Raw genomic sequence first — 138,803 nt, 5'->3', positions numbered from 1 at the left:
AATCTTGGAGATTTAGAATCTTGGAGATTTAGAATCTTGGAGACGTAAGTGATTCCATTCATGATTATCCTCAGGCCAAATGAGTTCCTTTTGCTGCTCATAACACTCTTTCAGATAGTCCCATAATTCACGAAGATTTTTAGTCATAAGGTATTCAGCTTTGAGATCCTTATGAATATAAAATCATAGTAAAGCCAAAGCTGTATAGACTTGCTTGTCTTGGAGGACAACTCCAGCTTGGGCAGGCTCTATTGTAGCCAAAAGACCACGAGATGCAATCGCTATCTCGATATCAGAAGCCCATGTAGGGTAATTGCTGCCATCTAATGCGAGTTCCTCGAACTCCTTAGTGGCCATGGTCCTCCGTGGACAATTATGGACTTAGTGAATTTACCGTAAGGTAAATTAAATCAAACATGAGAATGTTGTATTATTTAAGGCAATAGTAGGTGTACAATTTAATTAACGAATGTTGGAATTGCTCTAGTTAACTTGTATGTAGTGCTAAATGTTTTGGGGCACAAACATACATGATTCTATGAAGTAGAGACAATATAAACAAGTATAAAGTGCAAAAACAGAGAGGATAATTTGCACTAATATATACCAGAAAAGAACACAAAAATAATATGTGTATAATGCAAAAGAAAATATGATCGCACAAATAATACTCTCATAGGATATTTAATCGCAATGTATATACATATTAAATCAAGCCACAAATATATACTGTTGACACCGGATTTTGACAAATCCGGTGTAATCTGAATTATGAAGATCATCGGCTAGTGGCATACGTGCGCTGGAGTCGTAGCAAGAGGGATCAAACATGCATGGGCAGCAATCGGTAAGTTTCTAATGGCGTTGGTTCTTCCAGGAAGAATGCAAGCATGGGCGAGCACACATGCACGTGCATTAGGGAGATGCTCCTAATTTGCATGGAAGGTGATTAAAGGTAGTGGCCGTATTAATTAATTATGAAGGAAGCTCGTGCGTGCGAATTTGATTAGAATAAAGAAAAGGCAAGATTAAAAGAAAGGCTTGCACGTACAAGCAAAGGGCAAAGCTTATGGTTGGTTTCTATAATTGAATATGGGGAAATAATCACCGGCCATGTGCACGAGGTGATGTTTGATGAGAATAAAGAAAGTAAAGATTGTGGTATAAGTGCTGGTCCATGTCACGTGTGAGAGGCCTGGTTAGTTGTGCACGCAAGGATGATGGCTAAATCTGTCGCATGGTTGTTTCTGCGTGGGCCGCCGCCACCGCCGCCAAATCAAGGAAGCTTCAATAGTAAGGATTCTGTGGAAGGGAAATTAGAATCTATGTATCTTAATATTAGTTTGTTTAGATATTTATTCTCTCGTAACCGGCTAGGCTGCCTAGGCTATAAATATGTACCCCGTCCATTGTAAAAGATTTATCACACGATCAACAAACAAACTCTACTTTTTACCTGCAATTTACTTTTCGGCGACTTCGTATTTTCTTTTCTTTTTCGACGAGTTCTTTCAAGTTAATCAAGGACGCCTCACATTCGAGCGACTTGATCTGCTGGTAAGTTTTCGTTTACCGAGTAAATCTGAGCTTTAGCTTCCGGGCGCATCGCTGTCGCTTCGTTCAGATCTATTCAAAAGTTATCGAATTATATTTAGGCTTTGACTTCCGGGCGTATCGCTGTCGTCTCGTCTAGATTAATTCACAAATTACCCGGCTTCACGATCCATTTAATCGGTTGTTAGTTATCTTATTTTCACATTAAATCTTGCAAAGCCGGTTAGATTGGTTGTAAGCTCAGCTTTGCTCAGATCCATACATTTGTAGGTTTGTGCATTGTTTTTTGGCACGTGTCGGTTTAGATCAAAGCCGTCTGTTGCATACCGATATCGGCAGTCTCTTGCCGATTTCCTTTATATCGCTTTTAATACACGTTTATCTTACCGAATCTGTTATCATTTTCTGTATCGGCGGAGCCTTGCCGATACGCCACTTGAGAGATATTCGGAATCCCAGCCGATACGCTCTCGAATTTTACTTTATTTATCCTTTGTCAATTACAGGTCAAATTGACTGGCACGCTTGGTCTACTTTCCGAAGCTTAGCAAACACTTGCCCTCGGATTCCAGTGTGTTGATTTTTGTGCCAACATATATAAACACAAGAACAGCAGTACTGATTAACAACATACAATACAATTTAAGTAGATAAGTCTCACAAGAAAACAAATTAGCTAAAACAGAGGCTAATTATACTACTAATGCTGTTAAAATGGAAAATAACTAAGAAAATAAGAAATAGAAATCCAGTGGGCAGCCACGCAAGCGGCCCGGCGGGCCCAGCAGCCAGGCGCGCGCACGCGCGGCCCATCGGCCAACGGTCAGGCGCGCCGCCCAACCGGCCCGTGACCTGGCGCTCGGCCCGGTCCGCTAGGGGCCAGGTGCAGACGGCCGGCCCAGTCCGGTCTCCAGCGGCCTATATAAGGCGACGGTTAGGGTTTGGAGACCCTAACCGCCCCTGTCCACTAGCCACCGCCGCCGGCCATCGGCCGTCGCCCTCTGCCGTCCGCTGTTGTCGCCTGCTGCCCTTGGCCGCCGTCCAGCTGCCGCCGCCCCTTGTCTTCAACCTCCAATCCCCCTTTCCCTCCTCTTATGGCGAGCTTCAAAGCTCGGCCATGGAGGCCGACCGGCGGAGCAAGTCCGCCCGTCCCCGGCGAGCTCCGGTCCCTAGGACCGTCACTGCAAGCCGGGGCACGTAGGATCCGCCCCCCACCAGCCATCCCGACGGTGCTTAAGGGTGCAGAGCCGCCTCCCCCGGAGTCGAGGGAGAGGCGAATCCGGCGCCAAGAGCCGGCCCCGGAGGGAGGACGCCCCTGCGCGGGCGATTGGCCGCCGCGTCGACGTAGGAAGGGCGTCCCGGCGGTGGGGGAGGAGGAGGAAGAACGACGTTGAAGTCGTAGGCGAAGCCGGGCGGTCACGCAGCGGCCTCGATGTTGGGAATGGAGGGGGCGCCATGGCTTGTAGCCAGAGGGCCGCCACCTCCGTTCCGAGGGCGTGCAAGCATGGGGGACGGCAACGGTGGAGGAGGCGGCAGCGGGAGCAGTGCCGGCGCCATGGGCGGCGGCAGTGTGGACGACGAGCGCGGCGTCCAGTGTGGCGGCAGTTGCGGCGTCGATTGCCGCCGACCGCCACTCCCCTTAGTGTGGATGCCGTTGAAATGGCGAGGAGGGATGCGCTGAGCATGGATGTAGCGAAGAACGCAACGAATCGTGCTCTGCAGCATCTGGCGGCGGAGGCCTCCTGCGGTTTGGCCACGGTGGAGTGTAGACTCGACGGCGTCGGTGATGGAGTCCACCATGGCATTCATGGAAGGTACGGGGTTAGCCATGTCCTTTACCTTGCAGTTCTCCGGCGAAATCACCGGCGTGTTCTTCCTGCAGGGGGCGTTCAGCGCCGGCGATGTCCTCCCCGAGAACTCCCCGGCGGTCATCTGTGTTCTTTTTCTTTCTTCTCCTGTCGCTGCCATCCCTTCTTTTCTTTCTCGTCAGTGGCGAGCGCGTGCGTGATAACGTGTTGAGTGAAAAGTGTTGTAACAGTGTGTATTGATGGACAATAAAGTAATATATACAAAGGGGATCAGGCATTTGCCTGATGCGAAGGGGCCAAAAGCCCCGAAAGGGCCATGCCGTACAACCATCATTAGCAGTTGCTAATGATGCTATTAATCCTAATTGATCACTATTAATTAATCTTAACAGGGGGCCTCCGCCCATGGAGCCTCCCAAAGCCACAATTTTCAACCAAAGAAGAGAAAAAGAAAAGAAGGAAGATGAAGTAAAAGAGAGCTGGGACGGGCTGCCAAGAGAAAGGGGAGGAAAAAGAAAAGTTTTTTTTCTTTTTACACAGCACAAGGATCATTTGAATAAAACTATTTTGAATTCAAACAAAATTTAAATTTTGGGTGTTACAGAAACCCATGGCACTGCTATATTGATGTTGTTTATTATTGCAGTATTGATATACACTTGAGAAACAGAGATGGATTGGATCCTGCATGGCAGGGGGGCCAACCCCCCCCCCCCCCCCGGCCCACACACACACACACTCATGCAGCCCATGAAGCCTCCCAAAGTTCGAACAATTTTCAATCATGAAAGACGAAGAAAAGAAGGAAGATGAAAAGGAGAAGAGAGAAAGAGAAAGAGGAAAAGCCTATGTTTGTAACCATGCCTTAACTACCTCCTGCATCATGCAACGTGTTCTTGAAAAAGAACCAAGATTTACTTAGCTTCTATATTTTTTCCAGGATGGACAAAAGTTTGATGTGGCATCCTATGTGGCATGACAATTGTGACGAATTATTTTGTAAGAAATTGAATTAGATTGTCTTAAAACAATAAATTGAATTAGACCATCTGTTTTTCTTAGAATGACCCTAATATTTACGTTTTCTTTTCATAACATATTATGAGCTCGATTCTTGTTGGATCAAGCCCAAATTTGCTTGTCTAGTTCTCAGCTCTGATTTACGTTTAATGACCTATGTTCGTCCAATTATAAATACGTTAAAGTTAGGTAAAGCTTAGTTAATAAATTTTAGTCCTATTTCATATTACATACAGATCATCCTACTATTTGAGATCACAATTGTTGCTATTTTTCATAAATTTATTCAAATTGAAAATGGTTTGTTTTAAAATAATGTTAGAAATGATTACATTTTAGTATAGAGAGAGATTATTGCATTTTGGAATAGGGCGAGTAGCTAGTATCTTTGAGAACCAAGGAGAACATGAAAACAGTGATCGAGAGAAATATGCGCACTTTTGTGACCCACGGTGGATCGAGATCGCTGGAGAACAAAACGAGAACCACACAGTCGGACAAAGCTTGTCGATCAAGGCTGTCTCTAAACGATTTGATGTAACTCACAAATCACAATCCAGTTCGCTTATTCGAGCATCTCCAAAAATGCTGAAAAAATAATTTCGAAAAACAGATTTGGAACTTTAATTTCCATAAAGTATTAGGAGTTAGAAAACTTTCTCCACCAATAGTTTCCAAAAACCAGTTTCCAAATTATTTTATTTACACGTATTAGGTTTGTTCTAAGTCAAATTTGATCAAATTTCACCAAATTTACAGAAAAAATAATAACATTTACACTATCAAATTTGATAGTGCATATGTTAGATATATAATATGATTGTTGCTATATTTTATATAGATTTAGTCAAACTTAAGTAAATTTAACATAGAATAAATTTAATATGATATGCAAATTAAAATGGAGGGAGTATTTGCTAAACGAAGCAAACGCCTGAATTAAAATCGCATTAGCCACACCACACGGCCACCCAGCCACTATAATAGACGGCGCCTTCCTCGGCTTGGCAGCTTCTTCTTCCTTGTCGCCACTCGCCCACGCTCGCAGCCACGTTCCCGCTGCCTGCGCGGCGGCCTGGGCATCCACGTCGATGGCGACGCAGCCGCCCAGCTCGCTGTGACCCTGCCTCGCTCCACGTCGCGCGCATGTACTACTAGATAGCTAGCCCTCGTACTCTCTCTCATCGGCGTTTACGGCCGTGACTCTCCTGCCGACGTGGCCCCCGCCGTCGCCACCACTGCCCACGGCGCCGCCCCGTCACGGGCGAGCTAGCTCTCGCGCCTCCCACTATAAAGCTGGCCGCCACGGCACTGGCAAGTCGCAAGCAACCATCCACAGCAAGAGAAGGAAGCAACTCCAACGGCAGTCACGGTGATGGCCTCCATGGGCTCCCTCGCCTTCACCACCGCCGGCGCGCGTGCCGGCGTCCTCCCGGTCCGCGTCCCGGCGGCCGCGCCGCGGCGGCGAGCCCTGGTCGTCAGGGCCCAGGCCGAGGACGCCGAGTCAGCAACGGAGGCGACAACCGCGGCGCCCTCCACTCCCCTGACGGCGAAGCCCAAGGCGGCGGCGAGGCCCGGGCTGTGGGACGCGCTGGCGTTCAGCGGCCCGGCCCCGGAGCGCATCAACGGGCGGCTCGCCATGGTGGGCTTCGTGTCCGCGCTCGCCGTCGAGGCGTCCCGCGGCGGGGGCCTCCTCTCGCAGGCTGGCAGCGGGTCCGGGCTCGCCTGGTTCGCGGCCACGGCCGCCGTGCTCTCCGTGGCGTCGCTGGTGCCGGTCCTCAGGGGGGAGAGCGCCGAGGGCCGCAGCGGCGGCGTCATGAGCGCCGACGCCGAGCTCTGGAACGGCCGCTTCGCCATGCTGGGCCTCGTCGCGCTCGCCGTCACCGAGTACATCACCGGCGCGCCCTTCGTCAACGTGTAGATGCCCACGGTTGTGCGCGTGGAGTTGGACTTGGACTTGGACCCCGTGTCCGTGTGGTGTGCCTGTAACCCAGGCAGGTTCTCTGTTCTGTCCTACATCAACTAGCTTGGAAAATTCAACATATTATTCCAAAAATATTGCAGGACTCCGATCCTACAAGCTTCATTTCGTCTCCGTTTTCCGAAACCCAAACAGAAAACAAGTCAAATTTTCACTGGAAATCTATGCGAGTTCTTGCGTTCCAAACTGGCAGCCATGTGAAGCTGGAATGGAACTTGTCTTCAGCCCGTCATAACTTCATTACTTGAACTGAATACTCCATTAGTTAAAATGCAATACTTGGTTTGGGTGACACAGCCTTTTGACACGTCCTTCAATTCCTCCAGCTGTTTCATAAAAGAAAAAAGAAAAAAGAAAAGAAATCCTCCGGCGACGTGAACTTTTTTGGAATCTGAATGCCTTGGAAATTCAGCATTGGAGTTGGGAAGTTGGCAAAATAATTTTTCACTTATAAAAACTGTCTTTGAGGATCACTATGAAATTAAGTGAACTATATATAGGGAACCAACCTTAGTACAGCTGAGCGGATTTAAGATGTTTCATAAAACGAGTAGTACAACACAAACATACATGACTACGCTTGTCAAAAACTTATACACTACTAATACATATGCATGCAAAGCCATCCTTCTATGTGGTAAAAGGATCTGAATATGATTGCCAATGCAAAACCCACGCCAAAGCCCAAGCCAGCAAAGAGGAAGAAAATGATGGCATCAAGTCTGTCATGCCACAAAGTATTGGGTTCTGGAGCCAATGTGCTTCGGGTGGTTGAATCTGGACCTGGAGTGTCACATTGCTTAGAAAGCTGAATTCCACATAGGCCAGCATTTCCTTCAAACGAGCTGCTGGGAAATGTCAAGAATTGGTTTCCCTGTGGTATTGTTCCTGTCAAGTTGTTGTGCGAAAGGTTCAACCAGGAAAGAGAAGTTAGAGAGGTAAACTCCTGTGGAATTTCTCCAGAGAGATAGTTGCATGAGAGGTCCATTGATTCCAGCCTTGTTAAGTTGCCGAGTTGTGATGGAATTTGTCCTTTGAAGTTATTGTGCGACATGTCAAGTCCGTGAAGTGAAACAAGCCTTCCAATTGAACCCGGAATAGAACCCTCAAATGAGTTATTTGAGAAATCAATTACTTTGAAAGCAGTTTGGATTCTAGTGATACTCAAAGCGGCATGTTTGAATGTGAGAATGACAGTATCTTGATAGACTAATGTTTTCCATCTTGAATTTCTTTGATGTTGTAATATTTCCCCCACATGGTTGCTGTTATCCATCATTGCTCTCAAATTCTCAAACCATTCTGGATGCAAGTCACCAGAGAAATGGTTGGAGGCCAAATCAAGTATTTGTAAACTCGTGAAGAGCTGGTAGCCATCCTGAAGATCCCTTATAGTGCCGTCCCTTATAGTGCCGTTGAGTTGGTTAGATCTCAATACGAGAATTCGGAGCTCTGGAAGAGTACCCATCCATGATGGAAATGAATCGACAATCTGATTATTACCAATATCAAGAACCTCTAAGTCTTGGCAATTTGCTAGTGATCTAGGTAGCACACCTTCAATTTGATTTCCATTCAAATCAACTGTCCGAAGCTTACATCCTTCTCTAATATTTTCAGGTAGCATGCCATGTAATTTGTTTTCTCTTAACTTCAATATGATCAGGTCAGCTTTGTCCATAAGACAGGATGGAATTGGTCCACTAAAGTAATTGTCAGATAAGTCCATGAACTCAAGTCCGTTTAAACTACAAAACGAAGGTGGTACATGGCCACTTAATTTATTGTTTGACAAATTGATGTAGATGACATTTCTAAGATATGTACCAAAGTTTGGTTCAATGGAAGAGAAGTTATTATTTGAGCAATCCAACACAACCAGGTCGGATGAAGTTAATGGTATTGGTATGCTTCCTTGAAGTCTATTAAAACTGAGATCAAGACCATATAAATGTTCCATCTGAACAATAGGAGACTTCTCTAAAGTAGTAAACATGTTGTGGGAGAGGTTCAAAACAAAAAGGCGGTTCTCCCATACCCAACTTGGTATGGCCCCTTCGATTTTGTTATTCGAAAGGTCGAGACCTTGAATAGTGTCGTGATATTTAAACGATGCTGGAAATTTTGTGAGGTTGCAAGATGCAAGGTATAGGTACTGGATTTTAAGGGAATGAGAGAATATCGTATCACCTTCTTTTTCTATGAGAGATATCATATTGTTACCCAGGTCAAGATAGGTGAGATTTATCAACCTCCAGATATAGCCAAGCTCTATTGTACCTGTCAATTTATTTGAGCCAAGATCGAGTCTCTGAAGATTCGTAAGCAGAAAAAATGATTTGGGTATCGGGCCTGTCAATTGATTACTTCTTAAATCAATCGTCCACAATGGTGAGGATGAAGGAGCCGGAATGTCTTCCAGTGAGCCAACTAGCTGATTCTCAATCAGACAAAGACGTTGCAGGACTGGAAGAGCGAACACAGACTTTGGAATTTTTCCTGCATGTAAGGATATACGTGTCAGAATGCTGCAGACTTTATTCATACCTTTTCACACTGAAGCGCCAGAACGAACTTGAAACAAATTAGTATCTCAGACTCAGACCATTGGAGCTAAATATATCAGCGTTCATCACCTCTTCGGAACAGACAACTTGATAATGCTTAAATTAATTTAACCTGCCCATTATTCCTAAAAATAAAAACTGCCCAAATTTAAATTTGGGCATGTTTATACCGTATAGTTTATTTCTTAACTGAATCACAATAACTAAGATCCAAATAGAGCACAATAGATAGGTTACATTTTTATAAAGACTTTGGTACCAATTTCATTTCTTTCCGATCTAAAATGAACAAGTTTTGAATTATCAAAATTGAAAATTTATAGAAAATATAAAACCACGAGTGTACTTATCTAGTTTGAACAGTTGAATGAATTTCGGTGTCTAGTTTTGTAGCTTAGGTGATGGGGATCGCCACCTCCGAGAAGGCACGGCCGAAGGTTGGAGATCCGACCGAAGATGAGCCGAAGGTCGGAAATGACTTTCAGTCGCAATTATTATCCTCTCCAAGGACTCTTTTCGCTCTCTGGCCTTGCAGGGACAAATGAGTGGGCAAGCGAAGGTTACGAAGGAGCTTCGCAAGAGAAGCGGGAACCTTCTAGAACCTTCGAGTCCAGGAAAAAAGCCCCGCGACGTGCAGGCTCTCCCAAAACCCTTCGCCAGCAGCAAGGAAAGATGGAGGCGCGCAACCTTCGGAGGTGCGCAGACGTGGCGCCATGAAGAACATGAAGGTTTGAGATTGAAGGCCACCCACAAGATCACATGAGAAACGTGATTCTGTAATAGTAGTCAATTTGTATACTTCAACCTCCGAAAATGACCAAAGCCCTGGAATATTTTTTGAATATTGAGGGCAGATAGGGCCATTCCTAGAATCATGTAATGAAGGTAGGGGATATAAATAAATACACGCACCCTATTTCACTATAGGGTTGATTTCTTTTGGAATAGAGTGCATCTTTACATTCCATTAACCTTCGAGCGTACCATCTCCCTTCCTTTCTGTTCCTTTCTGTTTGGGCATCGCATCCTAGATCCCAACATTAGGGTTGAAAATCAAACTATCATACTAACTGGAGGATAGAAATTGAACTTTTCCTTAAAAATATTATCTATCAGTGCAAAACTATTCTGTATGGATTTGTGAGTTCATTATCGCCACTCTTATTGGCACAGAATTTTGTTTGTGCCAACAAGGCTCAATAAGCTTTTACTAGAGGAGCATCTCCATTCTACAACACATATTAGAACACAGCAATAAATAAGATTGTTCTACCCAGGGGCAAAGCTAGGTTAGAATTAACCCTAGTGCACTCTCCATTGGATAGAAGGAAGCTAATGTAATTATACGGTAAAATTTAGTCTACTACTAGGAATATTTTTTCCCACATGGTGCATGTGCACCAGGAAAGGATACTGTAGCATTGCCCCTGGTTCTACCTATATCTAATATCTCTGGTGTTCTTGTGGTTTGGGTTGTAATGATACTGAACGGAGGGAGAAAAGTCATGCATGCTGATAACTATTTGTATGACACAGAAATAACGAGAAACGGATCGGAGCTGGTTGGTGGAGGTGCTGTTGACACTATTTTTTGGCACGTGTCAATCTGATAAACAGGCAGCCGAGGAATGGACCGATGCTGGAATGAAGAAGAAAACAGAGTATACTAGGCCCATGGGCTAAAAGAGTGTCATGGCTGATGGAGCTGAAAAGGAGCTGACAGAATCACATCGGCGAGTTATCTTTAAGATTTTGAGTCATTTGTATTAGGAAGGTTCTTTTCTTTGTGTGCAAGCCATGTAAGCCGCATCGGCAAAGGGGTCTAGGTTTAGGCTATAAACAGTAGACATCCGACTCTTGTAAATTTTGATCAACCACATCCAAACAAAAACTCTACATTCATCACATCTACCTTTCATATCGGTGACTTCGCCAAATTATTAGTTGAAATAGTTTTTTCCTTTACGAGTTCTTCTCAGCAGGCAAGGCTACATCGGCTTCGATCTCTAGTTTGCTGGTAAGTTTCAAGTCGAGTTGCGTAGATAGGCCTAAATTAATGGCGCATCACTTCTTCCTCTATCTATAGTGCTCAAGTTATTGAATACGTTAGATCCTATATTTGCAGCGTATCACTCTCACATTTATCTAATTTATTCACAAGTTATCGATAAAAGTTATCAACTCGTTAGATTAATCCGTTTAGTCTAGCTTGTTTTAGCCTTTCTCACAAGTTATCGGTAATTGTTTAGATCTTGCTAGGTTAATCCGTTTAATCTAGTTTATTTTAAGCTTTTACCACAATTTATCCAGTTTAGATCTGCTCGCTATCGGCTTCCTTAGTGGTTTTACTATCATAGCCGATTGGATCTGGATCTAGGTGTTGTCCTTAAACTACATTGTTCCAAACATAGCTTGTACCTTTAGACGGCTGTTTGATAGCCGATTGCTGATGTCATCGGTATCGGATGGCTAGTCGATAGCTCATAGAATTTAATGTTTATCCTCCATGTCAATTGCAGATCAAATTGACTGGCACGCCAGCGCACATCACGCGCGCTGATTTGAGTTCGGTACCATGGAGCGAAGCAGATCTCCCCGGCCCTAGCGTACGTAGAGCGTGAAGATCCGATCGACGGATTTTTGCGTCAATAGGCGCACTGCTCCATATCGATCCCTTTATGTCCACATATAAGTTAATTTTACTCGAGGGTTAACCGCCAAGCCCACCGAGGGATACCCCGCGGTGGTTGATTGTAGGTGAGGTGTCACCAAGATAAGGAACTAAAAAGTGCAAGGTACATAGAACTTTAGACAAGTTTGGATTGCAGTATGCATAATACTCTATGTCCTATATGTTGGTTTGTATTGTCTTAAATGTGGTTTGGAGGGGGTCCCTACCCGCCCTTATATAGTCTAAAGGGATATGGTTACATGGAAATCCTATCTGAATACTAGCTTAAGAGTCCTACTCGAGTACTACTCGGGTAGTTTCCTTCTGTTCCGACTAGTTCTACTCGTGCCCGAGTAGTTACAATGGCGTAAGGTATGGGACATGTCTTATCCCTTATCCTCGAATATTCTATGCCTCATGAGCAATCCCGCTGCCTTAGGTCTAACATGTTTAAAGTCCGGCTAAACTTATCCGAACTAAACTTTAGTTAAATAAGCTTAGTCCATACCTATTTGGATCCATGGACTAAAGACTTAGGTGGGATATATATAAAAATATAGAAATATCCCTTTTGCTCATAAATTATGTTGCTGTTGTGCATGCATATGTATAGTAAGGTTCGTTTGATATTTTTACAATAATAGCATCAATGCATAGAAATACGGACGGCAGCAGCTATCTATCTAGCCCAGCCAGCCTGATAAGAAGCCCAACGCGTCAGCCAACGCGGCCAACAAAAGCTAGCGCTACAGAGTTCCATTTCCTATTTTCCTCAATCCAAACAGTTTTGCAGTCCATGAAGGATGTATGCTTAGTGCAGATACAAATTTTTGGCACGTTAACAACAAAAACATAGCTCATATATAGCATGGTTGGTTACAAAGTCTAGCTTTTTCCTTTCTTTTTTATTTATATCTACTATTCATATTCATTTATTTATTTCCCTATTTCCTTTAGTATGTTTTCGATTAATATTCTATTTTATTTTTCTTTATTTTTATTTTTATCTTCTACCATGTTTTGTTCTTTATGAGGTGTTCCATCATTTATTTTTGATTTGTTCCCATTACAAACGAATTAGATTGTGTTCCATAATATACAAATTTTGTTCTATGAGTGCTCATAATTAGTTTCATGTGTATATTTTCTCTATGAGTTCGAACATCTAAGGTCTTATTAGAGGGTTCTAGTTGATTAATGATATACACATACACTTGGGGAATTAATGATTTTGCTAAGAGTCATGAGCAGGTACCATGGATAGCAGGTGATTTGCAAAAGGAAGGATGACCATTAAAAAGGAAATGAAATGAGAATAAGGCAGCTTGTGAAGATCATACTATCAAGAGGGATATGAAATTACTTGCTTTGCGCAGAAAAGATGTTCAAGATGATCTAACAAATCTATAAGAGACACTATTGCATTTGCACAATAGTTTAGATTCAAATTAACAAAGTGCATCTACAAATATCCAGAGTCTTTGCAGAAAGCCGCGGAGACTCCAAAGATGGAGATTATTTGAAGATTCCGGAGTTCCGGAGTCTTTAGAGATTTTTTCAGAGTCTTATGAACTTAAAATTGTAACAACCAGTTTTTGGTGAAGGGTTACAAATACTTCCTCACCCCGCCCACATTAACTTTCTCCAATTAGAACATATTTTTGCTGCTCCAAACACATTCAAAGCGCCTCTTAACTCCTTGATCTCCAAGTGAGATTTGGTGAGATGGCTTAAAGAGGGGTTGAAGGAAGAGCAAGTGAGAGTGTTGATAAGCTGATTCTTCCTCTCTTGAGCATCTCGTTCTTCATCAAGCCGTTGAATTTTGTGTTTGTTACTTTTGGAGCTTCAAGCTCCTAGCCAGCTAGGTGTTGTGCATTGAGAACTCAAGCTTGTGGTGTGGCGTGGTATGTTTGTACAACCTCGATGTTTGAGTAAGTGACCTTAATTAGACCATAGGATCGCTAAGGGGAGGAAAAGATTGAAAGAGACCTGGTCGTTCTAGGCTCCTCAATGGAGTCATACATTCCAGGTGTGGAATAGAATTTTAGAAAACAAATCCATATGTCTATTGTGCTTGATTTGTAAGATCTTGTTTTGTGTTTCTTGCTCTAATTGAAATTCTCGTTTTGAGTGTAGATGTCAGATGAAATAGATTGAAAACATCACTACCAAGCTGAGCAATTTGATTGATCTATTTTCGGTTGAGGTTTGAGGAGTCGATTTGTCCAATCTCAATTTCTCTAGAGTATCTAGAAATTTCTCTGGACATTCCGCACTTTTATTGACTAGTTTGTTTAAGTTGTTAGATTCTTCAGTTTCGACTATCCCCCCCCCCCCCTCTAGTCAACATACTAGATCCTTTCAAGTATATTAGTAGTTCTTGGTCTACAAATATTTTCCAGGTATATAAATTTTGTTGCATAATTGCTCAAAATTTGTTCCATGCATACATTTTTTATTTCCACAAGTTCACATGTTAATTTTTTTCTGGTGTACAAATTTTTATTCCTTGTGTATAAAATTTTATCCCACGAACGTTCAAGATTTGTACCACATATATTTTTTCCAATGATTGTATACTAATTGTTCCTTGTACATAAGTTTTTATTTAGGTGTATAAGATTTTATTTCATGATTGTTTATAATTTGTAACATATCTATTATTTTTTGCTCCATGAGTCTCATCACCAATTTTTAGGTTATTTTTCATCCCCTCTAGTCACCTACTTGGTAGATCAAAATCAATTCAAGGAATAGAGTGGAGATAGATGGACGAGTTCATAGGTCGTGGTAACCGGTAGAGCTAAGGTAGAATGCTCCACGACTAGTGAAAGGATCGATGGTCAAGAAGAGGTTGAAGTGGCCTGGTGGTTTATTAATTTTTTAGAACAAGCAGCAAACCTTAGCCTATAATTCTGGTATTGTCCAGTCTATTAGTTTGTCTTAGATACAAGAGCACAATAACATGCATGATAAACCTAGATGGGAAGGAACACTAACATGATTAACATCGTAGGAGAGATATCACACTAGCATAAGATCAACCTAAGTAACAAACACAATAAACATGCAAGAAAGTAAGTGTTCAAGTAAATGCTCAAATTAAGTGCAGGAAAGTAAAGATGATTGAGAGAATGAAGACACTAGTTTTTTCCTGTGGTATTACAAATTGATGAGCCCCAGTCCACATATATTGGAGCACCCACACTCCCTTGAGCCATGAAGACTCAAGTTCTTCACTAACAATGTTGTTCCTTCTCCACATCCAGAACAGCGAGCTTCACATAGAGTAAAAGAATATTCTTATGGCTCCCACAATCTTCAAAAGCTCACCAAGACTCCACCGGATCACCAAGATCGTCTAGGTGTTATCAACCACTAGGAGTAATAACAAGTTCTCAGCCCTCATTGGACCTACAATAAGCTGATCACAAGCTAGATGCACATTTGCTACTCTTCTAAGAACAAATGATATTTCTAATCTTCAAACCGTGGATGCTCTACTATCTTCTTTGGTTCTTGCTCATTCTCAGGAGCACAATGATGACTTAAGTGTTCAAGTTGTGAAAAAACAGCTAAAATGACCAGGGGAGGGTATATATAGGCTAGAGATTGCCAATAAATCCCCCCAAAAGCATAAAGCACTGGATTATCGGGTGTAATATGTCCAAGGCGTCGGATCATTCGGTCAAACTGCTGTTGAAAAGCACTTGACCACTTCTACTTGCGTCATTAGTCTGCTGCTTAGTCTGCTGGTACCTTGATAAGGTATCAGATTATCTGGAGCCAAAGCATATTCTCCAAAAATCTTCTTGATGCTACAGAGTAGATCACCAGAGGATTGCTCATTAATTCGTAGCCACTGGTCATAGTACCAGACAATTGAGTTTTCGCCTTAAGTTAATCCGCTGCTCACAAATATATCCCCATCAGATCGTCTGATACTTCTTTTTCTACTGGAACTCATCCAATTCAAATTTCTTTAAATTCATCCTTTTGCACCCTATGTATAGTGTTGGATTGAGGCAATGTGCATCTATTTAATGATCAAGCTCATTATATCAAGTTTGTAGCTCAAGAACCCCTTTATAGTATAGTCAAAGACTGTAAAACTATAAAACCGATACTAAACCTAGTGTTCTTCATCTTCTCATGAAACTTGATACGAGAAAGATCCTTAATCTTCCTATCCAAGTTAACGGCACATTTTTCCATGCAAAATGACGGTTCTTTTTTCTTGTGGTATGTAGTGACTTAACTCAATATGATTAATCCTTCAAACATACATTAGTCCAATATATGATTATCATTAGTCACCAAAACTTACCATGCATCTATTGGCTTAGATGTTTTCAGCTAGCATGCACAAGTCATGGGTAGATGAACAGAGATAGATGTATAACCTTGCCTGCAGCTGCAATACTGCTGCAACATGAAGAAGCCACAATGCTAACGGGGACGAAGACATTGAAGGAATGTTTTCTGGAGGAAAGGAATAGAACATGCCATTTGGAATCAGGAATGCAGCTACCAATTTTAAAGGAAAGTGTTCTCTTCCTCCATGAGCCAGGAAGTGAAAAAATCAAGTCCGCGCTTAAGTTTTCACGACGTCTGAGATAAGAGAGATGGTAGATCTCTTTCGGTCAGCTGCGGAAGTGGGTGCTCCCTAGATGGAAGAACTCCACGGTGGATTGAAATTAGAGATCGTGGCTTGGACCTCAGCGCCTTGATCGATGTCCAGTACCTCTGGCTACGAAGAAGAGTACACTACAAGAGAGTAGAAAATGGATAAATTTATTTCTGTCCAGTGGAACCTGCAATTTAGTGGGTTCATAGATCAATGCCTCAAAATTAAATATTTTTGTTACTAATGATTGTGTATTGCTCATGTATTCATCGCTAAGTACTGGTCTGTGTCATTTTCTATCTTTTCTTATTCCTGCGCTCTAGACTCATGCATTGTCAATATCTCTTGTATTTTTCGGTGGTAAGGAAAGACCATAGTAGTAAGGTGGTAAAACAGAGGAATGCAATAAGATGCAGGAAAAATATTGGTTATGGAGACTCGAGTTAAAGGCCTCTCACCATTGGAACTACTATACTACGGAAATTGGTCAAAGACTCAAAGAGAACATATCATTGTTTTTTTTTCTGAACATTGCCAAAATTTAAAGTCTTCTTGTTTTCTGAAGGTCACTCCGTTGATTTTATAGTGTTTCTCAAGTAAACTAGGGGATTTGATATTCACTTAAAATCCGTTATTATTTTGTTGATGGTGTATGCATGGCATGTCACATAGTAGGTGTAAGATCTATCTACAGCTAGAAAACAAAAAAGAAAAGAGGTGCAATATCTAAGAAGAAAGCAATCGGGACATAGTCTCACCAGTTATGTTAGAAGACCAAACCACCAGCTTTTTAAGTTGTATTAGGTTCCCAATTGTTGAGGGTATTGGCCCAGAGAAATTGCAACTACAAATGTACACAGAAGTCAACTTTGTAAGATTGCCTATCCATGATGGCATTCTCTGCTCAGAGAAGTCACAACTCCAGAACTGCAGCTCTTCTAATTTTGTAAGATTTCCAATCTGGTACGGTATTGGCACGGAGAAACTGCAGTCCTGCATTTTCAAACTTTGCAGTCTTATCAGTTTGTCGATCCAAGTGGGAGTCGATTTGGAGAAGTCATAACCATCAAGCATTAGGTGTGTCAGTTGGGTAAGATTGCCGACCCAAGATAATATCGGGTTCTCCAAATCTGATCCCATGAGTTGTAGTCGCAGGTCATCCAATAATGGAAGCTTAGATATCAAAGCGGGTAGTTTGTCATCAATGCCCATCGAGTTAAGCCCCAATGTCTTTACATACTCAAGATTGCCAAACGAGGACGGCATATCATAAGAGAAATTGGTCCCTGCTAGATTTAGTGTTTCCAAATTATTTCCAGTGGGGAAGTGTATTAATCTCACAGAAAGCATAGGGTTACCAGACAAATCAATTGTCGTCAAACTTTTTAGCTCGAAGATTTTTGTTGGAAACTGCCCTTCAAATTGATCTCCTGATATGTCTAAAATGGCCAATGAAGATAGTTCAGAAAAGTACTCGGGGACTTTGCCGGTGAGTTCCCAATTGTTTCCGAGGTTGATTGCCGTAAGTGAGCGAATCCTTGAGAATGAAGGGTGGATAGAACCTGATATGAAACATCCGAACAAGCTAAGAACCTGTAGCTGGGGAACAGAATCTGCTAAAACAGTGGACCAAGTTGATGCACTGTCCCGAAAATCCATTTGGTCAAGATAAAGCTCCCTCAGATTGCTCATATTTGCCATGAAGTCTTGGAAATTTGGCCGTTCGAAATACAGATGATAATTACCAGACAAGTCAATGGTGACAAGGTTCTTGAGGCAGGCTATTCCAATTGGGATACGATACCCAAAATGGGCCCACGAGAGGTTGAGGTGGATCATATCTGTGAGCCGCTCAAACCCAGAAACTGGGAGAAAGGCTTCGTTGAAGTCATTGAATGCAAGGCTGAGGTTCCTGAGGGAGGTGAGGTTGAAGAGCGCAGGATCAAGACGACGGCTCATCAGGTCGAACTCACCGAGGTCAAGGGAAATGACTCTTCCCAAGGCCATGTCACAGGTGACACCCTCCCAGTGGTGGCAGCAATCCGTTCCAGCTCGCCATGATGGTAAACTGTCACCGATGAAGGAAGCTTTTAGCTGGAGGAGGGAAGAAGCCTGATCCGGGAGGCAGGGCACTGCGGTGCTAAGCTTGAGGATGCAAGCTATGAACAGGAGCAGAAGGCTGTGGAGGCGTTCCTTAGCGGGAGCCATTTCGCTACTGGTTTGCAGTTTCCAAGTTACAATTGTGTGTGATCCATTATATAGGATGAATCTGGATAGTGTAGATATTCTGTTCTCTGGATGTTCTGAACCATGCATTTCGTTCGCTGACTGCTGACTCGAGAGGAAGACCAGTGAACCGGAGCCCTATAATGTTCCATGGAAGTAAATACTTGACCGCAACAATAGTTAGGAAATCTTCTATTACTTTGCTTAATAGAAAAAATGAAATCCCTGTGTTTACTCTAAAAGTAGTATAAGTTGATTATTGATCCTGCAATAGTGTAACTTAAACCAGTTAGTTCACGTCAAATACAACTACTCCGGTCTTAAAAAAACATGATATTTTGGATAACATAGCTATAGCCACTAATCTTATGAATTATACTACATAAAAACATTATGTTTATGAATTGTATATGCAAATTTCATAATTATAGACGGATAAAACTATCATAATAATTTAGACAGGAATTTAAGAACAATAAACAATCCAAAATTCACATTAAACCCATTTAGACAGTATAATCTGCACATAATTGAAATCTATATTAAATACATTTTAAAAATTTAGCCAGTAACTAGTTAAAATCCATACCATAGGCACCTACAAAATTGACACCAATAATACGATCTGTGTTGGCTTGCCGGGACACCAAGATACTGAGATGTGGTGCGTGAACTCGCACGAGTCAAGCACTCCAGCAAGAATAAACACCTCCGCCGTGTGTGGCCGGGCGACAGCGAGTACTACCCCGTCCATGTCCAGGCTTGCCGGCCGTTATCGTGCAGTTAAGTTGGCCAATGGAGAGGGTTCGATTCCCTGGTGCGTACACAACAGCAATCGTGCAAACCTATCACTGACTGTACGAATTTACTGCCCTTGCGCTTTCATCGATCAACCGGGTCAGTCAACGATAGCTCCTCTGGCTGTTTGTCGTGGACACAAAGTTAATTACGGGGGAAAAAAGAAAAATCTCTGTTTATTAATTTCATCCAGGATCACAACAGATCATTTGTTTCTGGGGAGTTGCATGGCGTAGGTATCTCTCCTCCTGTTCCTTTCCTCCCATTTATTTAGAGCAAGCAATGTGGGGAGTGTTTTATTGGCCTGTTTGTTACTTGAAGGATTCAGTTTGCAGATCGCTAATCGTTCAAAGATATATAGATGTTTGCAGGTAATCAACCAACATCCATCAGCCATGTTTGCAGCGAGGGAGCTAACGAGCTCGGGCATCAGCATGGAAATAATTGAAATCCATTTTAATTGCATCTAAAAACTTGTGCCGAATACGGCCGTCAGAGCAAAGGGCTCATGCTACGGACGGTGGCTGCCTGTGTGAGATTGGAAGTTTTTTTCTCCAATGCGCAGGAGAACTTGTATTAAAAAGAAGAAAACAGAAATCTTACAAAAACGGCTACCCCGGCATAAGCCAACACTGAAACCCTTGGTTCCGACAAACAACGGCCAACGAAATTACAGTTTAGGGAAAGGATGTGAAGAGGATGCATGGAAGTGCAATGGGAGGGGTAGCACGCACTGATTGGCACTGATTAGCAGAACAACAAGATAAGGGAGGAGATATATGAGTGACTGTCCCAAGGTCAAGCATCGCTGTACGAGTTTCCCGCCGTATGCTAGCTGTTATATAAAATATATATCAGCCAAGTCAGTCAACGCTAGCTGTCTGGCTGTTTGTCTCGGGACGTCGATGGCTAGCTCCAAGTCCAACCCCTGGTCGCCATCGATGATCTGTTCAGTTTCACAAGGATCCGAACGAAACTGAACAGATCATGGAACCGGAGTCGCATGGCGCGTACGTTCTCTCTTATGCCTTTCTTCCCTTGCAATTGCAGCGATGTGGGTGACGAGAGTGTTTCATTGGTTTTGTTACTTGAAGGATTCAGTTTGCGGATAATCAAGCAAAGATAGTGTTGGATGCACACTGAATATTCCATACTCTGAAAAACAGTGCGGGCCTCCGTTCGTGCAATTTTCACTTCATTTTCCCCGTTTTCACACACACAAAAAAAAAGGTTTGATCCCCCAGTGGAAAGTCTATGCGAGCTCTTGCGTTCCAAACTGGCAGACATGTAAAGCTTGTGTTCCACATCGAACTGAATACTCCCAAAATTTCAAGACAAGGCGCCGTACATGGAGATTAGAGCACGCTAAGTCCTGGTCACTGAATGTGCTGGTTTCTGATGTATAAGAAGACAAGTTTCAGTAACTGGTAGTCTGGTACTATATGTGAGCAAGCGGCGGTGCTCAGGCCTCAGGGAAACAAAAGCGAACCCAGAACTTCCAGAAAGAAAAGTAAAAAGAGAAAGAAAGAGAATTCAGAAGAAAGAAACTTCATGTCATATCAGCCATATATGCGGCGAGCTTAATCTAACTAAATGCTAAGGAGTGAGTTTCTGTTTACAGAGTGAACAATAAGACCGGTCAATACATCTTCACTTCTACAGCTCGGCTAATAGAATGCGAACTGTCAGTTGCATATTAAAACTGAGATAAAGATCTCACCCCAAGAGTGGTTTGCTACTGTATGGGCTTCAAACTTATAATAATCCGGTCACGCGTAAGCATATGGCCTATTAGGCTGTTACTGGCAGTAATAATACTCCACATAACCTTCTCCATTTCAAGAAAAGTACTCTTTTTGAAAAAGAAGTTTTCCTGCTTTTAGAAAAAGCATACAATGTTTGTTACAGAGATTCCGCTGGGGACACCAGCTGTCCAGAGCCGCGCTCAGTTCACAACAGGAAGGCCAAGAAAGCAAAAACAGAAACAGCTGTCCGATGCATTCCACCTCTTCCCAGCACCGCTTTGTTAAATCCACCTCACCAGCTTCTCCTTGGAGCTCTCCATCTTTGCCCGGTCTTCCTCAGACAATAATATCCCCCATTTGAAGATGTTGTAACCCCTAACACGATCTGCAAGAAAGGTGCTAAGCAGCAATGAGAAAAGCACTGACAAGTAGCGTCCCCAGTTTGTGATTGTCTCCTGCAGATCGTGTAGTGAATCAGCGAATGCAAACAAAATTTTTGTAAACCAGACAGTTGTATCTCAAAAAATCTGAAGACTACAACAGGTAATGCATATAAAAAGCTTGTGCTACTTAAAACGAAGTGTTAACAGATTCCATATGAAGCAGAAAACAGTTCAATCTAGCAATGAGTGAGGGAGGGAGGGAGAGCAGATCCATCCATGGTTTTTACGGCGATAAGGCGAGGCGAGGCGACTCACCCCCTTCCAGACGCCTAGGCGAGTATGGCGTGCGGCGAGGCGACGCCATACACATACCTTAATCTAGATGGAGTAATAGAAACATACCTTGTTGCCACAAGTTTTGGATCCCATGTAGCACACATCCTCCCACTTCCAATTGTCCTTGATCCTTGTAGGATGGAACCCTCTTGCAGGATGATTGTAACAGCAAGTCAAACATTTTTGTATTATGATTAATTGAATAAATATGAATGTGGATCAACTGAAATACCTTCTTGATGGCCTGAGCCTGACTTCTCTTTCCTTCTTGTCCCAAGCAGCAAGCTACATAGATATTAAACAATGAGAGAACTCATCAGCAAAAATACAACACAAGGCTACAAATAACTAAAGTGTGCAAGTTGAAAAAAACTAGGAACTAGATAACAACATGAGTGCTTGAAAATACATCCAAAGTAGCATCATTACATAGACAATAGTAGCAGAGGTTGGAGACGCGGGGCGCGGGCGCCGATCTGCAGGCGTCAATCGGCGGACAGGACGACGGGCTGAGCACAGGTCGGCTCGGGCTTCAATCGCAGATGGGGGGACGGCCGGCGGACGGGTGAAGCAGAGGCCGCGGGCCGTGGTCCTGCCGGCGGATGGGCGGAGTAGAGTTTGTAGCCCGTGGTCCAGCCGGCGGATGGGCGGAGTAGAGGCCGTAAAGCAGCTAAATCGGCAGACGGACGGAGCAGGCGCGCGCCGTCGGATTCCAGGTCGCCGCCCTGTTCTCTCCCCCTCCCCCCTCTTCTCTCTTTCCTCCTCTCTCTCTCCTTTCCCGCGTTGCAGCGATGCGGCGGCACGCGCGCGGGAGTATAGGCGGGCGATTTCCCACGTGCGCGATTTCCCGCCTTTTCCCCTGCGCGCGCAAGGGGATGGCGCGTTTTTTCCCACGCACGCGTCCGCCTTCCGCTCGTGTGGCGTCCCCCTGACGCCTTGGCGGGCGAGGCGACGCCATACGCACCAAAGGCGTGGCGAGGGAGACGCCCCAATTCAAAAAACGCCTGGACGACTAGGCGTCGCCTAGGCGACGCCATAAAAACCATGGATCCATCATCCATGCACAATTAGAAATCAAGCTAAATCATAACATATAGCATATACATAATATGAATTAAGCTAGAACGAAGAAAGTTTTTTATTATCTTATAAATGAAATATACTTAAATGCAGGTATGTAAAAGAAGTGATCAAATTGAGTTTGAGAGCATTTAAGTAGTTACTACAGTTTCAATTGCAATGTAACTATAAGCTAATGCCTTTTGTTACTTCATTGTTACCTTTGTTATCTAGTAGGTGTTTGCATTCGACTTACATTTGCAACTCTTTGCTAATTGTTCCCTACCTGGCCCATCATAGTCCCAAATAGTATATTATTGTTTTGTATTTGTGGAAAACACACTAACCACCCTAAAACCTATAACTTAAAGTACATTTGTAATATAAATAAGAAAACTAACCTTCTATTTGAAAGTGTTGCAGTATTGCTATTCCATGGTCATACTGTTCACTGTTGCATGAAAAAAATGGCAAAGGAGAAGTTAAAATTGAGAACATGAAACAAGAAAATATTGAAGAGAATTCAAATGATTGATCTAAAAGTTTCAAAAAATAAATTGAAATTTTATACATGAAGTGATCAGTGTGCCATGCAATCTCCACACAAGCAGACAATCCCATAAATGTATGAAACAGAGCCCAAATTGTATGAATCGGAAAGCAATTAACCATGATCAACGAATCGCATCAAATGAATTCAGATCAACAAAAGAAAGAAGGGAAAAGCAGTCAGAAGTAAATAAGCCCTATCACAATTACACTGACCCCACATCTCCGAGGCAAGATCTTAAAACAATTCAAATCACATATGTGTGATAAGAATATACCATGTTCTAATTGCATCAGAACGAATCAGATTCCACAGAAAGGAAGGAGAACTAAATGCAATCAACAAAGCCGTACCATCAGTCGAATACACTCCGTGGGAGGTGGGGGTGTTCCAAATTACATAAATCTAACAATCACTGACCTGGCTCCACAAATCGGACAAACCAGATTCAGATCAAAACACTACACAACAGAAGAGGAGAAAAGAAACAAATCATCAAAAAAAAAAACTAGCATAGCAACAAGAGCTCACCTCACTCAAATCCACTAGTTTGATGAAAAAATGGGCACCGCTGACCATTATCTACCTGTCATGATTTCTACTCCAAATAATTTACTTGAACCAACCATCTCAGAACAATCTGCTACAGCATGGCACAGCCCGATACACCAGAACTAGAAGCAACTGTAAGCTCTAAACTCACACAAACTCAGAATACACGCGATGGATTTTGTGGTGCAAGAGGCAGCTTTTCTGAATGTATTGATCTCTTATTTATGGAGTGAATACAAAGGCTTTACAGCCGAAAGCTACTGGCCATTGAGGCCCTAACATGCAGGAGCACGTCCTGTGATTCAGATCACCCTGAAGACTAGGACTTCCTAAACAAACTCTAACAGACTCTGACTAAGACACACAGCCAGCTAACTATATCCAAAAGGAAATGACTCTGACTAACTGAAAACGTACACAGAGACAGGGATTGCTTCCATCGGCAACAAAAAAAAAACAGAAATTGTGCACCAGATATCTAAAAAATGATTAAGCGGTCACAAAATCGGTGTCAAAGGACTCTTAAACCTCTAAAACACCTGATCATTACTTACCTTTTCCGTAACTTATATCCATGCTATAGCTAGGCACAATAGGCACTTACAAATGTAGAAAAATAGGACCAGCTAAGGCAGTACCTGGAGCACAGAATCTCATGTAGGGTAGGACAGTGTAGTGGCCGTCTGTCTCGCATACCTTCCTCGTCTTGCCTGACATGATCTCCAATGTAAAAACGCCAACTTCAGTTTCTAGGAATAGGGTATCCGTGCCTTCAGCAAAGCCAATCAGTTCCGACTGAATCGGTGGGTTATGAACTGGAAAAAGACTCTGAAGTTGGATAACCCTGCGTGGTGTCCATCCCACAGAGTTACCATCACCGGCTAGCCATGACCATATGTGGAGGTTGTTGCCCTCGATGGCGGCAAATCCTAACCCACCATCCTCTGCAACCATGACGATACCCATCTGGTCGTGCACCCCTGGCGCATCAATCACTGAGAGGCTCTGCCCCACCAGATCGTATTTGAGGATAGCATTCCCTAGTTCCAAGGTGAAGTAGAGTGAATCACCGATAAGAATGCTGGGCTTCGTCTCGATGTAGGAGGAGAGGTCCATAGTAGTGGAGGAGCTGAGATCAGCGGTGGACATGGCGCTCCAGCCACAGGTCTCCGATGAGTACAAGGTAGCCCAAGTGACGGGGTCCCCCTCTATATCGTTGTCGTCGGTGCCCGCGAAGACCACGAGGAAGGGGCCGCCGGCGCAGTCAAGGTGATCACAGCTTGCCGCCGCGCAAAGGACGGCGCCGGCGTAGTACGAGTACGAGTAGGGGGGCAGGGGCACGCGCTGCTGGTCACCGGTGACGGGGTCCCAGACGACGAGGCCGGTGGGTAAAGACGTGTCGACGAGCACGCGGCCGTGGCGGGAGTCGAGTGCCACCAGCTACAGCAGTGGAACGCCGGCGGGGAGCAGGGGCAGGCGGCGGTGGTGGGGACGAAGCGGTGGATCGGGCCCTTGTCGTAGAGGTTGTGGAAGAAACCGAGGGGCGGCCTGCGGTGCCGCTCGCGGTAGCCGCGGCGGAAGGCGGGGTCGGAGACGACCCGGAGCCAGGGTTAATGACAAACTGGTCCGGCCCGGTTACGGTTTAGCCCGGTATCAGACCGGTCCTAATTTAAAATTCAAATTTAAATTCAAAAACATAAAAATTTCCAAACCGGTCTATCGGCCCCAATTCAAAATTCAAATTTTAATTCAAAAAAATAAAAAATTCCCAAACCGGTCATACCGGCCGGTAAACCGGTCAAACTGGTCGGAACCAGTTGTACATGCAATTTTGAATTTGGATTTGAATTCTACCGGTTTCCGGTCAAACCGGTCCGGTAAACCGCTACCGGAGGGCGGTGGTTTGACCGGACCGGTCGGATTTGTAAACCCTGTCCGGAGCCGGGGCTTGCAGACGAGGACGGCGCGGACGAGGTGCGCAGGCTCGTCCGGAGGGATCCGGAGCAGGATCTCGTCCATTAGCTCCGGCGGCGCGGGCGGGTGGCACGAAGGCGGCAACATGGCGGCGGCGGCGGCGGGGCGGCGCGCCGCGCGACAACAGACGAAAGGGGAAGGGAAAGAGGAGATGGATGGGCGATGGGCTATTGGGCCCAACTCAGGGAAGATAGTGAGGTCAGGCCGCTGGGTCTGGGCCGTCCAGAAAAATGGGCCATGATTAAAGCCCACGCCTCGAGAGCCCGGGCCAGCCCGAAAATGGCCCTAAACCTCAATAAACCTCCTCTTTTGGGCCCCCAAATACCCACGATAAAGACGGCATGGGCAGAGCATTTCAAGAGTTAATTACAGGCAGAATAATACCAGGAGAATCAAAAAACTTCTGCTCAGGCATAATTCGCCCAAAGAAAGGCCATCCCGAAAACGCCAACATCCTAGAACCAACAACTGGTATAGCACCCATCAAATCAAAGGCTCACAGCAGCGTTTCTTCCCAACAGTTGAGGATGATGCAATAACATAAATAAAAAAGAGAGGGAAACCGTTTCTTCACTAAAAGAGGCATTTTGGGGTTTTCCATGGCCTTTATTTCACAGATTAAATTTTTTTTTCTCAGTTTTTTCGAGCCCAGATGCAGCAGTATTTTCAGAACGTCAACACAACAAAGCCTGGCACTGCCCAAATTACACAAACACAATTTGAAGACACAAGAGCAACAAGGACATTACACAGGCAGACTGAATGCACTACTGGCACACGTTATGGTACCAGAGAAATAAGGATTGAACATTAGCAAAGCTGCTGTTACAGTGAGATACTTTGTGAGCCCATTTACAAGTCTACACCTCTTAACATTAGAATATCAACAGAACAAAGTATGCCATCACCACCTACCGAGACATGCAGGGATCAACAGCACGACTCACTGCACGTCCTGAATTCTGATAGACATAAAGGTCTAAACAACCAACAAATCACTTGTAATCTAAAAGAGGAACCCCGGTGCAACCGGCAATCACTACAGTCAGTCAGATCAGATAAACTTGCCGCTCGCCCCAGAATCCATGGCGCTTTTCATGGAAGCAAGCTCTCCCTTGCCAAGGAGTTCGGCAAGCATAGAAAACACTAGCCCCGGAGCAATTGCCATCTTGCTGACACAGTAGAACTCAGAAAGCTGCGGGCGGATACGAGAAAATTACAAAAGGTGATGGCAATGTGATGCAATGAAACAAAACTATTTCCTGGATGTCGAGCCATCTGAATTGAGATAGCCCATCTTCTCAGACAGCACATTCATATCATCCTCGACAACAGGGTTGTCATTCTCCTCGCCAAGTCCTTCATTCAGCAATTGCTCCCAGAAGTTGTCAGTCAAGTCCTCCTGGGGCATGTCTTGCTGCTGCTCAGAGGTACCAAGATCAATATCCTGTGGCTCAACCAGGCCTTCGCCATTGAAAGCTGTACTCTCAAGATCAGTTGGAATCCCATCAACAAGGAATTCGACCGAGTCTTGGGGGTCAAATAGAACTGGTGAACCTTGCTCTAGGCTGCTACTGGTCCCCAAGTCATCAACTTCAGGTCCCTGATCAATGCGGCGCCTTCTTTTCTTTGAAATAGCATCTTGGAGCTCCTTTCTCATCTCGTTCTGGGAAACCAGGTGCTTCAAGAATTCAGGGTTCCGCATGACGCGTGCCAAGAACGCCATCATCTGCTGCTGCTTCTGATCAGTGCCTTGTAGCCTATCCTCCATGGCTTTGAGATTTGCATTTGTGTTCTGCTGCTCCTGCCTTAGCTTCACCACTTCTGCCATCAATAATTGCTTGTCCCTCTTCAGCCGGTCAATCTCAGCATCATATCCAAAGTGTCCCACCTCAAGGTATGACCCAAGAGACTGCTGGTTTGAGGCATTCTGAGTAGGAGGTTTTCGACGCCTAATGTTCTTCAGGAGGTGCCTTTGTCCCCGTAAAAACCCCTCATTCGCAAATTCCCACCGATCAGGATCCACCTTCCTGAAACCCTGAATAGGCCAACAGGCAACATATCAGCCATGCATTAGCTTCAAAAGGCCCCAATGCAAGAAGAGATGACTGGTTTGTTGGCAGTAAAAAAAAATCTTTAGATACAGCATCCAGCTAATGTGTAAATACCCAAAAAGTATGCCCTACATTTACCTCACTAGGAATTTAGGACATGTTCCAGTTCAGTTTGCACAGCTTCAGTTTGCATGTTTTCAGTTCATTCTCCATTTAATTTGTTAATTGTCTGCTTCAATCATCATCCTTTTCTACTTTTTTAATGGCCAGTCATTTATCTCTCATTCAAAAGCAAACATGTGGACAATAAAGCCTAACAAAAAGATTCAAAGTCATGATTATGAAAATATTGTTCACTTGAAATATTGACTTTATTCAGAGAGAAGTGTGTCCAAAAGAGGAAGAATCCAGTTATGGACGGCGCAAGATTGCATGCAGTTGACAGTGACATGTGACCTAATATGTAGCAAACTGTGCGTGCATATGTTCCTCATACTTTAATTTAAGTTAACTGGTCTGGGATTTCTATGAAATGGACACAGAAACCTGAATATGATGCAAGTTAGACTTGTTTGTTTAATTGATTGGCAATGTTATTCTGAAGTACAAAATGTCTTTATCACGAAAAAACAAGGAATGAGATTCCCACTAGGCCACTACTCAGCCAGAGAAGTTGAGAGTGCCTAGCAATCTTCAATGCTTATTTTGGCACCTCTGCTGTTCTATTGCTTACCAGGAAAATACAAATTGGTAATTTTGAAGATTACACCAACTACTTACAAAATAGTCAACAGCATTGCATTTGGGAACTTTGAGTAAGGAAAATATAAGCTACACTCATTGCTCTAAAAATTCAAGCATCACAGAGCTGAACCTTAAAGGGGAAAACAAGCACTTACATAGGTGTTGAGCTGCCTGACGAAGCTGGAGAAGTTGTTGTGCTTGAAGTGCCTGGGCAGCAGCATGGTGGCGAAAGCATGGGGATCCCACACCACGAAGCTGTTGTTGGTGGCGCTCCACGACACGATGGGATCGGTGGCCGCGTCATCGACCATGTCATAGGTCTTGGTCAGGAACGGCGGCGGCCCGGCGTCGTGCAGCCCCTCCATCGGCTTCGGCGCGGCGGCAGACGGCCCATCCCCAGCCGCTGCGCCCGGCAACAAACCGCCATCCCCATGGCTCTCCTCCTTCACCGGGTTCAGCACCGGGTCCATAGCCAGATCCTACCCTCCCAGCGAGCCAAGAAACAACACTAGAATCTCTACTCTGGCGCCCGGAATGGAACGGTCAGTTGGTCAGTGTCAGTAAGCACGCTCCCTTCTAGGCCAAGCACAAGAACAAGCAGCTGCCCCCTAATACGCCCGACACACATACATGATGCACCCACACGCGCAGGGGCGCATCGATCTAGCACGGGGATGGGGAACAGGATAAGGTGTTATCCTGGCAAGACCACCCCACCCATCTTCCCCACCCTGTGCAAGCGCAGCAGGCAGAAAAGACAGTCGACAAACTGGGGACCAAAGCGCCACGCCAGGGGGAGAGCGAGAGGCGCCGGGGAGCCTGAAACGAAGACAGCAAGGAGTGAGATTTTACCGGCCGAAAACCAGGAGGGGCGGGCGGGGAGGAGGAATTTCGAGCGGAAAGGCGGGAGCTTTTGGGCGAGGGAGAGACCTCCGCGGTCGCCACCAAGGAGGGATTCTTTTCCTGGCGGCCCGAGCGCGACGGGCGGCGGCGGTCACGAGCGCGCGCGTGGGGGTGGCGGCGGCCTACTAGATGTGGCGCGGGGGTGGTGGGTAGGGATGGCTACTTCTGGAAAGGAAGGTTCTGGAAGGCGGGGGGTCCGGGGAGCGGCGGTGGGGGACCGGTGGGGAAGAGAAGGCGACTAGGGGAGAGGGACGGGGCTGTGGCGCTGGTCGGTGCGGCGAGGGAGGGCGAGGCACGTGGCGACGATGGGCTTGGGCCTAGGCCGCAGATGGGCCTCCGGGGACACGTGTCGGCGCGTCCGAGTTGGGCTTACGCACGCACGAGGGCGAGCGAGCTGCACGCGCGGCCTCGTTTAGGCGCCTTTTTTATTTTTGCATTTTTCAAAAAAAAAATTTACAGAAAAATATTTTTAGATTCAGGTTTTACAGTTCTGTACCCCTACCGCCCGGCAGGTGGGCGGTAGGGACCTATATGTAAATAAAAAAATTTGCGCAGAGGTCCTTGGAGGGAGCCTGCCACCCCCCTGCCGCCCGGCAGGGGGGCGGCAGGCTCCCTCCTCAAATATAAAACTCCGTCCCTTCCCTCTGCGCCCTCATTTTCTGACCACGAGATCCAGAGAGGGAAGAGGAAGAGGGGAGGGGTGAGGGAGGTAAAAAAACCGGCGAAGCCCTGCAGAATTTTGGATCCGAACCGCAGGTAACTAATATTTCTCAACTATTATAGACTTGTTTCTAAAATAACCATGAATTAGAATAGATTTAGTTTTTGGATAGTGAAATATAGAATAGTAAACTTAGAATGACAGTATCTTACTGTTATTGCAGCATAAGGCAATGGCTGCCTCCAATTCTGTTGGATTTTCATGGGCCGAAGAAAAATCCAGTATATTTCTTGAGATCATGACACGTCTTGTAATCAGTAAGAAGTTGGATCCATTAGCGGATGGTACGATAGAAATGGTGTTGTCCAAATTAGTTGAGTTTAAATATTTGACATTGTTTCGATGTATTACAATGCAAGATTTAAAGGATTACCTGCTAGAACGTAGTAAGATATACATGAGGGTATGTGGACTAGCGAATCATCAACATGTTATTGGATTCTTACAAACTACTTGTAAGATATGGATGCGGCCAGAGGTGTATGAGATGCACATTAAGGTAACTCTTATTCAGTTCTAATCACGTCCGTTATTTGTAATCCATATTTACGAAATAGTAAAATTATTGTGTAATTATATGCTAGGATTACCCCGAGGACACGGAGTTGATTAACAAATCGATACCAAATTTCAAAAAATTGGTATGTATTTTCGGTGGAGTTATGCCGCAAACTAGACGAATGAGGTGGAAAAGATCTTCGGGTCATAGTTCTCGGCCTCCGCAAGAACACGTGACCGGAGGTTCGTCAAGTCGTGCTGCACCACCTCGAGCACCTAGTTGTGTTAACAGGGATGACGATATGGATGACTTCATGCCCCCCAAATCATGGCCTCGAACACCTGATGTTCCTCCCCCTGTACATGAAAGTAGAACCATAAAAGAGAGAAAGGAAAAGTCAAGAGGTTCGTCAAGTCAAACTGCACCACCTCCAGCACCAAGTTCTGTTAACTGGGATGACGACTTAGATGACTTCATGCCCCCCAAACCATGGCCTCCAACAGATGATGTTCCTCCCCCTGTGCGTGACTACCTAGATGATTTCATGAAATAATGTGTAACATATATTGTTCATCGGTCTAGATTGTGAAGCAAATTGTACTGAAATAATTTGGATTCTTCAGTATCATGGATGTGTACTCATTTAGCTTCCTTCTATGTGTCACATTATGTGGTGGCTTGTGCTATAGGTGGCGACAAACCATGTGTCCAAGCATTTGGGGCTAACCAATTTGATACAATGAACGAAATATAAATATAACGTTAAACAAGATACCACATACGATATTACATTAAAGGTTACGTTCATTACAACCAAATTCTATAGAAATATGCACTTCCAACTAGTTAAACAAGACATTTAGGCATAGTACATACACAATATACTTAATTTCGTACACACAAATAAATGCACAACTAGATGCGGCGAATTCTTGTAGGTGGAGCCGATCCATCCGTCGGATTCCCGGAAGATCCAGCCTCGGCAGCAGCATTGGGTACTGAAAGCTGTGGGCACTTCTTGTAAGTGTGACCGTCCGCTCCACACAAGTTGCAATGTTTTTTCTTCTTTTCAGCCTCGGACTCGTCCATTCCGTTCCGGATACAACGTATCCGGTCATGTCCCTGCATGATACCTCAAATCTTTGCTCCTTTGTGCCCATCGATATGACTGAGTGAAGCCTTTTCAATTTTTTTCTCCATGTACACATTGACCCTTCTGCAAAAATGCACTCCTGGATCACTAAGTAAGGGAGCGGCTGATGCGTATCGCTCCCGAAAATACCTTATGCATCCATACATGATGAACTCAACAATGCCAACAAGAGAAAATCCACGAACACGACGCATTACCATATTGTAACATTCAGCATGGTTGGTCGTCTCGATCCCATAACGTCTCCCATCTGTGTCATACAGAAGTGACCACTTCTCTTTAGGCGCACCATCAATCCACTGTGAAAATGGCTTAGCATGTCCAACTAATGAATCTGTAGAACGTCTCCTACTGGATGATGAGGCCTGGCTCTTAAGCAATTCAGCACTTATGCCATCAATTATACCCCACAAAGCATCAAACTTCCTCTGCTGATTCTGAGTGCACAATCGCTTGAACAAATTCATCAGATCCTTATTCTTGAACCGCTCATAAAAGTTAGCAGCCATATGCCTCACACACCACCTATTGACAACATCTGGCCAAATAGGAGGTGAAAATTGACTACCTTCTTGGAGCTGCCTTATAGCTGCAAGTAGACCTGCATGCCTATCACTGATAAGGCAAACATTAGGCCTTCTAGCAACAACGTGAATCTTCAGACGTTCAAGAAACCAGTACCAGCTTTCTGTGTTCTCATTCTCAACAAAGGCAAAGGCGATGTGAACTATCTGCTTGTTGCAATCAATTCCGATTGCCGTCAATATTGTTTCCTTATATTTCCCTATCAGGAAAGTGCCGTCAATACACAGAACAGGAAGGCAGTAAATGAATGCCCTCACACATGCTCCAATGCAGAAGAAAGCTCGCAGCAGAATGCTTGGCCCCCCTGACAAGCTCGGTACACTGTATGTATCAAAAGCACTTCCAGGATTTCTTTGCACAATTGCTTCAAGCATACGAGGTATGTTGTCATATGATGCTTCATAAGTGCCAAACCTCATCTCAAATACTTTTTGTTTAGCCCGCCAAGCCTTTGCATAGCTGATCACATACTGGAAATTCTGTTCAATGTCCCTAATTATCAATGCAGGCTCATAATCCATTTTGTCAAGAATCACCCCATACATCTTCTTAGCCACGAAAGTTGATGTGATATTACGATGATATCCCACAACACCTGTCAATCTACAAGTATGTGGTGTAACAATTAAACATTCCCAGTGTGTCTTGAACTTTCCCTTGTATGCATGCACTCGCCATGTACAATCTCTATCTGCACACCTCACCTCGTATTCTTTGCTGCTAGACTTCAGTACTCTGAATTCCTTCCTCAGAGATACAGCCCGGAGCTTCCCAGCATCCTTCACATCCTCAATGGTACGATACTTTGCCACTTGTATGACCTCATTCACTCTGTATTCAAACTCCGGACATCTAATATCTTGTACCACTGGATTACCAAAACCCTCTTTACGCCATTCACCTAGCACTGGGAAGCGCTCATCGTCCTCATCGTCCGATGAGTCCCCACATTGCTCTATTATTTGTGCATCCTGGTCTTCTTTCTCCATGTCCTCCACAATTCCAGGTATCCGCTCGCCTTCATCTGTTAAACCTTGTGGTTCTGGTTCTGGTTCAGGAGCTTGCACGTTCTCTTTTTCTTTATCCTCTTCCATCTCTTCATTCCAGTCAGATGTTGTGTGTGTTGACCCTTCACCTAAATCACTGGTCTTCTGGTGAATCTGAATTACCATTGCGAGAGGCCACCCACTTTCAAGAGCTGCGTGCATGTAATGTTGTCATTCTTCCGTACTACTTATATGCGTCAACTCCCAGAAATCCCCATTAGCTTCTCAGGAAGTCAAGGTATGAACCGTAAGCAAATGAGTCTTTGAATTCACATTGAACATCTTGTGAAGACATTTCCGTATGGACTCAAAACTCCTCTCTAGGGGTTTGTCTAGACTGCACTGTCTTCTTTCTAATGCTGATAGATTTACTCCATAGGAATCATGAGTAATTCTATAGAAGTCACCGTAATGAACTTGAAATGTCACTTTGCTCGACATATCTGGCCATGCAAAGACTTCATTTTAATTAATCTAATATCTACAAATATACTATGCCTTCAATTATAACCACTAATCCGAACCCTAAGTGCTTACAATAATAAAAAATACTAATCATAAAATTAAACATAAAAAAAATCTGGAATGACAAAGTTGAGAAATATTGGTTACCTGCGGTTCGGATCCAAAATCCTGCAGGGCTTCGCCGGTTTTTTTACCTCCCTCACCCCTCCCCTCTCCCTCTCCCCTCTCTGGATCTCGTGGTCAGAAAATGAGGGCGCAGAGGGAAGGGGCGGAGTTTTATATTTGAGGAGGGAGCCTGCAGGCCCCCTGCCGCCAACTGGTAGGGCGGTAGAGGGCCTGCCGCCCGGCAGGGGGGCGGCAGGCTCCCTCCAAGGACCTCTGCGCAAATTTTTTTTTATTTACATATAGGTCCCTACCGCCCACCTGCCGGGCGGTAGGGGTATAGAACTGTAAAACCTGAAACCAAAAATATATTTCTAAATTTTTTTTTTGAAAAATGCAAAAATAAAAAAGGTTCCTCGTTTAGATCCAATTTTTTTTCAAAAATATCTCATCAAATATTTGGACACATGTATAGAGTATTAAATGTGAATAAATTAAAACTAATTGCACAGTTTGTGTGTAAATTGCGATATAAATTTTTTGAGCCTAATTGCGATGATTTAACAATGTGATGCTACAGTAAACATTTGCTAATGATGAATTAATTAGACTTAATAAATTTGTCTCGCGATTTACAGGCAGAATCTATAATTTATTTTGTTATTAGTCTAATTTAATATTTCAAATGTGTGTCTGCATGCTTCAAAAACTATATACCTAAAAAACTAAACAAGGTAGTCAGATGATGGTCAAGGCGTTGCGAATGTCATTCATATCTACCCATGTTTCTAAAGTATCAATATTGCTAACTTACAAATTCGAACTTATTGCGTTCTTCAAGGAGGAGATCGGCTCTTGCGGGTGTCGGGTGTATCTTAGTTTTAATGTTAGTTAGTGCTCTTTGTTCTTTGAGAGTGAGTCATTTTTATCTTATGTAATAATATCTCCAAGTCTGTATGAATCTTTGCTTCCCCTTCTTATATGATTTGGCAGTACTCTTGCCATTTTTTTCAAAAAATGTCGAACTTATCAATTTCGGCCGAAACATGGCCTAGTACCCCCCCTGAACGATGCCATTGGTATTTGGTAATGCAGAGTATACTAAGGACCCACCATTTGAATTCAAACTTTGAATTCTTCTTAAAATAGGATGGCTCCCAATACAGCCATTAGTCCATTCCATTACTGAATGTAACTGGGCATGTGCCTCTAGGGACAAAGTCCATACTTCATGGCAAACCTTTTCATTTAATTGTTTATCCTTTTGCAACTCAACAAGGCCTGATCATTGAGCAGAAGACGTGTGCCAAGGGACTGACTACAGTCTACAGTCACAGGTGTGCAGTGCTTAACTGCCCCCAGAGGTGGTTGCAGCGGTTGGTTTGGTGACTCCCACAGCAAAAACTGAAAACCAGCCACAAAACCATTAACAAGATTATCATGAAACTCTTGTTGTTTAAAACGCTGTCATCAGCTAGACAGACAGACAAGACGGCCAAACAGCAGCATACACCGCACAGCCGCGTGGTCAGCACGCCATCGCGACCATTCCCAGCGTGCCCATAGGCTGTGGCCTGCGGCATCACCATCAACACAGCAGCTCGAAAACAAAGTGGTTGGAAGGTGTCAAGCATAATCTGTCACTGTACCAGTACACTACTACCCATTTCAGAAGATCCTGATGCCGGTCAATGCACTTGGATGGTTCCCCAAGACCCATCATGACATCAGGCCAGATCACTTTACCAAACAGCTGTTCTGAATTCTGATGACGCCCTAGCAGTAGCAGATTATTCAGATAATTTGGTTCACGGAAGCTGTATTTTTACCTGCTATGATATTCTTGATAAAGCTGTGTAGAACATGTTGACTTTTGTTCAGCACAGCTGTAGTTACAATGGAAATGTGTATGAAAAGTGTATACGAGTTGCAGGCTCACACTCAATGAACAAGTTTATGTCATTACGAATGAACAAACTCTGAATAGGGAAACAATGGGGAGAAAAACGTTATTGAGACAGTGATCATGCAGGTACAACTCCAAGCAGGGTTCTTTAACGAAAAATCCCTGAACAAGATACACCATGTATCGCGAAGTTATATACAATCAAAGCTACTGTAACTGCACAGGCAGGTAGATCCTCAGATGGATCGCAATTTACTGTCATGGTTAATTTTAGTAAAAACTGGATACCGGGGAGAAGAGACCCTGATAATTACATTATGCACGAGAGTCACTTTATCAGGATACAGTTCAGTGATTAGCACATTACTTTTACAGAAGCCACAAGCATCGAGTTTAAAAGCTTTATCAATGCGGGCTTCCATAGAATCGGTTTTCTCTTTTTTACTTTCTTGCTTAAAACACCATATGATGGTGATTAATTAAGAATCAAACCAAGAACAATGAATCAAGTTGAGGCTGTCATGAGGTGCACCTACGTGGTATACAAGTACACAATATAGCACCACAGTGCGTCAGGGCTCTTGGCTGTTCACACGTTTCTGAAGCTCTAGCATTTCCTGGTGATTTGGGTCCAACGAGAGGGCGGCTCTACAATCACGGAGAGCGCTTGGGACATCCCCGATGTGCTCGTGGAATGCCGCCCGAAGATGCAGCAAGTGGAGGTCAGCTTTGAAGGTGATGGCGCGGCTGAGCTCCGCTATTGCATCATTTTCCTTGTGGCTATCCATCAGCACTGTAAAATTAAAAACCAACATAGCATTTTAGTTACATTGATATTCTGTGGAGGAGCTATCACATGAAAAGATGAATGAGATGTAGTTTCACTGTAGTTTTCACAAGGTGAGTCTCTTTGCACCTTTGCATATTTTCACGAGTGGTTCTCATTCTAGCAATAGCCTATTCAATTCTCATCAGCTGCACTAATTGAAGTGGTGCAGGGTCCAAAACATAGATCAAATGTTAAGAGGAATTTTGCAAAGTGATACAATCCGGGAAAAAGGGACAAGTCTTTGTTTTTTTTTTTTTTTGAAAACTGTACAGCGGGGGAATCCCCCGCTGGGGACAAGTCTTTGTAGCTATAGTCCATGACTAAAGGGTATAGTTGAACCTGAGGTTGAAATAATATGGTAATCCACAATGGCAAACAGAGTAGAGTAATTCACTACACTTTGCTTAAAACAAATTTGAGTATAAAGCTGTATTGAACAATGGTTACAGTATCGGACATTTTATATAAGAAGCATAGTATATACATTTCAGAGAATATTTACACCCTAAACCCTAAAACATGGGTCAAGTAGCAACAGCTAGCAAAGAAAATGTAAATGTATAGACACACTAATATGATGCTTCATCTGAAGGTATGATGCTGGTTTTTTATGTTGAATCCAAGAAGAAAACATGAAGAGAAGTTTCAATTTGATCTAACCTGCTGCTCGATATCTGTACGGATAAACACGTAAAGGATCCAATTGGGTCACTGTTTGCAAATCTGACATAGTTTGTTCTCGCTCACAATATTCTGAGCGCTTCTCATAAGCTGAAGCATTGTTTTTAGCTTTCTCTATCAATTTTGTCATTTCCTCATATGCAGCTTCCCTGTTGTTCCTGAGGAAATGAACACGAGCAAGACCTTGATGAGCCCTAGTGTGTCGAATCTTCAGGGCACTTGTATAGCAATCAGCTGCTAAATCTAATTTTCCACAATCAACGTAGACACCACCAAGATTGTTCAAAGCCTGCAGGTAAAATAATGTACAGAAAGTGTTAATGGCCCCTGGTACCACAATGAGCAATATGGACAGACTTACTGGACACGATACCAACCACACATGCATAAATCTCAGATTTCTTGGTACTCTTAAACATTGTGCAACATTCCGGTTGCTATTGTGTGTGTACTTGGTGGATCAATGTCAATCAAGATGAAGGTCGGAATGTATTCGTTAGACACAACTTCATGAATAAGTATATCAACACCTTTCATGTTGTTCAAATTCCTGAAGTTTTTCAATTCTATTAATATATTCACACACTAAATTGCAGTGATCACACCTCACTACCGAGGACCATGGGATTCATGACAGCCATCATAGATACTATAATATTTTTTCTCCCTCAATTCCCATTTCTCCATGCCAGTTAATACAGCTGCAAGCACCATGCTACATGCTTAAATATTAAGAGTGCGTTTGGATCATTTTGTGCCTAACAATAGAAAATCTTAAAAAATTCACAGCAACATTGGATAAACCAAGTTTTGTCCTTGACTTTACCAAGTTTAATATATGGGAGATGCTAAACTAAAGTTCAAATGCATAAATTACCAAAAGTAAAGAATATCAGGAATCACTTTTGCATTGGTAAACAGAAGCACGACCTGACCCTTCCGAAGCCGGTCTGAAGGGCATTTCAATGCATCTTCAAGAAGCGAGATAACAGTCGCAGAATAAGATGGATCAACTCCTGAGTCAGCCAAAACGTAGGCTTTCAGAAAGAAAGCCTCAAATGACCTTTGAATAGAAATAGATTCTTCTGCTTTTTGTAGAGCCTCCTCACAGTGTCCAGTGTCATACAAAAGCCACCCCTCATATACTAGTCGTTCATGCTCAGTTGCAGCATGATGTCTTGCGGACTGCAAACTGCGCATCGCTGCCTCAGGACAGTTCAACCTGGAAGCACAAATATCAAGCACCACCAGTCATTGAACTGGAGACCATAACAGATTCATCTGGGAGATTGGTAGTAGAATTTACCTGAGGAGCAGTAAAGATTGCCTAAAGTACAGAACACCTTTTGCAGCATCTGACTCAAGCATCCGGTAGATCACTGAAAGGGAACCAATATCATCCACTGATGACCAGCGCTCATACAGTTGGAGCCAACACTCAGCTGTATTCCACTGCTCGACATGTGCACTGAGAAGAGTGCCAATTTTGGAAGCAGCTACACGTCCCTCCAACATCCGATAATCAGGTGAAAGAGTGAGAATCGCATGGATATCACAGATGGCAGACTTGTAGTCTTCTAGAGCCAAGTATAAACAAATCCGGAGCTCCAGGCACTCCAATGCTAACTTGAAACCCAAGAGTCGGTTAATTTCCTCCAAGGCAAGTTTAGCATCTTTCTTTCTCATCAAGGATGCAGCTCGGTACATGTAAGGGTAAGTAAGAGTAGGATCCAGCTCAGTTGCTTTGTCAAGGTCCGCCAACTTTCTATCACCTTCAGAATACAAAGATCTCTCCAGATACATCCACCCTAATGGCAGATTAGATGCTATGACTGAACTGAGTTTCTCATAAGCCAAAGCCTTTTGGCCTTGCGTACCAGCGATTCTAGCAAGACCAGCAATGGAATATATATGACCAGCAGAGAAGGCAATCTCAAATGGGCGTTCAGCTTGGTTATATTCCTTTCTCAAAAGTCTAATGCATCCAAGTTGATGAAAAGCTATTTGCTTCTGAGTAGGGGTAACTGCTAACTGAACAAGCTTCTCTGATAAGCATGCAGTTGTCTCTGTCCTCGGATCAATGTTCATTGCAACTTCACTAAGCAAGCAGTATAGCAAAAAGGAGGCTTGTCCGACCATGATAAGCTGTTGCTGTGCAGTCGCACCCAAGAATAGGCTAATTACTAGATCGTCAGTTAGACAATCAGGAAGCTCCTGTAAAAGCATTTGCAAGCAAGAAGCAGCAAGAACTGGCGCATTTTCTTCAAATGCCAACGCCATGAGCTCAACAGCATCCTGCCTTGATGAAACAAACGAAGCCAGTTTCCTATCACAGGCATCCTTTAGCCTGTCACAACAAAATGTGTTTGCAAACACCAGGATCTCCAACAAGATTTCCAAAGGCAAATCCCCTAAGTTATAAGTAGAACTAAACTCGGAAACAGCTCTCATGCCCTCCAATGAAATACCATTCTCCGACAAATCAACAAGCTCAAGCTGTGACTCAGTAAATGGTCCATTAAGCATGGAGAAAAATGGGATCGACAAAGATGCAATCTTGCACCTATCACATGTCACCCTCCCATCTCGTATTCGAAATGTCACCTTGGAAGAAACTCGAGATGAGGAGCCCATCTCACACGAACCAAATATCTGAAAATTCCCCACTGGCATCTCAGAAGCAATATCAAGTGGGCCAAACTCTCGGCAGCACTTCCTACATGATGCAAGCACATCAGATATGATCTCCTCCCCACGCTTCTTATACCGCAACCACGCCCCAAATATGACCTTTTCATGCACAGTGGTTGCACAGCGCCACGCAGAGTGCAGGCTCCTCTGGCACAATTTCGCCTCCCCAAGGCCCCTAAACACCTGGGATTGGACCAGATACAGCCCTGGTCGCTCACTCGGCATGCATTGCTCCATCTCCTCGTGGATCCTCGATAGAACATCGACATAATCCAAAGGCTTATACAATGGCACTACCGGCGGCTCAGCAATCTTGATGAGAGACTCACTGCACGTAGCAACGAACCGAAGTTAATCAGGAAATCCAATTCAGCAGAATCACAGTGAGAAGTCGAACTGAGCTAATGAGTGAGCAAAATGTGGAATGGCGTTGAAAGGGGGGCTCACATGGAGGACGGCGAGTAGGATGACTTGGGCAGCTTGCCCCGCTCCACCTGCAGCCATGACTGGGGGTTGAACCCGTAGCCATGGATGTGCTGCTCGTCGCACGGCGACTCCGACAGGAAGCTGCTCCTCATAGAGCACAGGAGGGAGAAGACCTCCCAAATCTCCACACTCTCAGATTTTCACACAAACAGCAGATACAAATCGCGAGGTAATAAATGGCATAAACACACCAACGTGAGGCTCGCGGGGGAAAGCCAAGGACCTACGAGTCAGAATCCACACTGATCCCAGCTAATTGGGGAAGAAGGTGACTGGAAAAGATTGGAATTTGATTCCTTCCGTAGCTCCACCCGACCACCAACCGGTCCCGACCACGGGAGCCGGAACAAATCTGGCAAGAACGGCCCAAACGACCCGGCGAAATCGGGCGGGGACGGCCCCGCCGAAGCGAATCTTGACGAGGGAAAACAAATGCAGCCCCAGGTGCGCCCGAATTCGACGGATCAGATATTCAGATCGAGAACAGGGCAATGGCTGGCAGGAGCAAGGAGCGGGGCGCGTGGGGCCCGCGGGAGTGGGCTGCGGGCAAGCTCGGGTTCTGATCCCTGCGGGAGCAGCTTCCATGAGAGAATGGAGCCGAGGGAGATGAAGAGGGAGGAAGAGGAGAGGGTAGGAGAGGAAAGGAGATTTTTTTTATTTTTATATTTTCGTAGTGGATGTGGACAGGAATAAATTAAGTATAGGGTATTGGGCTGCCTGGTTGAGAAAATATTTTAATTTGTGTAGGGTGTTTCTTTTCTGAAAAATAATAAAAAGGGTGTGTGTGCCCTCCATATGAATGAATCTATGAAGAGAATGTGATGGTGGCATGGTAGATCTCTAGTCAAATTTTCATGCAAGGTTTATGCACATTCCATGCAAGTTTGTGGAATTTGTTTTATTTTTCCCATTTTTTGGAGAATCTGTAGAGTCTGGTGTTTTTTAGATCCAAAATTACTAGCATTTCATTTACTTGTTCTCTGCCTCTAATGATTCATTGCATATGTGTGGCAAGTTTGGTAATTCCAACTGTAGTATGGAGGCAACGGCAATAAGCCAATAACCACTTGTAGCCGAACTTCCCAACCAAACTGGTCATGTTTGTTAGTATATCTGCTGACAACTATTCCATCCGTTTCAAATTGTAGGTCATTTGACTTTTTTGATTCCAAATTTAACCACTCATCTTATTTAAAAATTTATACAAAATATCACTTCATTTCTTTTGTTGTGGGTTGCTTTATCAATACAAAATCTTCAAAAATGACTTAAATTTGACAATGTTTGCACAAATCTTTTGAATAAGACGAGTGATCAGACTTAGAGTAAAAAAAAAGTCAAACGAATTACAATTTAGAACAGAGGTAGTAGTATAACACGCATGCTGCTATGTTGGTTACAAACATACTAGCATGCTGTTTACTTGTCCTAATCACAACTAAATAAAAAACATCCGTTACATTGATAGTGAAAGGGGCGCTTAACCAACCCACCTTACATAACGATAATGGGTGTGTTTAGATCCCACAAAAATTCCAAACTTTCCATCACATCGAAACATTAAATATAGCAAATGACCCATGCATGGAGTACTAAATGTAGGTAAATAAAAAAACTAATTGCATAGTTTTGATGTACGTTGCGAGACGAATCTTTTGAGTCTAGTTAGGTCATGGTAGGACAATATTTTTCACAAACAAATGAAAAGTGATACAGTGTGCTATTATGTCTGATGTGACTTTTTTCCCCACCTTTTCAAGGATCTAAACGCACCCAATGTGCGTAAGAGACAAAACCTATGCCCGATGCGACTTGCAGAGCATTAGTAATTAGAGTAATTTCTTTTGCAAAACAAACCTTTAGTAATTTCAAGCTGGCATAAACAAAAGAGGGTTAAATTAAAATAGCTTCCTTGTACAAAATTTTTAACAGAGCACCACCACAAGAATAAAATACTATTGGCTACTAGTTTCGGAACGCGGAGCTTTGAATTTCATGGGAGACAAATCCAAATTCATTTTTTTTTAGGAATCGGGAGGAGCAAGAAAATCAAAATCGTTATAGTACATGCTGCCAACGAACGCCCAGATGATGGAGCGCTCTTTTCCATCCACTCATCTCATCTGCGTGCATGAACGAACTTAGGGCCCCTTTGGATTGGAGGGTAGGAAAAACATAGGGATAGGAAAAATGTAGGAATTGGGGTGTCATGTTTCTCCTATCCTATGGGAATAAAAAATATAGGATTAGTAACAACAAGTCCTTTGGCAGCACCACAGGAAACACAAAGGAATCTGGAAGATGCGGGAAGGGACACCGTTTCGTCGGACAGGGAAAAGCGGCACGGTGCAGAAGCTAGCGACGCGGCAGATCGCAATAGTTTTCCCGCCAGGAAAGTTTCCAAGAGGTCTGAGCTCTTGCTTATTTTCCCGTAAAACCTAGCTGTAGGAATGAAATCCTCTGGAATATTTCCTTTCTCTTTCCTGTGAACCAAAGGATAGTGTAGGAAAAAATCCTTAGGAACCAGAATCCTCTAAAAATCCTTTGCCAATCCTTCAATCCAAAGGGGCCTAGTTGAGGTGGATGGGCGACCAAGATTTGGATTTATGGGGTCACGAGACCCAGCACAAGTAGCGGCAGTTCTCTCAAGGCGAGAGCAGGGATTGGCTGGGAGACACGCGTGCATATGCACTCGCATCATCCCCAGTACAACTAACGAAGACGCCTGGTTGAAGTCGAACATTGGGCAGAGGTTGTTGAGCGCCATAATGCGTACGGTTTTGAAACGAACCAGCGTGCGAATGAGACTGTGTTTAGTTCGCGAAAAGTTTGGATTTTTGGTAATGTAGTAAATTTTGTTGTTATTTTATAATTAATGTTTAATTATAGATTGATTAGACTTAAAAAATTTATCTCGTCCTAATCAGCTATACTGTGCAATTAATTAATTATTTCAACTGTATTTAATGCTTCATGCATATGACAAAAACATGTAACAGGCTGCATACACGAAACTCTCAGCTCAAACAAGCTAGCGGGGGAAGCAAAGGCGTCAGCGTTGGCAGAAAAGCGTAAAGGAGCAGGAGCGCGTGCGGGGTGAGCCTGCTCCGTGGGCCCCACGTGTCAGCGGCCTGTCCCCTGGGTTAAGGTCTGACCATTCGACCAGGATAGACGAGGCGAGGAAGCACTACGGCACTAGCAGTACTCTCGAGAGGATTTGGTTGGAGTGAAAAAGGAGAAGAAGAAAAGAAATAGTCTTGTTTTGCTGCTCGAGGCCTCGGTGTTCCGTGGATGCCGGGCAGAGCCCCCCGACCAGCGGACCAAGGTACCACGGAGCCAGCGTCGAAACACCTCCCCTCTCTCTCTCTCTCATCACAGAGACGGCGCTTCGCACTAGCTGGGCTTCGTGGCTTTGAGGTCCATGGGCTGTCAGGCGCAGCAAACAACACAGGCCCATCCAGCACAAAAGCTCTGCTGTCATGCAGTAGCACGGAGTTTTTTTTATTTTTATTTTTATTTTTTTTCGATTTATCAAAAATATATATCTTGTTTTTTTCCAAAAATGTCACCCAGCCGCCGGTTCATCCGGCGGAAGGTTGTTACCGCCGGATGAACCGACGGTAGGATCGTTTCGCGCTGGGCCGTGGTGGGCCGCGCCTTACCGCCGGTTGAAACGGCGGTAGGTGGAACCTACCGCCAGATGATCCGGCGGTAAGAACCTACCGCCGGTTGAACCGGCGGTAAGGTCCGGCCCTTTAAACCGCGTGCGCCCGTCCCCCAGCGCCGCCGCCCGCTCGCTTCGCCCGCGCCGCCAACGCCGCCCGCCCGCCCGATCCGCCCGCGACGCCTCCCGCCCGCTCTGCCCGCGACGCCGCGCGCCCGCGCCGCCGCCCGCCCGCCCCCCGCGCGGCTCCCGCACGCGCGCCGGGCGCTCGCAGCGCTCTCCCGGCCGCCTGCCGCCGCACCGAGCCGGCGCGCGCAGGTACATTTTAAATTCTAATTTTATTAATAATAGTTTGTAAATTAGAATTAGAAATATTAGTGTTTTTGAATATAGTTTTTAGCGTGTAATTATTTGAGTATAGTTTGATGTGTAGAAATTATTTTTTTATATATAGAAATATTAGTGATTCGAAAATAAATTATTACGATATAAAATCGTAGAACATGTAATTGAAAATATTAGTTTACATACGAATATAATTGAAAATATTAATGAGTTCAAACAGACATATTTGTCGCATAAAAAATAATATTAATTAATATTATATTACAGAAAAATAGAAATTGTTATCAGTAATAAAAATTGTAAAGAAATAATTAAGATATATGCAAAAATAGCAGAATTATTTTTTAGTGTTGATTAAATTCTAAGGAAGAGTAATTATTGTCGTAAATATTGACAGGCATGTCAGATGATTTGTATTTTCAAGTGTTCTATGGGTCAGGAGAAGTTAGATATGGTCCTGAAGGGGTAGATTTGTCAGAGTTTAGCTCGATCACAAAAAAAATACCCCGAGCTAGAGAGAGGACTTGGATTTCAAAATCTAATTGGCTATTTAAAGCTTTCGGCCTTAGTCGAGATGAACATGAGATCTCTGTCATGGCAGTGGTTAGTCGAAGGGAACCAGTATTTTGGGAGCTATTGCCGCTTGAAGGGACGCAAAACTGGAGGAACTATGTCAATATAAGTAGTAGCCGAGGCTTACCGCTTGTGTTGTTTGTTCAAGCATTCAAGAAGATTAGTTTTAGAACTGAAGCGAGCGGGGATCATGAAGGCCAGGGAGATATAGTTTCCGAAGAAACTGAGACGATGCATGAATCTCATGAAAAAGATGGTGAACTTGAGATTTTAGAAGATGATAGACATGCTGCACACGAACCTCGTCAAGCAACTGGTCAGGCTGATGAAGGGGAAAACATTCCAGAGATAGTTGGAGAGTTTCAGAGGGAGGGTAAAGAATAGCACAATGCAATGAATGATGACTCCTCGGATGATGATGATGACGACGACGAAGATTATCATGTCCCACACAATTGATCCGGTTATGAATTTTCAAAATTAAGTGTAAATGAAGGTGAAGCGGTGTCTTGGGAGTACAGGCAAAATGAGGTATGCATCGGTTCGGTGTATGCTAACAGTGACAACATGAAGGAAGCTATAAAACGTTGGTCGACTCTCTCTTTGCAAAGACAGTTCAAAGTTCTCAAGAGCAGTCCGAGAACATATGACGTGCGTTGTGTGAGAAGCGAATGTTTTTTCAGGGTGTATGCTTCTATGGGCAAGTGGCAAGATTTCTGGGAGGTTAAAAAAATTATGGAGCACACATGCCTGCTTGAGCAATTAGAACCACAGCACCGCAACCTCAGTGCAGATTTCATAGCTAACTACATGTACCCTTTGATCGTGGACAATCCTAGTTATGAATCTAAGTCAATCATTTGTGCTGTTGAGCAGAAGTTTAAATATAAAATTAGCTACAACAAAGCTTACAGAGCGAAACAGAAAGCGCTGCAGATGAGGTGGGGGACGTATGAAGCTTCGTATCATAATATACCGGCATTGCTGCACACTATATGTCTTAGAAATCCTAGTAGCTACTACGACTTGAAAACGTATCCATGTGCCCAGAAGCCTGGAAAGTAGGTACTCCAACGGTCGTTCTTGGCCTTGGGCGCTTGCATTGAGGCGTTTCCGCACTGCCGGCCAGTAATTTGTATAGATGGGACATTTTTGACAGGAAGGTATAAAGGCACAATCCTCACAGCTGTTGCAGCTGATGGTAACAGACAATTGTTGCCTTTGGCAATTGCCTTTGTGGAGAAAGAATCAGGGGATACTTGGTATTGGTTTTTGCAGAGGGTGAAGCATATGATTGTCAAAGATGTAGAGAACATGTGTTTGATTCATGATCGGCACAAGGGTATATTACAAGCAATCGATGACATACAGAATGGTTCTACTGAGCGTAGTAGGACTGCACTTTAGCCGGACCTAAAGAGTAGGTGGTGCATGAGGCATATGGGGGCAAACTTTCAGACCCAGTTCAAGAACAAAATCCTTATGAAGCTATTCAAGCGGTTATGCAGCCAGAATCAGGAAAGGAAATTCAAGTTCCTATGGAAAAAATTGGATGAGCTAACAAAAAAGCAAACGGCGGAGCTAGCGAAGAGATCTGTCAATACAGAGGACGACGACCAGGTCTCGCTTGAAGATGTGGGCTTGGACGGTCCGAATGTCTGGCGCAAAAGGAGAAAGGCAATTAAGACATTCTCTGAGTGGATTGAGCACGAACCAAAAGAGAAATGGGCTTTACTGTTTGATGAAGGAGGTGCTAGGTACGGTTTAATGACTACGAACCTAGCCGAGGTATACAATTGGGTGCTGCGTGGTGTAAGATCATTGCCACTTGTTGGGATCGTGGAGTTCTTCTTGTATCGCACTTGCGAGTACTTCAGGGACCGTTACACTGTGGCACAGAAAGATATGGTCGATAATCGCAAAGTTTACGGATACAAGGTTACGGAGCATATGGAGGAAGTTTTCAAAAAGGCCCGTTTACATCGGGTGACTCCAGTTGGCTCTATGGAACGTCGGTACGAGGTGATGTGTAGGGACAAAGGCCGAATGGGGGGCCGGCGTGAGAAGCATGTGCAGGAGTGTGTTCTCCGTCCTGATTCTTGTATTTACTCATGTCATAAGCCAAAGCTGCTGCACCTGCCGTGCACACATGTCATTGCTGTCTGTTTTGAAGCTGGTGGACTACAGGCTCGTATGTATGCCTCAAATTACTTCATAAAGGAAACTATTTGGATGACTTGGAGGCACGAGATATATGGGTTTCGCATCCTTGGAGACTTCATAACTGATCCTGGACACAATGCAACTTACATTCCAGATCCAGATCCAGAAATGTTTCAAGGGGTGGGCCGACGCAAGAAGAAACGCATTAGAAATAACATGGATCGATCGGAGGCTGGTCGAGATGTCCGCCTCTGCTCGAAGTGCCATGAGACGGGTCATACGTACAAGTATTGTACGGCATTGAGTTATGGTGGCCGCACAGATGGAGCGGGCCCATCTGAAGCTGCTCTAAATCTGGCACCGCAGGCAACGGGTCGTCGTGGCCGCCGTCCTAACAACGATGGCCTTATGTGATCGATGACGATTGTCATTTGTGTCATTCGCTATTCAATCATGTTCGATGTTAAATTATGTAATATTAAGAACTAATATGTCGTAAACTGATTTCGTCTTGGCGTACGAATATTTGTTGTAATATGTGCCCTAAATATATGTTCAACTTTATTGCTGTAATTGGAATTTGAAGTTATATAATATGTAATTTGTTGTGCATCATTTATAAGTTTATTACGTTATGTTTTATTTAGTATTTTATTAAAAATTTGTTGTATTACTTAATTTATGTTCTGAAATTTTATTTAGTATTTTTTTACATTAATGTTATTATGCTTAATATTGTTATTTATGTTCTGAAATTATTTGTAATAAATCTCATTATACAGGTATGGTGCACGAGGAAGGAGCTACCCCTGAGTTGCTAGATGCTCTCGTCGACAAGCGCCACTGGTCGTACATATCTGCGGTCCGTGACATCAGCTTAGGGACGTTTCGGGCTCGTGTGCCCATGTCGACGATGCCGATACACCGTCGCTGGGTTCTTAGGTACGGATTACATTTGTCACATATTTTAGTTGTTTCCTTAACCGTTTGTTCTAACTTGATTTTCATTTTCGCGATGCAGGTTACGTGTTTCAGGTCTTCTCCCGATTGCGCGACTTGTGGAGGAAGATATGGCCGACCCTGCACGTCGACCTAGGGACAGGGCTCCACGGTTCCAGTTCGACATGTCCCTTCTCGCGGCACTTCTCGACCGTTGGCGTCCGGAGACGCACACGTTTCACCTCCCGGTTGGTGAGATGACCCATACTCTTCAGGACGTGGCGATGCTTCTAGGCTTGCCGTGTGCTGGACGAGTAGGTCGATGCAGTGACAGTACGACGAGTTTAAAGTCGGCGATGCGATGAGTAGGTCGATGCAATAATTCGTGTTTAAAGTTGTAGCAGTGAACGCTGTGGAGCGTGCGAATACAGTTGGTACGAGCAGTGATAGGTCCTGTTGTTGTTTTTAGTGGAATGAGTGCGCACTGTGGAGCGTGCGAGTGCAGAACCGTGGATGACTGTGGAGCAGTGCGAGGTAATATCTGTGTTAAAAGTGATTGGACATGCAAGCAGCCCTGCGTCTATAAAAGAGCACCTTGTGGTCCCTGAGAGCACAGACTTGCAATTCAATTTCCACTTTTTTTAATTAGCCCAACCAAACAGCTATGAGCTCCTCATTCTCCCGGGCAGCTTTCCGTCGGGAAATGGAGGCTAATTTAGGACCTTCTCCTAACGATCCCAATAGATGTATTACAGATTGCAAGGTATGGCCGAAAGGTGTAGAGCCACCCGATTGCTATTGCCAAATGCGTTGTGTTCCGAACATATCTCGTGATTACGAGACTTTTGGCCAGAGGTATTGGTGTTGCAAGAATATCGAGGAAGTCCAAAAAAGAGGTGTAACATCACAGGTATAGATTAATTTATAAATATGCTTTTATTATTTTTATTAACTTTGAATCGTTTCTTGCTGGTAAAAGTACGCTGGTGATGACACGCATACTCATTGGTGTTATTTTCATGAGTAGATTGACACGTGGATCACTCATCGTGATCAGCAATATATGGAGTGGTTAAAGAAGGTGAATGAAGATTTACACAAAGGCGAGCGTGCAAAACCAGACATTGCGGGACGTGATAACGGTACTGCCCATGAATGATTGATGTTGTACTGCTCCGTCTGAATAAATAATGTAACGTTTGTTCGAATTACTTAAGGCATGTTAGTTTTAGTATTGGACCTCGTTACCGTAGTTTGCAACAGGTCCTGACATGCCATGTCATGTGTTCTGTGCGTTGAATTGTGTGGACCACTATTTAATTTGTGTTCAATGTTTGAACGGTTATTGTTTTCATTGTTTTTATTGTGTGTACTGGCCGATATATGCCAATGGAGTTGTCATCGCGTCGGTCTAAAAAGTTTATTTGTAGGGCAATGCTTCTGAATAATTTTGTTGCAGCTAGTATAAATTACACAATGTCGATAAATTTGACATTGAAATTACAATAACAATTGTACTGGCATGTACATGGAACACGCTAACATCGTGTTCCATCTAGACCTAACATGCCTTTAGGGAATATGAAATTCGAACATTACATGATATTCATCTACTGAGTGCACCGAGGATACTTCCCCTTCCTAATAGCCTCGGGTCCCGCCTCCTTCGCACGGCGGGCCCTCTCTCGCTTCCTCTCCCTATCAGCTTCACGCTCCTCCGCCTGCCGACGTTCCACTTCTGCGAACCTCTTCTCGATCTCTTCTTTATCTTTCTTACGCTTCTCCTCCATTTTTTCCTCTTGCAGCATTCGCTGCCACCTTCCCGCAGCCCACCTTGCTTGGCGCTCAACGTGTTCCTTAGCTTCGGTCGATTGCTCCGTGTCCAGCCACTGTATAAAATCACAAAGAGGTGGTAGACTCTATTTCCAAGCCGAGTTAGAATTAACATACTGAACTCCGAAGGCGCAAACTAGATAGTGCGAGGTGATACCTTCGCTTTGTCCTTGCCGTAGCGCTTTGCCGGATCGAACTCGTAGTTCTCACACATGAAGAACCTCCTGCCGAAGTCATCGCCCAAAACTTTGGACTCCATCAGCTTGCACAACGAACCGCAGAAGCACATTGGAACCTGCACTCCTTGAGGCACAGGTTCTCTAATTTTGTTCCACGGAATGTAGGTAGAACCAGAGGAAGACATGGTGGCCGTGCCTGGATGGCTAAAGACTCCGTATGAGATGGCTACTGACTTCATATGAGATGGGGCGATGTTTTATTTATAGATGGAGCTATTTGGTCTATAGGCATGGTTCACGCATGTCTATCGCCGTTTGAAACGGCGGTAAGTACTCCCATATTTTTAATTATAGTGGGGGTGCAGAAGAATCTGATGCAAGGTGACAAGACATCGAAATGATAATTGAAACTCATGAATATCTCATGAAAATATATTTTCACAGACTATTATAGTTAAATCTAATTTGTATAAATTTTTAAAAAATATTTCCCTAACCTCCGCTATCTCTATTATTTTCTGAAATATCTCTAAATGTAAAGATAATAATTACAGTTCAGATAGTCTTTAAAATAATTATACAATTATTTATAGCAGTGAAAGCTTATAAAACAATTAAAAATAAAAAATTATAGCAGTGAAAGCTTATAAAACAATTAAAAAAATTATGGGAACACCTACCGCCGTTTAAAACGGCGGTAGGGCGCTGCCAGCTACAGCCGGCTGTAGCAGCCGGCTATAGCCGGGCTACAGCGCGGCGGTAGCAGTTACCGCCGGATCGCTTGGCGGTAAGGAGCTACCGCCGTTTGATCTGGCGGTATCTTCCATGGGCCGTGGGCCAAGGATCTTACCGCCGGATGAACCGGCGGTAACTCCTTACCGCCAAACCAACCGGCGGCAGGGTGATATTTTTGAAAAAAAATATAGCCACATATATTTTTGATAAATCGACGAAAAAAAATATAAAAATAAAAAAAATTCCAGTAGCACGTAACCGGGCCTATGCGATGTGATGGTTGCCAGCCATCTCTCCTGGCCTATGCGTTCATCGTCTTCTGCGTTGATTTCCAATGTGCTGCTCTCGGTGCCTGTCAAAATCATTTTCCTTCGTCGGTGTGGTGATCGGCTTCATGGATGGCTTCGATCGTCGGCGACGAGGAAGATCGGGGATTCTTGCAAGGATCTGGATGTAATTTTCATTTCTTTCAGAGTTATCTTTATAAGATAGATTGTAAACTATCGGTTTCATAATGAATGATAATCCCGGTTCCTCTAGAAAAATGCAGTAGCACGTTCCTCGGAGCTTCAGTTCAATTGCATGTCTCCTCAATCCTCTCAATCCTCCCTCCCAACTCTCAACCCTTCTTGATCGAGTGCCAAGATTCAACAACAGTGTCAGCTGGGATTCCTGTTGGTGGCAGGCAACAAGCCGCGTACGTACGTACGTGCCACCGCTGAAGCTTCGTGTGTGACCCCGGCCGTTCACATGCCTCGGCAGCTCCTTTATAGGCTTAGGGTTATGGCAACCGGCAAGATCACCTTAGGCATGACAAGCTTTCATTTCAGTTGGGTTCAACGCGGCGTCGAGCTGTAACGACCGTGCAGAGTTAGGCTGCCGTCTCATTCCGCCGTATCATATCGCAAGGTGTTGGTGTAACAATCCAAAAATTAGAGATCAAATGAAAATTGGAGCTTACACGTGGCCCCCACATGTCATTCTCTCTTCCTTGCCCTCTCCTGTTTCTGTCCGTCGAGCGGAGGCCGCCGGCCACACGTCCGGCGATGCCCGACGGCAGAGCATGCCACGCCCGGGTCCTTCTCGACGCTACTCGGCCTCGCCACGCGGCGCCGTTTCCGTGCGCGCACGCCGAGGATTGTCGCCGATGCCGCCACGACGACGCCGTGCCAAGACCGACAACCGCGCCTCACCCTTGCTCGACTCTCTTCCCTCCCATTTGCGTCGCAAGCACGCCTCCTACCTCCCCTCCCCTCTCCTCCCTGCTCTGAGCGCCCGGCCGAGCCCCCCCATGGCGACCAGAGCCGCCGCCGCCATTAGCGCCGTCGCCTCCTAGGCCGCCGCGGAAACCCCTCCTCCACCCTTCCTCGCGCCCAAACGACCCCGTAGCTAGCTTCCTTGACCTCCATCGGTGCTCCCCGACCCACTCGCCGTCGATCCCGACCGCCGGACCGCCGCCGCCGCCGTAAATCGCCGTCGCCGGCCGCTGCTCTTCGCGGAGCCGCCGCTCCGGCCATCCCTAACCCCAACTGAGCCCATCCCTGAGTTTCTCTCGACGCCGTGGAGCTTTTCCCCCACTTCTCCCACGCCTCTGTTTCCCAACCCGGCCAGGGACCCACTGTGAGAAGAAAATAGAAGTCCAGGGGTCTAGATGCAAGATTTCCTTTCCTTTTTCTTTTGTTTTCAAAAACAGCAAACTTTGAAAATACCTAGAAATTCGTAGAAAAATCAGAAAAATTCAAATCCAAATTTTTTGGAATCCCTGCAACAAGATCTACAACTTTCATTACATGCAGATATTTATTTTCTGTCTGTATTTTAATCTAGGAAAAAGATTAGATTACATAGGTTATAATTATTCTAGGAGTTTTACTCACTATCTATGAGTTATTTTTGGTAGGTAGCTACTTCATGACATGATTAGCTTTGTGTAAAAATTTGAGCACCAGTTAATACTTTTAACTAGATGAAAACCTAGTCTTGGCTAGATCTAGTAGAATAATATATTCTTTTATTTCTGGATGTTCTGATTTAGATATATGTATGAAACTTTTTATGTGTATTTACAATACTAAATTAACACCATTTTACAAATTTAGTTAATTATAGATTTGTGTAGATATTTATTTTATTTAATCCTTTTTTAGTAGACTTTGATTATGAGAAATAATTTATGTTGTTTTTAAATCATGAAAATATTTCTAGGTGTTCTTTTTGAATATCTTAGCTTGTCCATGAAGTTTGAGTACCAGTTCATGACTAGAACAGAAGTTAAAAATGAATCTTGTTAGATTGATGTATGTTTTGTTTATTTTCTAAGAATTAATTATGTGTAGATAAAATCATGGAAAATTCACAGTAGCTAATTTATTCCTGTAGCGACCTCTTGTTAAATTTTCAGCTTCTGTTTTGCTCTGGTCTGACCTGTATAATTCAATCTTGTTCTAGGAGTTGTCTGAATGAATGAATTCTTCGGATTAAATGGATGCATGAAATGACATGATTTTTACAGAGTAGATTGCTCTTTGTACCTTCTGTTTAGAATAATTTTTGCTGAAATTGTTGTTGTTTATGTACTGAGTTATTTAATTATTAGCAAGCCATGACCTGCATGTTATAGGAATCAACTACTGCTTGTTTGTGCAGTTAGTGAACTTCTTTTGTGCCGTTGATCATGATACCATAGGTAGTTAGAAATGTAGTTAACTACTCTATAAATGATTGCCCATGTGATATGATTGTTTGTTACTTGTTAGACTATAATTTTATCATGAAGGAAAAATAATAGCATCTATATTGTTGAGCAACTCAGAACTGTGCATTCATACATATGCATTGCTGCATTTCATTTAGGTACGATAGATGAACCACGTGAGGGATGTGACATTGAAGCCGAGCCAGAAGACGGTGAATGGTGGACACATCTAGAAGATGGATGGATGGATCCCGATGTGCATGACCGAAGGCAGATGCTCGCCAAGCGAGTATCATCTAACTAACACTGACTCAGTGTTAATCCCAGGCAAGCCCCGGAGCATAACCTATTATTTTAACTTATGAAATGTTATATATATATTTACTTGATTATGCATTAAGTTTCTAGGCGTTGGATGAAACCCTAGTTGCATGATTCCTAGGTTCCATTGGTCGGAATACTAGTATGTGTTGTCGTTATCCTTGCCATGCTAAAAATAGGATTCGGTAGAAGTCGAGTAATTTCCTGTTACTCGCGAGATATAGGATGTCTTTATAATTTGATTATGGAGTATCGGAATATGGAGGAAATGAAAGAAACTGGAGACCGGCGGGAATTGTCTAGCCCCGTCTGTGTCGGTTAAGGACCGTACCGTTGTCGGCCCTGCTGATCATGTTTGAATTATACTAACCGCATGCCGAAAGTAGGAGGTAGTCGAAACCGGTAAACCGAGTACTGCCTTGTTTCGAAAGTACAGAACTTCTACCCACCCCTTAGGGCAGTTGAGTGGCCGCGGAGAATTGGGATGCATATGTTTACTTTTGGTGGTCTCTCGTAGGGCTCGGTTGACTATATGCAGGTGGGGCGGTTCTGTAGTTCGAGGCGGGGAGGGGAATGGTTGGTCCGTATGGTCCGACGGGGCTAATATGTGCTGTGTTGGTTAGGTCCACCTTGCAAGGTTAAATCAGATCGATTCGCCGTCAGTTGCTCTCGGACATGAGTACCTTGATCTCCGAGTCACATCGTAGTAAGGAAATGAAATGAAATGATATGATACATGTTGATGTTATTTAATCAATTATGTTTCACATTGATTGTTATAGATCTACAAATCATAGATGTGTAGCAACTTTATAACTATAATTTGGAGCTAAAATTTTGAAATTAAGGATCTACCCTTAGATGCTTTTCTGCAAATAAATCCACCAGCCAGAAAGCTTTGCATGTCTAGATATGTGGGCTCAGTATACCCAAAAGTCGGGTAAGTCTTGCTGAGTATTAGTATACTCAGGGTTTGTTGTTTACCCTGTTTCAGGTATAGAAGCTAACCAGGATTCGCATCAGTGGGCTCGATGTGACGTCCTCACGTGTTCATAGTTATCGTTTTGTTTTATTGATTCTCAATCAAATTTCCTTCTCTCAGGTCATATTCTCTTCCGCTGCTGTCATTTATTTTATGTAAATTCTAAATTTAAAGTTGTTTTGTGAATATTTATGTTATTATCTATTTTGTGAAATTATATTATGCTGGTACCGTCTGTGCTCGTCGTCGCGCGAGACTTCTGGTGTGTTTCGATCGGCCTGTGGGTTGGAAACAGGCTGTCAGGTTATACTTAATTAAGCTAATGCGCCTAATGTGTTCAAATGATGGCCATTACGCTTAATTAAACCGTTTAACTTGGGGGTTTTGTCACAGTTGGGTTGTCGATGGAAGATGCATGGCCATTTAGACTGACCTCAGCAGCATGTGGGCGGGCGGGCAGACGCGGTGACGCGGCGGGCGGGCGGGCAGACGCGGCGGGGCCGGAGCCGGGCCACGTGTGCGGAAGGCGACGGCTGCGGGATGCTGGTGAGGTCAGTCTTATAGCATGGCCATTTATAGCAAGATGACTCATACCAAGTCAAGTGATGATACCAAATCTATCGACTAATAAAACTTTCAGGCAAGTTCGGTTCCGAGGAATGCTAGCCAGCCAAGACATGGCAGACATGCCTTAGCCACGAGGATTGTGATAAAGTTCTCCCTCGCTCACAACTGTTTTTCTACTTTACACAAGATGTGCTTGCCACCCCAACCCTATATTTTGCTTGTTCACACCTTACCCCATTTTTCTCTAATAATAACAGCATGGGACCTAGACTACCAACTATACATCTGATCTGTTTCATGAGAACTTGGGAACGTTTCCTTTTCTCAAAAAAAAGAAAAAAAAAGAAACGGGTTGCTCTTGCTCTATCTTAAGGAGAAAACGCAACGAGCCTGTCTCTTCTTTTCGATCACGGCTCCTGTAGTTTCTTCACAATCTAACTTAGTCTTTACATGTATTTATTTTAAAATTTTATAAAATTACAGTCCGGCTATTTTGGAATACAATTTTTAGGTTATCTAAGTTAAGTTTTAAAGTCGTTTGCCACCTCAAACCTCCTCACGGCTGAATACTGGCGACATGGGCCCGCCTCGTGCCATTTGAGGAGTTGACTGACCGGAACAAAACTTTCTCTCTCAAAAAACAAAAACAAAGACCGACGGACCGTCCATAGACCTCCGCCACCAAACAAACCCGATCCGCGGTCGCGCTTGACTGGACCCGGTCCACGAGCACGGGCCCAGCGCGCGAACCGGTCGCCCAGCCTGGCGCGCCTGCCCCACCCGGACCCACCGCAATCACCCGCGACAACCCGAGCCGGGGCCCAGGCCCTCGCCCTCCAGGCGCGTGGGCCCACCAGCAACGCCGCAGCCCCACCTGTCAGTGTGTCGCGCGACGGGATGCGACGCGGCACCGCAGGAACTGTTCCACGCGGCCGCGATGCTGCGCCCGCTTGCCGCTGTCGCCTGCAACTCGACCCGCTCCACCCCCGCGCCTTCCATGACAGGCGGGAGCCACCTGTCCGGACCCACCACTCATAGTCTGTGAAGTGGGTGATCGAGCAGTATAAGACAACCGGTTCCATTACCAACGGACCACCCAACTCCCCTCGCCCCCCCCCCCCACACACACACTAGGGAGCGCCGTCCTCGCCGCCTCCGCCGTCACCTCCCCTCGCACACGAGCTCCTCCTCCTCCTCCTCCTCGCAGCGCCGCCCCCCGCTCCACCGAGAGAGAGGGAGAGAGCGGCCTTCGTGGTCGTCTTCGGCGGCGCCGATCGAGATGTCGTCGGCGTTCGGGTACCAGAAGGGCGGCGACCTCGAGGCGGGGTCCTCGGGCGCCGCGGGGCAGCAGCGGGTGCTGTACCCGGGGATGCAGGAGAGCCCCGAGCTGCGCTGGGCGCTCATCCGCAAGATCTACGTCATCCTCTCGCTCCAGCTGCTCCTCACGGCCGCCGTCGCCGCGGTCGTCGTCAAGGTCCGCGCCATCCCGCACTTCTTCACCACCACCAACGCGGGACTCGGGCTCTACATCTTCCTCATCATCCTCCCCTTCATCGGTGAGCCCGACCTCTCCTGCCTCCTCCCCCGTTCCGTTTCAACTCTCTCTCTCTCTCTCTCTCTCTCTCTCTCTCTCTCTCTCTCTCTCTCTCTCTCTCTCCGTCTTTTGGGTTCTCTTCTTCGACGGATTTTTTTTTCGAACGGATTGTCTGCCGAATGGGCTCCCCCAAATGTGCGGCGGGTATAGGTTTCGGTTGCAATCAGATGAGGAAAACGCATGAGATTTGAATATATGTGTCGTTACGTTCTGCGTGGTCAGGATTCGCTCACTGGCTCACTGCTAATTTGTACCGCAATATTTGGGGACTTTTTGATCGGGTAGTTGCGAGAGATTGCTGTGTTGCTTGGGTTTCTGTAATTATTTTTCGAATATATTCTGCTCAGATGCGTTGCCTTCTAAGTTGCAGTTAGAATCGGATGCCAAATTCCTAGGGGACGATCGAGATGCTTTTCGTAGCAGTCAAGTGTTGCGGGTTCTTAAACAATTACGTGTAGTTTCAGGGGCCTTTATGAAATCACGGCGTGGACTCTGCGTTCCTCTCGTGCGTGCACGAATGGGTGCCCTTGCGTACCCGCAAGGGTGCTGGTGGGTGGGCTGACAGCCTGACACGCATTAGCCACGCTGTGTTTCGCAGAAAAGGTCGCCTGAAACCAAATTAATCATGTGTTGCCAGGAATGGGGATTTGATTTGATGTGTAAATACTTGTGTCGATGATATACACGTTGCTGAAAATGTTTTTTTCGTTTTGCCGTGCAGTGCTGTGCCCGCTCTACTACTACCACGAGAAGCACCCGGTCAACCTGATTCTGCTCGGCTTCTTCACCGTTGCCATCAGCTTCGCTGTGGGCATGACATGTGCCTTCACCAGTGGTAACCTTCACACCGTCATTGTTCTGTTCTTATTACTGTCAGCTCCCACGATTGCTTTATGCTCCTGCTTGTGTAAGTTAGCAATATCTTTTTCTTTTGTTAGCACTCATGTAAATTAATATGATCACTTATCAGTGTAAAAATAAATACCGCATCATGGCCGTGTTACTCTGAAATTTCTAGGAGCTTGCCCTGACGTGGTTGTTGGTGGCTTTATGATATTGCTTGTCTCAATCACTTACTTTATTCAGTGGCTCGCGTAAATTGGCAATATCACGCCGACGGTGTAGACCTTTTTTTTGGCAATGTGGAACTACTTTGGAGTTTCCTACCCCTATTTTTTTTTCTTTGGCATATGCAAGTAATACTTAAGATGCTATAGAGGTGCTACTTTTGGAATGGGATTTTATTGTGTTAGGGTTATAGACAAATTCCAAGGAACATGTGCTGGCGACCCATGTGATGACTGATGAGACATTTGCCCAGTCCACGTATGGGCCAAGTTGTAGGTGTTAAAGTCGCTTTACGATATGTTTGTCTGAGTCGGGAGCAATTGAATATCACCTTCTTGTGGGATTATCATTTTCTGTTGTTCCTGTAAAGCATGTAGATTTCCATCAACTTGACGTATCGGTTTCTTAATTATTCCTATTGTTACTTCCTTCAGAAGTTGTTTTCGAGAAAAAAATACTTCCTTCAGAAGTTGACCTTTGACTGGGTTGTGCTTTTTTGAACATGTAAATCAATAAGGCATTACCCTTGGGATTTCATGAAACATGCAGCTTGAGGAATTATTTACTATTTGTTTCTGGCTCTATTTTCTTTCCTTTTGCAAGATGCATTGGTTCGCCATATACTGTTAGTTTGAATACGGCAGGTATTTAAAAGTAAGCTACCACTCAGCGACAGTTGTTGTGTGATTACTGTTTAGTTTGGGGGTTCTACTGGCAATCAATAACAAGATACATGGATTTTGTAGAATATTGAATTGTTAGGCTGTGCACTAAGAGATGCTTCATGTAAAAGCTACTTTTGGTCATCCCCAGCTGGGCTAAGCTCATTTCAAAGTGACGCTGATTCATTATGCGTACTGTCTTGGCGGACCAATCTTAGTTTATGGAAACTTGTGATCTGTCTGTCATGCACTGGCAACAACTGCTGGTGCATGATATGATCGGTTGGCTTTTGGTCTTGTGCTCGTACACATCTGAAAAACAAAACTGCCAATACTTAGGATATTCAGTTGCGAACTACCTTTTTCGTTTCTGAATTTAACAGACATTTTTTGATATTGTAACAACATAATAGTTGTTGGGTGAAGAGATAGACAGAATATGTCTTGAAACAATTTTTTTAGTCCTTAGGTTGGGCTTGTAATCTGTCTATGTTCTGCTCTTTGTTCTGGTTGTATCGCCATCCCTTTTAGATAAACAAACATGTCTTGAAATTAATCTAAGTTCTCTATGTAACTTTGAAGCCTTTGTATGCTCTGTCCGGTTTAGTCTTTGTTTCTTATATGATCTAAGTGCTAATGTGAATCCCTTGTGTGGGCAGGCAAGGTCATTCTGGAGTCTGCAATTCTGACAACAGTGGTTGTCTTTAGCCTGACTGCTTACACTTTCTGGGCTGTGAGGAGGGGCAAAGACTTCAGCTTCCTGGGTCCTTTCCTGTTTGCCTCCCTGATAGTGCTGCTTGTGTTCGCACTCATCCAGGTGAGAGATCTGTCCTAGCAGTATCATTTGTTCTCTTTGTGATGTGAATATGTGATACAGTGATAATGTTAGAATCTTTTCCATCTGACAATAGTTGTTGACGGTGACCTTGCTGATAATGCAGATCCTGTTCCCGCTGGGAAAGCTCTCACAGATGATCTATGGTGGGCTGGCCTCCCTCATCTTCAGCGGGTACATCGTCTACGACACGGACAACATCATCAAGCGCTACACCTACGACCAGTACGTCTGGGCCGCCGTCTCCCTGTACCTGGACGTCATCAACCTCTTCCTGTCCCTGATGACCCTCTTCAGGGCAGCCGACTAGGCGCACCTTGCTTGTCATTGACGCTTCGGTTCTCCTGTGAATACCCCAAACGTTGGTCCATGAATGCTCGCCGGTCAATCCCCTTGCCCAGAATTCCGGTTCTGAGAATTTGTATAGCTGCGTTGCTGAACTACTAGTATGCTCTTTGCCGTTGCTGAGTCGTGTCGGTATCATCTACGTAGAGATCACAGATAAATTGTACGGTGAATCTGTGCGTGGAGGAGACGTGGTGGTGGATTTGGGTTGCTTATGACATGGTGGTTGGTTAACCCTGAATGAATATGGTGGGCTACCTGCTTTATGGTCTTCGTTTGCTGTTCCTTTCCTGTATCATTCGTGTATCGACATGCCGTACGCATCCTTTTGATGTCACGCAAGGTTTGCAGACGAAGGAGGCGCGGAGGAGGCAGGCGGGGTCGTCGGGTGGGAGGCGGAGGATCTCGGCAACAGCGTCGTCGAGAAGCTCGGGCGACGGTGGTGGGAGGCCAAAAGGAAAAGGATACTAGGTTCGTGCCCGTGCGATGCTACAGGAAACAAAAATTATATTAATCCATATATGAAAATAATTCAACTTTGTAAAATTTCTACAAAATTCAACTCCAGTGGTAAAAGTTTTAAAAGTAATATATAGTATGGCTAGCATGACATTGATCTTAGCAACATGCTATTTCAAGGCTAATTGAGACTCCAAAGAATCATTCCAGTATTACAAGTGGAAAAAAATAAACAAAAAAACAGTATCCTGCATGTCCAAAAAATATTACATTTGATAAAATCAAAATATCCATCTCTACTACTAAAAAAAAGGCTAAGGGTGACGTTTTTTTCCAGTTCAATTAATTTATCTCTTATCTCTAGTTCAAATGTTTTTTCATGTGATGCGGCTGAGATGCTTCGTAACACAATGAGGAAGTATTTTTCGATATCATTGAACGCTAGCACGTCAATCACAAAATTTCTCCTCAGCGCTTTGTCCTCCTGCAGTTACGATTTTGCACACGTAAGCATCAAGTTGTGCTGGACTGAATCATGAACATGGAAAAATACGCACCATACATATTGGCGTAGTCCTCGCAATCTTCCATGCAGTCATATTGCAGAACTATGTAGCCAGTTAAACACCTATGATTGAATGTATATGTGAATTACTAGCAAAAAAAAAAGAATGCATATGTGAATACATGTTACATATTTGCATATAATATACTGCAATTCAGATTTAGCTAAGTTACTCGTCTTTATCCTCCACAATACCATCTGGACTTTTGGCTTTCCACGCGAAAATGTTCTCGCTCCATTTTTTTTTTCATATACTCTCATAGCACCCATGTTACCACACAACGCGTTGGACTCAACCCCGAATGGAGATAAAACGAGCTGTGTGTGGTCTTGACACCTAAATTGCATATGAAAAACAAATCTAGTAAATTAAAAGAAATAAGCTTATCAATAAGTAAATAATAAACATTGACAGTATTGTACGTCTTTTACTATCGACTTTGTCATGGATGGTAGCCAAAGTGCAAAATCCATTAGCTGATGAGTGCCACCAAATGTGTCAAACAAGGTGTGTATATTTCACATGAATCACGATATGCCTTCCCCTACAAGTTATTGAAATTTGGATTAAATAAACGGTTGTGGGAAACCTCAGAAGTTTATATGGAGATATACATACCTCTCGTTCGTAATGAAGACATGCCTACTCGCACGTTGTAGGCCACCTTCTGTACCTTGTAAATTACTGACGTAGACAACCAACAAATCTTCGAGAACAAATATAATTAAAATATAAGAATAATGAAATAAAACTATATATTATATAATGATTATTGAATTGTAAAATGGTTGGAGACACCTGCGAATGTACGTGATCGTTGGTTGTATACATCCTTGAATTCCCTAAAATAAAAGGGACACACTGGAATCCAGATTGGTCTTTCTGGCTCTAGCAGGATTACAGCGTGTGATGACAGTACAACACAGTAGTCTGAACATAGGCGAAAAACATGGCGCAAGAGATCAGGATCAGGATCAGTCGGCCCAAACCCAACTCTCATGATGTTATATGTTCGTCCTTCAACAAGCTGATCGTTGAACATCAAAGATTGCTGGCTGTATGCAATCGATCGCTTCCATCTTGGTTCAATATGTTTCATCTATTAAGCATCTAGTGGATTGGCCGCAAGCTATCACAATGTGATAGTGGGGGCTGGTTTCCCCTTATCTAAAAAAAATTAAGCATCTAGTGGATGATGATGTAACGATTCTATTAAACTGCCAATAAAAGATCTGGGTATTATACAACATGAGAAAAACAGGAGCATACCTATTCAGCATCCATCAAAATAAGATGAAAATACATTTTTCCGTTATGATATTTTATCTGAAAGTGATCGGGTGCTCTAGCCTAAGAGGGGGAGGGGGTGAATTAGGCACTAATAAAAACTTAGACCTATGGCTCCAACTAGTTTGCACAAAACTTAAACTAAAACATGCTATCTAGAAGTGCAACTAGGTTGTTCTAGTTTGAGAACCCTATCCCAAAAGAGTTTAGCAGCATATAGCCTTTCCTATCAAGAAACTATTCTATGAAAGAAAAGGCACACAAAAATCTAGTATGAAATGCGGAAGCTTAAAGAGCGGGATAGGAGATAGCAAACTCTTGACGCGGGTGTTTATCCCGTGGTTCGGTTAGCCACAAAGGCACACCTACATCCACGTTGTTGTAGCACTCACTAAGAGTATTGCTACTCGGCCACCAAGTCTCTTCCGTGAACACAATCACGGTCACCTTGGCCCCGGGTTCCACTAAGGAGCTTCTCCACAAAGGATGGGGGTCTCCACGTCCCCCGCACAAAGATGTCGTCACCGCTCCACACCAAGTCGGAGGGTCGATGACGTTGCCGGCGAGCTTCACGCTCCAAGGTGCCGGCGCACCAAGCTCTTGTTTTGGTTCACTAGAGAACCACAGCACAAAGGCTCAAGGCCTTGCAATCTCACTCACTAAGAGCTAATCCTTTACACAACACTCTCAAAGTGTGTTAAGGGCTAAGGATATGATCTTGATGCTTTTGTATGGCTTGGAGATGTTCTTGGGTGTGTGTGGGATGTCCAACAACTCCAGCAATCTTCAAATGGCCGGGGTGAGGCGTATATATAGGCCACCAAGTCTTGTAGCCGTTGCTCCAACGGTCAGCAGAAAATCTGCGTACCATCGGATGAACCGATGCCTCTGGCATGGGTAGCGTCGGTTCATCCGGTCTCTCTAAGCACGAAGTAGCCGTTGAACTTCTGACAGCTGACACAGTGACCACTGGTTGAACCGATACTTTGTTCCGATGCATCACCGGTTCATCCGGTGCTTAAGGATCTTCTCCTGACAGCTGACGTCATTACACCGATGGTATGCACCGATGCTTCACCGGTTCAACCGGTGCTGAAGAATCTTCTCCTGGGCTCTTGACATCATCTCTGGAATATAGGACGCCCAATGCACCGATGCCCCTTTTTGACCCGTCGGTTCATCCGGTGCCCATAAGCTGACTTGGCTTTGATTCCCTTCTACACCAGAATTCGATAGCGTCGGTTCTTCCGACTACCATCGGATGCACCGATGCCCTTGGCGTCGGTTCTTCCGGTGCTACTGACTGAAGAGCTTTCAGGGCGCGGCCCTGAGACCCGCGAGGGGCGGCTCCCCCTCGACCCCCGTCCGCTAACCGGGTAGCGGAACCCCCGTAGGGGCGGCCCTTCGGGCCTAACTTTGCCTATCTTCTCTTTGTCTTTGTCATCACTTGGACCTAAATGCCTGAGAATGTCATCTTAACAATCATATTAGTCTCATTAATTGCGTTGTCATTCGATCACCAAAATTACTCGAAATGACATAAATGGTGCCATGTTCATTTCATTATCCCACCCTTCCAAAATACCTCTGCATTCACATCCCATCTACTGAATATGTGTTCCATGGAACTCAATCCACCTGGGTTATATGATTTTTTAAATAATTCTATGAAAATTTTCCAATTAACCATAATCAAATACCTATAAACTGTAGGCTCCATCCATGCATTCGCGTACACCCTCTTTCTGGAAGGAACGGATCGCGGAACCCATAAAGCTAGCTGAAAGTGTTGAGCACACAGTTCACGACTGAAGTATATTAATCGTATATATATCTCTACTAAAAAGCTTTTTATTAAATTTAAAAATTCTGAATCTAACATAAATGATACCAACTCACGTTTCGACTCCACAAATCAATCATGGGAACGGTCGGATTGAAAACCATCACAAGTTAAATGTCATAAATCTATAGTCACAAAAAGTAGGCGCAGATTCTAGACGTGTACCTGTAGGAAGAACCGGCGGCGATGATCAGATCTACTACTGACGTAATGGACGAAGGACGAATGACTGCTGTAAAAAACATCACCCTTAACTTCTTTTTAGTAGTATAGAGATAGAGATAGAGATTTTCGACTGCAGCCGATTCGAACGAGAGGGCCACAAAGCCCATCTAAACCTTCCACACCTACGGAATCGCCCGCAAATAATCGGAAAGTTTCAATTAAACATTATTTCCTATTTCAAGTAAACTCTAGTTGAACATTTTTTCAACTAAACAAATTTTACATTTTTATTCTAATGGTATTTTTTTTCAAATGGTACAATTTGTTTCAAAGGAACAATTTAGTTCCAATCATAAGGAGGAGCCGTGGGCTGGCTGCTCAAGAAGAATCACGGCCCAGTTCCTTGGGCCCTTCTGCAATGGGTCTGCTCGGGGGTCACTTGGGTGACCCCGAACAGCGCCCGAATCGTCAGAGCCTATTCTTTGTCGCAGGTGCGCGGCGTAAGCTAATTCTACAATCGCGCGCTACCACGTCTCCTAGCGCGCGGCGCAACAGCCATATGCAGCTGTCTCCACGCACCCACATGACTACTGACTACCCATGTATTCCGTTGTTTTCCTTTTTTATTTCTATTTTTCCCTGTTACACGGTGCAAGTGCTATCATTTTTTTTCTTTTCAAGTTTTCTTTTTTTACGTTCTATTATGTGATGAAGTTCTCTTGATAATTTTTTTATAAAAATCATACTAAAGAAGTATACTGAGAATCGTACTCAAAAGTTTTATGATGAATTTTGTGTGTAAAAAGTTATATGATGAACTTGTGTGTAAAAAAATTGTACGAGAAATCTTCCCAATATAGATAACATCCTACAAGTTATGCTAAAATATTATGCTCCATAATTATCTGAAAAAATTTATGCATTAAAATTGTATATATCGTAAAAGTTTTGCTAAAAAATATTTTTCAAAGAGTCGTTAAGAAAGAATTATATGCCAAAGTTGTATGTATCGTAAAGTTATGATGCAAATTTATATTTTAGAAGATTTGTGTAAAAAGTTATACGTGAAAGTTGTATTTAGAAATTATAACTTTGTAGAAAAAATTGTGGAGAAAAAATCTTTCCAAAAAGGGAAATTACCCTGCTGTCCGAAATCGCGCGCTACAAACCCTCCTAACGCGCGCGCTCTGATTAGCTGGCCCCAGGTGCGCGACTGGGCCATCGCAGAAGTCTCTCCCTCGCCTCCATTTTCTTCCTCCCACCTCCTCTGTCCCCACGACGCCGGTCGGGGCGGAAGGCCGGCGCCAGCGCCGCCCGTCCACTGCCCACCAAGGGTTTGCTATGGGGTGCATGAAGCCGAGCAGGAGGGCGTTTGGTGGAATTCGCGGTAGCGACAGAGAAGGTGGGATTGGAGAGTGCGTGGTGCCAAGGTTTACAGATGAGGGATGCGCGGAGGAGGCAGGCGGGGTCACCCGATGGGAGGCAGAGGAGTATTTGGGATACGACGTCATCGATCAGCTCGAGTGGTGGTGCCATGGTTTTGTGGTTGCGGCCGGTGGTGTGAGGCCGAAAGGGCCTCCTATGTAGCTTTTGGAAGGCAGATAGGGCACTAACTTTAACGTTCATTAAGGCTCAATTAGCTGGACAGGGGAGATAAACATGTTCAACATTTGATATTCAAAATATTAAAATTGTAAAGATAAAATGTTAAAAATGGAAACATCAAATGTTGAAATGTTGAACGGGCAGATTCTTCTCCGGCGAGTTGGGCGGCGGCAGGCACGGGCGGGGCCGCATGTGGCCAGCGGCAGCGGGTGGCGCAAAGGGCCGTGGCAGCATGGGTAGAGGATGGGCAGCTAGAGTTTGGGTGTGGGATCGGTGTGGTTGTTTGTAAGAATCTTAAATATTTGAAGATGTAGAAGTTAAAATCTACCAGAAAATATATATAGGGAACTCGTGCCGAAACGATCGTATGGGGCCATCTCCGTTCTTCGGAGCTTCGACTTTATTTTCTGCTGCAGCCGATTCGAACAGGGCCTTACAACAAACCTGCACAAAGTCCATCTCAAAATGGGCGAGTAGCAAACTGAAAGGCCACGGTCCATCTTAGAAGCCAAGCCCGGAACAGACCCTTCCGACATAATGCAACGCCATCAGCCCATCATTGTGGCGTCCCGATCGTGAAAGAATGGGGGCTTATTTGGATGACCCTGGATCAGGCAACTGCTGCCAGGCAGCGATCCTGGCCTTAGGTCGACGAAATCGACCGTCTGAATGCGCTGCCTGGCACAGGCATGTTTCCTAGGGCCACTCAAAAAAAAAGAGGCATGTTTCCTAGGGCGCCATCCAAATATGCCCTAGAAACTGTGGCGCACTTTGCCTGAGGAAAGAAAAGTGCACATTGCCTCATGGAAGTATGTATGTCGTCTGCACTATAAAATTGAACATTATCATGGGGAAAAATGTTATAGATTAGCTTGGAGGTAATCAGCCCAATTAATATGCAGCAGTGTCACACCCTGAAATTTTTAAATTTCAGGATGTGATTAAAACTAAAAATAAAACAACAATTTTCTCATAGTTTTAAAATTTTCCCAACATTTATTTTTGTTACAGGGAATTTAGTATAAAAGAAAATAGATTGATTGTTTTTCTAAATTAAATAAGGATGTTCGATTTGTCTTGCATTCAAGCCGCAATGCATTGTTTTATTGCTTGCTGTTCAATTTGAATTTGAATTCCCTGAATTTGAGTTTCAATTGAATTGTTTGAATCAATTTCAAAAATGAAAAAGCCTTTTCTTTTTCTCCTCCTTTTCAGCCCAGCAGGCCCCCTTTCTCCCTCTCCCTCTTTTTTTCTTTTTCTTTCCCCGCGGCCCAAAAACCTCCACCGCCGGCCCAGCTTCGCATCCTTCCCCGGCCCAACCGGCAGCCCGGCCTGCTCCGCCTCCCTCTCTCTCCCCTCCACTGCGGCGCGGGGCCCGCATGTCAGGGTCTTCGCCATCGAGTCCGCCTCGACCCCGTGTTGCCGCAGCCTTCGTGGCCCGCACGCCGAGGGCCCGGGTCTGCCCCTATTTAAGGCGCCGCACCCCTGAACCCTATCGAGCCGCAGCTGCCGCCCTCATCTAGTGCAAAACCCTAGCGCCGCCGCCATTGTTGGAGCTCGGAGCCGTCGCCGCCGTTCCGTTGCTTCCCGACGACCTCAAACTTCCCCGGAGCTTCGCGTCAAGGTGGGGAAGCTCGCCAGCCTGTTTTCCCCCCTCACTCTCGCTCAGCTTCGCCGGGATAGCTCGCCGGCGCCACCCCTCTGCCATGTGCCGCCACGAGCTCTACTCCGGCCGTTATAGCCCGCGCCGCTACCCTAGATCGCTTGCCTGCGTCGCGCTCTTTCTCCCAGTCGAGACCGCTCTCGATTTGGGCCCCGGACGGCCGTTTTCGGCGAAGTCCGGCGAAGCCGCTACCGCACGCCGCCGTCAACCCCCGCCGCCGCTCGCCCTGACCCGCTCGCAGCCGTCCGATCTCGATCCAAGGGTCTAGATCCAATCTTATCCGAGTCAACCAAACCAAATACCGGTCAACCCGAGGTAGTTTTGCAAAAAAAGAGCCCCTAAGTTTTTTAGTAATCAACCCGCCATCCTGCTCTGTTCAAAAATAATTCTGTTTAAGTCCTTTTATTTGCAGAAAGAACCCTGAGCTTTTCTAAAATCGAGCCCGCCGTCTAAAGCTTTAGTTTTTCCTTGCTAGCCCCTATAGTTTATATCTCGTTTTAGACCATGGTTTCTTTAGAGCTAGCCCCTGGAAGCTCTGTTTCTTCACAAATAAGCCTCTAGAACCTTGTTTTAGCCATAACTTCTTCGTTTTAACTCTGTTTTCATCGATTCTTGCGCTCACGTGATCCTTGTGACGTGTGCAATAGCTTTATCACCCTGTTATCCTATGTGAGCACACTTTGTTGTGTCTTACAAATCTTTTCCATTAATTCTTAACCCTTTGATTAATCATGGCTAATAAATCCCTGACTCACCATTTATCCCATAGAATCGCCGTTTTAGCTCCATTTTCCGCGTTTCTTGCGCTCTCGTAACCATAGCAGCGAGCCTTATCCTTTAGTACTCTCTTTTAAAGCCTTTCTTTTGTTTTTGTTGTATTGTTCTTATTTGTATCTTTTTGTTTGCTTTGTATGTTTGCTCGTTGATTGCTTCGAGTAGATGGATCGCCATTCGAAGATTGAAGATCAAGAGTTTCAAGTGAGCAAAAACTGAAGAGCAGTAAGAGTAGCTTTTCGTTGGAGAAAGGCAAGTGACCCTAACCATACTTCTATCTGTGCTTATTTACAAGAGTATTATATGATTTAATCGGAACATGGAGAACCACCCAAGAAAATAGTACAACCATAATATTACATGGCTCTGGTCTTGGCTAATTAATTAGAGACTCTAGCTTGTGACAGTCTTACCGAAAGGGCAAGAGGGGATGCATCGATGGGGTATAGATCGGTCCTCTTGGGGCAATTGGTATTGTTTAATGGTTCTTTGGCAAGATACCACCTCATTATGACAGTGTTATGACCACTTTAGCTTGAAACCTTAGCAGGTTGTCATAGGTTAGGGAATCTTTGTAAAGACCTCGTAGCATCCCTATGCAATCACACCTCGGAAGTGTGGTATTGTGCCTGATCAGCACATATGTGTGGTTGGGTTCAAAGTTCTTCGGAACTTTTACGCAAATTGTGATGAAAGTGTACAACCTCTGCAGAGTGTAAAACTGATATATCAGCCGTGTTCACGGTCAAGAGCGTCTTGGACCCTCATATGATTAATTTAACTTAAAGATGGAATCAAATTATTTTCTGGTTATTTCTTGTGGCCTTGCTGAGTACCAACAATAAGTGTACTCACCCTTGCTTACTGCTGCTTAGAAGAAAAAAGGTGTATCAAGTTTTCTGAAGATGATGCTGAGTTCTAAGCGTACGCAGCCCCCAGTCGATTGCCTGTGAAGTTTGAAGCCCTCATTTCCAGGATAAGCTGTATAACTCTGATAGTCTTTTATTTGTTTTAGTTCTCTTTTTCGTGATACTGTTACTGATTATTCACTTATAATATGAAAGGATCGAGGCCCAAGAAGGGGGGTTGAATTGGGACTTTTTCAAATTTCTAGAGAGTCCTTAGCCTAGACTAGTATTGCCCAATCTACAAATTTGAAACCTAATGACTAGAGCACACTAGCAAAGGGTCCTTAGGTAGGAGAACATACTAACATGATCATCTTTCCTAGGAAGAACCACACTTAGCAAGAACAAGTTCTAGTCAAGAGATCAAACTATCATGCTATTGTCCTAGTTAAACAAACAAGCAAAGAAGAGCAAGATCATAATAAAGGAAATTTAATGCTTGAATGTAAATGCGAAGGATATGAGACAACCGGATTTTTTCCCGTGGTATCGAGGAGTTGACGCTCCCCCCTAATCCACGTTGAAGCACCCACACAAGGGTATCGCTCCCTTGCTTCACCAAGGAGCAAGTGATCACTAAGAATGCTCCTTCTCCATCTTCGGAATGGCGAGCTTCACACCGTGTACAAGCTTCTTGTCTTGGGGCTCCCACAAACTCCAAGAGCTCACCCAGAACCTCCCGATCACCGAGACCGGCTAGGTGCCGTCAAACACCAAGAGTAACAAACTCCTAAACCTTCACTTAACCTACACTCAGTTGGCCCTAGCTCAAGCACACTTGCTACACTTGCAAAGGTTGAATTCTTCAAGGTTGAAGCACAATCAATGTACTAGATCTTCACTCTTTTGCTCAAATCACTCTCTCTTCTTCTCAAGGGTGGCCTCAGGTATTCAATGCGTCAAAGGCAGTTCAAATCAGCCAGGGGGTGCCCTTATATAGAGTGGAGAGGGTCACATAGCCATTGAAAGTTCACTGCAGAAAAATCGTAGCCGTTGGGGTTCTGACACAGTATCCAGGCTTGCGTCATTGCACCGGTGCATGCTCCGTAGGTGCATCGGTTCAACCGGTGCTGAAGAGGTTCACTAATCAACTCAAACAAGCTTTCTGGAACATAATACATCCAATGCACCGATGGTTGATTCTGAGGCATCAGTTCAACCGGTGCTGAAGGCGAATCATAGCCACCCAAACATGCTCTCTGGAACAAAGTACGTCCATTGCACCGGTGCTTATCTTTTTGACCATCGGTTCAACCGGTGCTATAGAGTTTGTTGACTTGATTTCTGCTTGCATCCAGAAAAGATAGACCGACAGGGCGTCGGTCCTTCCGCCAAGCATCGGATGCACCGATGCATGGGTCATCGGTTAAACCGGTGCTACTGTTTTTCTTGATTTTCAGCTGAATTGACTTGAAGTTTGAATGTTACTTTGATTGTTTCTTCTTCCAAGTATTTTGTTGACTTCTTTTGACTATCTTGAGCTGTTTTTGAGCGAGTGTGCAAGATTTCTAAGGCCAACTCAATTTTGGTCATGCTACTAACTCATGAACCCCTCTTAATAGTACGGTCAAAAACTAAAAACTATAAACCCTAGCTAAATCAAGTGTCATTCATCTCCTTGTGACACTTGAGACTAGAAAGGTCCTTAATCTTTGGAATTGAGTCCTTGGCACGCATGATTGTTTTGAATTGAGGGGTCTACTTTCATATTTCATATGAGACTATTCTAATCATTTATTTTTCCTTCAAAACACATGTTAGTTGCATACGGTTGTCATTAATCACCGAAACTTACCATTAGCATTTATCGGCCTAGATGCGCTTCATAATGTCTCTATATGTATGAAACTTGATCCTGGCATACATATAGTTATGCATTCGGTTTTGTCCTTAAAACCGGGTGTGACAAGCAGTCGGCATGCTGTCAATCAGCCTAATTCAATAATTATAATTTTTGAATTTCCATACATGGGAGGCTTGCTGTCATCACTTTTATCCTTATCTGCCTCCTCCTGAATTGCCAACCCGTAACAACACTATTAAAAATATGCATGTGGCCCGATAAATATACATGGCCCAACGAATAATTAGCCTCTTCGCACGCTAATCGCGCCTGCCTTGCCCCGCCCTTTTATGTTGTGACTAATGTTACTAGTTACGAAAAATTCTTATTTTTATTTATTTAAGTCAATTATTGGAATAATAGGGGAAATAGAAATTTTAAACAATATCTTTGGGTTTAAATCTATAATTTCTCCAATTTTAGATTGAAGATATATTTACGCATATGGCTATGTGCACACGGAGGAGACTTGAATTGCTTACCAATTATATCCCGACGATATTGTCACACAGTGCAGATGTCAATAAACTTGGTGGTGACATCTAGCATCTTTTGTTTCTTAGATTCAGCTATAGTATACCTTTGAGATCAGCTTGGTGCGATACGAGTAAGAGAGAAGTCACTTGAGAAAAAGAGTAAATAGATGTCCAAAACTATAGCCAAAGATTTTACTGAGCTCATATATAGTTTATTAAATTATTTGAACCTATATACTTTTTTATTAAGAAATCTGAACGTATAAACTCGCAATGCAGCAATTTATGCTATTCACTAGCAGTATAGTGAAATGGTATTGAAGGAAGGATGAAGGAAAATTAGACCCATTTGCAACTATTCGTCATTAATCTCCAATATATTATATACAATGACACTAATACTGCCGTGTTGAACCAACCAAATATGAAGCATTAAATAAATATAAAAGGAAATTTGACCTATGCTGTGCTAATGAATATAAAGCACATAGCATGCTATATGTACTTAAGGGACTGCTCTGTCTCATGTGTGCCATAGCATGCTATTAATGAAATATCAAGCACATAGCTTTATGTAGCATGCTACTGATGAAATATCAAGCATATAGCTTTATGGTGATTACATGTAGTTTGTTATGTTCTTATCTGCATCTAAGATTATTGTTTTTGAAGCCCAGTTATTCGACCTGTGTTTTATTTTTGTATGATGCCTCTGAGGTTCTTATTAGTGGTAACTTTAGAGTACCCGGATGATTTTAAGAAGGCAGCATTGATCAATAACTGAATGGATAACTTTGTTGTCATTGCACAGTAAAGCAAGAGAAGTATATCTATGCATCTAACCTTTTGTGATCAGAGTGAGCATAGTACTGAGTATTAGTAAAAGTTTTTGATACATTGTGCTGGAGCTGTAGTGATCTAAGTTAGTGATTGAGGTCAAGAACAATCTATTTATGTACGGAAAATACCAAACGTAGATCATATTTATCCATGGGACGACTATGCACTTGCATTCATGGACCAACTTCAGTGTATGCCCTCTGATTCATCTTGGAAACAAAATATGAAAACACTGAAAGCATTGCCCTGTTCCAGACCATAAAGAAAACTGAAACTGAAACACTCAGTTTCCTCTGAAAGTTTTAAAAAACCTCAATCTATCTTCAGTTCTGAGTGGACGTTCCATCGATATAACAGTAACCAAAAGACTAAAGTAAGATTATCTCTAAACTAGATAGGAAAGGCATAACCGTATAATAAGGCCCACAATTCATCAGGGTGTCTTGCACATTCATCACCTTAACTGTTCAGTTCCAGGTGCTATCATGCTTCGGCTCAGTAGTGATTAATTTGTCTCCACTGGCAATTGCAATTTGCTGCTGGTAAAATCTGAAAAGCACAATGCATACAAATTAAAAAAAAATAAAAGCACCATGCACACAAGTTTAACAAATATTGTATAGCTTATTAGATATGTAGCTTTTTAAGGTGAAACAATTTGGGAGGCTACAAAAAGGGCACAAAGGAGAGAGCCGAACAACATGAAAACCAAGAGGCCACAAAGAAAAAAGGTAGTGATTGTAAGTGAAATTCCAAAGGTTCATAAGGTTAGGTCCTCTAGTTTGAGCTGCAAACCTAGATGTACTGGCCAAAGAGGAGATATCAGAATTTAAAAAACCTTGACCTGCAGGGGAAAGACTACCCCACGGCATTGTATTAAGAAGATCTTCTCACACAGATTAAGAAAATTCTTGAACCCCTATCCCCACCTGTACATAATGGCCCGGCGCCTGTGAGAAAGGCCAAACCCCTAACTGTGCTTTGGATATGAAACAAGCGAGGGGGTTTTTTTTCTGTGCAAGCCGGGAGTCGAACTCCCGAGCTGGTGGTTCCCATCACAAGCTTCCACCAGCCGACCTAAAGCCCGCTTGCAGATATCAGAATATGAGATGAACATCTTGCGGCCAATTAATAAAAATAAAATCTTGTACTTTTGGATGCACATCTTGACTGCCTCAGGCCAGGCTGTATTTTTCTTTAGCATATACTGGGTATCATCCATTTCCATTCAACTAAATAATATTTAAGCAGCAGAACAATACAGAAGCTGTAAAGTGCAAATAAACCATATACATAAAAATTAATAAACAAAGTTCTGAACTTGTGATAACGTACGTACCTGGAATGTAAAAGCTCATGAAGGGGAGGGCATAATAGAAGTACTTAGGCATGGTTGTTACCTTCTTCACCTGCCCTGATTTAAGCTCAAGCATGAAGGTCCTATCATCTACCCTCACGAAGAGAAGACCTACGCCCTCAGCGAAACCCATGACCATGACATGAGCTCGGTGGTTGGGACGACGATCGTCGTCAATAGGGAGTAGTTTCTCAAGCGCAATGACTCCACATTGTACCCATCCTGCAACTCCCTCTGGGTCCACCTTCCTCGACCACAGGTGGAGGGTCGAACCGTTAACGCCGGCGAGCCCCAGCGAGCCATCCTCCATTGGCATGAGGACAGGCTCGCCGTGCAGGCCGCCTGTCAAGCTGACTACAGATAGGCAATGTTTTCCCAGATGAAACTTGAGAATCGCCGTGGCGACGCCGATTCTTCCGAGCAAGAAGTGGATCTCGTCTCCAACAATGGCCGCCCGTTTCATCTCAACCATGAAACGCCGCTCACCTATCTGCACAGAGGCCGGCGCGCTCCATGCGGTAGCCTCGGATGAGTACACCCACGCGCTAGCCACCGCGCTGGCGGTGGCGCTGTAGCCGACGAGGACCACGAGGAAGGGGCCCCCGCGTCAGTCGCGGTGGTCGCAGCCCTCCGCCGCACAGAGAACCGCGCCGGAGTGGGAGCAGAACTGCTTGCCGTCAGGTTTCGGCAGCACCTTGCGGTCGCCGGTGATGGGGTCCCAGACAGCAAGGCCGGCACCCCTGTTGAGGAGAAGGAGGAAGCGGCCGTGGCGGCAGTCGAGAGCCCAGCATCCGAAGTCCGGCTGGAGGAAAGGGATGCGTGCTGCGGTGGGATTGGGAATAACGAGCCGGGTAATGTGGCCGGCTCCGCCGGTGTAGACGCTGAGCGTGAAGCCGAGCAGGGGAGGCGTTCGGTGGAACTCGCGGTAGCGGCGGGGGAAGGAAGGGTCGGAGAGGATGCGGCGCCAAGGTTTGCAGACGAGGGAGGCGCGGAGGAGGCAGGCGGGATCGTCCGGTGGGAGGCGGAGGAGGATCTCGGCGACGGCGTCGTCGATCAACTCGGGCGGCAGCGGCGGCGCCATGGTTTTGCGGCTGCCCTTTTTTATAGAAAGGGCCTTCCATCAAACCTGCACGAAGCCCATATCAAAACCTTCCACTAAACGGAATCGCCAGCCATCTCCGCCGCTTCTTCTTCTTACTGCGCCATCGTACCCACACACACCCAGCCACCAGGTTGCCTTCATCCGATCTGTCTCCCTCGAGCACCGGGGTGGGGGGGGGGGGGGGCTCTTTGAATGTGTTCAATGTATAGCCGCTAAATTCCTACAGTGTATCAGTTAACTTTCCTATCCTTAACGCTTTAGAAATGAGTGATAATACCATCACTCTTAAATTGCAAGACCCAAGTTTCAGAAACATTGTGACCACTACATACATCACTACCATCTTGTCACAATTTCACAAACATTCACAAATCACACATATTGGGTCTTTCGAAAAAAAAACATTCTCACATATTGCAATCAACAATCGAATGCATCGATAGGAAGCCAATTAGGCATATATTGCATGTATGCATGAACAAACTATTTTTTTTGAGCAACATGAACAAACTAATTAAGAAACAAACAAGCACGGCTTTAGTTATTCGTTCACGCCTTGTGACCGTTTCTTCTTCGCAGCAGCTTTCGAAGAAAAATCCCTTAAATCTATAGTAGTACTATTCTTTTTTTTTTTGCAATATTGATACCTTTCTCTTCCTACCTACCTACAATTTTAATCACTCATTTAAATCAATAAATAGACTAAGCAGATAAGTAATTGGAAGCACAAATTTATACCTGCCTACAGTACTACAAACAGAGGGGTCCAGAGCGATGCCCGCAGCTGGCACTGGCAGCCTGCGCGCTTGAACTTGCGAGGCCGCGCGCTTGACACCGCGGCGCCGCCTGCCGCTCCCGCTTGCCGCCACTGCTTGCGCTTGGGTCAGCCAGGCACGGAGCGCGCTCCACTCAACGCAACCACAGCCTGCGCAGCTGCGCTCGCCGCTCAATGTCCCAGCTTGTTTTCTCCGTGAATCCAGCGACTACCCCAGCAGGTAATTAGTTTCGAGCATCTCCAAGAGCTCTTGTATCTTGGGTGAGTTTTCTAAAAAAAAAGGAAGACAAAAAATTCCTATCCAACAGAAACTCTATCTACCTCGTCTTCTATTCTTGTTTTCTATCCAAGGGGTGCAGCTAGGCATCTTTGCCTAGCGCTGAGCGTTAGCCATTCTTTTTTGGATTTTGGAAAAACTGTTAAATTTCATTCCTTTTTCGCTAGCTATTTCGTTTTATATAATAGCTATATTAGGATTTTAGCTATTCATAAATACAAGAGCTCTTAGAAATGTTCTTATTGCTTCAAATGCCTGTCTCTACTGCATCTTGCAACTTACATCCTCTACTGTATCATAGGACTTCCATCTGCTTGTGTTGCAATTCATTTTCCATTATAATTAACAATCATATGTTCAACAACTTTTCGTCGTTGTGGCATCTACCAATGGCATGCTTTTGTTATCTACTTATCTGTTTATTTTTTATTAATTATCCGTTATAATTACTACTATTGGGATGCGAGCAAAACAATTTTCCATCATGGCATCTATCAGTCGAATGATTTTGTTATCTGCTTGATTTCTAAGAAATCATCTATTTCGATTTATTTGGTTTTAAATTGCCATCTGCTTCTTTGCTTTGAGTATGGCTCTGTAGTATATGCCTGGTGATCTGACACTATCTTTCATTGCATCTCGGTTACAAATCATACAAAACTGGGTTCCTAATTAGATGCCAGGGGTACTGGACATTATTTTTGAAATATAACTGGTGTTGACATTGTTTGAAAATATAACTAGATATTAGGGGTAGTGGACTCTCTGGCGGTACAATTTAAAATACAAGTCCATGAAGGCAGGCCCATCACAGCTAGTACTAGACTAGAATCATTGGCGTCCTCTACTAAAGCTGCAGCCCATGTACACATAGGAGAATTGAGGCTAATAATCTGTGGATTCTATGTTGTTTTCCTTCAGATGTGGTTTAATGTTTCAAGACGTTAAGTAGCAGTGTTAGATCATTGGAAAATACAATCAGTGAACCGTAAATACACAAATATTTAGTCATAGTTTAGTTTCAGATCGAAACCGTCCTCATTCTGTATGGCTATTGCTTGAATTAGCTACAAGAGATAAAATTATGTTGGAGTCTTTGTCATTTTACTTTTCCAAAATTTAAACATTCAGTTTGGTTTCATGTTTTCAAGAGGGTTCTACCCCTTCAGAACCGTGACCAGTTGCATTACTGCTCCTGTAATGTTATCCCCCCCCCCCCCCCCTTTCGATATAACCATTGGTCAGTTGAATGCGCTTGTTCATGGAGCATGAAGTGTGCTAAGCTAAAAAGTTATATGAATGTGGCTGATCTGGAAATCATCTTCTATTCTTTTTCTGTTATCATCCGGATAAAACTTTGTGAGAAATGGAAGAAGGGCTAACTGGAATTTTTGCCCATGAGGATCCAAACCAGGCTTCCTTTGTTTCTCCTTTTTTAAAAAGAAAAAGTACACTACATATTCTGTACCTTTTTTAGAAAAAAATGATAGTTATACCAGGTGCCAACATGACCATTATGGGCCGAGAAAAGTTTCAAGAGTTCATAATTCTTGCTTGCGTTGTTTTCAATAGATGACACTGGCACATGGCAAATTCTTGTCTCTGTTTCCTTGGTTGATTGCAACTAATAATTAGTCAGGAATGGCTGTGTTTATGAGCTATCTTCGATATTTTTGAATTCCCAGGAGCCTGAAAATTCACTAGTTTGAGTCTGTATGAATGCAATTGTGCTCTGTTCTTGGCAGAAAAAAAATTCAATATGACGTTTGGTGTTGGTTTCATGTCTTCGAAATTATTCTCAAGTAGCAGTATCAGTTTTTTTTGGCATTTTGAAGTAATAAAATAGATACCTTGTTACTGGTTATAACTTATAATCACCTGCTTTAGGCGTTTTGTTGACATTGCTACCTTTTTTAATTAAATGCTCATTTTATGCATGGACAGCCAATCTGGAATGGACAGATTCGGCATGTTATTTTTTCCGCTGATAAACGAACCATATGATTTAGTTTTCTCTATGTCTTGATTGAGGCATTGCTTGGGCCCACCAGTCTTAGTTCATGTCTGACAAAATCTTGCTGTTGGGCACTTGGTCTGGTCGTCATAGACTCTGAACTCAGGTGAAGTAGCTCGATCGTGAACAGTGTGATGCCATTCCTGAATATTTATCAGTAGAGTTGCAGTCAGCCAAAAGGAAACAGAGGCAGCCATTGCTAAAACAGTGTGATGGCATACCAAGCAACGCAGCAGCAAGACAAGAACAGGTGCTAGAACACTAGCATCACCCGGCTGAAGTGGCAGCCTGGAAATGAGCTCCTTCATCGACAGCATTCTGTGCAAGGAGAAGGCAACGAGCAGAGAGACGTACGCCTAGTTCAAATTTCAATGCGGCGGCAAAGCTTGTCCTCCTCGCAGATGAGCTTCATGTTCATCGCCACGAGCAGGCTCTCCGGTATGTGCGCTGATGATGCGATCCTCCTCGTGTCTGCTCATCTCGGCAGGGAGTCGGTGCGCGCCACAACCATGCTGGACAGCGGAGAGAGTCCAGAAAGAAAGAGGACAACAAAAAAAAGAGGACAAAAGCACGCGATAAACCAGAGAATATTTTATAAAAATAAGGGGGTTTTGTATAAAAAGTTGGATCCTGATTATTTATCACAATCCAATTATTGAAAAAACAGTCCCAGATTGGAGCGCAATTCAAGATGCAGATTTTACTGGGTCGGTCCAATGACCAAGTACTCAAAACTTAAAGTTTAGTGTAAAATCCATTAGAACGGTCCATAAAAAGTTGGTGTCAACTTGGTGCCAAGGACTTGGGTCGTTCGGGTAACCCAATCCCAATCCCTCCTCTGACGATGCCCCTCGTGAGACTTTGCGAAGCCGCCCCTCCTCCCAACGCCGCACCTCCTCCCTGCACACCATGGCTCGGGCGGGCGCCGGCTTGTCCAACGGCTCCCGCCTACGACGCGGCACCCATCCTCTACACAAGTTTTTCTTCAATCCCCAATCCTTAGTGGATGACTGGCAGGTGCGCAGTTGTGTGGCACGCGGCTATGAGCAGGTCGGAGGCTCAGAGCGCAAAAGCTCGGGGACGCTAGGTTGGCGGCAGCACAGAGGAAGAGTAGGATGTTGGCCACTCACACCTTGCCGCCATGTTCTACCCCCTCCTCGCCATCCCAGACCGTAACGGCCGCGACTACGCCCGTGCCCTCGAGCTCAGCGACGTTGGCCGCGAGTAGATCGGCTCGGAGCGCATCGGCGGCGAGCAACCATAGCACAAGCTAGGGCAGCGAGGCGCCTGGTGTCCTCCGGTGTCACGAGCGCCGCCGGGGCACATTGAGGCAGACAAGGACAACGCCGAGCAGGTATGCGGTCGGGAGGGTGATGAGGACGGTGTCGATGGCCGTGTTGAGCTCGACGCTGCGCGACGAGGCCTCCTCGTGGAAGTCAAAGAGCAGAGAGAGGATGTAGGCACAGCTGCAATGTTTTAAATAGCGGGCTAAGCCATTTAGCTATCGATGTCCAAAAACGGGCTATAGCCAACTATAGCGGGCTATAGCGGTAGCTAAGAGCTAAATTGTACGTGAAAAAACTTAGCTAAATTTCTCTCAAACAACTATAGCCAGAGATAGCGGAAGCTATAGCCGGAGATTTAAAACCTTGCACAGCTGAGCGCGACGGCGACAGAAGGCATCTGCGGCTGGACGCTCAAGAAACTGGAGTGTTGTCGATTGATCCACTCCCTGAAGCTTCTTCTCTGTTGTTGCTGCTCCACTCCCTGAAGCTTCTTCTCTGCTGTTGCTGCTGGCTGGAGCAGAGGAGGGAGAGGGCGATGCATGAGACAGAAAATAGGAGAATACAATAAATTTTGGAACTTGATGTTTAATTTTTGATTGGTCGACTCACGACACAGCTGCTTCCCACTGGTTTGAGTGGGTTGAGCACTTCACCCAAAACGAACTCGTCCTGAATCGTGATCAGGGGTGTTTTTGCAAAAGACGCGGAGCACTCGTTCAATCCCCACCAAATCCTCGCATACAGCCGCACCATGGCGCCGCCGCCGCCGCCAGAACTGATGCCCGAGCTCGTCGGCGAGATCCTCCTCCGCCTCCCTCCCGAGGATCGTACCAGGATTGATCATGTTACACGCTGGTTGATGTAGAAACATATATTATCTTATTATTTTACCAACAAATGGAGCCTCCACATTCGCTTTCAAGACCTAAAAATTTCAACATTAATCAGAGAAAATAAGAAAAAATTAAATTATCCACCACAGCCATTATAATAAAATTTGTCAAAAATATCCCTATACATAATTGGAGTTAACCCACCATGAATACCTTGATTGCAGAGGATGTTACAATAGGCTGGTCAGATAAATAGGCTCTTCCTCAGATTCCCAATATAGACGAGCTATACGCTTCAAGAGATCCAACGATTACCATTGCAAAAAAAAGGGGTATCAATTGGGACAGTTAAGGGACATGAACGAGATTGCTGGTAATTAAAAAAATCAGAAATCTTAAAAATGTTACTGGAAAGAATGCTCGCTGCACCAAACAAATGCCATAGGTTGCCACCAAGAAGCTCCTTACACCTACTTGCCGCACCCAGATTCCCGGCCATGCTTCCTGCTCTCGCTTCCTACCTGCGCCTACCCAGCTCATCGCGCCTGCTTGCCGCGCTTCCTCGCCGCCTGTGCTGCTCCCGCTCACCGCATCTTACAGCACCCGCTCAGCACACAAGCCTCCTCGCCCGCAAACTAGCCTGCCATTTGCGCTGCATTTGTTGCGGAGGGGCTTCGGGGCGGAACAGGGGCGGAGGGGCTCCTAGGCGGCGGCGCGGCGAACCGGAGGCGAAGGGGCTCCGGGGCGGTGGCGCGGTGGACCAAGGGCGGAGGGGCTGCGCGGCGGCGGCACGACGAACCAGAGGCGGAGGGGCTCCGGAGCGGCATGCCTCGGCGGTGCTGTGGATCGGAGACGCTCCAGCCAAACGCTAGATAAGGTCATTTCTCTATTTCATGTGAACTGTCCATACTATTTTATTAATATTTAAGAGTTTACACATACTCTCAATAAACAACTTTGTACTGCTTTTATGTACAAAATGTCAAAATAAATTAGAATTTAAAAAATACACATAAAAATATAATATTTCATATTAATATATCCACACTAAAAAGATCAAAATTAGTTTGTACTCAAAGCTTAAAAGGCACAAAGTTATAATACAAAATAAAGAATTTAATCTTATATAATTTCTAGCCGCGTAAATGCGCGGGTGACCCTTACTCTGATATGAAACTCTACTTCCAAACGAATAGAGGAGTACTCAGTACGTACTTTGACAATAAATTAATGGTGATTTTTGCAAATGTGTAGTTTTTTTAGCAAATGTGTAGTTTTTTTTAAAACAACTATTCAGGATGAATTTAGCCATACTAAGAGATTTGATTCGAAACTAAGATGTATTAACCACATTTGTTGAGTCTGGAGGGACACAAACAGTTGGGAGTTTGAAGTAACCTCGTGTGTGCCAAGAAAAGAGTTGTGAGCAGCCACTGGAAAACCGTAGAAACTGACTGAGAATAGAAAACCCCGCGCCACCTTCCCCCTCCCGCCATCTCGCTGCCTCCCGGCCTCTCTCCGCCGTCCAAACTCCGCAGAACCCAGGCACATCTCCTCCGCCCCCGATCAACCTCCGGCGAGCGCGACAGCGATGGGCAAGGGCGATCACCGCGATCTGGAGGCCGCCGCGGCCGCCTTCCCGCCGGCGGGCGCGTACATGATCGAGAGCCCGCAGCTGCGGTGGGCCTTCATCCGCAAGGTGTACGCGCTTGTGGCGATGCAGCTGATGGCCACCGTCGCCGTCGCCGCCGCCGTCTACTTCGTGCCGGCGATCCGCCGGTTCTTCGCCGCCCGCACGCCGGCGGCCATCGCCGCCTTCGTGGCCATCATCGTCGCCCCCATCATCCGTGAGCATCTAGCCGCGATAAATCCATTAGTGTTCGTTCACCTTCAGTGCTTGATCGTACGTGCATCTCGGTGACCCGTGTCACTCGTGTCTCGATCGACCCGACAGTGGTGCTGCCCATGGTGTTCCTCCGGAAACGGCACCCCATCAACCTCGTCCTCCTCGCCCTCTTCACCGTGTCCATGAGCTTCGCCGTCGGCTTGGGCTGCCTCTCCAGGAAAGGTGACAGTCGTCTCATCTAGTAGAACCACAAGAATTTCAGTTTCAGCCTTCCTACCAAGATTCCTGAAATTCTTGCGAAATTCATTTTAAATTGCTGCATTCTAAACATCTTCCAAGATTCCTGTCGATTATTCATAAATCCTGAAACTCTTGGAAGATTCTACCATGATACCATCTAATAATCATCTATGGACATCAAATGCACTGACATGCATTCACTTTGGCAGGCATCATCATTATCGAAGCGGCGTCCCTGACACTGGTGGTGGTGGTCGGCCTGACGCTCTACACGTTCTGGGCGGCCAAGAGGGGCCACGACTTCAGCTTCCTCGGGCCCTTCCTGGCCGCGGCGTGCCTCATCCTCATGCTCTACTGGCTCGCCCAGGTCCGGCGACCAGACCACCATCTCTGTTCCTCACGTTTCTTCTCTGAACCTCAAGATTGTTCAAAGCCTGCCATGGCCGTCTCTCTGAACCTGAATTGAAGCTTGCTCTGCTACCTGCAGATGCTGCTGCCGATGGGGAGTGTCGCGACGACGGTGTACGGGTGCGTCGTCGCGCTGGTGTTCTCCGGCTTCATCATCTACGACACCGACAACCTGATCAAGCGGCACGCCTACGACGAGTACGTCATGGCGGCCATCTCCCTGTACCTCGACACCGTCAACATCTTCATGGCCATCGTCAGCTGCCTGAGCTCTTCGGATCCCTAGAACATTGTACGCGTACGGATCAGCTGCCGTGCTAAACCTCTGGAGCTTCCGTAGTCTGTAGGATTGCAATGTCTTAGTCTAATGTATCTTGACTAGAACAGAAAAAAAAAGTGTACATTTGGGAACGAGCAGTTTCATGATGAGGACGAGCAAAGGTCGTTGCCTATGTTTTATCGCACTGTTTTCCAATGCGCCTCAGACAGGAACTATGGACCTCACGGTACAAAAAAAATGAGGGATCCGATCCCACAAAACTGACTAAAGCTCGTCAAATTGATGATAGGGTCCATATGGATTCATTTGAAATCTTATAAAGCCTTATTTTATTTTTTAGATTCATTGAATGTTTTATTTGAAGCCTGTAGAACTTGCATCACGAGATCTAGTTATTTTGTGGGAGTTCTTAGGCCCCAAAGTATCTCCAGGATTTTTTTTCTAAAAAAAATTAGAGGTGTTTTGAGTATTTGTTTTATCTCATTTATTAAATTAAAAACCCATCAACCATGTCAACCCCTGAACTGCTTTGACAGGTCTCAAGGGCCAAAACTGAACAAAAGTAAAAGTTGAGATATTGAAATATTCCTTTATCTAAAAAGCAAAAGTAAAAGTTGAGACATCCAAACTAAACTCAAAACTTTGATCCAGTGCTACAGCCATACAGGTGATGATTATAACGGTATATATCACATAGTTTATCATAGGAAAAAAAACCTGTTAATATAACACAATTATATAATCATATTAGTTGCATTCCAAGCTCAACATTTGGACCACAAATTCAAATGACAAGTTCACAGCACTGCTGGAGTACATGACAGACGACACACCACAAATGCACAACCACAGTGCCAACACACAAACAGAACAGGGACAAGTTCATAATCAAAGCTACAATTTCACAAGCCAATAACTAGTAAAATGGCGTCTCTTCAGTTTCTGGTGCAACATTATGAGGACTTGTTCAGGATACATATGATACCAAAGCCGCTTCTTTACAGGATGTCAGCATTTGAATAGATAATGGTGTGGAATATGTAGTCCAGGGTGCACAGAAACACTCTGAAGCCTGAATTCTACAGACCTTCAAGATTTTGCAGCATTCAGGAGGGGCCTGCAACAAGGAATCATGCAAACCAAGGATGGAAATTAAGCTACATCTAGTTTTGTTTGATGACACGCGAAAAATAAAATCGGATGGAAATTGCCGATTAGAAAATTTTACCTTGAATTATTCTAGTTTTTCCTTGTAATTCTTGCACTGCCGTAGCTCATTGCAGCCAGAATGAACATCTAGGCGCAGTAGTGAACTGCGAAGCTTCTCTTCATCCGGCAGTGACTGGATAGCTGGGCAAGAACAGATTACCAAGCTCCTGAGTGAATGGTTCTTTCGCAATCCAGCTGGTAGGGACTGCAGGTTGCAGCACTGAAACCGTAGCTCTTGGAGGGCGGTGAGGAGCTGAAGTGTCTTCTCTTGCTCTTCAGAGAAGCATTATACCTGATTGTCAGACTGGAAGCATAGTGTGGTCAGAGTAGCTGAAGGGTGTTGCCAGATGGAAGAAATAAGTACCCCAGATATGCTATCTACCTCCAGTACTTCCAATCGGACAGGAAGATTCGTCAACCTTATATTAGATCTTCCGTTGAGTGTTGGCCAGTGGACTTGCCACAGTTGTAGACCTCCAATTTCTGAAGACTGCTCCTTTACCAATATCAGACTAATCTATTCTTAGTTCCTCGCAGTTCTTTATTTCTAGATATTTGAGAGATTTCAACTTTGATAAAGGCAGAGCAGTAAGTTTGGTACAATCTGAAATAATTAGCTCTTCAAGGTTGTCAAATCGAGAGCCTCTATATACCCTGTCCCAACTTTCTAGATTGTGCATGCTCTCCAACTTCAGTTTCTTAAGATTTGGTATATTGATGAAAGGTAGAAGAGTGCTCCATGCCACATCTTGCAGAATGATAGTATCCAGCATGTTGAAGGAATTGTCACACAGCCATCTAGGATGTTCTCCACCTGCATGATTTTTAATATGAAGCTCTCTGAGGTTGTAATGTGGTTCAAGACCTTCCAGAACGCCTTTTTCTAAGATTGGGTCTTTAATAGCTCGTTGTTTATCCCAAACTAGTTTCAATTTTCTCAGATGCCTCTTAAATCTCAGCTCTGCTTCCTCACCCTCTTCCATTGTTCTCACTTTTTCCAGGTTATACACGCTGAGCGATCCACCAAACTCACTCAACTTCCCCAACTGCCGCAGTCTGAAATTTTCACTTTCTTTAACTTCGAATCTTCTTAGCTCTTGTAAAAACTTGAGTTGCCCAACATCAGCAATTTTGGAGTGTAGTTCTTTATTGGCAAGAAAATGACGTAAATTCACAAGCTGATTCAAGCCTTTCCTAGGTAGATCAGAAATTCCATTGCACTCTTTTAGATCCAAGCATTGTAAATGATAAAATCTACATATTGGATCAAGTAAGGACATTGAACAACCATATGATTTAATTTTTAGGTAACGAAGGTGGACCAGTTTTGAAAAGTTATGTGGCAAATGTTCCCAGGATTCTGCAAAAAGCCGAAGAATACGAAGATGTTTTATTTCCCTAAATATATCTTTTAGAAACTCAGCAAAGCTTGCATCATATGTTCCTATAATCATCAGCGTACGTAGATTTCCAATATTCACTATTTTGCTTAGATCGGTCTGACCGGTCGGAGGACCGGTCTGATCGGTAGTTCACCTGGGGAATCCATGCAGACCGGTCTGACCGGTTGGTCGAACCGGTCTGACCGGTAGTGCAGTGGCTGAACACTAAATTAGTTGTAGGTTACTTTCCGTTTGAACCTGATTTCCCTAGTGTAAAGTTGTAAATTATTTTTATTTATGTAAACTTTGTAGAACCGGTCTGGGTTTGTAAGAAGTTGTGCATTATTTATGTCGTGTCGTTCTATTTTCAAGTATGTTGTCGTGCTTGTACCAACTGCGCCCACCGTCGCGTGGGACTACCAGTGTTGTTTCGATCGGGCCGTGGGTTGAGAAAGGATCGCCAAATTAAACCATTAAGCTAATGCACCCGATGTGTTCAAATGACAGCAATTACGCTTAATTTGAAGTTTTAATTTGGCGGTTCCATCACAGAATTGAACAAAAGAAAACACATCGGGTTTCTTAAAGACAGGTGCCCCCTCCGGCCTTCTCCGCGTTTCACAGCTGCGCGCTGCTCTCCGTGTGACACCACGTCATTCTAGGTAAGCCCGTGACCTATGGTACTGCGCAGCAGGTTCTGAAGGCCTAGACAAGCTTCGAGGCTCCGTGCACCATGACCATAACTCTGTTTGGAGAACTATTCTAGAGTTATTTTTTGGACTATTCTTTATCTCATAGAAATAGCTCTTCACCAAAATAACCCTTGAGATGTTTGGATAAAAAGGTTATTTGGCATTTAATGCACTTTTCCAATCATTGCAGCCCCACTATCTCTCTCTTATTGCAGTGGACCCCACTCAAAATAACCCAAATATCACCTCTTGAGGGGATAGTTTTTGGGAATGAGTTATTTTTAAATATCCACAAAATAACCCACTTGTTTGACTACCTGTAGAGTTATTTGGGCTATTTAAGGGAGGGATAAAAAATAAACCATGAATCCAAACAAAACCCATGATATGCTAGACACGGAAGAATTGGCCACACAATCGCTCTGGGATCATAATTAGTGTGAAATGGGTTCAGCTTGACTGATGGGTCCTAAACTGTGACTATCCCACCTGCAAATGATGGGAAAAAGCAATAGATGGGGCTCGGGGTGCGGTCACTTTACGTGATAATTCCACATACCAGGAGGATATATTAGATGGGCAATCATCAGCACAACTGCAGAACCACGCTACGATGGGCCGTCATCAACCTAGGTGCGGAACTGTTTCCACGCGTACAACAAGATGATAGTTTTAGCTAACAGGAGAACGATGCTGACGTAACCCAAATGTATGCAAATTCAAAACTAAAAAACTATAACTATCAAATTAAACATCCAAATTAAATTTGAATTGCACCATTATTTTTTATGACAAAATATTTAAAACAAGACCCAGTTACCTATGTTTGCATCATATTTTAAAAATATTATTTACACTAAATAATTAATTTTAGCTATTGGAAATAAATATTTTATATAAAATAGTTAAACTTGGCGACCAAATAATAATATACTACAAACAAAATATTAAATATCACCAACATTTAATTGTATATGATAAAGAATAGAAATAAATATCAACCAGTATTTAGGTTCAAAGTGAACATATGATTATGCATTTGTAAACAAATTAGTTACACGTAGATAAATAATTTTATATGAAGAACAAATACATCTACATTGAAAAATTATATTTTTATAAGTATATATACATGAGATAAACAACTTAGCATATAAAGGAAATAAATTATTTCACACCCCCAACTTATGAGTCCACCATACAAATAAATTAATATAAATTAAGCATGGCTCGCTCTTAATTGTGATCAAATAGTTTGGTACTATAGTAATAGGTAACTATGTATAGATCTACTTATATCTTATGAAAGAAACAAACATGGTTGATACAAATTATAAGAATGATAAAATATAAACTCAAACAAAGATTATGTACATGAGATTTGTAATCAGGAAAGAAAGAAAGAGAGAGAATTGATAAATAAATGGATACAAAGGATTGGGAAAAAGAAAGGAAAATAGAAATAGAAGGAGAGAAATAAGAAAGAGAAGAAAACAACAAGAGAAATAAACAAAAGAAGAAAATAAATAGAAAAGAACATGATTTGTTACGTTCTTATCATTAGTATAGTGTAGATGTTAATTGGGAACATGCAACTCTATTTTGAAGAATTAATAGCAGATCTTCTGAGCTTCTATTCATCATCACAACATGCATCAAAGTTTTATCATCAAATATTTGTAATAAATTGACTCTTGAGAATAAGAAAAGGGAAACATATGCTTAGCAAAGCAATGCTATATTAGGTATACCTGATATAATTTTTTATATACATTTTGAATAAGTTTTCAAGTAATGCTCTTTAATTCATTTATACTATTAAGATTCATGGTAGTCACACTAGGGCGCGTGTAGCGCGCTTCACGTTCTAGTCTGCATGAAACAATTGCAGGCACCTTAGTGATCTCGCACCTGTATCTCAGGCTCAGCTGGCTGATGCACGGTAAGTTGCGGTCACGGCAGCAGCAGAAGTTGCGGTCACGTTCTCCTTGATCGTAACAGGCCGGCAGTTTCCTTTAAAAAAAAGTAACAGGCTGGCAGCCAGGCAGGAGATTGATCAGTAATGTTTGATCTCACTCTGACTAAGCCCGTCTAAATTTAAGAAAGTGCAAGTGCACGATAAAAAAAGCATCCTAATTGCCTCTTGAACCGTTGCAAGGGCTGCCATTGACCTCACTCAAGTCAAATATGTCAGAGATCGCCGGAGGGACATCGCAACCCGCGACGCCCGCGAACTCAAGAACCCACACACAACTCATGCGAACTGGAACTGGATGAACCCGAGGACACGGTCTCGTTGTGCTGCAATGCGGCAGTGTTTTCAGACTCTATCATTGAACTTAAATAGAGATTACAAGGCACGTTCGTGAGCGAACTGCGCCATCCCACAGCCCCGGGACGTGCCCCGGTCTTCTCGCCACGGCGCCATTGTGCGCATGCCATCCCAAGCGTGGTCACCGTGATCCGAAGGACGCGCTCCCATGCGAACAAAGCGCACGTCAGAGCTCCACAACGTGCACAGCCTAACAACCAGCCATGCGCTGCTAACTAACTAACAGAACGACCTGAGCACAAGAATTATTCAACAAATCTCCTCCTAAGTCTTGTGCACGATTACTACTTACACTCTTGAAGGCCGATCTTGGTACAGAGCTCCAGGAACTTGTTCTTGCAAAGGGGCTTTGTCAGAACATCACCCAACTGCTCATCAGTTCTGATGAAGCTCACCTCAATCTGCCCATTCTGTGCATATTCCCGGATCAGATGAAATCTTGTGTCTATATGCTTACTCCGGTCATGATGCACAGGATTCTTCACAAGAGAGATTGTGGACTTATTGTCCACCCTAAGCACCGGCTTGTTCACCACTGAATCCAAGATTTCAGACAACAACCGTGCTAACCATACTCCCTGACAGGCAGCTGTTGCAGCAGCAATATACTCAGCTTCACAACTTGACAATGCTACAAGCTTTTGTTTTGCTGACTGCCAACTAATGGGACTTTCACCAAGGAAGAAGATCACTCCAGAGGTGCTTTTTCTACTATCAACATCTCCTGCAAGATCACTATCACTATAGCCCAGGAGCACAGGTTGGTCTCCCTTCTTCCTTGCAAATTTGAGCCCCCAATCTCTAGTGCCAGCAATGTATCTCAGAATGTGTTTAATTGCTGCTAGATGATCCTCATGTGGCTCCTCCATGAATCTGCTCACATACCCGACTGAGAAGGCCAAATCAGGTCGAGTATTCACCAAATACCTCAAACTTCCCACCAAGCTTCTATACTCTGTAGCATCAACTCGAGGGCAATCACTGTCCCTGCTCAACTTCAGCTTTGCTTGCATAGGAACATCACAAGCATTGCATTCCACCATGCCAGCCTTCTCCAGAATTTTACCTGCATAGCTTCCTTGAGACAGAGTGATTCCTTCTACTCCTTGCTTCACTTCAATGCCCAGATAGTAGGTGAGTAATCCTAGATCATTCATTCTGAATATTTCTGTCATTTGTGCCTTGAACTTCTTGATGCTCTTGCAGCTGGCCCCTGTGATAATCAAATCATCCACATAGACCCCCACTACCAGCCTCTCAGAACCAGCACCCCGACAGTAAATTGCATGCTCAGATGGACATTTCTTGAACCCAAGAACACCCAGCTTATCATCTAGCTTTTGATTCCAGGCACGAGGAGCTTGATGCAAACCATATAAAGCTTTGTGCAGTCGGTATACCTTGTGTTCTTGCCCTGCTTGGGCAAACCCCGACGCCTGTTCCACGAATACTTCTTCTTGCAGGTTGCCATTCAAGAACGCCGTCTTGACGTCCATGTGGTGAACCTCCCAGCCCTCATGAGCAGCAAGGGCTAGGAGCAGCCGCACTGCCTCCATGCGCACCACCGGTGCAAAGACTTCATCGTAATCGATGCCGTGGCGCTGTGCGTACCCCTTCACGACGAGCCGCGCCTTGTGCCTCACCACCGCGCCGTGCTCGTCCCTCTTCACCTTGAACACCCACTTGAGCCCAATGGCACGCCGGCCTTGCGGCAGCTCAGTGAGTGTCCACGTGCGGTTCTCCTCGATCAACCGCAGCTCCTCCTCCATCGCTCGACGCCAGCACGCCTCCTTCTGCGCTTGCGCCAAGCCAAAGACGTGGGCTCCTCTGCACTCACCGCCAGCAACCTGCCATCGCCAAGATCACGAACGGCATAGCCCGTCGGTGACCTCGGCCCCACGACGTCGTCCATTGCACGGAAATGCAGCGGTGCATCATCGTCGTGGTCGGCGTCCAGTTCATCGCCTTGGAGAGGTGGAGGCTTCACGAAGTGGACGGGCGATATCGAGGCCGAAGGTGTCGACGTCGCGGTAGGGGGCGTTCCCGGCGGTGATGCGCTCGGCCCGCCCTGCTAGGTTGATGTCGCGGCAGGGGGCGTTCCCGGCGTTGGCGTGTTCGAGCCACCCTGCCAGGCCGATGTCGCAGTAGGGGACGTGCCCGGCGTCCCAGCTTCCTCGCCCGGCATCTCCTCCGGATCACCAGGTGCATACCTGGTGGTGAACTCGATGGTGAAGGTGTCGTCGATGTTCCCGGCTACCGTGCCGGCTCCCTCTCCATGGGACCAGTCCCACTGCGCCTTCTCGTCGAAGATAACGTCCCTGATGATGTGGACGCGACGTGTGACAGGATAATAGGCCCTGTACGCCTTGGTTCCCCGTTCGTAGCCGACAAAGATCATCTTACGCCCACGGTCCTCCAGCTTCTTGAGGTGTGGAGTCGTGTTCCACAAATAGACAATGCAGCCGAAGGTCTTCAGGTGGTGCATCGCCGGCTTCTTCCCGTACCACACCTCGAACGGGGTCATGCCCTCCACGCTCTTTGTGCGCATGCCATCCCAAGCGCGGTCACCGTGATCCGAAGGACGCGCTCCCGTACGAACAAAGCGCATGTCAGAGCTCCACAACGCGCACAGCCTAACAACCAGCCATGCGCTGCTAACTAACTAACAGAACAACCTGAGCACAAGAATTATTCAACAAAATAAAATGATGTGGGCCACGGGGAGGTATTAAATATGCCACCTAAACAAATTAAACAAATATGAGGAGCCACAATTTGACTCCCAATGCAAGGTTTCCTGCCTTGGTTTCCAAGGGTGCCACATCATCTATGAGGCGAATGAACCAGTTCACAGTTTCATTTCACGATTTAATGCTACCATTGTGTTGTGATCTAGTGCTCCATGTGATTATGTAGCCACATGTAACTCTAAAAAACTCGGGGGGGGGGGGGGTAGAAATGGGCCCCACCATATTTCATTAAGAGGAAGCAATAACGGCTTCTCTCGGCCGACAACCCCCCCGAACCCTGGTCTATGCCCACAAGGGCCATGCCTTGCGGCGAGCACAGCGAGGGAGATTTTTTACTCCACGAATAGGAAATTCGTCCCACACGGGATTCAAACTCCGGCCGTGGTCTAGCAACCTTAGGCTAGCCACATGTAACTCAAGCACTAGAATACTAGAACAATGATGATTAAAATGGTTGGTTTTCACATATATGATGTCAGTTTTCAATGCTTCAGTTTAGAAAAATGACGCATCATGCAGATCTTGCTGCTCATATCGGTATGTCAAACTGAAGAAACAAGAGACATACCAAGGAAGGCAGGGGCGGGAAACGAGAGCTAGCGATAGCGCCATCGCGAGGAGGCTTTTACATGTATACCATTAGAAAAGTTGGCCTAGATGTTCATACCACTAAAAAGTTCGGAGACACCTTTGTACCATCGCGTTTTTTTGTTTTGACCTATGCACCATTCCATCCACCATCTGTTAGGAGTTAACAGATTTGGAGCTCTGACATGTGGGCCTAACCTAGTAACTTGACCATTTTACGCTTCCATCAAACTCTATCCTCACTCTCCTCATTGTCACGAGCACCACATCCAGCACACCACACAGGCCGCCGCCGCCGCCCCTTCCCAGCCCGACGCCTCTGCCGCCCCATCTGGAACCGGACGCCGCCGCCCGCCGCCCGCATCCGTCGGCGTCGTCCCTCTGGATCCGCACCAGGCCTCTACGCACCGTGCCCCCGCCGGCCACGCGTGGAGGGGGCGCCACGCGCCGGAGTGCCGCAGGGCAGGGGCGAGCGCGGCCTCAAGGTCCACCACCGCGGCGGCGGTGTCGGCCCCATGGACGCCCTGATCCAGAAGCCGTCCCGGTGCCCACCCCGGAGACGGCGGAGACGAGGCCGCAGGGCTGGTCGAACGGGAGGGTAGGGAGCGGGGCCGGAGAGGACGACGAGCTCCGCGGGCGCAGGGCGCCGACGTCGCAGACGAGCCGCGGGCGCAGGGCGCCGCGGCGGACGAGTCGTGCCCGTGGGCGCTGGGCGCCGCCGGGCAGGTCACCGCTGTCGCCCTCGTAGTCTCCCTCCACCCCGGGGAGCTGCCCTCTTGCCCTCTCCTAGCTTGCGCCCTTGCCCCCTCCATTGCTCGCCCACATCCAGATAAAACACTTGCAACACGTATGCAAAACATATGTAAAATCGCAACACCTAGATCTACTTTTGCAACATCCACATAAAAAATCTACAGTATTCATATGAAACATCTAAAGCACTTGAAACATATACTTACAACATGCATACCGTCAAGCTCCTCCACGTCGTCTTCTACTTCCGCACTCCTCCATGGCCACGCCTGCACAATGGTCGCCGCCACTGTCGACCTCACAGTGTGGCACCACCACGCGTCGCCACTCCTCCCCCGACGCCACAACACCCCTCGGCCCCCGCCACCGCACGACACCGCCCGCGCAGGGCTCACCGCGGCTGGGGGATGGTCTGGGCCGGGTCAGCAAGCCGGGAGCGGCGTTTTTTTTATTTTTATATTTTTCAAAAAAAATTACAGAAATATATTTTTGGTTTTAGAATTTACAGTTCTATACCCCTACCGCCCGGTAGTGGGGCGGCAGGGTGCCTACCGCCCGGCAGGGGGTGGTAGGGACCTATATGTAAATAAAAATAAATTTTGTTTGCGCAGAGGTCCTTGACGGGGGCCTGCCGCCCCCCTGCCGGGCGGCAGGCCCCCTGCCGCCAAGTGGTGGGGCGGCAGGGGGCCTGCCGCCCGGCTCCCGCCCCAAATATAAAACTCCGCCCCTTCTCTTTGCGCCCTCATTTTCTGCCCACGAGATCCAGAGAGGAGAGAGGGAGAGAGGAGGGGTGAGGGGGGTAATTCCAACGGCGAAGCCCTGCCGGATTTTGGATCCGAACCGCAGGTAACCAATATTTCTCAACTATTATAGACTTGTTTCTAAAATAATTATGAATTAGAATAGATTTAGTTTTTGGATAGTGAAATATAGAATAGTAAACTTAGAATGACAGTACCTTATTGTTATTGCAGCATAAGGCAATGACTGCCTCCAATTCTGTTGGATTTTCATGGACCGAAGAAAAATCTAGTATATTTCTTGAGATTATGACACATCTTGTAATATTTGACATTATTTCGAGGTATTACAATGCAAGATTTAAAGGAACACCTGCTAGAACGTCGGAAGATATACATGAGAGTATGTGAACTAGCGAATCATCCTTATGTTATTGGATTCTTACAAACTACTTGTAAGATATGGATGCGGTCAGAGGTGTATGAGATGCACATTAAGGAAAGTCGAGAGGTTCGTCAAGTAATGGTGCACCACATACAGCACCACCATCTGTTAGCTGGGATGACGACTTAGATGATTTCATGACATGATCTGTAATATATGATGGACATCGGTTTTAGATTGTGATGTAAATTGTGACGGGACGCCTGTACCTTTAATTGCAATACTTATATGTTTGCTATGTTTGATTGTAATGATTATATTTATGATACAATACCACATAAGATACAATGAACGAAATACAAATAGAACATTAAACAAAATACCACATAACATATTACATTGAAGGTTTCATTCGTTACAACAAGAGGTGGATATCAAACCCAGATAACATATTACATTGAAGGTTTCATTCGTTACAACAAGAGGTGAGTAACAAAATACCACATAACATATTACATATTTATGTTACGTGCACAACTAGATGCGGCGAATTCTTGTAGGTGGAGCCGATTCATCCGTCGGATTCCCGGAAGGTCCAGCCTCGGCAGCAGCAGTGAGTACTGAAAGCTGTGGGCACTTCTTGTATGTGTGACCGTCCGCTCCACACAAGTTGCAACGTTTTTTCTTCTTTCCAGCCTCGGACTCGTCCATTCCGTTCTGGATACGACGTGTCTGCCGTCGGCCTATGCCCCGCTTCGTAGCTGCATCAGGGATAAGCATTGGATGGGGAATTTTTTGAGCGAATGGGCCTAGAATACCGATGCCATATATCTCATGACACCAAGTCTGTGCTGCGGCTTCTTTTGTGAAATATTGAGAAACATATGACGCAGCATCTAACCCAGATACAGAACAAGCCGCGATGACATGGGAGCATGGTAAGTGATGCACCTTTGGCTTCTGACATCGGCAGAACACCATCCCGTCAATGGTTATCAAAACTTCCAATGGAAATTCTGTTCAATGTCCCTAATTATCAATGCAGGCTCGTAATCCATTTTGTCAAGAATCACCCCATACATCTTCTTAGCCACGAAACTTGATGTGATATTACGATGATGTCCCACAACACCTGTCAATCTACAAGTATGTGGTGTAACAATTGAACATTCCCTGTGTGTCTTGAACTTTCCCTTGTATGCATGCACTCGCCATTTACAGTCTCTATCTGCACACCTAACCTCGTATTCTTTGCTGCTAGACTTCAGTACTCTGAATTTCTTCCTCAGAGATACAGCCCAGAGCTTCACAGCATCCTTCACATCCTCAATGGTACGATACTTTGCCCCTTGTACATCCTCATTCACTCTGTATTCAAACTCCGAACTCTTAATATCTTGTACCACTGGATTCCCAAAACCCTCTTCACGCCATTCACCTAGCACTGGGAAGCGCTCATCGTCCTCATCGTCCGATGAGTCCCCACATTGCTCCATTATTCGCGCATCCTGGTCTTCTTTCTCCATTTCCTCCACAATTCCAGGTATCCGCTCGCCTTCATCTGCCAAACCTTGTGGTTCTGGTTCTGGTTCTGGAGCTTGCATGTTCTCTTCTTCTTTATCCTCTTCCATCTCTTCATTGCAGTAAGATGTTTTGTGTGTTGACCATTCACCTAAATCACCGGTCTTCTGGTGAATCTGAATTACCATTGCGAGAGACCACCCACTTTCAAGAGCTGCGTGCATGTAATGTTGCCATTCTTCCGTACTACTTATATGCGTCAACTCCCAGAAATCTCCATTAATTTCCCAGGAAGTCAAGGTATGAACCGTAAGCAAATGAGTCTTTGGATTCACATTGAACATCCTGTGAAGACATTTCCGTATGGACTCAAAACTCCTCTCTAGGGGTTTATCTAGACTGCACTGTCTTCTTTCCAATGCTGATAGATTTACTCCATAGGAATCATGAGTAATTCTATAGAAGTCACCGTAATGAACTTGAAACGCCACTTTGCTCGACATATCTGGCCATGCAAAGACTTCACTTTAATTAATCTAATATCTAGAAATATGCTATGGCTTCAATTATAACCACTAATCCAAACTCTAAGTGCTTACAATAATAAGAAATACTAATCATTAAATTAAACATACAAAAATTCTGGAATGACAAAGTTGAGAAATATTGGTTACCTGCGGTTCGGATCCAAAATCCGACAGGGCTTCGCCGTTGGAATTACCTCCCTCACCCCTCCTCTCTCCCTCTCTTCTCTCTAGATCTCGTGGGCAGAAAATGAGGGCGCAGAGGGAAGGTGCGGAGTTTTATATTTGAGGCGGGAGCCTGCCGCCCCCCTGCCGGGCGGCAGGCCCCTGCCGCCCCACCACTTGGCGGTCCGATCCGTATTGCTTTTGTGCGGCTCAAGGGCCAAAACTTAAACAGGTATACAAAGTGAACGGTATTCGAGTAGGTAAAAAATGAGACACAGAAGAGTTGATGGAACGTTGATTTATTCCTTAGGAATATACATAGTTCATCGTGGGAATAAGCAAATGATCTGCTGCATGCTTCGCACAGAAATATTCACACAGATACAGCTATTGCATATCGTCTTCCGACATAGTAGTACATAGCTGAACTGTTCAGACACAAGTCTGAGAACGTCACAAACTCACAATACTGAAAGTCGTATGAGACGATAATCTACATACTGCACAACCTGCCCCAATTAGGGCACTAGTATAATTATCTCTTGCAACAGTGTTTGTGTCATGCTTGATGATGACACACATTTAGAGCCCGCTCGAAACATGGAAGCAAACTAAACTATTAAGACATGCATAGCAGCATGGTACATGTTTTGACCTTTGTCATGCTTGTACTTTACAACATCTGGGAGAACATGCAATGCACTAGCGAGACCAGGGTTACATTCTCAAGTGATCCTATTTGGTTTTGTACCCTGCAAAACAATGTTCGCGGTCAAGGAAAAGGAAAGGACTGAACAGCTGGCAACCCAGATTGCGGGAAAATTCCAGGCACATTTCTCCCATGGTTCATGATTCGTCTGAGACTTGTCCAATATTCGCAGCTGATCCAAAAAAACAGATTTCAGACATGAACCAACTCTCAGTATCCACTCTCACCTTACATTATGGTGCAGAGACCCTGTGTATGTGCATTGAGCAGGAAAGGTAATTAACCTAGAAATGTAATGCAATACCAAAGTGTAAAGTTGAAACAACCAAAAGAGTAAAGCATGGTGTACCAATCGTGTATACTCATCAAGTACCAACATGATTGGTTAGTAAGCAACTCGACAGCTTCTAACCATGTGAGACAGCTGAAAGGGGCCTCCCTTAAGCAAACGACTGCCTGAAAATATTTAAGGAAAACAATCTATCAGGCAACAAAGAGTTGTTTGCTCCAAAATTTATAAAATGGGCGGCCAGCAAAATGTACGCACCATGTTTGTCGACACCGAACAGCCTCTTGACGAACAGCCCTTTTCTTATCATCGAGAGCCTTGATTGCTGCTTGTAGAACCTACATGAATGTATCATTCTGTTATGAGTTTTTTTGTTTCAAGATAACTTGGCTTCTCATGTAACAACCCTCAGCTTCTATATTAGGACAAATGTGATCCCTTATAACTTCCTGCTGAACTCTGCCCTGAACTTAACAATACAAACTTATCATGAGATACATTGCATCTCATTTATCCCTCGCACTGAAAGTGAAAATAGGTAGCATGAGGCCTGATCATCTTCTCAATTAGAGTCTATGAATTGAACAATAACATGATATGGTTTCAAGACTTGGGGGAAACCTTATAGTTACTCTATGGCCATATTACATATATTTACCAATGAAAGATACAGATAAATAGAAAACTAACCTTTAGCCGCATAGGAAAGATTTTTGAGTGAGGAAAAGTCGAAAAGGCTACTAAACATTGTAGCGCTGTCTCCCGAACAACCTAAGGGAAAAGGTTGTGGAATATATTAGATCAAAAAATATAATAAAAAGACAATTAGCACAAACGGATAAATACAAGTAATACTAACTTACCATCATGTGAGGATAGGAAACAAGTTGGGTAAGAACACTGATGGTGATGTGGATATTGTCCAGAATGCACTCTTTGCCTGGTTAGGAAAAAAATGAAGTTAATAACTTGATCAAATACATCGCACTAGATCAGTATATCAAAATGAACATTGACTGGACCTAAATTTGCAGAAGAAAATAACAAAATGGGGAATTTAAAGGACCGCATAAAAGAATACACAGAAATTATACATCTGGATGGCATGAATAATTGTGTACTATATATTAGAAGTGTGGTAAGAATGTAAAGATAAAGCAATATAAATGATCTCACCCTTTTCATCCATTAACATTCCAGACAGGACAAGTAACAAATTGTACACCAAATCCTTGTCCTGAATATCCACACTCAATTTAGCTAAGCTATCAACTATCACAAGTAAAATCTGCAAGATGGTAAGCCAAATCAGTAAGCTCTGACCCATTAAAAGACTATACTTGCTAAATGTAATTACATGGGCATGTGCATCATAATAAAATAGTTGTAACCTGATGAGCTTCAGTTATAACTGCTGGTACTGGAGCATTCGAAATGATATGCCCAAAAGCACTGTACAATGCCAACCTGCAATTGGTGGTAATTTTTTCCTATCATTTTAAGAGATTTAGAATCAGACAACAACAACAACAACAACAACATAGCCTTTTTTCCCAAGCAAGTTGGGGTAGGCTAGAGATGAAACCCGAAAGAAAAAAGTTCAAGGTTCAGGCACATTGATAGCTAGTCTCCAAGCGCTCCTATCCAAAGCTATCTCTTTAGAGATATTCCAATCCTTAAGGTCTCTCTTAACCAACTCATCCCACGTCAGTTTAGGTCTACCTCTACCCCTCTTTACATTATCGACCCGCTCAAGAACCCCATTACGCACCGGCGCCTCAGGAGGCCTTCGTTGGACATGTCCAAACCATCTCAGCCGATGCTGAGTAAGTTTCTCCTCAATTGGTGCCACCCCGACCCTATCCCGAATAACTTCGTTCCGGACTCTATCCCTCCTTGTGTGCCCGCAAAACCACCGCAACATCCGCATCTCTGCTACACTCAGTTGCTGCACATGTCGCCTTTTTGCAGGCCAACATTCAGCACCGTATAACATCGCCGGACGAATTGCTGTCCTATAGAATTTGTCTTTTAGCTTTTGTGGCACCCTCTTATCACAAAGGATGCCAGAAGTTTGCCGCCATTTCAACCAGCCAGCTGAAACTCCGCCTATGCTGACTGGAAGACTCTCCTGAGTCGTCTCAACATAGCCGGTCCCAAGTCCGGGTAAAGGAGGAGGGTTGCGTTAGGTTTTGGCAAACCAGCATAAAAAAATGCCACTCTAATGAATTTTAAGAGATTTAGAATTGAACAAGGTGAAAAATGATCCACAAGTTGCTAAATTCATAAGTAAAACAAAATATATATGGCCATCACCATGCAATAGCAGCCAACATAATGAAATACATATTTCTTTTAACATGATGAGAAAGCTCATAAGGAGAAGCAAAAATTTTCAAATTATATTAACAGATATTTTAGGTTACAAAGTTACATCAGTAAAATTAACACGTCTCCATGTCCAGATATGCATAGCAAAATCAGTTTCTCAAGTCATGCATCCATTTCAGGTTGTCAACACCAACTTTTTATTAAGCTAACACATCAGTATTGGAAATGGTGCCACTGTGTCACTTCTTTCCCTAACATGTCTAGTGCAGAGATACGAATTCCCACCTACAGCAAGAAAGAATCCAAACCCTTTGGCATTTTACAAAGAATAAAACAAAGCAAACCACAACTGTATGCATGAAAGCTCAATCCCAAAACAAAAGAGCTTACGGTTTTCCAACTGAAATAGCAGAACATATATTTGACATGTCCTCAAACTTACGAAAATACCAGTATAAGAAAACATATAAAGGGGAATAGCAATAATGCACTGGAGCAAGTTTTCAAAAAAAAAAAAGATGCGCTGGAGCAGAATAATGTTTGAGAAGCATGTGACTGGAAAAAGCATATAGTAATCATTAAAGGATTTGCAGGAACAAAATATTAGGGATGTCGAATACTTACTTTGTTGTCATTGAAGTTGCTTCCTTGATTTTAGAGAGGAAGATCGGTGTCATTATTGAGAAGAAACGCTGCTTATATAATGGCTTTATTCTTGCATGAAATTTTTTATTTAGGCAGACTTCTGAATCACTCATCATTATATTGAATGCACCAGCTGCGGATGTTGCAATAGAAGTATCTGATGAATCACTGCCACAAGATTCTTTCTCGTGAGCTGGAGTACTAGCCACAGTTTCGCCTGAGCATAGACACTTAAGCAGAAACATTGAAATGTCCTTAATCTTCTCATCTCCTCTCATAAGTAATCCTTTGCCGATCCAGGCTAAGCCAGACAAGATATCAATCTTTGAAGGTACGTTTCCAGAGGAAACGTATAAGAAATTAGCTTCATTTGAAGTGTCAACAGAAGAGTGGGATATCTTTGAGTAGCTGTTGTCTAATACGGTTGTGAAACACCTCTCAAGAATATCATCGAGTATTTTATCCAGTTGATTCTCATGTGAAAACTCTGGGTTGTGTAGATACTTATTGAAAATAGAAGCTAATGCATAAGCAGCTGGCAGTTTCCCATTCAGTAGAAAGACTGTAAAGAGGTTGATCATCACAATCATATCTGGAACAGGTGTTTGAAGCCGAAGGCCAACTATAACCGATGAAAGCATGCCGATCAGAGCTGTTTCTTGAACAGAATGTGAAGGAACTAACTCGTCTACAGCCAAAAGACAGTGTGTCATTGATTTCGGTGGGAGTGGGAGCACTGATGATACCATGCTATAAGCTTTCTGCACAATCAGTGTTTGTTGCTCCTCTGTACAGACTCCAACTAAAAGCTTCATTCCTGTCATCAGTGAGTCAAGGAGGACCTGAGAGATATAGAGAGAAATTACAGTGCAATCATTACTAAATACTTTATTTTCCAAGATGTACCATCGAAGCACCAGGTACTGTAAAAGCAACATAATTAACTGAAATGCTAATTTGATAGAGCTTCACCTGTGAACTGATTCTATCTAACATAGATAAGTCCTTTATCTCATCCAAGAGATGCATTGCAAAGCTCAAAGCAAGTTCATTGATACCACCATAAGTAAACAACCTGCCATAAAGGAGATTATTACTGAGAGAGACTGGATCACTAATCAACACCAAAAAAAATTAACTCCAGTCATATTTATATGACATTTCAGATAGCTTGGTAGAAATTAAGGTAGAAAGGTCCTTTACTCTTTGATCCCTAGTAACTAACTAGCTAATCAAAGGTGCATGCATGCAGCGGTTAACAAAGGGACTTCAGAAAGGATGTGTGCAATGGTTTTTTTTCTTTGTTTCTCGCACACACAGGATACCTGTGTATCTTTGTATTAAACGGAGAAACAAAGTATCTTACAAAAAGTACAAAACTTGTCATACCAAGGAAGGATCCGACTAGAGTAGCACTCAAATAAATGGGCTACATATTCAGCACATTCCATTCTTCCGTTAGCCTGCATCATAAATAAAAACTTTGTTCAGTTGCTTACAAAAATGAAAGTTGCATGTGTTGGTGTATATTGAGCCCATGAATAGAGGCACATCTAGAGGCCCATGTATAGGAACTATATATCCCACCCTTCTAGGGTTTGGAGGAATACCAGCCATTATTCTTCCTCCTACATGGTATCAGCCTAAATCCTCTCTCCCTCTCCAGCCGCCGCCGCCTCCATGGTCGGCCGGCCGCCGGCGCTGCCGGCCCTCTCCTTCCCTCCCCTCTCCTCCTTCCCTCCCCTCTCCCCTGCTTCTAGATCTGGCGCGGAGACCCCTGGCGCGGCGAGCGCAGGCCGTCGGGGCGCGGGCCGCTGCTGTGCCGGCGCCGCCGCAGGCCTCCTGCTGAGCACCTCTGCCATGCGTGCCAGCTTGGTCGTCATGTTCGACTTCCTTTTTCTTCTTCTTCTTTGCATGCGACGCATGCCTTTGATCTTGTTCACTGTGACCTGTGGACCTCTCCTGTTCTCAGCCTCTCTGGCTACAAATACTATCTGGTGGTGGTCGATGATTTCTCACACTACTCTTGGACTTTTCCTTTGCGCGCCAAGTCTGAGACCTTCCCCACCCTCCTCCACTTCTTTGCCTGGGTGTCCACTCAGTTCGGCCTCACCATTAAGGTTGTCCAATATGACAACGGGCGTGAGTTCGATAATTCCACCTCCCGTTCCTTCTTCCTCTCTCGGGGTGTTCAGCTACGTATGTCTTGTCCGTATACCTCTCCTCAGAACGGCAAGGCTGAGCGGATGATTCGCACGACGAACGACGTCGTGCGCACTCTTCTGATCCAGGCCTCTCTGCCCCCGCGCTTCTGGGCTGAGAGCCTCCACACCGCCACCTACTTGCTCAATTCCGTCCACTACTTTTCCTGCTCCCACTCCACACCACGCTCTTTTCGGTACCCCTCCTCGCTACGACCACCTTAGGGTCTTCGGGTGTGCGTGTTACCCTAACACCTCCGCCACCGCTTCTCACAAGTTGGCGCCCCGATCGACTCGTTGTGTGTTCCTTGGTTACTCCCCTGACCACAAGGGGTACCGATGCTTTGACCTCACCTCTCACCGCGTTCTGATCTCCCGACACGTCGTCTTTGACGAGTCGGATTTCCCCTACTCCACCTCCTCCACACCTTCTCCCGACCCCGAGTTGGATTCACTGTTTTCGACTGACCCGGTGGTTCAGCCACCGTTACCTGTCTGTCCTTTCCCTGCAGGTTTTCCCGATACACCGGCACCGCTTCCGGTGATCCCTACTGCGACGAGCGCGGCCCCGGTGCCCGCGGTCGCGCCACGCGCGGCCCCCGGATCTCTGGTCGTGCCGCGCGCGAACCCGGTGTCTCCTGCTGCGCCACGCGCGGCCCCGGTGCCTTCCCTTGCACCTGCGCGGTACGCTCAGCCGGTGCAGGTGTACCAACATCGTTCGGCGCCGACACCGGCGCCGCCGCGGTACGCTCAGCCGGTGCAGGTGTACCGGCGTCGTTCGGCGCCGCCTCCGGCTCCGGAGGCTCCTGCGACGCCTACACCGGAGCCGTCGCCGCCACCGCCTCCACCGGCTCCCCCTCGAGCCAAGCCGGCGGTGTACCACCCGCCAGTCATCCATCGGGATCCTCCACATATCCATCCCATGGTGACTCGGCGGATGGCATCTCAGGCCGCGACTCTCTCCGCCACCGAGGGGGAGCCGCAGGTCTCTCCGGTACCCTCCTCTGTCCGCGACGCCTTGGCAGATCCTCACTGGCGTCGCGCGATGGAAGAGGAGTACGCAGCTCTTCTTGCCAACCAGACGTGGGATCTCGTGCCGCGTCCGTCTGGTTGCAATGTGGTGATTGGCAAGTGGATCTGGACGCATAAGCGTCGGGCTGATGGCACACTGGAGCGCTACAAGGCTCGCTGGGTTCTCCGGGGGTTCACCCAGCGGCCTGGTGTGGACTATGACGAGACCTTCAGTCCAGTGGTGAAGCATGCTACTGTGCTTACAGTCCTCTCGCTTGCGCTCTCTCGCTCTTGGCATGTGCACCAGCTGGATGTGAAGAATGCGTTTCTTCATGGCACTCTGTCAGAGACAGTCAACTGTTCTCAGCCAGCGGGATTTGTTGACTCCAGTCGTCCGGACATGGTCTGCCGGCTCAACAAGTCTCTCTATGGTCTGAAGTGGAGCCGCTCAACATCAGCGTCGTGTATTTCTCTACCAACCCCGTTCAGCATCAGCGGACGAAGCATGTGGAGATCGACTTGCACTTCGTGCGCGACAGGGTCGCCCTCGGCAATGTTCGGGTACTCCATGTCCCGACCACCTCCCAGTTTGCCGACATCTTCACTAAGGGACTACCCTCCTCGACCTTCTCGGAGTTCCGCTCCAGCCTCAACATAGCAGGTGGCTAGTTGTGGCTGCGGGGGTATTTGCCCTTTGTACTTTCTTCTTGTCCAGTCTTGAACACCACTGCGACGGTAGTTTAGACTGCGGGGGGTGTTGGCTTTCTTGTTGTCCAGTCTTGAACACCGCTGCGCCGGTAGTTCAGACTGCGGGGGGGTGTTGGTGTATATTGAGCCCATGTATAGTGGCCCATCTAGAGGCCCATGTATAGGAACTATATATCCCACCCTTCTAGAGTTTGGAAGAATACCAGCCATTATTCTTCCTCCTACAGCATGAAATAAGAAGACGACAGGGAAAGCAACCCTCAACCTTAGAAATACTAGTGACAACAGCTCCTTCAAGTGATCTAGCAACCGGTAACATATAGTTCAACCCAGCCGTTCCAACTTCATAACTTGCTTCAAGTCTTAGGCTGAGAGGCATCGAACCATCATAAGATTCAAGCAAAGAAACAATCTTGTCGACTACTGTTCTGCAGTAAATCACTTCCTTTTGAGAAGCATTGAACTTGACGATAGATGAACCAATGCTAGTCAGTGCTTTCAATGACAATCTCCATAAATCTACATTTTCAAACTTGCTTGTAATCACCGAGGTAAGCATAGCCAGAATATCTTCAAAAGCATTTGTCAGTAAAGTTGAGCACTGTTCCGGGAATATTGCTAGTGTTAGCAAGCCCTTCACTGCAAACCATTTATAAGTAACCAAATTAGAATAGAGAAATCAGTGGTAATAAGTACAACACTGAGCAAAAGGTAAAGTGGAAAAACACAGAATATTAGACACCATGTGGATTTAGTGTTTGTGGATTTGCAAGTTTGGCAATATTAAGAATATGCATGGATCGACATAATTTTGGGGAAATGTGATGATGCCAAACTGGAGCATATGTCACAAAATGTGGCATGTAGTAAATTCACAATTAAGACATCAACATACCAGCACATGCAACATATTCTTGTCTGAACATTGACTGCTCAGATTGAGAATCTAAAGTTAAAAATGATCCAAGGAGATGGATTAGCTGATCCAACTTTTTCTCTAAGATAAGCCACCAGGACTCCTTTGCTAATTTAATAGAAGAACACTCTGCATAAGATACCAAAGCCACTTCTCTACAGGATGTAAGCATTTGAACACATAAATAGAGTGCTCCAAAGTTGATAGCAGCAGAATATGATCCATTACAAGTATTCAACTGCTGAGATTCATAGTCAGTTGAGGTTCCCAAAACATCCACCAAGTGTGTAAGATGCTCTTGAAGAACTCTAGTACAGAAATATGTAGATGATTCCATAAGAATAGAAATGACACTTCCAAGTGCATGTACTTGGGCCAAATCTTCCAATGAACTCAATATGGACTTTTCTGCCCTTGATATAGAATGGATCTTATTCACAATGTCCTCATCCAACAATATCAAATTGATGAAAAGATCTTTATCTGGAGAATCAATATACGTAATAGCAGTCTTCAAACAATTCAGAGCCTCTGAGACCATTTGATTCTTATTCTTCTCTGCATCTTTTGGAGACCCTGTTGTTAATAGAAGTTGCTCTGGAGAAAGGCTAAAAATCACTTCTTTCAACTTAAGCCACACAGCCGATGCATGTCTAGCAGCTCCATAGAAGCGAATGCAATTGTCCAGATATTTCAATGATTCAAGCTGTAAAGAAAATTAGAGAGAAATTTTGAGCAGAATTTTCACAATGGTAAATTGCTGAAGGGGCAATGCAGTAAGTTAAGCTGCTTACCTTTGCTAACGGAAGAGAGGAAGAAAGCTTGTCAAGAAGCAAAGGGATGGCAAATGGCTCAAAATAGGGGGTGGAACAAAAGGCATGCTGGAAGGATTTTAAACATATTGTTAGCCAAGAAAATGCTAAGCATTCCTTACCTACAATGATAGCAAGCAGATCTAGTACCAAAGGAGTTTAGTAATGCTATGGTATATCCTTTGATAAAAACAGGAATCTTTCTGAAATCATAAATCAGGTAAAAAATTGTATTCATACCATCAATGCTCTGGAAAGGTCATCCCTTGTAGCATTTAAATCATCACCTGCTCCCTGCATAAATACATGACACATATAATAATTATCCCACTTTGGAAAAGAGAAGATCAAGAACTACTGAAGAACAGAATAATAGAGCAAAGAAAATGGTTTGAACATCAAAATGGTCAATTAACATACATGTGTGAAGTAGACAGGAAAATACTTGCTCAGAATCTCAAAAATCTCGCATGCAAATTGTGCTGCTAAACCAGACGGATCTGGAAATAGCTTCATGACAACTTCCACTACATGAAAAGAAAGCTTCAAGCATTCTGGGTCCTTTTCTTCATCAATTGCTTCACAGATCCAGTACAGCTGCCCACCGTCCTACAGATATCAATTAAATTTGTAACTATATTAAACCATCTCTGCATAAATTTAAAGAATGGGAAACATGAACGTACTAACAAAGTAACAGTGAAACAGAAACTAAATCTCCATGTCAGAGGCTCAGATGTAAAGTTACCCAGTATTCTCCCAAATAATTAGCACTTCCAAAAAAAATTTATAATTACTGGCCTAGTTGTCATTCCACATTACCAGGGCACACTTCACAAGTACCCCTAATCCCCTATCAACTCTACCATCCCAGTTTACTTTGCTAACTTGTTAATTCTGCGCAATAGGTGTTGTCAAATTTAAACCAAAACAAAACTATATTTCATTTAAGAAACATAATCATACTGATATCCATGATTTGGAAAAAAAATAAAATAAAATTCCAGCATTGAGGACATAAAGGGTACATGTGGTTGCTATCAAAGGAAGACAGAAATATAAAGATATAGTCATAACATTAAAAGAAAACAGTTTGCTCTGTTTCTTCTACACTAGCCAGTATATGAACTAAAAAAGAGAGATCAGGTCTTGTGGAATGTAGCATAGACTAAATCATGTAGTGGGATTGCAAAAAGACATAGACCAGAAAGTTCCAAAATTAATATTACTCTAACAGCTAGAAACATTTAAGTATCTAACAGAAAAGAACAGAGAAGTAGCATAGAGACCAATATTACTCTAACAGCTAGAAACCTGTCGGACAGATAGAATTGACAAATATATTTTTCCAGTAAGGATAAAAACTGTGTTTTGACATTATGATAGTGATCTGTTGTTCAAATATTCACCACACCATTGTTTTGATGGCTTCAGGGTATCGATCCAGTATGCAGCTCAGAATTTGGAAGCACAGCTGGAGGCAAATATGCAGATGGAAAAGATATCAGTATACCATATTAAGCTCTAAACTTATGTAAGTATCTGTCTACTGAAGAATCAAACCAACCTTGCGATCTGCAGTTGCAAGTGATTGCACTGGGACATTATGTGAGAAAGACTCAACAAGTCTTTTGACATCAGCAATCACGATACAACCAACACCTTGTTTTCTGTGCAATAGTGCCAGGCAACCAACAAGTGCTCCCCGTATTGCTTGCCAATCTGACTGATATGGAAAAACAAAAGAAGTTACAGCAATATTCAGCAGCCTGCTAGGTAAAATAATGGTGCAGCTGAGTTTATTGCATCCCACTGAGATGCAAAACCTTGCTTGTGTAAATAATAAATTTATTGTCAGTTTCACCATCGAGACTTAACAATGCAAGAGAAACCATAATTTTCAAAGCACTGAACCATAATTTTGACAATTTGCTATACACAGCCTACCTTGGGGAGTAAATGAAGTGTCAGGTTTTGACAGTGATGACTGTAGTCAAGGATTGGTATCATTAAAACAATGATATAGTTATTGTAATTTTTCATTAGAATGTAAAGGCACGGTAAACATTTCTAGCCTGCCATAACTTGCTTGGAACAAAGAAAATATTTTGTCCTATTTAAAATAAGGCCTTTTACCATCATCCATATTACAAAAAAAACACTTATCACATTCTCCTTGTTTGCAACTGTTGGTGGATTTCACCTCTAGCTACCCCCGCCTTACTTGGGATAAAGAGGCTTTATTGTTATGTTATATTAGATATTACAATTTACAAGATGCCTTGGCCTAATAAGAACTTGAATAAGTTTAAGCCATTAGCTTCCTTAATATGGTTTCCTTATCACCCAGGTATTGATCTCACTCCATCTTTGCAACAAGGAAGTTGGACGAACAGAAGATAATAATTGCAAACTTAAAATCAGGTGGAAATAAAAATATATGAAACTCTTGTTCAAGTAATTGTGATCATATATAAAGCGTACTTCAATAGAATCCTGATTCAGAGTTCTTTCTTTCCACCAGTTTAATACTTAAAAGGTTCTAGAACAGTATTTTGAAAGGAAATAGTAATGATCCACAGTCAAAGTGTCAAACTTACCAATCTTGATATAAAGAAATCTGACAAAATTGTGATGGTACTGACATCTAACCATTTAAATGAAATTTGAGACAGTATTTCCCCCAGAAGCAGTATCCCTGTAAAATAAAAACTTAAAAGTAAATAACCAGCAAACAATATGCATATGCCAGTAGAACATTAATGATATTAAGTTCATTAAGTTCAAAAAAAAAGATATTCAGTTCAAATCTATCAGGAACAGAAGCTCATGAAAGAGAAGTTTGGCAGGTTGTGTTGAACAGATAATTAAAGAGTTATTTTTTTTCAAAACTGTAATTATTATTAACCCAATAAAGTGGCACACCCTTGTTGCTAAATTCAGTTTCTTCTGGTAATCAGAGCATGAGTATGCATGCCCCCGTGTGCTTTGTGTTGTTAAATAGAGAGCATTTGTCTAAATAGATACATGTGCAGCAACCTTGACAAAAAAAAAAAGAACATGATTTGACTTATCCATCTTCAAGAAAGATTAACAGTAGTAGTGATTATAGCACCTTAAATCTAGCAATTAGGCATAGAAAATACCTCATACCGAACTCAGGACGAAGGTTCTAACTTTAAGTTGCATTGTTTGGTTGTTTCTCGAGAAAGCATGATAAATATAATGTGAAAGATGACCACAACAGAACAAAGAGATAAAAAATAAAAACCTCTTGATCTCACAATGTGGTCTGTCGTCGTCAAATACATCTCCATCTTGGACACCTGAACAAAATCACCAACAAGAAACACTGCAAAGTGAACCTTGTTCCCCAAGCCATGGAGCACACTGCAGGATGAGACTATGTTGGAGACTGGCATACCAAATCGAAGAGGGTCAGCCTGTCCTTGTTCACCATGGCTGCAAGCGCATCCACACTGGCAGACTGTTGGACAGCCATATTATTACAACATTAGGATCCAAGCAAAATCAGTTACTAGTGTCTAGTCTGACAAAAGGTGCCATTGTTTCATTATTGCTACAGCATTAGCGTCCACATGAAAGTAGTATGAAACTTGATACCAGTCAAATAAAAGGCACCATTTTTGCAGATGAAGCCAGCAAACATTAATATTCAGCCCACACATTAACTGAGTACCGCGGTATCATAACGACTGCAGCAGGATTACACAGAATCTGAGACTGAAATTTTTTCTGCCAAAATGCTCACAGAATAGCCAAAATAACCTCGGATTGCAGCTGCCACAACCGAAGTGCTGGTTCATAAAGCTGACTGAAGCCAAGCTGCAAGCTCAGAGAATCCACTTGTGCAGAGAAGGGAAGTCGAGGGGAGAGGAGGGGGAGACCGTACGTGTTGCGCGGCGGGGCGGGAGACGTCGACGTAGGCCTCTACGTGGGGAACCCACTCCTCGGGGGGGACCCTCGCCATCGCCGCTGCCGAGGGGCTTAGCTCCCCACCACCACCAGGGTTTATCTAGGGTTCTGCCGCTCTGGTGCGGCGTGAACAGGGAGGGCCTTGGAGGACTGGAGAAGAGGTCTTCTATGGGGGAGCTTGAGCCCGTGGAGGAGGAGGGTCGTCCGCCGGAAGGACGGCGGCGGCAGAGGCGGCGCCAGCGACGGGAGGAGGTGCAGGCGCGGGTGAGGCGGAGCCTGGTAGGTTCTGGGGTTTTTTTCCCCCCTCCCCAACTTAGTTGAAATTTTGATTACCTAAAATTTTCAAAATGTTGGATTAAACTTTGAGAAAAGGGAATAATCCAGTTTATATCATCAAACTTCAAACTATCATAAAATTCTGATGTTCAATCCTCAACTACAAAACTGAACAACAGAAGCCATCCAGCTGTCAAAATCAGACAAATTTAACCTTTCAGGTGATTTAGAAGGTGTTTTTATTTATAAAAAACTAAAAATATTCAAGTTTAAATTAAAAAATTATAAGTAATTTATTTTAGATTAAAAATACTAAATCCCCAACATTTTTCAAAATACTAAGTCCCCAACATTTTTCTAAACAAGTAACCCATATATTGGTACTCTACTCATCACTATAGATCCAATTTTTTAGAATTCTAATATTTATTTGCTTGCAGTTATGCCGACATATTATTAAAATAGAGCAACAATTGATAGGTTATACTTTAAAAAAAATTGATATTAATTCCATATTTTTTTATTTAAAATAAATTCATTTTGTTTTTAGATTTAATCAATTTTTTAAGTTAAAGTTTAGCTCACCTTATAAGCACATCTATTTGAATGTGCTAATTTTAAAGTTTAGCGCTTTTATCTATTAGCACACCCGTTTGAATGGGCTATGGATTGGCTAAAACTAGCATACCAAATCATAGTTTTGTGAGGATCTTGATGTGCAAATTGTGGCGACTATGATGGCTCTAGCCAATCAGCCTCACTACAAATAATGGATGATCTAGTGGCATCCCAAGGATTTGCAGCGAGAGAAAAAAAGAATTTGAGTCGCGACTATAGTTGTTACTTTATATGATCAGCAATCTAGTTCCCCCAAGGTTAGTTTTACCTTCGACATCTTGTTGAATCTATCTGTTCAGTGGCTGAATTGCTGAAGACATGGATTGGCTCGGTCTTCCCACTAAATTACATATACAAAAGTTTCTTTTTAATTCTCATCAACTTTTGCAAGAAAACAGTACCAAACATAATTACAGTGACTGAGGAATGTAAATTTGTGAATGGCAAAACTGCCACAGTTGAGATAGCTGAGCCTTAAAAAATGGAACTATATGTAGCTCATATTAGCATGTATGAAAAAAAAATCACTCCGTAAAATGCAAAGAGGATGCGTCCATCTTAACTATATGTCGCTAGTTTGAAGAATGTACTGTTTTGAAACATTTTTTAATCTGTATCTGTAAAAGCAAACGTTCCACTAAAATAAACCAGAGTCCACACAAATGAGTTCCTTTTCAGGACTGAAGGAGAGGTGAATGGATCAGAATAATCAAGCGGAACAAGAGAGCATGTGGATAATTTCGCTTCCTTCGTCTTAGAAAGAATTGCTCCATAATAAGTCAAACAATTTTAAATTTATACAAATAGTATTAATATTTATGTTACCAAACAAGCATCATGAAATTAATTATATAATATATTGTTATACTAAATCTATCTAAAGATATAATTGTTATTTGTTAATGAATTTTTTTATAAATTTGATCGAAGTTAAAATTATGGAAAGCAAGAGTGGCCTTTTTAGGACGGAAGGAGTATTACTTGATGATCAGTTGACCAAAGTCTGACCCCATTTGACCACGACGAAAAGGTTGTTTGGATACAATGACTAAATTTTAGACTGTTACATCAAAGAGAATCTTACGATTTTGACCAAAGTCTGACCCCATTTGACCACGACGAAAAGGTTGTTTGACCAAAGTCTGACCCCATTTGACCACGACGAAAAGGTTGTTTGGATACAATGACTAAATTTTAGACTGTTACATCAAAGAGAATCTTACGATTTTGAAGTATAAATAAATATTAATTATAAAACTAATTGCAGAAACTCAGGACTAAACTGCGAGACAAATCTAATGAGGTATATTAATTTATAATTAGTGGACGGTTACTTAGCATCACTCCCATTTGTACAAAAAATTTATAAAAAAATTATTTGATACTCATAAATGAGAAGATTTTTTTTTTGATGTAACAGGATTAAAAAGAAGTCTCTGTAAACAACAGGCTCGAAGTCGAAGCGACAGGCGAGGGCCTGCGGCGGCTCCCCAAATCCGCAGGGTGCGTTGCCTCCTGCTTTGATATCTTTCTTGGTTGATCTTGTCTTCCTCTTCCGAGCCGCGATCTTGATTTGGTTGCTCACGGGAACGAAGGCGGGATAGGATGGCCGCCGCCGCCGGACCTATGCGGCAAGGCGTCTCCTTGCGCGTCGGTGGCCGAGACCGGGAGGCGGCGGCGGCGGCGGCGCGGGACTGGGCGTCGCTGCACGTCGACCTGACGCAGCTCATCGCGGCGCGGGTGCTCGCCACGGGGGGTTTTGTAGACTACATCCGCTTCCGCGCGGTCTGCCCCCAATGGCGCGCCGCCGCTGCCTCCCCGCGCGGCCGCGCCCTGCTGGACCCGCGCTTCCACCCGCGCCGCTGGATGCTCTTCCCGGAGGGCTTCGGCCGGTTCCCGGGCCACCGCGCCGACGGCGGCCACGCCCGCTTCTTCGACCTCTCCGCCGCCGGTGCCTTCGTCCGTGTCCCCCTCCCGGAGCTCAAGAACCACTGCGTCCTCGACTCCCCCGACGGCCTCCTCCTCCTGCAGCGCGACGGGGACAGCGCCGTCCGCCTGCTCCACCCCTTCACCCGCGACGTCGCCGAGTTCCCGGACTTGAACTGCCTCGCCCATCAGCTGCACCAACTGGAGTACGAGCTCACCGTCGATCCCCTGTACAGTTTCAACAACTGGTTGTACAGTACCTCGCGGTACTTGCATCAAGCCCGCAAGCTTTGTGCTGCCGTCAATATCACGGCCACGGGGGCCATCACCATGATGCTAGCGCTTCATAACATTGGGCGTGTGGCATTTGCGTCGGCTGGTGATGTTGAATGGACTATCAGCAGCTGGAAGATGAACCAGCTGGACAGGGCGCTGCCATACCAGGGAAAGCTATATGTGGTGAATTGGGAAGATGGGCTGACACATGTCTTGCTGATCGATCCGCCGCCAGCATCACCACGGTGCGAGGGAGAGGAATCACCATCTATGTCAGCACTGCCTTCTCCAAAGACAATTGTGACATGTTCAAGCGACGAAATCCACCTGCCTTCATTGGTTGAATTGGACTCGGAGATCCTGCTTGTTGGCTACAATGACAGCTCCTTTTCACGTATATTGGTTCTCAAGCTTGCTGATCTTGTGTCGGGTAGGACTATGCCTGTGACAAGCATCGATAATCATGTCCTCTTTGCTGGTGCACGGAGTCTGTGTGTCTCATCCAGTTGGCTGCCTTCCATTGGTGAAAGCTCCATTGTATGCTTCCATGCTGGAGAGAACTATCTTGCACAATACGATCTCAGTACTGGCACCTGGTCACCGGCCTGCGATGCACATCTCATGCTTAGCCCTCCACCACGTCCCTGTGGCCTCATACATCACATTTATACCTGTTGCGATAGGCGATTCTGGTAAGCACCTTCATTTCTTTGCACTAATCATATTATGCTTATGCAGAGTTTTCATTTGTGATACTGTCTCTGCTTCAGATAACAGTAGTAATTGAAGCTGCATGTTAAACAGAAGCTTAAATGGTCTATGGATAGTGGGCTTATCCATCCCTTAGATATCTGTATGATTCAGGAGACTTTAATGATCCTTCAATTAGAAAAATCAAGGAAATAGAAAAAAAATCCTAGGAATGCTTTCTTTGATTGAGAGAGAGAAAAAAAAAGATAATAATTCACAAAGCCTGTTTTGGTATGATCAGATTATAATGGTTAACATTAATGAGTGTTGTTGTAGCTACATTTTCAGTATTAGCATGATACCTGTATAATAAATATGCATTTTAATCACAAAGGATTAACCTCCTTGATGTAAATTTCTTTCGAAGTATTATAAAATGTGGGGTCTACTTTGGAGTTGAGTTTTTCATATCCCCAAGTTCAAACTCAGCAGTTGCGAGTTACTTCCTCCTCTACAAGTTCCTTGTATAGCATATATTTGAACTGTTATCAACATGCTATTTTGAAAATTTAAGTCTTCGTTCACTCCGACCTTTCATTCCGTTAGGAACGAAGGATTGGTTGTTCTGACAATCTAAGTCTTCATTCACTCTGCTCATTCATTCCATTAGGAACAAAGGTTTGATGTTTTGCTTCAAGGCTGAACCTGAATGGTGGGCAATGCGGAGCTCGAGATATGGGGTAAGCCCTGCTTCAATTTGTTTCTTGTAATGTAAGCATTTGTAGTGTCATTTCTTTGCTAGGCTGTTGTTTTGCAGATAATCAGGTGATCTTAGATTAGCATGCTTGCTAGGGGCGTAGAAGCACTGCATAATACTTTAATTAGATTCAATCAAGGTTTAAAATCTCCTGCTATAGCTATTTGAGGCAGGGTACAACTATTTGAACTCATGTATAATTTAGCCGCTATAGGCCGCTATTAACTGTTTATAGAGTCCAGCCGCTAAACCCCTTAGCCTGCTATTTAGAACCATAGATACAATTCTAAAATATATTAGTATCTGTTGTTGCTGAAAGCATTTGATCACACAGTTAAGGCCCTGTTTGTTTTCGCTTAGCTTATAATCTAAGCGTGGCTGAGAGAAGCGAGGATTTGCTCGCTTCTCGTAGTTCAAATCTCTAAAGCGGATTACCACAGAAGCGAGAATAAGCGAGGCGTTTGGTAGGATTATCGCTTATTTCCACCGATAAGCCAATTATAATCGGAAACAAACAGGGCCTAAATGTTTCAGTTTAGTGCGTGCTGCTTGGTGGTTGCTCCTGTTTTTGTAGGTAACAATAACATTTCATTCTCAACTAGGTCTAGCAGAACCAATATAAAAATCCCGTTACTGGTCTAGTAAATGTAGAAATCCAACCATATCAGTACTAAAGTAAATAAAACTGATGAGATATAACGTAAGTATCATGTCCTATTGGTTTGCTCCATATTGTTTGTTCTGATTTTCAGTAGAAAGATGAATTGTTAACCTGGAGTTGGTCCTCGTACTTTTGTCCTCAGTTTTATTGTGGCTTTTTCCCATCCTCTGCGATATGATGTGCTGTGCAATATCCACAGAAACGTATAAGACGATTGCAATAAGTGTTGTCTAGGCAGTCATTACATGGCCAGTTGCATCACATATTATTTTCAGTAATTTACTGCTAGTGCTGATGTCTTTTCTGCTTTCCCGTTTGCTAGGCCTGAAGACCCTTTGCCGCCATAATCGTCCATATAACTTCAGCCGCATCAAGCAGAACGATGCATCCTTTCGGGCGTGTTTCTCCTGTGAATCTACTGCTCTTTATGCAACTGCATTCTCCCGGTCGTTGCTCTCTGATGAACTCACATCAGAGTCTTCTTAATTGTAACCATGAGACTTGAGATATTTCTTAGTAAACCAGTGACCACTAATAGGTGGTCATCAGCTTAATTTCTGAAGATCATTCGTCATTCCCTTCTGTCCTTAAAGCAAATGCTTTTGTGCAGCTCTTCAAAGGTAGCTTTTGCTACTAAAAACCATCTCTTTGCTAGGAAACACTCTTCAACCATAGAGGGTAATATGCAACATTGTTCTAGGAACAAGTATCAGTTTGAACTGAGGGACCCACTTAACCTTTCTTTTTCGTTTCCTTTGGTGCAAAGAAGTAAAGCAGCAATAAATATGCACTGTAGGCATCTTGTTTTCATAGGAATGGCAAGCGAGACCTATTCAAAAGAACAGTTTACATCAGGGGTAAACAGAACTTAGCATGGGAGTTTTCTCCAACCAGGAAAACTCAACAAGTTAGTGTGAAACTATAGCATTCCACGCATGTCCTTTCAGCGACAATTTGCTTCTGATGAAGCAACTACAGAAACTTTGAAGGAGTTTCTTTTTCTCCAAACAGTTTCTTCTTCATGATAACGTGTGAGCAATGCTGTTGATTCCTGCATGTTTCGGTAGGTGGTAATGTGCTAATTGTCTCTTGTGTACCTTATGCTGTGGCGTACTTTGTTCTGTCGATCGATATTCTAATGTTAAAAGGTGTAGACTTGTAAATGGACTCAAAATATCTCACTTTAACTGCGGCTTTGCTAATGTCCAATCCTTATTTATCTGTTACCATGAACGTGTTCTAGTAGTACATTCAGTGTTGTATCTGCTGTGTCAGCAAGATGGCAATTCTTCCGCGGCTCAGGTTTGCCTTGTCAGCTCTGCTGAACTCCATGTCATGGGGAAGGCTCTGCTCCGCACTAATTTTTTTTAGAATAAAAATTTTCTTCTAATGTTTCTCTTGCTTCTTCTCGCAAAAAAAACAGAGAAAAAAATCTCCTCACTTTCTTCCCTGAGTTAGGCCCAGCCGGCGGTCGCCCAGCCCCATAGCCCATCGCCCATCCATCTCCTCTTTCCCTTCCCCTTTCGTCCTGTTGTCGCGCGCCGCGCCGCCGCCGCCATGTCGCCGCCTTCGTGCGACCCGCCCGCGCCGTTGGAGCTGATGGACGAGATCCTGCTCCGGATCCCTCCGGACGAGCCCGCGCACCTCGTCCGCGCCGCCCTCGTCTGCAAGCCCTGGCTCCGGGTCGTCTCCGACCCAGCCTTTCGCCGCGGCTACCGCGAGCGCCACCGCAGGCCGCCCCTCCTCGGTTTCATCCACAACCTCTACGACGACAAGGGCCCGATTCCCCGCTTCGTCCCCACCGCCGCCTGCCCCTGCTCTCCGCCGGCGTTCGGCTATCTCAGCTGGTGCGCACTCGACTCCCGCCACGGCCGCGTGCTCGTCGAGACGTATGGACCCACCGGCCTCGTCGTCTGGAACCCCGTCCCCGGTGACAAGCAGCGCGTGCCTCTGCCCCCCTACTCGTACTTGTACTACACCGGCGCCGTCCTCTGCGCGGCGGCAAACTGTGATCACCTTGACTGCGCCGGCGGCCCCTTCCTCGTGGTCTTCATGAGCACCACGACCGGGGAGCGCGTCACTTGGGCAGCCTTGTACTCATCGGAGACCCGTGGCTGGAGTGCCAAGACTACCGCTGATGTCAGCACCTCCACCGTGGATCCCCACTCCTACATGGAGATCAAGCCAAGCATTATTATCGGTGGTGGCGTGGTGCCCTTTACTTCACACTTGAACTACACAAGGTTATCCTCAAATACGATTTGGCCAGGCAGGGCCTCTCTGTGATGGATGCGTCAGAGGTGTACGGCCGGATGGGTAGCGCCATAATTACAGAAGATGGTGGATTGGGATTTGCTACCATCAAGGGCAACAACCTCCACCTATGGTCGTGGCTGACTGGTGATGGTAACTCTGCGGGATGGACGCCGCGCAGGGTCATCCAACTTCAGAGTCTTCTTCCAGTTTGTAACCCATCGATTCCGTCAGAAGTGATTGGCTTTGCTGAAGGCACAGATACCATCTTCTTGGAGACGGAAGTTGGCGTTTTCACATTGGAGATCATATCAGGCAAGACGAGGAAGGTAGGCGAGACAGGTGGCTACTACGCTATCCTACCCTACATGAGCTTCTGTGCTCCAGGCACTCCTGTGGTCCAGGTAACTGCCTTAGCTGGTCTTATTTTTCTGTAAACATTTATAGTTGCCTATTGTGCCTATCTATAGCATGGATATAAGTTAGAGGAAAGGTAAATACTGGTTGGGTGCTTGAGAGGTTTAAGAGTCCTCTGTCACCAATTTGTTTACCGCTTGATCGTTTTTTTAGATATCTGTTTTAAATTTTCTGTTTTTTTTGTTGTTTCTAGTTCTGGTGTAGCGGGCTTTGACATGCTGTAGCAGGTTGTTCTGAGATGGTTGGTTCAAGTAAGTTATTTGATAATGGACAGTGGTGCCCATTTTTTAATCAAAACAGTGGATTCGGTGTGATTAGAACATGGGATATTCTTATCTCACATATTTGATTTAAGTTGTTTTAAGATTGTAGAGAAGATTAGGAGGACACCTCACACCGTAATGAGGGGGCTGGCTGTTTTATATATAGACAAAGGGCAGCTTAAATGATCTATGGGTACGGGGCTTATCCATCCCTTAGACATCTGTATGATGTATAATTTAGGAGACCTTAATGATCCTTCAATTAGAAAAATCAAGGAGAGAGAAAAATCCTAGGAATGCTTTCTTTGATTGAGAGAAAAAAGATAATAATTCACAAAGCTTGTTTTGGTATGACCAGATTTTATTGGTTTACATTAATGAGTGTTGTTAATGTAAACCAATAAAATCTGGTCATACCAAAACAAGCTTGAGTGTTGTTGATTTTCTTTCGGGTTTCATCTCTAGCCTACCCCAACTTGCTTGGGAAAAAAGGCTATGTTGATGATTGATGATGACATTAATGAGTGTTGTTGTAGCTACATTTTCAGTATTAGCATGAGACCTGTATAATAAATATGCAATTTAATCACAAAGCTTAGATGTAAATTTCTTTCGAAGTATTATAAAAATGCGGGATCTACTTTGGAGTTGAGTTTTTCTTTTCCAAGTTCAAACTCAGCAGCTGCGAGTTACTTCCTCCTCTACAAGTTTTGTACTGTTGTACTTCAATTTGTTTCTCTTGTAATGTAAGCAGCTGTAGCATCATTTCTTTGCTAGGCTGATTTTTTTCAGATAATCAGGTGATCTTAGATTTGCATGCTTGCTAGAGGTGTAGAAGCACTGCAACAATCCTTTAATTCGATACAATCAATGTTTTAAATCTCCCGCTGTAGCTTTTGCTATAGCCCATTATGGCTATTTGAGGCAAGATACAACTATTTGAACTCATGTGTAATTTAGTCGCTATAGCTCGCTATTAGCTGTTTTTAGAGTCCCGCCGCTAAACCCACTAGCTCAGTATTAGAACCATGGATACAATTCCAAAATATATTGGTATTGTTGCTGCTGAAAGCATTTGATTACACAGTTAAATGTTTCAGTTTAGTTGTGTGCTGCTTGGCGGTTGCTCCTGTTTTTGTCGGTAGCAATAACATTGCATTCTCAACTAGATCTAGCAGAACCAATATAAAAATCCCGTTACTGGTCTAATAAATGTGGAAATCCAACCATATCAGTACTTAAAACTGATGAGATACAACGTAAGTATCGTGTTCTATTGGTTTGCTCCATATTTTTTGTTCTGATTTTCAGTAGAAACATGAATTGTGAACCTGGAGTTGGTCCTCGTGATAGCTTCACAGATGGGTTGAACTTTTGTCCTAAGTTTTATTGTGGCTGCTAGTGCTAAAGTTGCCAACATCCTATTGCAAATGCTGAAATAGGAGAGATGATGTCTTCTATCTTGTTGGCTTTTCCCATCCTCTGCGATGTGATGTGCATATCGACAGAAACGTATAAGATGGCTGCAATAAGTGCTATCTAGGCAGTCATTACATAGACAGTTGCATCACATATTATTTTCGGTAATCTACTGCTAGTGCTGATGTCTTTTCTGCTTTCCCGTTTGCTAGGCCTGAAGACCCTTTTGCCGCCAAGATCGTCCACCTAACTTGAGCCGCATCAAGCAGAAAGATGCATCCTTTTGGGCGTGTTTCTCCTGTGAATCTACTGCTCTTTTATGCAACTGCATGCTCCCGGTCGTTGCTCTCTGATGAACTCACAGCAGCGTCTTCTTAATTGTAACCGTGAGGGATGAGATGTTTCTTTTTTTTTTACACAGAAACACTTCCATCTTTTATAGAAAGCGAATTAGTTCTTACAGAGTCACTGCTGGGTTACCAGCTAGCCAGAACTGAGCACAAAAGGAAGTAAAAAAACTGCATGACAGAGGGACAGACGTCCAAAGAAAAGTCTAAAAAGGGTCGCCCAAAGCTTCACGCCTCATGGCCGAGATGTTCTGTCGCGCCCAGTCCACCAGCCTCACCCTGTGGTTCTCCAGCTTCAGTCGATTGCCTTCAGGCAGGAGAATCCCCCATTTCTGCGAGAAGAAATCAATTTTGTGCAGAATATCAATAGATGAAGCCGGAAAACAATGCTCAATCGCCATTTTATTCCTATTTGTCCACAGCCCCCAACCCACGATAGCAAAGTGAAACATCTTTACGTTGAACCCAGTACATTGGTCCGGGATCCAGTGTGCGAGAAAATCAGAGAGGAGGCTGACAGGGGCCCGTTCCCAACCTAGAACCTCCTTGAAACACCCCCACACAAATTTGGCAATAACACACTCAAAGAAGATTTGATTCACATCCTCTTTTTTTCTAGATACTACACATCGTTCATCCCCCTTCCAGTTTCTCTTTTTCAAAACTACCCCAGTCTGCAACCTGTCTTGAAAGGCAAGCCACAAAAAGACTTTGAGTTTGAGAGGCATTTTGTTCTTCCAAAGTTTCTTTAGTCTCCTATTGTTAAAGCCTGTGTAGGATAGCAATCTGTACATTGATTTTGTAGAGTATGCCCCTGAATTTTCTAGCTTCCAACAAACCTCATCCCCCCGATCAGATAGCTGAGTATCAGTCAATCTTGGACTCCCATTCCAGGAGTTCTTCTTCCCCAAAAGTCCGCCGAAACTCCAGGTCCCATTCACCATTGGACCAGCACTCAAGATGACCATCTGCTTAATCTCCCAAGATCTTTCGCCCTTCCCCTCTGTCCTTAAACAAATGATTTTCTGCAACTCTTGCTATTGATGAAGGTGATGATCACTACGGATCTTGCCGGTTTTTTTTTTTTCGAAACTCCGTTTTTCTTCTTTTGGTTATGAGATGACGTAGCGGTTTTTCCGGACGGTGTACAGCCTGAGGCTTTGTTTGGGCCGATATCCAGACCCGCGGCCCAGCGTTTCAGTGGGCCCGGCCCCTCGGCCTGCCAATCTCAATCCTTCCAAGGCCCAGGCCCGCGAAACCTGACTCCCCAAGGCCCAAGGGCCCAACGGGACCTCCTCTTCTCTCTCTGCTTGCCCTTGCCGGCCGCTTCTCCCAGCTTCCCTCCCCTCCCCTCCCCTCCGGCGGACCCTCCCACCCGCCGCCCCCTCCCTCGGCCGCGCCGCGGCGCCCGTCCTGCCCCGCCTCTTCTTCCGCCGGTACGTGATCCCATCTCGGATGCTCGGACGGACCCATCCCCTTGTTCCGGGACCTGGTTTTTCTCGCCGCGCTCATGCGCTACTGAGCACTGACGATGGGGGTGGCGTGCTAGAGCTAGCATAGGGCTCTGCTGTGCCTGTGCTCGTGTAGAATTGTAGATCTCGCCGGTTTGGTCCTGCGGCTACCTATCGTCGTCGAGGTGCTAGTCTGCGCGTAGACGGCGCGCGTGTGGTTTGTTGCTGACTTGCTGTTGAATTCGGGTAGGCGCTCCGCAGTCACAACTCGTAGAATCTGAATCCCTAGTATGCCTCTTCTGTAATTTCCGCTGATAGGCGTCCTGTTGATCCGAAGCTGCTGTCGGTTTGATTTGTGGTGGAATGGAGTATCCACGTAACAAGCAAATTGCTGGTCTGACTGTTCATTCACATTGTTTGCAGCATCGTATAGTAGCAGACTAGCAGTAGCAGCTTCAGATGGGTGTCTGTGTATGTAAGAGAAGCAAGCTGTTAATCCAGCTGTTTGCTACAAACACTGCCAACCTTGCATATAATATGTCCATTCTCCGGTAGAAGGAAACACAATTTGACTTGTTTATTTCTATCTTTTCTGAATGGGAGTGGTTGTCTATTTCATGCTAATCTCGGTAGCTCCTTTACAACAAATAATGCCTCGCTCCTTATCTAGGTTCTCACCAAGTCACCAAGCTTGTGAATATAATCAAGATCGGCACACATGCTTGCTGTCGGTCCACAGTCTAAACCAGCAAATTTATTCCAACATATTATTTTTAGGCTTTTTAGCAACATCTAGAAATATTTTAACATATTTCCATGGGGCAAATTTGAAATAGAAATATGACAAACAAATGCAACGCTGTAGACCAACCATACCAACTTTGCAGTAGTCATATTTTCCATGTCCTGATAGTACAGTTGGTCTACTCTTGTGTCAGGGCATGTCCGCATATGACTAGAAAAAGGCATACTAACATCTTTGCACTCCACATATTTTTACTTAAGCTGTGTTATAGATTGCAATCTTACCTACCTGTAGCAATGTGGGCATAGCTTGTAGCTTTGAATGCTACCCACAGTATGCTGAACCTCTTCTTTGTGGACAGAATTAATCCATACAGCTGGATGGTTAGAATTGGATGCAATTCTAAGAAATCTTTTAACATGCTATTTCAAAGTTGCAAAATGAGCACATGATTTTTAATTGTAATGATCACGTAATATTATTGAAGCAATATGTAGTATACATGTTGCCATGCCAAGAAGTTTAGTGGTAGCAAGAAGCAATTATGTATACTTGAAGTGGTCCTCCTAGCATTTTTATAGAATATCTTGGTGGTTTTGTTAAAGAAAAAAAAAGTCATGCTTTTGTGGAGTCAAACACAGAAAAAGAAGAACCTAGTGGTAGAGTTGCAAAAAAGGGCCAAACTTTCTCCAATTGCTATCAATGTAAATAAATCGAATTGCTTTGCATGGGCTGGAGATGTGGTGTTACACTATTAATATGCTTTCTTGCCTGTTTTTCTGTAACTGACAAACTATGGCATTGCTTGACATAATGTATCAGCTAATCCATCACAGTTTCTCAGGTTAGCATCTGACAGCCATGGCGAAGCACCATCCTGACCTGATCATGTGCCGGAAGCAGCCTGGCATCGCCATCGGGCGGCTGTGCGAGAAGTGCGACGGCAAGTGTGTCATCTGTGACTCATACGTGCGGCCATGCACGTTGGTCCGCGTCTGCGATGAGTGCAACTACGGGTCGTTCCAAGGGCGTTGCGTCATCTGCGGTGGCGTGGGCATCTCGGACGCCTACTACTGCAAAGAGTGCACGCAGCAGGAGAAGGACCGGGACGGGTGCCCCAAGATAGTCAACCTCGGTAGCGCCAAGACTGATCTGTTCTACGAGCGCAAGAAGTATGGGTTCAAGAAGAGGTGATGGGAGAAGCTATTGCTTTCAGGTTCTCTTGGCCTCTTGATGAGTTGTGTTCGTCGATACTGGGAGTTGGATGTAGTGGCAACAGTTTGCTTTTCACATTATGTTAATGGTGAAGAATGGCGCCATGAAATTTGAACTGAGGTGTGCCTTTTCTTTCCTTAATTTGCATCTGATTTTGGCTAGCTGATGTAAAATTAGCGACTTGCAGTTGAGCATGCCTGATCTGTCTGACACAGCGCTATCTATCAGCTTGGGAACAAAATGATTAGTGAATGAGAATATGGGCTCGGAATGTACCATGTTTATATGTCCAGAAACTGTAGCGAGAAGGAAGTTTGGCAGTCAAGAATGACACATTATCGCCTTTTATTACATTTATGAAATTACCATTAGTCGGTTAAGAGAGACGATTGGAATATCTCTAAAGAGAAATCTTTGGATAGGAGCGCTTAGAGACTAGCTATCAATGTGCCTGAACCTTGAACTTATTTCTTTCGGGTTTCATCTCTAGCCTATCCCAACTTGCTTGGGGAAAAAAGCTATGTTGTTGTTTGTTGTTTGTTCTCAAATGTATTAGGCAAATCCGAAGGCACAACTGAAGGTCTGTAATAAGCTTGCTTGGATAGCAATTTCTGGGAGTTAGTTCTGATGTACGGTTTTGGTGTACTGCAAAATGTTCAGACTGCATTTGATTTAGTTTGTCATTGCAAAGGTTTCAGAGGGAATGCAATCCAAGCTGTCTTTTTCAAATGGACTTTGGAGTTTGGACAGCTACAGTGTTGCTGCCATTTCCTACACCCCAAAGTGATGTCCATACAAGTTTTTGATTTGGATGTAGCCCACTGGAGCCATTCTAAAAAGGGAGATGCTGCCGTCCTACGTGGCAGCCAAAATGTATTTATTTGTTATCAAAAGAAATATCAAGAAAAAAATACTTGGCAAGAAAAAGCCCTGGCCTTCCAAGTCACCACCAACCCAACCTCTGTCGATCACCATCGCCGCCGCCATTCCCTCCACCACCAACTCCCCATCGCCTCGCCGCCGCCGCCTCCTCCCCCACACTCCTCACTTCACCTCCACCCTCCGAGCTCCAGCGCCTCCCACGGTCCCACCACCCACCACACCCATGGCCGCCACCGCTATCTCCGCCCGCCTCCACCCGGCCGCCGCGCGCCCCGTGGCCGCGGCGCGGCGCGCCCGCCTCGGCGTCGTGCGCGCGCTGTCCGCGCCGCCGGCGGCGGCGCTGACGCAGGACGACCTCAAGCGCCTGGCGGCGGTGCGCGCGGTGGAGTCGGTGCAGAGCGGGATGGTGCTGGGGCTCGGGACGGGGTCCACGGCCGCCTTCGCCGTCGCCGAGATCGGCGCGCTCTTCGCCTCCGGCAAGCTCGAGAAGATCGTCGGCGTGCCCACCTCCAAGCGCACCTTCGAGCAGGCGCAGTCGCTCGGCATCCCGCTCTCCACGCTCGACGACCACCCGCACATCGACCTCGCCATCGACGGCGCCGACGAGGTCCGCCCTCATTTTCGCTTCTTTTTCGTCGTGTGTGTACAAGCTAATCAAACATTCGATGATTTTCGTTCAAAAAACATTCGATGATTCCTTGGAAATCTTGGTAGTAGCGCCTGGCGAGTGGCGAGCTAGAGTAGCTGTCCTCTAAAATTTGGACATGCAAGGTTTGACTTTTGCACATACTTTCTCCTGATGCTGTTACTGCATGAAAGATGAGCCCGTCTGCTATGTCATCTTGCTGGTGCTTTTCATGGAGGAAACGGGCATTTTCGTGTTTATCTGGGTAGCTTTGCCCTCAGTTAAAAGATGGAAGTTGTGATGATTCTTGGTGGCTTTCGGAATGGTCAAAAGTAAAAAGGCTTCTAGGATTCGTGAACTTGCTGGCAGGGCCGGCCCTGAGGGGGTGCGGACGGTGCGACCGCACCGGGCCTCCAAAAATCGGGGGCCTCCAAAAATTTCTATGTTATGAGGCATGTCAAGTTATAAGTAACATCTTTGCTTATAAGCCAGTTCATTTAGATATTGAAAGAGACTCGAATCATCTAAGTATTTGGCATGGGCTTTGGAACATTAGCCCAGGACTAATTTTGAGAGCTAATGTTTAGTCTTAAATTGGTAGGCTAAGCATTAGCCCAAGGTAGATTGTTTGGATCCATGGGCTAATGCCCACCTTCTCTCTCATTCCCATATCTAGGTGTGTGTGTATACTCACATTTTTTGTGGGGTTCATACTAAATTAGCCCCATTATCACCTCTTGAAGGGGCTAAGAATTTTGGGAGAGATAATCCACTTTAACTTAAAATTATCTCTCATACATCCAAACAGGTGGGATAATTTGGAGCTAAAAGGTGAGAGATAACTATTATCTCTATGTATCCAAACAGACCCATGACCCCTCATAAATTTTGTAACCTATATTGTTGGGCGTGACATCTCTGTCCAGTTGGAGGAATAAAGCCGCGCCCTGATTTGATAGAGGAAAATCAATGGACAACTTCTCCAACATCTGCCCAACTACACGCTTCAGTGCCTTCTTGACATCCTCGCGAGACGCCGCCGCTGTCTACAGATCGCCGATTTGCTACCTACTTGTCATGCCGATTAGCAATTTGACTTTTTATATTTTTATAGTTAATGGGGGCCTCCATATTTTTTTCGCACTGGGCCACCAAAAAGTCAGGGCCGGCCCTGCTTGCTGGCAACTGACCTACACGGTGGACTGCCGAGCTACAAGTCCCACGCCCACTTGGAGACTTGGGATCTCAGCAGGAAATGTGAAGGTTGCTTAAGAGCAAGTATTATGGGCCACGAAGAGCCGGCGAAAACCAATACGGAAGAGAGAGAAAGCAAGAGAGAGAAAAAGCAGGCGCTTCGCGAGACGCCAGCGCAAGCAGGCGGATGCGCGCGGGGGAGCCTCCTATTCGCTGTGGTTCTGCGCAGCTCGCTGCCCATTCGCCGCTGGCTCGCGGCAGCTGCAGTAGCATCATTAAATGCACGCCAGCATGGCTTCTTTTCGCCCGAGTGCCGGCGCCTCCATTGCCTTTGCTCTAAGAGCAAGTATTCTGGAGGGTGTGGAGCGGGCGAAGAGCTGACGTGGAGTAAGAGAGAGAATCACGCAGCCGTTTCGCTACGCGCCGAGCGCAGCCGGCGGAGAGAGCTTGGCACTGCTCTTATTGGCTGAAATGCTGCGGCCCGCCACCATCATGAGTGTCTCTCAGCCGGCAGTGGGCGGGCAGCAGGCGTTGCTATAAAACTTGCTCTAAAGCCGGCCGTCCGTCCACGAGGCAGTCAAAAATGAGATCTCATTTTAGATGTTGTCGTAGACTTGGTATTCTAGCTTATCTGTGAGTTAAGCGATCGCTCACTCCAAGGAGAAGAGCTACACTAAAAAAAATCTAAGAAGAAGAGCTATCATGCCTTTTCTTTCACACAGAATAAACCATTGCAATCTGAATTTCTTTCCGCCCTGCTCTGCCATTTTGAATTTTTGCTATATATAAAAAAATATACAAATTTAAAATGGTAAAGATTGCACCTTCATACATGCTTTCAAATAGCAGCTTTAATGGGGTGTTTGGGTGAGTGGCATTTTTGTTGGAAATTATTGTACTTAGTCCAACTTTGAACTGCATCCCATAGACCCATATCGTCCAATGAAATATCATCAACCCAAACACCAAACACGCCATTTGGTCAATATGTCCCAACTTTATGTAACTCTTCTCCATGCTTTGTACTGATATTTGGGCTTTTTGTTTATGTTGCATTCAAAACCGCTACATTTAGCTAATTAACTTGAATTCTTTTTAAAACAGGTTGACCCAGACCTTAACCTTGTGAAAGGGCGGGGTGGTGCTCTTCTCCGTGAGAAGATGGTTGAGGCTGCATCAGACAAGTTTATTGTTATTGTTGATGAGACAAAACTTGTTGATGGATTAGGAGGAAGTGGTCTAGCTATGCCAGTGGAGGTTGTGCAGTTCTGCTGGAAGTACAACCTAGTAAGATTGCAGGAACTGTTTAAGGAGGAAGGAGTCGAGGCAAAGCTAAGATTGGAAGGTGACAAGCCTTATGTTACTGACAACTCAAACTACATTGTCGATTTATACTTCAAGACGCCAATTGAGGATGCATTGGCAGCAGGGACACAGATCGCAGCTTTGGAAGGAGTTGTTGACCATGGGTTGTTCTTGAACATGGCAAGTTCAGTGATCATCGCTGGATCAGATGGTGTCAGTGTCAAAACGAAGTGAGTTTTTGGGTTACTTGTTGGTGTTGAATTTATGGTTCTTCTTTTTGTTGTGGAAGCTATTGGTGTAAAAGCAGTCAATAACATGCTTCAGTAGATGCAAGCACTGTCGCAGGCTGGTGGCGACTGGAGTGCACTCTAAGTCAGCCAACCAGGGTTCGAGACTTGCATTCTCTTAATGTCAAAGCGGGGGGCGGTCTGCCTTTCCCGTCAAGTTTTTCTCTTAGCATGCTTCAATAAATATATTTCTCCAATGGTCCATTGGTTCACATCCCCGTGTTTAGGTTGTCTTCTTGAAGATTGCCTGTTGTGGTAATGTGGGATAAAAGCCATTTTACTATATTGTAATTTCTGCTGGACTATAAGAGTAATATTTCAGTGATCCTGATTTGTTCTCCTGCAATCATACTCCAAATAGGGACCTGTCAGACTAATCATCTTTGGCATCCTATGCACTACTAAATTATGAATAAACTTGGGTCCTTTATGCATATATGTAAAATCACTGGAGCAATCTAATTGACTATGAAATGATCATCTGACACAATTTTTCTCGTAACGACTGGTAAATTGAGATGCTGTTATTAAGGAAAACCATCGAAATAAGATGCCAAACTTGCCTCTTGAATCCTGTAGTTGGTAAATAAAGTGAGCATGAATGTTGCACGAGATGTTTGTGTGTGCTAGCTGATGAAACTAGAGCTGAACGTGCTGTATATGTGCCACTTAAAGCAAATTAGTTCTCTGTCTCCATATTATGTTCTTTCGAACAGAAATTTGACATTAGTTTCCTGACCTTATTGTGAAACTTGAGTTGTGAAAGGATGAATATTCATGCTTGATTTCAACAATGAGATGTTCAGCACTTCTCAATATCCATAAGTAGAACTTGGATGCATCTGTCTAACAACAATTATTTCCATACGGCCATTAATTTACCATCCTGTTGAATTGCTTGGAAACTGACAAGATTGGAAGATTTAATCAATTTACTGGTCTAGTATCCTCTCATTAGCTTGACCTGAATGACAAGGGCACAGAGAGAGAATATTCAGAGTTGCAGCAAGGATATTCTGATGTTTGTGCTGTGATAGTGGCAGAACGAGCAACAAAAAACTGGCAAATGCATGTTGAGCCCAGGAAACACAAGCAGACAGGCTATTATATGACATGCTCTCCACTCTCATACCAGCAGTTGCTTATAGTACAAGGACATGCTCAGAACTTTGGTGTGGTTGTGAAAAGCTGTATGGTTTACATTGGAGAAGAAATATTAATTGTTTATCTATGGGTCGTGCAGAACAGCATGAGGCAACTTTGACACAGTTTTTAAATACAAGATACTTAGTGTAAGAACAGAACTGAAGAATACAATGACATCAGCGAAAAAATATGAAATACAATGACAAGGAACAATGTCACGCCATATAGAGATGGCTCTCCAGATGTCAACTTGCTGGAATTACAAAATACAATAACACAGTTTCGCGAATTGGGGTACAATGTCACTGGCATCTAAGCCTCTTAAGGTATTTCATCTGACTGATAAATTCACCTAATATGCTATTACAGGTCAAAAAAAGAATGTCGTCAAATATATGTAGTGTTCAATAAAGACCAGTTCAGGGTGAAAGCACACAGATCTTTTTTTTTTGGGCAGAGTGAAAGCACACATAAAAAAAACTTAAACTGTACAGGATGGCCTGAAGCTTGTTAAGGTTCAAAGTTGTTGCAGGTTTAGTCTTGCACTTACAGGCCTCTGGTTAGAATCCAACTTCTTTCAAACTCCTGGACAACCATATGGCTGTCTCTCTTGGAGATGCCGTACCGGGTCCGAAAGGCTTCAGCAAGATCCCAAGCTCCTCAAATCTCTCCTGCTGCAGCAGCTGTGCACTGAACTCAAGCAGGCCCTCCAGAGCTTCAGCTCTCTGCTGGTAAGACCTTGTGTCGAACCTCTTCTGCCTCCAATCTGATGAGCTTCTGGGTGAATTGTCAGCACCAAGAAGGTCAATGTCAGGAGACTCAGAGTAGTTTTCGCTGTCGCTTCGGAGCACTTGGAAAGTGCACTTGTCCTTGGTGATAGACTGGTCGATGATAGATGGTGGTGTCAGCTTCGTGATGCGATGTAATGGGTTTTCAAAGGATGCCAGTGGGAATTCAGCCATTCTGTCGATTCGAGGAGAGTTCACTGAAACATCAGGAGATTTCAATCTGGTGATAATGTTGGTGGCCTGCTGCTTTTCAGGAGTTTTGATCATATGCATGGGTAGTGATTCTCGTCGTGTAAGTTGACCCATTTGGTCGGGTGAAGACCTTGACGGTGGAGGCTGCCGGTATCAGAAGTCCAAACAACACAAGGTCAGAATTCAAAAGTTAGATGAATAATATTTTCTTCAGCTATGCAAAATACTTCAAAATTAACAGGCTGTTAACACAAAAAAAACATTCTGGTATCAAAAGTGTAAACAACAGAAGGTCGGAATTCAAATCTTAAGTAAATAATATTTTCTTCACCTATTCAAAATACTTTGAAGTTAACAAGCTGTTATAAAAAAACTATTCAGACATGCACCAAAAGATAAAAAGTAACCTTACAGCAAAATATAGTTTTGGTCAGTTTCGTTTGAGAAACTAATGTTTGGTTTTGTAAAATATGCATTTTTCTGAATTGTAGATTGGTGCCTTAAAGGTGTCTGGCTAGGGACTGGTATTATCAACAGTCGGTGAAAATATGAACGGATGTTGAGGCTACCAACAACATGTTTAACATTTCAACTTCATACCTCCTTGTGAGTAGTTGTAGTATGAAATGTCTTTGAAGGTTCTAGTCGTCTTCTAGGTGTTGATGACGACCTTCTTGGAGTAGGAGCAGGATGCCTTGTAGCTTTTAAATGCTTCTCATGTATCACTTCATCAACAATATTCTTGGTAACTTGGATTGACAATCCCTCCATTTGTTCACTCAGCAATTCTGGACAGTCCTTCCCAGTTCTGGTAGAACTAGGAGGACCATGTGTATCAATCACTTGGTCAAGTTTTACTGCCCTCTCTAGTTTAAATGAATGGCTTTTTCTGTAATTGAGTTTGCAATTGTCTTCAGCATTGGGAAGCGCTGCCTTATTTGTGCTGTATTTGTTAGGGAGTTTAGCAGAGGACAAATTGCGAGAAAGAGTTGACTTCAATTGGAGATCAAACACGTAGGGCTGAAGGTGCGGATGCTTAAGCAGTTCTGCAGCCTGAAACAAAGGAAACATGATGCATGGATAAGTTCAGAACTCACGGTGAGGTGCAAGTTGCAGTTATGGGGTGATGGTGAACCAACACATACACTTGGTCTGTGATCTGGACTTTTGCGTAGCATGCTTTTGACGAGTCCCCTACTGTATGGCCACAATAAAGATTTTATAAATATTTCGTATTAAAGCCAAAAAGATACTATATCCTAGATTGTCATAACGATTTCATCAGGACTGTATGTAAGTTGTACAGGGGGAGGACTTACAATGCACCAGAGTACATAGTTGGTAGAGGAGATAAAACAGACTTGTTAATTTTGTTTATCAGTGCTTGCATATCCTGTAAGAGTTGAAAATCACCAATGAAGATGCAGCTTACTGTAAAATTAGTTTTCATGAAAACTATGAGATGCTACTCACAAATGCTTTAAATGCAGGCCTTAACGCAGCCATCTCATAGATGCAGCAACCTTGAGAATGGAGATTGCAGGAGTTTAGCCAAGACAACAGAAACTCAATGTTCAGAAGAATAGATGGAACTGAATATTGTTGTATAGAACCTTACCAAGGGACCATATATCAGACTTAGAACCATATGGAATGTCAGCAAGTAGTTCAGGGCACATGTAACTTGGCGTTCCCACAACCTTCAGACGCAGCACATAACCAGAATGAGAAGCAACAGTGGCAGAGAAACGCATCAAACACCTAATAGTTGAGCAAGAAAACTCACTGAACAAGCTAAATCGTCAGAAGTCAATACTTTAGCAAGACCAAAATCACCTGTTTCAGACCACATGTTCAGGACAGAAGGTTATTATGTTACCATCGTTTATTTGTATAACTTTGTAATGCATGGTACTCCTACTTGACAATAGGATTCTTACCAAGCCGTATGTTTTGGTCCTTTGTGAGAAATATATTTGAGCACTGAAACAGTTGCAAGGTATGATGAGTATCACTAGGCAAGTCAGCATGAGTCCATTGCAAGGATAAAATAAAGGTTATGAATCTAACAACCTTGACATCGCGATGCAGGATATGATTGACATGCAAGTAATCAAGTGCCATCAGGAGCTGCACAAGCCACATACAAAGCCTCTGCATCCAGAAGAAAAAAAATGAACACAAGAAAGGTGCAAATCTCAGTAAGCAGAATGTGTGGATATAGAACAGCCATGTCACAGAATTCAGACTATTTAACCACCTCTTCTGAGAAATGGTTGCTCTTAGCCTTCTTAATGGCATCTGACCTGCAACCGAATAAATTAAAAAGATAAGAATTTTAATACATATTACAGGGTACGGATTGGAGATAAATTTCGACAACTAGACATACATGTCCCCTCCCTCGCAGTAACCGATGACAATACACACGTAGCAACCCTGATAACAACAAAAATCGTTCCTTTTCAAGCAATTATGGACATATACATCCTTCATCAGGACCATTGAAACATCAAGGAAAGGAACAAGACCGAGTGCCCTTAGGATGCTGAAACTGTCCACAGCAAGGATAGGGGACCATGCTCACCTTCTCTACCCAAGCCTCTTTGTACTCCACAATGTAAGGGTTCCTTACTTTTGCAATGAGCTCCATCTGTATGAAAATTCAACAAGCTGGTGAATTTTCACATGATTAGTGTAGGTTTATGCATATACTAGCGCAAGATCATGACAAAACAAACTCTGTTCGATAGCAGTCAAGAATGCCCTACAAGGAAACAAAGATGTTTGACCCGTTCAAGAGCTCAAACGCTCTCCCTTTTACAAAATTTTCCATTCATTTACGTTCAGAAGGGTCAAATTCAAATTGTTCGTCAGAATTGGGACCACAAGGAATGTTGCTAAACCATGAAGAGTTCTTCAAGAAGGTACTATGTCCTGTTCATCATGAAAATTTAAACCTCTTTTTTTCACAAGGAAGCTAATTGGTAATTGCATAGTTAACCAATTTCAAATTATGACGCCACAGGGCACAATGGGATGGGAGTGTAAGCAAACCTCCTGGTGTGCTGATCGGCGGCACCGGTTGGTCTGGCGGGCGAGGCGGATCTTCTTCAAGACATACCTGAAATGAAATGAAATGAAATGAAATGGGCCAGGTTTCAGAGGAGTGACACCATGCAAGGACGAATCCATCCATATCAATCTAGAGAATTCACAGGACAGTGTCACCATCTGCCAGCAGCCTCACCTCTTCTTCTCAACTTTGTGCCTCACCAGGAGCGCAGACCCAAATGAACCCTTGCCAATCTGCTCTAACACCTCGTACTGCTCCATTCCTGTGGAATGTGGTGCTCCTGGTTCAGAAATCACCTGCAGAACGGAGGATGCTTTGAAGAGGAATCGCAAGAATTCTGTCAAGGGAGTTAAACTGTCCAATGAATGCACGTGTTCGGAATTCAAGAGAGAAGTTATCAGACGGACATATCCCAAGCAAATCAAAAACCGCTTCAAATTTGGGAAGTACGCTTTTTTTTTTAAAAAAAAGCTCAAGAACCTATGGAGCTCCAATTCCAAAATAACATGGAGAAAGCATATGAAAAAGGAAAAGCTGGGAACGAAGCAAGAACTGATCGCATGGAGGATTGAAATTGCAATGGATCAACTTGATGACAATCGAGTCCGCTCTTGATAAATGTGGATGACGCTTAAAGTGGAGGAAAGAGAATGGGTTCCTTACCTCGTCGGCTAGCTAATGGGTGAAGGGCACCTGGTTCCTGTTCTTCGTCCTCACTGCCCGGCTCCCATTTTTAGAGCGAGAAAGTATGGCTGATGGAGTGCACGGGAGAAAGAGAGAGGGAGGGAGGGAGGGAGGGAGGGAGGGTTGACATGCCGACAACGAAATGGAGGGCTGGCTGTGCCTGCGAGAGGCTTTCAAAGTTTTCAAAGTGCAGAGAGAGAGAGAAAGTGGTGGGAGCCAAGCACACACACTCTAGAGAGAGAGAGATTTGACTATAAAATGGTTGGATTAGTGCTCCGTGTACTCGATCATTCTTTATGTGCTGATTCGTATCGCCGCCCCGTGATAGCGGAATTCATACGCGTTTCGTTGTACAGTCCGGCCATAAAGGCTTAGCGAGAAATTCTTCGGCGAACGAACCTGATCGTCCCTGGTCAGAATTTGTGAGTGAAAATATGCCGGAATTTGTGTAAGGTCCCGCCTCTCCGAGGCCGGGCCCGTTTACATCTGTCTGTTTTCTAGGACATACTGATCGTCCCTGGGCAGAATTTGTGAGTGAAAATATGCCGGAATTTGTGTAACGTCCCGCCTCCCTGAGGTCAGGCCCGCTTACATCTGGCTGCTTTCTATGACATACTGATCGTCCCGGAGCAGAATTTGTGAGTGAAAATATGCCGGAATTTGTGTAACGTCCCGCCTCCCCGAGGCCGGTCCCGCTTACATCTGACTGTTTTCTAGGACATAGACTGTCATCACAGACCAACACCAGTTTTTTCTGCACACTTTGTCCTCACTCGTGCGCACCCGGGAAGAATTTCCCAGTCGGTCACCCATTCCCAAATTTCTCCGGGCCAAGCACGCTTAACCTCGGAGTTCTTTGGAGACCGGCTTCCGGAAAAAAATTACAACTTGTTAGTATGAGTATTCTATTAATCCTATTAAACCCTGGGCCGGGGTGTCACATGCTCACCCCCCTTCAGATCCACGCGCCCGTGCTCATGCCTCCGCACTTACGCCCGTACGTGCCCGTGAAACCGCGAGAGTCGGCTCTGATACTATTCTGTAACGTCACGCCTCCCCGAGACATCCTATTAAGCCCTGGGCGGGGGTGTCACATGCTCACCCCCTTAAGACCCACGCGCCCGTGCTCATGCCTCCGCACTTACGCCCGTACGTGCCCGTGAAACCGCGAGAGTCGGCTCTAATACCATTCTGTAACGTCACGCCTCCCCGAGGCCGGGCCCGCTTACATCTGGCTGCTTCTAGGACATAGACAGTCCTCACAGACCAGAAAAAAAGTTACAACTTGTTAGTATGAGTATTCTATTAATCCTATTAAACCCTGGGCCGGGGTGTCACATGCTCACCCCCTTAAGACCCACGCGTCCGTGCTCATGCCTCCGCACTTACGCCCGTACGTGCCCGTGAAACCGCGAGAGTCGGCTCTGATACCATTCTGTAACGTCACGCCTCCCCGAGGCATCGTATTAAGCCCTGGGCGGGTGTGTCACATGCTCACCCCCTTAAGACCCACGCGCCCGTGCTCATGCCTCCGCACTTACGCCCGTACGTGCCCGTGAAACCGCGAGAGTCGGCTCTAATACCATTCTGTAACGTCACGCCTCCCCGAGGCCGGCCCCGCTTACATCTGGCTGCTTTCTAGGACATAGACAGTCCTCACAGACCAACACCAGTCTTTTCTACACACTTTGTCCTCACTCGTGCGCATCCGAAAAGAATTTCCCGGTCGGTCACCCATCCCCAAATTTCTCCGGCCAAGCACGCTTAACCTCGGAGTTCTTTGGAGGCCGGCTTCCGGAAAAGAAATTGCAACTTGTTGGTATAAATATTATATTAATCCTATTAAGCTCTGGGCCGGGGTGGTGGCCGGATCGTACTGATTCTTCGTGACACCAACCGAATAACTAATCACGGGAATTAACGGTTAGTTGATACATACTGCAGCTTGCATGCGGTCACCTAATTGGCAGTACCACAACCCTTTGTGCTCTTTTCTTCTCATGGCATCAGGGGAATTTCAGCCATTTGGGACAAGTGAATTTCACCTGAATTGTTGGGTTTCCCGGAAATATGAAAATGATGCATTTCAAACTGGCCATAATTCGGATGCGCCTTTTTTAAGGAACTTTTTTTTTGTTGTGAAGTACTCCCTCCGTTCCAAATTATAAGACATTCCAACAATCTTGGAGAATCAAAGTTTTTTATATTTGACCAAATTTATATAATAGAATAATGACATTTATTATATAAACTAAGTACTACTAGATTCTTTACTAGTTATATTTTTATAGTACATCAATTTGATATCATAAATCTTTATATTTCTTTATATAATCTTGGTCAAACTTGAGATTGCTTTGACTCTCCAAGATTCTTGAGATGTCTTATAATTTGGAACAGATGAAGTAGTTGCTTTGCTCTTCAATTGTAGGGAATCACCAATTCACCACTAGTTGATTTTCTAAAATTTGAACTTGATGCTCTCTAAATCAAGATCATCGCAGAAGAAAGATGAAGTCATTATCTTATGATTTTGCTTGATGCCCTCTACTTTTTTTTTCCGCCTTCTCTTTATGAGAATTCCCTTCTTTAAAAAAAAAAACGGCCCTGCATGGACGAATGGATGAGCGGCGCCTGATGTTTCTCAGCAATTAGCGTGAAAGATGCCACACACGTCGCTTCGCTTGGTAGTAGGGCACAGGAGGATCCAGCTTTTCTTCTCCTGGCCCCAAGTCCCAACCAAACTATTTTCTTTCACTTTTTTTAATCGAAATGTTTCCTTCATCAGGTTAAGAAAATCATTTGTTCCCATTCAGACCAAGAGAATTCTAGCATTCCAATTGGCGCTTTCTCCAACCCCACCACATCGCACGCGTCTGCGCAGGACACACGTGTGGGCGTCTCTGAACATTTTGCAGCCCCTCTGAAGATTTTCAGGCGCAGGTTTTTTTTTTGAAGGGTGAACGGGGGGAGAGAATCCCCACCTGAATTTCATTTATGATGGCCCCAACCGGCCCGGGTAATGTGAAAACATTTTACAACATTTCGTTTCATCGTGGTTTACATTGAAATGAAAAAAACCAGGCGCAGGTTTTTATTTCTTGACCTGGAACTCTGAACTAACACAATTGATTAGTATCTGTGATAGACTGGACGCCTTGAAAGCTGCGCTCATTGAGCTAATCAGCATCATCTGATGGTATTCATGCATGATTTGTGATGAGGCAGGGATGGCTTCTGTTAGGGCGACAAGGCCATCCTACCCCCTCTCTTTTCTGCCGATCATCTGTTCAGGATAAGCATCCATCCATGTCTCCGGAATAGATTTGCATATATATAACAAAAAAGAAGAAGAAGATGCAGATCATACCAGATTTAGCGATGTGACGTGGCGCCACGGCATGACTTTGGCCTGTGTTTACTAGTGGATATGATGCAGGGATGGATGGAGAGCGATGAACAGCAACTCGGCGATGATGATCGTTAGGTGCCAGAGCATGTTGATCGCACTTGTTTTTTTTTTTTTCTTACAATTCCCTCCATTTCAAGGAAGGCATGAGGTCTCGAAAGATTTAAATAGGTGAGAGAATTCAGGAGGAATGTGGGTTAAGTACTGCAAATCAAGTTGCTTCAGGGGCCGAGCACTTGTTTGGTAGAGGGTGCTGGAACCCCAGAGGCTACCCTTTCTTAGGTGAACGCCAGAGCTTCTGCCATACAACAGAAGCAAAGTCTTCTAATAACCATCAAGTTGAGGTAGAGTTAAAATCCAAACTGACCCATCGACAAAAAGGGCGAGCTTCTGACATGATTAAACAGACAACAACAACAACATAGCCTTTTTTCCCCAAGCAAGTTGGGGTAAGCTAGAGATGAAACCCGAAAGAAATAAGTTCAAGGTTCAGGCACATTGATAGCTAGTCTCCAAGCGCTCCTATCCAAAGCTATCTCTTTAGAGATGTTCCAATCCTTAAGGTCTCTCTTAACCGACTCATCCCACGTCAGTTTAGGTCTACCTCTACCCCTCTTTACATTATCGACTAGCTCAAGGATCCCATTACGCACCGGCGCCTCAGGAGGCCTTCGTTGGACATGTCCAAACCATCTCAGCCGATGCTGAGTAAGTTTCTCCTCAATTGGTGCCACCCCGACCCTATCCCGAATAACTTCGTTCCGGACTCTATCCCTCCGTGTGTGCCCGCAAAACCACCGCAACATCTGCATCTCTGCTACACTCAGTTGCTGCACATGTCGTCTTTTTGTAGGCCAACATTCAGCACCGTATAATATCGCCGGACGAATTGCTGTCCTATAGAATTTGCCTTTTAGCTTTTGTGGCACCCTCTTGACATGATTAAACAGAAAAAGGAAAAAAAAGGGAAAATTCGATTCATGCCACCACAACTCCGTGAATTTGGGTGTCATGTTGAAAATCATGCCACTCAATGGCATGATTTTCAACATGAGATCCAATTTCAAGAAATTGGAGTGGCATGGATCCAACTAACCAAAAAAAAGGGTTGCAAATGTAGTACATTTGAAACTACTATCCGAAGTGATGAATGCTTACCTTTCAAAAAAAAAAGTGATGAGTGCTCGCGTTAGTGAGTGTGTGTCCGTCCACCGACTGGAGTTCTTCAGAGAGCTTTGATCCATCTGCAATTGCAGCAGAGAAATTGCACCGTCCCATCAGTCCAACCCTAACAGGAAAACATATTTAGCAGTTACCAGAAGCAAGCTTGTGTTGGAGTATAAGTGAATTGCCCGTCTTTCCCCATTAGCTTAGGCTTTTGGGTTGAACTGGTCGGTGCAGCAACTCAATATGGCATCAAAGCCAGAGGTCTCGAGTTCGAATCCTGACCGGCACAATTTAATAAATAAATTGTTGCCGACTCCAATATTCCACCTTTGCGGCCTGGGGGAGCCTGCACGTGAGAGGGAGTGTTGGAGTATAAGTGAATTGCCCACCTTTCCCCATCAGCTTAGGCTTTTGGGTTGAACTGGTCGGTGCATACAACTCAATATGGTATCAAAGCCAGAGGTCTCGAGTTGCACAATTTAATAAATAAATTGCTGCCCACTCCAATATTCCACGTTTGCGGCCTGGGGGAGCCTGCACGTGAGATGGAGTGTTGGAGTATAAGCGAATTACCCACCTTTCCCCATCAGCTTAGGCTTTTGGGTTGAACTAGTCGGTGCATACAACTCAATACTGTGCACCCAATCATTTCAGGTTCCTGAATACCATCATCATCATAAATCCTCACGGTTAGAGTTTGAGTATCGGCATCTTCAACAATAAACGCAAAGTGTCCATTCTGGAGAGGGCTAAGGTCATTGTTCTGTCAAGTAGTTGATTAAAGCAAGGTAGCTCTTCTAACAAATTGCACAAGACACATTTCAAACAAATTCATCGCACTGGCACACAACACACACTTTGACAGTATAAATATTGACAAAACCATTTTCGGACAAGAATTACCTTACCAGAACAATAACAGAAATACACATTGGAGGCAACATGAACATGTCTCCAGCAACTTTGTGTATAATTAACTTTTACATAATGCTACTGATATCGATCCAACCAACAGACAAAACCAGAAAGCGAGGCTCAGCCTGACACCAACTTCACAACAATGATAAGAACA

General features: G+C 44.4%; 13 protein-coding genes, 1 long non-coding RNA gene and 1 pseudogene across 22 annotated transcripts in view; 7 read left to right on the top strand and 8 right to left on the bottom strand.

Moving 5' to 3' along the window:
• Positions 1–2,536: 2,536 nt before the first annotated feature.
• LOC120663646 lies at positions 2,537–3,648 on the top strand. The gene is made up of 2 exons (XR_005670556.1): positions 2,537–3,368; positions 3,437–3,648. It is a non-coding gene; the product is annotated as an uncharacterized LOC120663646 (long non-coding RNA).
• A 1,825-nt stretch (positions 3,649–5,473) lies between these two features.
• Positions 5,474–6,524, top strand: LOC120694997 (low molecular mass early light-inducible protein HV60, chloroplastic-like). The gene is made up of 2 exons (XM_039978327.1): positions 5,474–5,499; positions 5,679–6,524. Exons 1-2 carry the CDS (start codon positions 5,474–5,476, stop codon positions 6,301–6,303), a joined length of 651 nt encoding a protein of 216 aa, XP_039834261.1. The 3' UTR covers positions 6,304–6,524.
• Positions 6,525–14,683: 8,159 nt separating this feature from the next.
• On the bottom strand, positions 14,684–18,440 carry LOC120663631 (receptor-like protein 35). Of its 2 annotated transcripts, none has more exons than XM_039942516.1 (2): positions 16,987–18,440; positions 14,684–16,368 (listed from the first exon to the last, which is right to left on the bottom strand). In XM_039942516.1, exons 1-2 carry the CDS (start codon positions 18,434–18,436, stop codon positions 16,352–16,354), a joined length of 1,467 nt encoding a protein of 488 aa, XP_039798450.1. In that variant the 5' UTR covers positions 18,437–18,440; the 3' UTR covers positions 14,684–16,351. The 2 variants fall into 2 exon arrangements, with proteins under 2 accessions (XP_039798450.1, XP_039798456.1); XM_039942522.1 differs by having other exon boundaries at positions 14,684–15,509.
• Positions 18,441–26,610: 8,170 nt separating this feature from the next.
• Positions 26,611–29,773, bottom strand: LOC120663623 (heat stress transcription factor A-2b-like). Its single transcript, XM_039942506.1, has 3 exons — positions 29,580–29,773; positions 28,805–29,468; positions 26,611–27,889 (listed from the first exon to the last, which is right to left on the bottom strand). Exons 2-3 carry the CDS (start codon positions 29,117–29,119, stop codon positions 27,107–27,109), a joined length of 1,098 nt encoding a protein of 365 aa, XP_039798440.1. The 5' UTR covers positions 29,120–29,468; positions 29,580–29,773; the 3' UTR covers positions 26,611–27,106.
• Positions 29,774–36,150: 6,377 nt separating this feature from the next.
• On the bottom strand, positions 36,151–41,358 carry LOC120663617 (ETO1-like protein 1). 2 transcript variants are annotated; one of them, XM_039942483.1, is made up of 5 exons: positions 40,678–41,358; positions 38,846–40,558; positions 38,443–38,761; positions 37,519–37,828; positions 36,151–36,822 (listed from the first exon to the last, which is right to left on the bottom strand). In XM_039942483.1, the coding sequence occupies exons 1-5, from the start codon at positions 40,806–40,808 to the stop codon at positions 36,602–36,604; spliced, it is 2,694 nt and encodes an 897-aa protein (XP_039798417.1). In that variant the 5' UTR covers positions 40,809–41,358; the 3' UTR covers positions 36,151–36,601. The 2 variants fall into 2 exon arrangements, with proteins under 2 accessions (XP_039798417.1, XP_039798428.1); XM_039942494.1 differs by having other exon boundaries at positions 38,470–38,761.
• A 15,480-nt stretch (positions 41,359–56,838) lies between these two features.
• Positions 56,839–60,489, top strand: LOC120663609 (protein LIFEGUARD 2-like). The gene is made up of 4 exons (XM_039942471.1): positions 56,839–57,268; positions 58,028–58,141; positions 59,696–59,853; positions 59,978–60,489. Exons 1-4 carry the CDS (start codon positions 56,992–56,994, stop codon positions 60,179–60,181), a joined length of 753 nt encoding a protein of 250 aa, XP_039798405.1. The 5' UTR covers positions 56,839–56,991; the 3' UTR covers positions 60,182–60,489.
• Positions 60,490–73,150: 12,661 nt separating this feature from the next.
• LOC120694996 lies at positions 73,151–75,083 on the bottom strand (annotated as a pseudogene).
• A 6,797-nt stretch (positions 75,084–81,880) lies between these two features.
• LOC120695870 (protein LIFEGUARD 2-like) lies at positions 81,881–83,174 on the top strand. The gene is made up of 4 exons (XM_039979085.1): positions 81,881–82,136; positions 82,244–82,357; positions 82,585–82,742; positions 82,863–83,174. The coding sequence occupies exons 1-4, from the start codon at positions 81,881–81,883 to the stop codon at positions 83,067–83,069; spliced, it is 735 nt and encodes a 244-aa protein (XP_039835019.1). The 3' UTR covers positions 83,070–83,174.
• Positions 83,175–83,781: 607 nt separating this feature from the next.
• LOC120663590 (putative disease resistance protein RGA3) lies at positions 83,782–85,753 on the bottom strand. Of its 2 annotated transcripts, XM_039942460.1 has the most exons (3): positions 84,655–85,753; positions 84,292–84,576; positions 83,782–84,180 (listed from the first exon to the last, which is right to left on the bottom strand). In XM_039942460.1, exon 1 carries the CDS (start codon positions 85,724–85,726, stop codon positions 84,785–84,787), a length of 942 nt encoding a protein of 313 aa, XP_039798394.1. In that variant the 5' UTR covers positions 85,727–85,753; the 3' UTR covers positions 83,782–84,180; positions 84,292–84,576; positions 84,655–84,784. The 2 variants fall into 2 exon arrangements, with proteins under 2 accessions (XP_039798394.1, XP_039798388.1); XM_039942454.1 differs by having other exon boundaries at positions 84,292–85,753.
• A 10,723-nt stretch (positions 85,754–96,476) lies between these two features.
• Positions 96,477–109,959, bottom strand: LOC120663572 (MMS19 nucleotide excision repair protein homolog). Of its 2 annotated transcripts, none has more exons than XM_039942446.1 (21): positions 109,640–109,959; positions 109,151–109,213; positions 108,998–109,052; positions 108,327–108,424; positions 107,294–107,452; positions 107,141–107,200; positions 106,147–106,335; positions 105,967–106,020; positions 105,709–105,795; positions 104,894–105,620; positions 104,264–104,637; positions 101,468–101,541; positions 101,051–101,153; positions 100,058–100,920; positions 98,494–98,569; positions 98,279–98,390; positions 97,966–98,042; positions 97,793–97,873; positions 97,361–97,440; positions 97,163–97,269; positions 96,477–96,985 (listed from the first exon to the last, which is right to left on the bottom strand). In XM_039942446.1, exons 1-20 carry the CDS (start codon positions 109,715–109,717, stop codon positions 97,254–97,256), a joined length of 3,426 nt encoding a protein of 1,141 aa, XP_039798380.1. In that variant the 5' UTR covers positions 109,718–109,959; the 3' UTR covers positions 96,477–96,985; positions 97,163–97,253. The 2 variants fall into 2 exon arrangements, with proteins under 2 accessions (XP_039798380.1, XP_039798373.1); XM_039942439.1 differs by having other exon boundaries at positions 96,493–97,062.
• A 2,011-nt stretch (positions 109,960–111,970) lies between these two features.
• Positions 111,971–119,748, top strand: LOC120663526. 3 transcript variants are annotated; one of them, XM_039942384.1, is made up of 4 exons: positions 111,971–112,059; positions 112,152–113,450; positions 114,119–114,188; positions 115,189–115,597. In XM_039942384.1, exons 2-4 carry the CDS (start codon positions 112,162–112,164, stop codon positions 115,192–115,194), a joined length of 1,365 nt encoding a protein of 454 aa, XP_039798318.1. In that variant the 5' UTR covers positions 111,971–112,059; positions 112,152–112,161; the 3' UTR covers positions 115,195–115,597. The 3 variants fall into 3 exon arrangements, with proteins under 3 accessions (XP_039798318.1, XP_039798325.1, XP_039798310.1); XM_039942391.1 differs by lacking the exon at positions 115,189–115,597 and adding an exon at positions 119,431–119,748 and having other exon boundaries at positions 112,014–113,450; XM_039942376.1 differs by having other exon boundaries at positions 112,015–113,450.
• On the top strand, positions 117,284–123,307 carry LOC120663553 (PHD finger-like domain-containing protein 5A). 3 transcript variants are annotated; one of them, XM_039942430.1, is made up of 2 exons: positions 117,284–117,523; positions 122,606–123,307. In XM_039942430.1, the coding sequence occupies exon 2, from the start codon at positions 122,623–122,625 to the stop codon at positions 122,953–122,955; it is 333 nt and encodes a 110-aa protein (XP_039798364.1). In that variant the 5' UTR covers positions 117,284–117,523; positions 122,606–122,622; the 3' UTR covers positions 122,956–123,307. The 3 variants fall into 3 exon arrangements, with proteins under 3 accessions (XP_039798364.1, XP_039798355.1, XP_039798348.1); XM_039942421.1 differs by lacking the exon at positions 117,284–117,523 and adding an exon at positions 120,876–121,001 and having other exon boundaries at positions 122,598–123,307; XM_039942414.1 differs by lacking the exon at positions 117,284–117,523 and adding an exon at positions 120,879–121,001.
• Positions 123,308–123,931: 624 nt separating this feature from the next.
• LOC120663545 (probable ribose-5-phosphate isomerase 3, chloroplastic) lies at positions 123,932–127,615 on the top strand. Its single transcript, XM_039942404.1, has 2 exons — positions 123,932–124,465; positions 126,782–127,615. Exons 1-2 carry the CDS (start codon positions 124,082–124,084, stop codon positions 127,214–127,216), a joined length of 819 nt encoding a protein of 272 aa, XP_039798338.1. The 5' UTR covers positions 123,932–124,081; the 3' UTR covers positions 127,217–127,615.
• Positions 127,616–128,628: 1,013 nt separating this feature from the next.
• Positions 128,629–133,332, bottom strand: LOC120663517 (serine/threonine-protein kinase Nek3-like). The gene is made up of 15 exons (XM_039942365.1): positions 133,135–133,332; positions 132,646–132,767; positions 132,453–132,519; positions 131,983–132,048; positions 131,788–131,834; positions 131,656–131,701; positions 131,469–131,549; positions 131,336–131,378; positions 131,182–131,231; positions 131,014–131,095; positions 130,869–130,918; positions 130,715–130,788; positions 130,541–130,592; positions 129,996–130,448; positions 128,629–129,539 (listed from the first exon to the last, which is right to left on the bottom strand). Exons 2-15 carry the CDS (start codon positions 132,729–132,731, stop codon positions 128,976–128,978), a joined length of 1,761 nt encoding a protein of 586 aa, XP_039798299.1. The 5' UTR covers positions 132,732–132,767; positions 133,135–133,332; the 3' UTR covers positions 128,629–128,975.
• Positions 133,333–138,550: 5,218 nt separating this feature from the next.
• The window catches only part of LOC120663507 (immediate early response 3-interacting protein 1-like), a 1,854-nt gene continuing 1,601 nt past the window's right edge, over positions 138,551–138,803 (bottom strand). The window contains exon 3 of the mRNA XM_039942354.1: positions 138,551–138,803. This exon is cut by the window's right edge and continues 202 nt beyond it. Coding sequence (XP_039798288.1) covers positions 138,767–138,803 — 37 coding nt within the window. The 3' untranslated portion in view covers positions 138,551–138,766.

Source organism: Panicum virgatum, chromosome 2K (assembly GCF_016808335.1).
Source record: "Panicum virgatum strain AP13 chromosome 2K, P.virgatum_v5, whole genome shotgun sequence".
In the NCBI taxonomy this organism is placed as follows: Eukaryota; Viridiplantae; Streptophyta; class Magnoliopsida; order Poales; family Poaceae; genus Panicum; species Panicum virgatum.
This window is presented reverse-complemented; position numbering and strand designations above follow the sequence as displayed.

Coding starts and splice junctions, on each gene's coding strand:
- LOC120663617 (XM_039942483.1), bottom strand. CDS start 40,808: ATGAGGAGCAGCTTCCTGTCGGAGTCGCCGTGCGACGAGCAGCACATC. Junction 38,762..38,845: donor CAATCTTTACTGCTCCTCAG/GTAAATTCTACT, acceptor TTGTGCTTCCAG/GTTGAACTGTCCTGAGGCAG. Junction 37,829..38,442: donor TTCTGTTTACCAATGCAAAA/GTGATTCCTGAT, acceptor TTTTACCTGCAG/GCTTTGAACAATCTTGGTGG.
- LOC120694997 (XM_039978327.1), top strand. CDS start 5,474: ATGGCGACGCAGCCGCCCAGCTCGCT. Junction 5,500..5,678: donor ACGCAGCCGCCCAGCTCGCT/GTGACCCTGCCT, acceptor CCCACTATAAAG/CTGGCCGCCACGGCACTGGC.
- LOC120663545 (XM_039942404.1), top strand. CDS start 124,082: ATGGCCGCCACCGCTATCTCCGCCCGCCTCCACCCGGCCGCCGCGCGC. Junction 124,466..126,781: donor CCATCGACGGCGCCGACGAG/GTCCGCCCTCAT, acceptor TTTTTAAAACAG/GTTGACCCAGACCTTAACCT.
- LOC120695870 (XM_039979085.1), top strand. CDS start 81,881: ATGGGCAAGGGCGATCACCGCGATCTGGAGGCCGCCGCGGCCGCCTTC. Junction 82,137..82,243: donor CATCGTCGCCCCCATCATCC/GTGAGCATCTAG, acceptor TCGACCCGACAG/TGGTGCTGCCCATGGTGTTC. Junction 82,358..82,584: donor GGGCTGCCTCTCCAGGAAAG/GTGACAGTCGTC, acceptor TCACTTTGGCAG/GCATCATCATTATCGAAGCG.
- LOC120663623 (XM_039942506.1), bottom strand. CDS start 29,119: ATGGACCCGGTGCTGAACCCGGTGAAGGAGGAGAGCCATGGGGATGGC. Junction 27,890..28,804: donor TCAGGCAGCTCAACACCTAT/GTAAGTGCTTGT, acceptor TGGCCTATTCAG/GGTTTCAGGAAGGTGGATCC.
- LOC120663609 (XM_039942471.1), top strand. CDS start 56,992: ATGTCGTCGGCGTTCGGGTACCAGAAGGGCGGCGACCTCGAGGCGGGG. Junction 57,269..58,027: donor CATCATCCTCCCCTTCATCG/GTGAGCCCGACC, acceptor TTTGCCGTGCAG/TGCTGTGCCCGCTCTACTAC. Junction 59,854..59,977: donor TTGTGTTCGCACTCATCCAG/GTGAGAGATCTG, acceptor CTGATAATGCAG/ATCCTGTTCCCGCTGGGAAA.
- LOC120663526 (XM_039942391.1), top strand. CDS start 112,162: ATGGCCGCCGCCGCCGGACCTATGCGGCAAGGCGTCTCCTTGCGCGTC. Junction 113,451..114,118: donor TGTTGCGATAGGCGATTCTG/GTAAGCACCTTC, acceptor TCATTCCATTAG/GAACAAAGGTTTGATGTTTT.
- LOC120663517 (XM_039942365.1), bottom strand. CDS start 132,731: ATGGAGCAGTACGAGGTGTTAGAGCAGATTGGCAAGGGTTCATTTGGG. Junction 132,520..132,645: donor CACAAAGTTGAGAAGAAGAG/GTGAGGCTGCTG, acceptor ATTTCATTTCAG/GTATGTCTTGAAGAAGATCC. Junction 131,702..131,787: donor TACTGCGAGGGAGGGGACAT/GTATGTCTAGTT, acceptor ATTCGGTTGCAG/GTCAGATGCCATTAAGAAGG.
- LOC120663590 (XM_039942454.1), bottom strand. CDS start 85,726: ATGATTATAGGAACATATGATGCAAGCTTTGCTGAGTTTCTAAAAGAT.
- LOC120663572 (XM_039942446.1), bottom strand. CDS start 109,717: ATGGCGAGGGTCCCCCCCGAGGAGTGGGTTCCCCACGTAGAGGCCTAC. Junction 109,053..109,150: donor GGCTGACCCTCTTCGATTTG/GTATGCCAGTCT, acceptor GATTTTGTTCAG/GTGTCCAAGATGGAGATGTA. Junction 97,874..97,965: donor TTTCCTATCCTCACATGATG/GTAAGTTAGTAT, acceptor CTTTTCCCTTAG/GTTGTTCGGGAGACAGCGCT.
- LOC120663631 (XM_039942516.1), bottom strand. CDS start 18,436: ATGGCTCCCGCTAAGGAACGCCTCCACAGCCTTCTGCTCCTGTTCATA.
- LOC120663553 (XM_039942430.1), top strand. CDS start 122,623: ATGGCGAAGCACCATCCTGACCTGATCATGTGCCGGAAGCAGCCTGGC.